This window comes from Rhinolophus ferrumequinum, chromosome 21 (assembly GCF_004115265.2).
Source record: "Rhinolophus ferrumequinum isolate MPI-CBG mRhiFer1 chromosome 21, mRhiFer1_v1.p, whole genome shotgun sequence".
NCBI lineage: Eukaryota > Metazoa > Chordata > Mammalia > Chiroptera > Rhinolophidae > Rhinolophus > Rhinolophus ferrumequinum.
In genome coordinates this window covers 38096801-38239135 of record NC_046304.1, presented here as the reverse complement: position 1 = coordinate 38239135, position 142335 = coordinate 38096801, and the positions used below count along the sequence as shown (strand labels likewise).

Here is a 142335-nt window from a genome sequence, read left to right as displayed (position 1 = left end):
CATATTGTGACTCTGTTACTTAGAATATACTAGAGCTTTCCTCACTCACCACTTTACTTCATCATGGGTCAGAGAGCTTGAAGTATGAAGCAAAATACAATGCTAACAAGAAATTCACTTTCATAGGCCTCTTTAGTATTAAAATGAATGTAACTTCTCTATAAATGTATGGATAAAACACTTCCAGATGATATTTTTCATAATGAATGCTTAGAAACTATAAAGTTTCAGTCTAATGCAGATGTCACTTAAACATTACCTCATTCTCATTCTTCTGGGATAGGATCCGGCTCTCCCTTAAGACCATCCATACAGCAAAAAGGGTCATCAAAATTCCATGGCCAAAGTCCCCAAACATCACAGCAAATAGGAAAGGGAAAGTGATGATGGTATATGGAGCTATAAAGAAACCAAAGGCTATCAGGTGGGTGCCAGACTTATCGGGGTGATCATTTCGTAAGGTATATAAATATCTAATCATTATGTTGTACACCTGAAAGTAATATAATAGTGTATGTCAACTGTAATTGAAAAATTTAAAAAAAGAAAAGAAACTCAAGGAGGAAGAAGACAAAGTACAGAAAACCATAACAACTCCTAACATGTCACATGACTATCCATACTCTACGATCAACATGAGATGACTTATTCCCACGCTGCTGGACAGATGGACTACCAGGGAAAATCTTCCCTGGCAGGACCAGCACAGCCTCACGAAGCAGCTCGGATGGCATCTGAGCTCCTGCTAGCATTTGAAACACAGGAAGTGAAAGTTTTATCTCTAGCCTTGGCAACAGTGTGGTTTGTTCTTTGATTCCTTTTTTCTAACCCCTGGGACACTGCTCCTGAGGCAGACCAGCTTTCTCCTCTTGTGCGACAACCCTTTCCCAGCTGAATGCAGTTACCAGATAAGTGGGAGAAAGCCCAGCTGAAATGAATTCTCAGACTCCTGACTTAATAATTAACTCTCCAAACAGAGGCGAAATCTTCCTCGTGCCTAAAATGGTCAATAATTGCTATACTTTCTCTGTTTAAGCTAGAACAGGGAAGCCATTTTAAAATGTCAGCTATTTTTGGAAAAAACTTTTTGCTTAAAGCAGTTCCTGCAAATGGCATGCACAAGAGAGCCAGGTATTTTATAGCTGTCAGGGCACAGAGAAGAATCCAATCCACTAACAATCCAATAGCATTTAAAATGAGGCATTAAAAGATAACAAACGAAAAATAAAACCTCTAAAGGGAAACGACTCAAGCTTTTTTACCTGGATTTATCTCTCGGTAAGTTCCAATCCCGTATGCATCTACTATGTTCTGAAAGCCGTATGTGAACTTATTTGTTTTGTTATAGGTTGGTGGAGTCTGGTTTGTCTGCATCCTGTTCAAGATGGAGGGTACGGTGGAACCACTGTGTTCCTGGGAAACAAGAAGCGCGTATACCAACATTAGGTCATCCTCCTGGAGGTGGTTACATAGGTGTACATATTTATCAGAACCCATAGAACTGTACACATAAAAGGTGTGCATTTTCTTTTATGTGAAATTGTATCTCAATCTTTCTCAGTGTTTGGGGAAACTGAAACTAGGTATAAAATTTACAATGAAAGATTTAAATTAAGTCTTGGGAAGAATATCCCTCCTGCGAAAAAAAATTTAATTCTAAGATGTGGAACCAAAGAAAACAGGAAAGCTCTTTCTCTGGAGGCATCTGCACCTGCCTTTCTAAGAGTGTCACTGTTCTTTCCTTCATTTATGGAAAAAGCAAAGTATATTCTCTGACTCTCCTCCTTCAACCACCTAAACTCCCTAATCTCTTGCAGTCTAGCTGAGCATGCTTATTCAAAGTGGCTGGCTAATCACCAGATCCAAAGGTCTTTTCTCCCACATGCAATCCACTGACTCTGGAAATCTTCCTCTTAGGTGTAAATATTTATTCCTTAGGCGTGCACTAACCATGCCTTTTCTGTCTCTTTACTGGCTTTTCCTCTCTGCCTATCCCTAAACACAGCAGGGCCCCTAAGGTCCTATCTTTAGCTTCCTTATTTTCTCTTTTGGAGGTTGCATTACCTTCCACTCTTGTGAATCCCATGTCTTACATTTTTGCTCTATCGAGAACCTGTCCCATTACCTGCTTGATATTTCCATGTGGATTTCTATCTGGCCCCTCGATGTGACTGAAACTGAACTTACCATCTTTCCCCTATCAATATGTTTTTCTTGTTGAACTTTTACTTCCATTAACGGAACCATTATTCTACCGGCCACCCAGCTTTAATGCCTCAGAAACATTTAAATTTTTTCTCCTTGTTTTTCTCCTGCATGTTGCTAGAAATCACATATACCTATAGATTCTTCCTAAAGAATGTCTCACAAATTCATCATTATTTTCTTTTCCTGTTGTCAAATCTTACCCTAAGGGTTATAACTTACTATTCTGTGTTTACAATAACTTCTTAACTGATTTCCCCGCATATAGACTCTCTCTACACCCCAGTCCAACCTGGATACTACCAACAGATTACTCCTTTAAAACTCCTTTTGATCATGTCCTTTCACTGCTAAATAACTTCCAATGCCTCTCTACTCCCTCTGGAATAAAATTTAAACCCTCTAACCTGGTATTTAGAAACCTTTCACAGGTAGGTTACAATCTCCCTAATCAGGTTTACCTCTTACTCTTTTGGCTCACCTATTATAATTCCTGTTCTTGCCCAACCATGCATGGTCGTATTATACTTCCTGCCTTTGTCCATATCGTTTTCTTCTCGTCATTGCTGGTCAACATCTTAGCCATTCTTCAAAGCTCCAATGCCACCTTCTTCTTGCAGCTCGTCTGATCATCTTAATTGGAAAAGCTAGCACTCTCTCTCTACACACATAAGCCACTCTTAGCACAGATGGCCTCATATGTTTGCATGTCAGCCTCTCCAAGTAAATTGTAAGATACTTTAGGGCTTATTTTTTCCATCTCTGCCTAGATCAGTGCCTTGAACAGAGCAGTAACGATAACTACAAAACAGGACTGCCAGGGTCATACTACAGAAGTAGTCTAATGGACAGAGTGGATCAGGAAATTGACATTCTGGTCATGGGCTACCCTGAAGAAACATGGGTATACGATCAAGTCATTTGATCTTTTTTGAACTGCAGTTTCCACATTGGGAAAATAAGGACAGATATATGAAATGTATTTTCAGGATACAAGATGAGTATATTAAAGAACTCTAAAAGTACAAATGCCATAAAAATGTTAATTAACATTACTGTAGATGGGAACCTCTTTTCCTGGCCGTAGGCTGCACTGCCAGCTGTGAGAGTACTCACCGTGCCCCTTCTGAGTGCAAACTGGATGGAGTCAAGGTCAGTGACAGGGCACCAGACCTCTGCAATCAGGCACTTCTGGGTCACGTCTATGTTGCACAGGTTCAGAGTGTGGTAGATGGCCTTCATCTTCCGCACTTTAATGAACCAGACGCGGATGTTCTTAGCAGCAGCCTGCAGAACCCTCTGGCGGTGATCCTCAGTTTGATTCAGAACCTGTGGGAGAGAAAGGAACAAGGGAGGGATACTTCTAACACCAATCTTAGATCTCAGGAAATGAAGGGCAAAGAGGCAAAGCTTTCTGAGAAGGGCTACTGGGGATCTGTTTTTTCTTCCTCTAACTAGAATGGCTTTTCTTTATTCTTTTTTTTTGCCGAATTATAAGAAATTTAGAGTTCTAGTTATTAACATTCAGTTTTGTTTAGCTTCAAGCGCAAGAGAAACCTGAGAAAATGTTTTTTAGCTCTTCTCTATATATTTAACCTTACCACCAAATCCACGTACACCAGACCACTGGCTTTTTACTTGGATCATTAAAGAGCGATGACTCTGCATGTGTGGCCTGTAAGTCAGACTCAAGGAAGTCAGCATCACAGGCCCAGGTGTTGACAAAGTAACACAGCCATACTTAAGAATAGAAGCTGCAGAATGCCCTGAACGTACACCAGCAGCAGGGTACGGTGGGAAAGCAGCAGTGCTGAACACCAGGGTCTGTCTGGGCCAAGAGGGACCCCACACAGGAGACAGAAGACACTGGGTCAGAAAGACCCAGAGACCTTAGAGGGAGTCCGACTGCCACATACCACTGTCTTCATTGGGCAGACGAGGCTTTATCTTCCTGTCCGGCTTCTTGGGGGAAAAGTATTTCAGCGCTGATCCTTTGGAAACCAGTACAGGTTTCTTTCAGAGGAATCATCCTGCCAAGACTAGAATGGGAGGAAGGAGCAGGGACACTTTACGTCCTACTGCCTTGTTTATTGCCAAATATTTAATATTTCAACAGCAGAAGAGGGTCTAAGCCAAAATTGGGCAAGCAAACCCACCACGCATACTTCTGCATGAGAATCTATTTTAAATCTCAACATTGCTTTGAAGAGGAAAATGCTATATACTGACCATGCTAGCATAAGTCTTCATCATAGCTGGCTCTTTCAAATCAGTTAAGAAAAAAAGTCGTAAGTACTCCCCGAGAAACCATCTTGGGCAAGAGAAGGTGACTTCCACAGAGAGGTTAACAACAATAACAAAAAAAGCCATGGCATGTTAGGGAAACTCTTAAATCACTTGAGAATAAAGGAACAAAGCTGCTTTCTCTTCTGGCTGTTGACAATTTCTATTAAAACTTCTGGAGGGATGCTAAATAAACTTACAAGCAATGTTCTATTTTCTCTTTCCCGGTACCCACTCCCACATCTCACTCCTTGGTATTTGATCCCTTTTTAAAGTTTTAGTTCACACAGCTGAACTGCACATGCTCTTTAAAAATCTACCCATAATCCTGGGAGGGGATAAGACAGTCCTAAAACCCACAACGTACTAATATGGCCTATCACCCACCAATAGTTTTCGTTAAACAGATAAGTATATCTCAAAGGAGCCGACAATAGGCCATGTTGGTGCGTTACATACAATGAGGGTTGGAGGGAAAGATGAGGAAAGCAGTTGAAATGGGGATTACAACAGCTCTCTGACAATTTTGCCACCGCTGGAACGAAATGCCTTTGGGATTGGTACGTTTATTAATGTTTCAAGGGGCAATCAGCACATTCTTTCCACAGGGAACAAAGCTCCACGGGCCACCCTTTTCCCTCCATGTACGGAGAAATCATGACTCCTTTCTTAGAACCCTGTGACAATCATGGTGTGTGTCAACCACATCCACTGCTGTTTGGTTAAAAGTCTAGCACAGTCTCTTCTTGGGTACAAGAGTCAGATCAGGACTCTGGCTAGACTCTGGTTAAGATCCCAAGTGATCCCAGGATACACACCAAGCTAAGGGTGGCTGCCTCTGGAGGCAGGGTGTGTGTGAGAGCGTGGGCTGACTTTCTTTACACATTCTTCAGTATTATTTGATTCTTTTTTCTTAACTACACATACTTTTAAAATTTATTATAAAAAAGAATCTGACTCATGAGGAGGGGAACTGAATACTCTAAACAACAATAATTTCAGATGCACAGCATTCCTGTCACGTTTGAGGATGATAAATGTTATTTTTAACAGTCATTCCCTGAAACGTTTCCCCAGCTGCCAAGGGAACACATTACCCGTGGACATTTCTTTTTTGGGTATTCCAAGCTACTGCAGGTGCCTAATAAACTGTTAGTATTTCAAGGAAAGGAAACTGTTCTCCTATTTCAGCATTTCAAAAACAAACTCCCACCAGCCCTCTGTGTACCATTTGAAGATCGTCGATCCTGGTATTAACTCCAGAAGCCATTTCCTTCCTCTCCTGGGGGGTCTCAGGACATGGATAGAGTGAGGCCCGGAACCTGGAATGTACAGACACAGCCTCAGGAACGTGGAAGTTTCCTAACCTATCCAATTTAAATAATCTCAGAAAGGAATATCACTGTACTAAAAAAACCAAAACAGAATTAGTTCACACTGATGCACTAATCAATAAAATAATTATTTATGGGAAGTGGTCTACAGAGAGAACAATAATATTTGGACTATCTTGACATTCTCGTGCTCCTAATGCCGAGATCGCCGGTTCGATTCCCACATGGGCCAGCGCGCTTCACCCTCTACAGCTAAGACTGTGAACAAAGGCTCTCCCTAGAGCTGGTGGGAGGTTGGTGTGTGCTGCTGTGGGCTACCAAGGACTGCTCACGAGCGGCCAACCTACAAACCAGTGACCGGCTGCCTCAGCCGGGCTTGAACTGGAGTGGGGCGGGGAGGCAGAAAAAGGGGGGAAAACCCACAAAAACAGTAATATGTGTTACATTGAAAAATGGCAGAGAAGAAAGATCTTATGGGCAAAATTTCAGAAAAGGTTAAGGGCTCGGTGCCTATGGCATACTGCTGGGTATGCAGACCCATTGTTCCAGAACAATGTAGCATTTATAAATCATGAGTCCTAATCACTTCTTTTCAAGGAAAGGAAATTGTGATTTTGATGGTGCTTTAAAAAAATGCCTTAAAAAATGAACGTAGGCCATTTCTAATCGTTTAAAATATCCCTAACATTATTAAAAGGCGTATTCATCATGTAAAGGCAGACTAATAGGGTTTGTGTTTCACTCTTCTATACTCTAAGGCTTAAGAGTTAGGCTGCATGACTGCATCCTCGGGGGAGGCATGTTTTTCTCACCCTTCACAGATTTTCTTGACTCTGTTCTTCAGCTGATCGCCTTGGAAGAAAATGATGAACACAGACTTGTGCACGTAGTCACCCTGGGCCCCAAACCAAAAGCCGAGACTTCAGACTTCTAATCCGGAAGAAAACGTCTTAAATAACTTACTTTCTTGGTGATACAAGAACAGGATTCCATTAAGAATATGGCAATCCCGTACTTGAACCACCATCCTCCATCCATTTCTTAAGCTCCACTACAAGAACATGTGCCCTATAATCACTAATCTCTGTTTGTTTTTAAACTCAACCAGGGTCCTTGACACAACTTAGCTCAATTGACCAATTCAATTTTAAATCTTAGGTTGCCTGATTGACGTAAGTACAGAGGAGAGGAAAGAGAAAGAAGCCATTCCTGTCTGTTTCCATGCTTAGAAATTCCCAGATGAAGGGAATTGGATAACTGTAAGGGACTGAGTAGCTGGGGAGGATACTGAAGTAGAATCTCATGATCCATGCTGATTTAGACCTTAGGGGGCAGGGCGGAAGGCAACCCATTCCAAATGCCACATTTACATCTGTAGTCTGATGCAAGAACTGGAAGGAAAGATCAGAAGAATAAGTTATGCTGGGTGTTAACTAGGATTGACTCTGGTTGCCTGTATTTTCTCATATTCCTATAGAGCTTTTATAATACGAAAACAAGCAAACAAAACTTTAGAAGGATAAAAGGGGCTGAAGAGTGAAGAAAATAAGGCTCAAGACTCTTAAATTCCTACATCCTCTAGAAATAACCTGGAGCACACTCTTGGTGCAGCTGCTCTGTTATAGCTATCTGGAACCCCCTTTCCTTGATTTGTTGATAAAATAGTTTCTGTTGCCCAGAAACCTGGCTAAATATTCCTGAGCACAGCTCCACCTTAGGTGTGACTACACACTGCAATGTCTCCTCAACCCAAGGACAGCCTTCGGTAAGACAGTAAAACTGCTCCTCTGGGTAAGGGGACTCACCTAAGTGTCACCAAGCTCCCACTCAATACGGAGGACAAAAGCCATATACTGTAACTGGATTATTTTTAGATGCATAACCCACCCACTCTGAGAGGTCTCAGAATTCAATCTCCCTTCTTAGGTAGAACAAAGAATACTAATTTAAGAAATCCAATAGATAATTTAGAACAGAAAAACGTACTTCAGGCTTCTAAATAATACTAATACAAAAGTGACATAGATTTTCTGCAGAACATTTAATCTTCTTTGCTTGTGGTCCCTGAAATCAGGACTCACCATACGCAATGTAAGTTTATGTTAAGAACTCTGTCCCATTACGTCAAACGCTAAGATGTCAAGCCAGTCCTACTTTCCAAAGCACTGGGTGGGGAAGCGCATCCTATCTTGCACAAAATGTATCTTTAAGTTTCTAAATCTCTCAACAAACAAGTAGACAAAAAAAACAAAACAAAAAAGCAAACACCTTACCAACCAACTAAAATTTCATCAACTTATAGAGATCACAATTTAGGAACTCTCTCTTTCTCCTTTTACATGGATAGTACCAAATTTGGAACCAGATGTCTTGCTTTAAGTTAATTTTCATAGAAAGTTAATTTTCTTTGTCTTGGTCCCAGAAAAGTAACAGAAAACATAAATCTAAAGGTTAAAATAACTGGAAAAAATATATTTACAATCAAAATAATACCTACACACAGGTAAAGCTTAAAAAGGTACATGTATGTATCATGTATACATCGTATGTACACATACAACAGAAGTTAAGAGGAAAAGAGAAGTCCTTCAAAATTCTCAGATCAAAGCAGGGGTGTATATAAGGGCTCCTCCTCTGTGGGAGGGTCAGAGTCAGGTGGCACCATGGTTACTGCTCTGAGCTCCCTTTACAGGACCTACTCCATGGGACACAATTTCCTTGTCTTACAGTCACAGGATCCTCCAGGGGGTTCTCGATTTCAGCCTGTCGCAGGAACACATTCCCCCGGCACACCCGCCAAAGCATGCGCTCAAAAGTCGGGATGCGCTCCCGGTTAATCACACCAGCCACGAAGCTGTGGGGAGAAGAGCCAGATTGGGAAATCTATTCCATGCCATGGGATGGAAGGCTTTGAGACAAAGAAAGAGAGAGGAGAGGGACAAACATGATACACAGGAGGCAATGCATTATGTCAAAAGGGCTGCTAAAATCTTATTCCTGGACCCAGAAGAGTTGACAGAACAACTCAGGAGTTGAATCCAAATAGACTTAGGAACACCTCTCACCAGGCTCAGAAGAGAGCACATTCTGGAAGCAAGTGAATGTCCCACCTTTTGCTCTTTTGAATAGCAAAAAAAAAACATGACCCCACAGAGCACTGAGAGTTGAAGGGGTACTTACCCAAGTCTTAAAGGCGTGCCTCTTCCCATCTCACTTGGCTCCAAGAGGGATGAGGACTCTTCCAACAGGTCTGGATCCGCCATCTGCTGATGATGCAATTCAGCCTGAATTCACAAATCAATTAATATCTAATGAAAATAGTTAGTGGCATGCAGGGAACGAGGAACCAGGAGATAAGTTCAGAAAATAAAGATGAAAAACAAACCACCAAAAGAGAAGACATACCCACAAAAAGAAAACAAGAAGAATAGGGAAAGAAAACAAAGGAAAGAAACAAAAGGCAAAGAAAGCATAATTGCCCCAGTAAAGCATCTGGGGAAATGGTTTAAGAAATAAGGCATTAAAAATAATAAATTAAAAAAAAATTAGATGATGGTGACATGTATAAATCTTACTTGGTGGAAGCCATTTTTTCTCCTATGTTTTCCTGAATAAGCCATAGAAGTACCAGGAAATATCTTTGCACGTGGCTAGAAGCTGAAGTGTTTCTTCCTTTCAAGCAAAACAAGGCAGCTCTGCAGATACTCTCAACATCAAATTTCCAGGCAGCTACAAACTAGAATTTTCCCTGTGTGAGAACATGATAGATGGAGACTCTCTTTCCAAGGAACAAAAGGCATTGTCACTGTCTTGAATACAGTGTGTGATCTGGAGAAAGGGAGAAGGGGCATCTCCAGATATCTAGGTTTTCTGTGCTCTTAAAAATGCAGAATATGAGAACTTTCAGCATGGCCACTGTATTAGATGCTGCAGACCCTGGGATTTAAAGAGTACTTCTTTCTCCAAAAGGAGAAGCAGCACAATAGCTGGGCAGGCCTGAGCCTCCACCACATCAACAAAGGGAAGAAAAAGGGAAAACATACCTGAATGTCCCGGTTTCTAGGACATTCAGAAATATTAAAAAGTTCATGCAGGCCTTACAGTTAAGGGATGCTTGAGAACACAGCTTAATCCAACAACCTAAATCAAGAAGTAGAGAGTAACAACTAGTAAGCCAGTATAGAGTGTGTGGGCTAGTTTCATTGTTTAGATTTAAAATGATTTCCACCATGCCAGTTTATACAATGAAATGAAGGAGAGGGACCTTCTCAGATATAGGTCTATATTTCCCAGCCTCTCTATACGCAACATATCCTACCACCTTTCACTCCCATCAGGAAAAAGCTGGCCTAAAAAATAAAGGCCAATCGACTTCCCTACTGTCTGATCTCCCCAACTTTAATATCCATGCACTACTTGTTTGATCAAAGATTAGAAGTAAGCCAGCATAATCTTCTTTGGCAAAAGCAAAACTAAACAAACAAACAAACATCAGGAAAATTTTTCTGCATCACTTTCATTCCAAATTTCAATTTGATTCTAGTCCCGTCAATCCCAGTATCAAAACAAGTCACGTGGGAACCTCAAGTCATAAGACCATATACATAAGTCTGAAGGCCTAAAAAAGTGAAAGCAATTGTTTCGAGAAGTAAATTCTAAAAGCAGGATCAACTTTGATTCAGAAAAAAGGGGAAAGGCAGGTAGTGGGCATGCCAGAAGGGCAGAGAAATACTGTCATGAGGTTTGGAAAAGCTTAAGATGAGGTAAGGTGGGGTCACTGGTTATCTCTTGCAGTCAAATGGAAGTTTACGGGGCTCTTTTTGTTTTTACTTCAAGTCAAATCAGCTGACTGTAAGCCACAGGCAACTTGTTTTGAGAATCCAGATGACAACCACACTTGACTTTGCTCTTGGGATATCCCTTGGCAACAACCAGTGAAACTGACTGCTATTCACAAGACTCCTGCTTACTTCTCTTCATGGTTCAAAAGACCTGGTTTAAGTAAACCCTAAAGATCATACTCAGCAAATATATGTGCTCTAAAGGGGACAACTGATGGAACAGCAATTAGACTACTCCAAAGACTATATCTGGGACTTTCTGGGTATTAAAAAAAAAAATTAAAATTAAATTATAACTTGCAATGATATTCTAATTAATAATTCCACTACTTCATACTTAAGAATCCTATGTCTTAGAACAGTTAAAATTTTTTAAATAAAGTAATTGTGCCTGATGGGAAACTAGGATGACTGGACCACTAACTGAGGACCTTTAAATCAGTCTCTAAAACCATGTCATCGAGCATCTAAATCCTAATCTGGGTTGTCTAGTGACAATAAAAGCACTTCCAATGTTCCTCTAAATTACTTGCTATGCCCTCTGGTTTACTCCTTCCCCCAGTCAGAATACTGAAACCATGCCTTGAAAAAGGAAGTCGCAGAACTTTGGCAGTTCTATTTCTACACTTACAAGTAAGTATAAGCAGCACGTCCAGTTTAAGCTACGTTAATTACCAAGAGCAAACACTTTTACTTCCATCTATGTTAAGAAAGATGTTACATCTCATCACCTAATGCGTTCACCCAAGCCCCAAAGGAAATGGCAGATGGAAAAGAAAAGTAAAGAAAGCAGATGGAAAACTCAGAAGGAAAGGAAGGCAGGGACTGCATGCCATTAACCATTACTTTTCCAGTCTTCTTTACGTTCTCATGTGTTATGGTGCTTATGGTAAAAGATGCAGAGAAATCTCTCCAGCTCTTACAGTTCTTCATTAGAAAGAAGACTGAGAAAAGGATAATCATTAACAAGTCATTTTAAATACTCTGGATAAGAAATGGCTAAGTCGAATTTGTAATCATCTTAAATCATGAGAATATTCAGCATGTGTTTACCTTTCCCCTTCTACATACCTCACCAATCATAACCCCTATATTAAAAGATGGACAGAATCATACTCTGATTTAGCCATTTTCTGCTAACTCATTATTACAAATTATTGATCATATTTCCCAAAAAGAAGGGTTTGAAATTGATAGTGTTTGAGGCAATTTACCTTATAATTTCAGGCATGGAAGAAAAATCTCATGAAGAACCTATGTTTCTGAGGTTTGAGGGTCCCAAGTTTCCTTATCTTTTTCATTCTTTAAAGCGTGCCCTCGCATGAGACATGCTTACTCTGTGAGGTCTCCTGTCATGGCAGCGACACCTGAGGCTGCTGTTCTGTAACAGCAGGGCAAGGGCTCCTGAAAAGGACCTGGCTGAGGCGAGCTAGTGGCACTGGCCGTGCACTTCGAGAGAAAAGGCAGAGTGGTGCTCGACAGATCTCCTGCACTGTGGGGAGGGTGCTAGGAATGCAGGGGACTGATGACGAAAGCAGCGGAAGTACTGCTCACAGCCGAGGCCTGGTACTCAAAAGTACTTCCAGAGATTAAAAAAAAAAATGTTTTGCATGAGTAGGAACTCACCATGGACTGGGCATGAAGACGTAAGAGCGAGCCTTCTCAACGTGAGCATTCCATGTTTAGACTTATTAATCACGAAGAAAATTCCTAAATCTATAACTTACAATTTTAAATTCTTATATTATCTTTTCAAGTGGTTCCTCTGCTTTAATTTTTACTATTTTTCTAAATTATAACATTAAGTTTAAATAACTATTTCCATTAAGGGAGTCCATTTGTCAGTTTTTACTCAGAATTTCAGAATGAGCTCGACTAGGAAACCTATTCCCATCCTTACACTCAGGAAGTTATGAAAGACATTTTCATACATTTCAGCAATATCCCAGAAGAAAAGGGAGAGTGGGAGCAAAAGAATTAAGCCCCCAAATGATGCTAAAAGTAGCTGAGCTTTGCTCCTGAGGCCAGATTTTCATTGGATCTGTGGGCAGCAGCTTGGACATTCAGTAAAGCACAGGTGTGTGTGCACATGGAGGCATTGTGCCCGGGGAGGTTTCCTGATATGACTAAGGGACACATTCCTTGAGCATAGGAACCCTGTCCTACGCATCTTATGTCTCACAAAGAGTAGGTGTTCACCCAATGCTCAGTGGATTAATGAAGATAAATACAATAATGTTTACGCAGTGAGCACACTGGAATTTTTGTTCATTAAAACCATATGGCGGAGTGGCTGGTTAGCTCAGTTGGTTAGAGTGTGGTGCTGATGACACCAAGGTGGCTGGTTTAATCCCCGCATGGGCCACTGTGAGCTGCGCCCTCCTTAAAAAACAAACAAACAAACAAAAAACCATATGGCATAAGTGGCCATGCCTGTTGCAAAAGACCTGAAGCACTTGGAGAGAGTTAATCACACTGTGCCACACCCTCTAGTATGATGATATGGGAACTGGTAAGAGGAGTTACCATCAGTCTCAACATTCTCCACTCAGTGAGCAAGCTGAATATTCACATGGCACCTCCCTTTATATGTAGCCAGATTCTGATTCTTGGGAGGACTAGGCAATTAAATTCATAAGCGCATTTCCCCTTTCCCTCGCCCCAGCAGATCTTTTTAATTTACATGGATTCTCTGAGTCAAATCCTTAGTTATTGAGGAATGTATCACATTTCCAGCTGACTTTCTCTAGCCCAGTGTTCTCAAACTAGGGTGCCTCTATTTTTTATAAAGCTTTGCCACAATTTCTTCTCTTTTGTGGGGCAAAGGCAATAAAGATCTTTATAGGAAGGCACACTGAACACTGGCTAGAACAATCTAACCTGGTGGTAAAGACATCTGTAAAAAAGTTACCTATATTTTAGGCCAAAAAAAGCATGCCTAGGCTGAAAGCTAAGACTCCTCCCCAGATTTAATTAGGAGAAGGAAGCCTTCTGAAAGCCTTGCTCCAAATCCCTTCCATGGGGTCACCTTAGCAAGCTGCCGACTCACAACTTTGTCACCTACATTTTTAACTCAGGAACTTATTAACAGTTGAGGTTATGTGAAAATCTAGAAATTCCAAACAGACATCCTACCAATATTTCCATATAACATTAAAAAAAAAAAAACTTACAAAAATTAAAGTGTGACATGTGCTACCTGAAGTAGTTAAAAATGTGCTCAAAGGTTGATAAGAAAACACAGAAAATAAAATTACAATTTGAGGACAAAAGGTTTGGAGATTAAACCTTAGTTATAATTTCACATATTACCAATGTTTCTTGCTGTTTCAACTTTAACCTTAAACATTTACTTACCTTAAAGTATAATGTAAAAATTTCAACTATGTTTCTACAATTACTTTAGGGTTCCTTTCCCCATCTTGAGATGAAAAATTGCAGAAAACACAAAAATATATAAAACTATGGCTGGCTGTGTACTGCATGAAAAATGGAACATAACTGGACATTTCTTCAACTAAAACAGGATGTGAAATGGTACTGCTTTCAAATTAGCAAATTAAAATAATTACTGGAATAAAAATATGGCCCACTGGTACAGGTGGATTTATCAGCTGCTCAAATACTAAAAGAAACAATAGTCTGACCTCATCAAAAAACTGCTGAGTTTTGCGAAGTATAAATTTTAATTCAGTCAGTTCCAGGAAGTTTCTCTTCAGAGCTTCCTGGTTTGTGTTGATTTCCTTCAGTTCATTTTCAATCTTTTCAAAATTGGCCTGCCAAAAAAAAAAAAAAAAAAAATCAAATTCTTAACTCAAACTAAGCTCAATGTGCTGGCTCTGAAAGACAGATGAATTCATCCATCCCACAGAACTCTTGCCATCCTAACAGGTCAAAGCTATCTTACACCTACCCTGCAGATCTGTGGTTTTGCCAGGGCAATTTTCTTCATGAAAAATTTTGCTTAAAATTGTCTTTCTTTGTCTATAGATTCTATTAAACACTTGATTGAATTTCTCAGGGGACTTCATATGGATAAAATAAATATTGAAAAGTTGATTGGCTATTCATTTATTTAGTCTATGAGATTAATAAATTACTAGAGGAACTGACATTAATCCAATAAGGTTTCAATAATTTATTTAGTGGCATGGGATATTATATCAGACACTGTTCCATACCATAAAAAACGGACTTTAATGCCATCCACAAGAAACTTGTAATCAATAAATAGTGCTGACAAAGACAGCAAGAATCACTCTACCCTCCACCCATCCAGAAATTTCTGCATTTAAGTAGAAAGAAATTATCTGGCTTCCTTAGAACTGTTTACCTCTAAGTCGATCATGTCCCGGGGGAAGGGCACCTCTGGATTTTCGCCGGTGTCCATTATTGGGATATTAGCTTTTCTTATCTCCTTCTCAACAAATCCTAAAAAGACAGAATCAAAACATTCATGTATATCACATGTCTGGAATTGCCAATATTTGAGGAAAAAATAGTAAGACCCCGAACCTGGCGAAAAAGAGCTTCATTCTACGAAAGATACTTTTGTACAAAAGAAACAGAACATGTAAGTCCTTTTTTCTCTACATTCCTCTTCCTCCTGCCCCACACTCTCTGAAGCACAGCTACCTCAGAGAGGGTCATCATCCCACTACTGTCCTCTTTCCCTCTTCTCATCTTCAATCGGGTCCTCATCTACTTCGGCTCTCCACCCCAGGTGACTGCTACCCCAGATTCCTCTGGGGTATGATGGTTCTGGCCACAGGTACTGCTGGCAGAGCAGGGCTACAGAAGAGCCAATTCAATAGTAAACTTGACAACTGACCCACTAGTGAGACAACTCCAGATCAAAAATTTCATTATATTTGAAAACAATCAGGTCAGCTTAAGTGAAACAAAACAAACAAAAAGCAAGAGGAGGAATAAGGCTCCAAAATACCAGAAGAAGAGTGTTTCAGGTGACAACTACTGACTTTTTTTTTTTTTTAGGAGGGGGACCAAATTCGCTTATCAGCTAACTGAAAGCTGGCATAGTACAGTAGTAAGATCTTAGATTTTAGAGCAGACAGAACAACCCAGATTCAAATACTGATTCCATCACAACCACTTACATTCTTGGGCAAGTCACTTAACCTCTCTGATCTTTGGTTTCCTCATTTGTTAAATGAGGTTAATACCCATCTTGAAGGAATATTGTGGGAAATGAATGAAATATATTAATACCCTAACTCTCAATAGGTCCGTAATAAACGTTAGTTTCTTCCCCCATAAATAGCTCAGATTAAAAAGTGGCTATGTTGACATCTGATATGGATGGTGGCTGGATCCTCTCTCTCAGAACCCTATAATGTAGTACTGCTACAAAACCATTCCCACAAAAAACAAATGAGTGTTTTCAGCTCACAGCTTTGTCATCTTAAACAAGGTTTCCATTAAGCCCGAACACCACAAAATCTACCTGTACACAGTAAATTTATCTTAACATCAAGATCACAAGATTTTCCTCCTTTTCTTTTCTCCTGTAATATTTCCTTCCTTTATTAAGACGAAGAGAGTCTCTAATTTAGAGAAATGACTCATTTTAGGAATATCATGCAAGACCAAAATGCACATACGAAGCTTTCGATCCATTTCTTCACATCTTCTAACTTCATTTACAAATTTCCGCTGGAAAACATTCACATCTGGATTTAACTGCAAAACAAGAACACAATATCAAATATTAAAACACTGCACCTATTGCTTCTGTTTCACAAGCAACACATCCTGCAAAGTGAAAACCTAACTTTGTGTCAATGTATGATGCAACACTAATAAAAACTGTCTACCGATGTACATAATCTGCTTGGGGGCTTGTCACACCAACTAAAGATAAAAATCCTTCCCTCAACTGCTGCAACAAATCATTGGAAGGGAGGCAACTTAGATAAAGCACAGTGGTATAAAATGTTCTTCACAGGACAAAGCCTCAGTGAGCCCCTCCTCCACCACCCCCACCACCACAAATTTGGACAATGGGTCTAATAGAAGCTCTGCATGGTTTTCCTTCTCTCCTTCCCAATTAGAAGAGAGAGGAAGCAAACTTCTCTTTTTCTTCTGTCCCAGGGTTTTCACCTTCTAAATGACAGGTTGGTTTATTCATTCATACATCACAAGTAATTTTCAAAGTGATATGATACATATTCTGGGAAATACAAGAATAAAACAAGTTCCGGCCGGCCCGGTGGCTCAGGCCGTTGGAGCTCCATGCTCCTAACTCCGAAGGCTGCCAGCTGGATTCCCACGTAAGCCAGTGGGCTCTCAACCACAAGGTTGCTGGTTCAACTCCTGGAGTCCTGCAAGGGATGGTGGGCTCCGCCCCCTGCAACTAAGATTGAATACAGCACCTTGAGCTGAGCTGCTGCTGAGCTCCTGGATGGGTCAGCTGGTTGGAGCACAGGCTCTCAACCACAAGGTTGCCAGTTCGATTCCTTGACTCCCACAAGGGATGGTGGGCTGCGCCCCCTACAACTAACAACAGCAACTGGACCTGGAGCTGAGCTGCACCCTCCACGACTAAGACCGAAAGGACAACAACTTGACTTGGAAAAAAGTCCTGGAAGTACACACTGTTCCCCAATAAAGTCTTTCCTGTTCCCCTTCCCCAATAAAATCTTAAAAAAAAAAAAGAATAAAAGAATAAAACAAGTTCCTACTCATTAAGAAGCTTGAAATCTAGTAGAGAAGATGAACATAATAAAATAGCATGTGATAAATTCCGTAAAAGTAATAAAGAATTACTAGAGTTACTCATTTAATAACTCCACATTTATGGAGCACCAAGTATGTGCCAGACACTGTATTACGCGCTGGTGTAAATACAAAGAATAAGGAAGGTATGTCCTAACTTTGAGGAGCTCAGTCCCATGGAAGAAACAGACACAAACCAATAAAAACAACTTGTTGTGACAAATGCTGTTAAAAAGTAAGTGCAATATTGTTGGCACTTTCCTATACAGTTAGACATATACCTACCTACCTCATGACTGAGCATTCTACTACTGGGTACTTATGTAAGAAAATGAAAACAATGGCCACAGAGACTTGTAGGTAGGCATGTTTACAGCAGCTTTATTTGTAATAGTTCCAATCTGGCAACGATCCAACTGTCCATCAACAGACGAATGGATAAAGACACTATGGTATATTTATACAGTGGAACATTTCTCCACAGTAAGAAAGACTCGACTACAGATACTCATAAAACCAACAATGGTTACCTAAGGGGGTGGTGGGCATTGACCAGAAGTGAGCTTTCTGGGCTGCTGCAAATATTCTGTCTTGATTGGGGTGGTGGTTATGAAGGTGTATAAATTTACCAAAATCAACAACTTGTACTCTTAAGGTTTATGTACTTCACGGAATATTAATTTTACCTCCATAAAAAAGATGTGAGGGGGAAAAAAAGAAATGACAATACACAGGAGAAGTAATTCATTCTACCTGGGGGATAAAGAAAAAAAATGTACAAAGGTAACCATCTGAGCTGGGACTATGGGGGATGACGCAGAGTTCACCAAGCAGAAATAGGCAGAAAGAAGCAGAAAGAGTATAAGTGATTCAGAGACATAAATAAATCACATGTTCAGAGATGGGGAGAAATTTACTTCAGCTGAGGAAATGGTGTATGTAAGGAGCAGGAAGTTGACAACTCTGTCTTACGGGCAATAGGGAATCAAATGATCTGACTTTTTCTTCACACTTTTTAAAGACGTCCTGTTTTGAAGAATAACATTGCATGTGAAGAATAAACTGTACGACAGAGAGTAGGAAGGAAACTATTGGTATTATTATATTAATATTAGACACAAGGAATCTAAGGCAAAAGCATTATTAGAGATTAAGAGAATCACTACATAATGATAATAGGAAAAATTCCCAGGAAGATGCAACAAGTCTAAACTTGTATGTCCCTAATAAAATATGTTTGTTTTTTACTGAGGAGACAGTACCTCAGCCTCCCATTCAGAAATTTCCACTTCAATAAACATGACACTCTGAAATGAAAGTAGCCGAAGGAACTACTGGTTTCATAATCAGGAGGCAAAGTTCAACTGCAGCCAGCCCACAGCCTGTTTCAGATAAGGCATATTATCTGAAGTATTCAGATAATATAAATATAAGAAATATTCAAGTAAGGCGTCCTCAAAACATTTCAAATGAAAATGAACACAACTACAAGGAGAAACTGACAAACCTGTCTACGCAATGGGAAATTTTAATATAATTTTTAAATTGCTGATACATCAAGTCTACTAAATAAGGATAGAGAAAATTTGAACAACATAGCTTAATCTAATGTGCGCATGGGCGCGCACAAACACACACAACTTCATCTTCAAGAATTTTTCTCTTCAAGGGGTGGCTGGATGGCTCAGTTGGTTAGAGCCTAGGCTCTCAACAACAAGGTTGCAGGTTCAATTCCCACATGGGATGGTGGGCTGCACCCATCGACTAAATATTGAAAATGGCAACTGAACTTGGAACTGAGCTGCGCCCTCCACAACTAGATTGAAGAACAAAGACTTGGAGCTGATGGGCCCTGCAGAAACACACTGTTCCCCAGTATTCCCCCCAAAAAAAAATTAAAAAAAAAATAGCACCCCAAATATTTAAAAAAAAAAAAAATTCTCTTCAAGAATTCGTTTATAAAAACCGACTACAAAAATAGGTCATACAACAAGTCTCAGTAAAGACAATGTTCTCTAACTACAATGCAATTAAGTTAGAAATCATTATAAAAAATACAACTTCTAGACGGTCCGGCGCGGCGCGGGCCACGGTGCAGCTTCGGCCGCGCGCGTCCCGCGCCCCGGCGTCGGCGATGGTGGACGAGAGCCAGCCCACCTCGGAGGAGGCGGCGGAGCACGGCCTGTTGCTCTGGCAGCCCAGCAGCAGCGCGGCGGCCGAGCCGCTGGAGGAAGGCGACCAAGGGGATGAAGAATTTGACGACGAAGCCCCGGAGGAGCTTACTTTCGCTAGCGCCCAGGCGGAAGCGAGAGAAGAGGAGCGGCGAGTTCGGGAGACAGCGCGCAGGGATAAAACACTTTTGAAAGAAAAGAGGAAGCGACGCGAGGAGCTGTTCATCGAACAAAAGAAAAGGAAGCTCCTTCCAGACTCCATTCTAGAGAAGTTGACTACAGTTTCACAGACTAACATAAAGAAATCACCAGGCAAGTTAAAAGAAGTTAATTTACAGAAGAAAAATGAAGAATGTGAAAAAGGAAGTGATTCCAAGAAAGCTAAAGTACAAAAAGTTCAGTCTGTCAGCCAGAATGAAAGCTACTGGGCTCTAAGGCTAAAAGATCAAGATCTGAGATTCAAGGCAACAAGCAGCCAAAGCCTTCATACAAAAGTCTTTATATGGTCCAGGAACCAACAGAACTACTGTAAATAAGTTCCTGTCTCTTGACAACAAGAGGTTACCAGTGAAAAAGGCTGCAGCCCAGTTTTTGAATAATGGTTGGGGAACCCAGAAAAAACAAAATGCTAAGAGGTTTAAAAAACGGTGGATGGTCAGAAAGATGAAAAACTTCTAAGAAGTAGATCAAAGCTAAATGAAGAATGAGAACTTTGGATGTGTAAAACTTAATAGTTTAGAAGATTGACTTGTCTTTAAAAATCTAATAAATCATTAAAAAAAAATACAACTTCTGGGGTGGCTGGGTGGCTCAGTTGGTTAAAGCACGAGCTCTTAACAAGGTTGCTTGTTCGATCCCTGCATGGGATGGTGGGCTGTGCCCCCTGCAACTAAAGATTGAAAATGGCAACTGGACTTGGAGCATATCATCATTTTAATGGTGATATGACTAGTTTCAAATGCATTCAGTCATGCCTACATTAAAAAATGTAAAACTTACAGCAACCACATTTGCCATGGAAAAATGTTGTATTTATTTTGTATTTAACTTAATGAGAAATTTTTATGTTTTTTAAGCAACTAAAAAAGTCCAGTTCAATTGATCCTACAGATGAAATTAACACATGGCTTTCTCCTCCCCAAATAACTACAAGAGAAAACCCACGTTATTTCATTTAAGTAAACTGTACTTGATGAAGGACACAAATAAATGTTTAGAGACGATAATGCTTCATATTTGCAAGGCTGAGCATCTGTTTACCGTGGTCTGAGAAGAACCTAGGTAATTGCCTATAAAAGAATCATTTTTGTTAACTCTTGTCCTTAATAAGTGATATGTGAATTTTGATGCAGTACTTCATTAATTAGAATAATCCTTTCATCACAAAATTGCAGTTTATGTATAAGGATTTATTTGTGAATGATTTCAATAATTCCCTACAAAAGATCCTAATGATAGTAAAAAGAAATTAGCGTTTAATAACTGACATATATGAAGCAATTTAAATAATTTAGAACGAAATGATAATGAAAGTGCTAAAGATCAAACTTTGTCAGGTGTAGCTAAAGTGGTATTTAAAGGGAAATTTGTAGGCTTAAATGCATATAATAGAAAAGACTAAAAATTAATGTGCAAATTGTTCAAACTCAAGAAGTCAGAAAAAGATAATAGGAAGTAGAAACCAAAAAAGAGAAGAAATGAATGAAAGGCCTAGAAAAAAACAAGTCCCAAAGACGATGCCCCAGATCAAAAGCTGGTTATTTTTTTTCTTAGTATTTTATTTTATTATTTTTTCTTAACAGCTGGTTATTTGAAAAGATAAAATAGTCAAAATGTGTATAAGACTGAGAGAAGGTATAAATAAATGTAAGAATAAAAAAAAGCAACGATAGATAGAAAAGATTTTTTAAATATAATACTAAAATTAACTTTATGCCAATAACTTCTCAGAAAGTTCAGATTATAAATGCATAATTTTCTAGAAAAATATAACTTACTAAAACTAACTTAAACAAAATAAAACAGAAAAATCCTATAATCTAAAAACACCAGGCCTATAAGATTTAAAGACAGGTTCTATTAATCATATAAAAACTAGATAAGCCCAAATCTTAGAAAAATTATTCCAAAGAGGAGAAAAATGAAGGAACACTTCTCAACTAACAAGTGAGATTGGCCAGTAAAACCTTAATACTAAAATAAGAATAGTTTGAGAAAGGATAATTATAGGCCAATATCACTTATAAATATAAATGAAAAAATCCTAATATTAGGAAACTGAACCCTAAAATTATTTTGAAATTCACCTCTTGACCAAACTGAGTTTATCCCAGGCTTGCAAGCATAATTTTATGTTTTTAAAAAATCTATACAAATGGTCAATAAGCCTATGAAAAGATGCTCCATATCATTAGCCAGGAGGGAAATGCAAATCAAAACCACTGTGAGATACCACTTCACACCCATTAGGATGGCTATAATTAAAAATAATAATAATAAAGGAAAATCAATGTTGGTGAGGATGTGAAGAAACTCTCTAACATTGGAACTCTCTAACATTGCTGGTGGGAATGTAAAATGATATGGCCGTTGTGGAAAGCAGCTTGTTGTGGAAAGCAGCACAAGCCGTCTGGAGGTTCCTCAAAAAATTAAACAAAGAATTACCATATGACCCAGCAATTCACTCCTAGGAATACACCCCCAAAAAGTGAAAATAGGTACTCAAATACTTGTACACAAATGTTTGTAGCAGCATTATTTTCAATAGCCAAAAAGTGGAAACAACCGAAATATATGTATCAACTGATGAATGAATAAAGTGATATATATATACATACACATATATATGTACACACACACACACACACACACACACAATGGAATATTATTTAGCCATTAAAAAGGAATGAAGTACTAATACATACTACATGTTTGAATGCTGAAAACAATATGCTCAGTGAAAGAAGCCAGTCACAAAAGACTATATATTGTGTGATTCCATTTATATATAATGTCCAGAATAGGGAAATCCTTAGAGCCAGAGGTAGATTAGTGGTTGCCAAGGGCTAGGACAGGGGGAGATGGTGAATGACTGCTAATGGGTACAGGGCTTTTTGGGGGGGATGATGAAATGTTCTAGAATTAGTGGTGATGGTTGTACATACACTAAATGGTTGTGTATACACTAAACCCCTAAATTGTACACTGTAAAGGGTAAATTTTTTGGTAGATCTCAATTAAAAAGAACATCAGCAGTAGAATCAGACAATCCTGGGTACAAATCTTTGTGTTCTTGGGGCAGTTATTTTCATTCAGGCCACAGGTTCCTAATCTGTAAACTGAGAATGGTAGGCTCCACTATTCAAAACTGGTTCTACTTCGCTGGGTTGTTGTCAGGAATGCCTGCAATAATAATACAAAATGCTCAACGTGGCATCTATTAAAAACATGTACACTGTCATTATGGTTGTGTTAGACAGTAAGGGATTGAAGAGTAGGGAAGAGTATGTCAAAGAGGAGAATGGATGAAAGAATATAAAGAACATTTTGAACAAATTGAGTGAGGAAACATATCTTACTCAATTGTCTCTAAAACCCAGAGTGATATCTTTTGAAGATATGTTGCATATTTTTATATTTAAAAAAGAGAAAAGTACAGATACATGTTACAACATAGATGAACCTTGAAAACTTTATGCTAAGTAAATGAAGCCAGTCACAAAAGACATACTGTATGATTCCATTCACATGAAATGTCCAGAATAGGCAAATCCACAGAAATAGAAAGTAGATTAGTAGTTGCCAAGGGTTGAGGGGGCTGGGGAGTTGGAAGGAAATGGGGAGTGACTGCTAATGGATACATGGTTTCTTGCTGGGAGACTGAAAATGTTCTAAAACTGATTGTGGTGATGGTTGTACAACTCAGTGAATATACTAAAAATCATTGAATCATACACTTTAAATGGACAAATTGTATGGTATGTGAATTATATCTCAATAAAGCTATTAAAAAATAGTAGGAAAAAATCTGGATATGTAACTCACCAAATTAACAGACTAAGGAGGAAAAAAATCATAACCTCAATAGATGAAGAAAAGGTACTCAATAAAATTTCACAAACATTTGTGACAATAACTTTAGAAAATCATAAACTAAAAGGAACCTGCATAATCTAATCAGTAGAATTTTCCAAAATGTAGGAGTAAACATCTTATTTAAATTGTGAAACATTAAAAAGATTCTCCTTCAAGTCAGGAGCAAGACAAGAATGCTACTGACAAATATAGTACATAGCATTTTGCCCTATTTCCTTAGTAACCAATTTTGTTCAGAGCAGCGACTGCTGAGTTGAAAAACCATATTTTCCAGACTCCCTTGCAGCTAGCATATGACATAATTCTGGCCAATAATAAATTAGAAAAGTATGCTGAGGATTTTGGGGAAAGTTTTTTTTTTTTTTTCTCTCCTGATATAAGTATTTCCCCTTCCTCCCTGCACTTCCTTCAATGAAATGTCTGGAGAAGTGGTGGTTATCCAAGGACAGAAGCCAAAAGCTCAAGGATGGTCAAACAGAGATACAGAATGATCGTAGAACACTGATCACAGTGTGGAGCTAGGCTTCATGTTACACGAGAAAAGTATACCCCTATCACTTGGGTTTTCAGTTACACACAGCTAAACAAAATCCTAATCAGTATTAGCTTGCTGTTCCTCTTCAACATGTTACTAAAGGTTCCAATGTATATGATGAAATAAGAAAAAGAAAGAAAAGGATAAGGATTTAAAAGGAAGAAATAGCTTATTCTCTAATAGTGTAGTAAAAAAAGATTCTGTCAAATGTGGCAAAATGTTAACAACTAGTGAATCTACATAAGAGTATTCAGGCTTGAAATTTTTCAAAATAAAAATTTAGGAAAAAGGAAAATACTTGTACTGATAAACAAAAAGGAAAAATAAACTTTATGTAGGACAAAATATACCATAAACAAAGGGAAAAGACGAGAGATAGTCTGGAAGAAGTTATTAGTAAAGGAGTAGAAATAGATTAGCTTCCAGAATATAAGAAAAACTTTTATAAATCCTACCAGTCCACAAGCAAAAGACAAGCAAATAGACAGATGATGTGGGCAGACACTCCTGGAAAAATGAAATATATTATGTCCAATAAACAAATAAAAAGATATGGAATGTACTAATCTAGAAAATGGAAGTTAAAACAACGAGAAGATACCATTTCACACCCATTACATTGGCAAAATTCTTTAAGTATGAGCACAGAGATGTTGGCACTATTGTAGAGTATAGGAACTCTCAATCAGCTATGGGAGAATGGATAGGTACATGTACTGGGAAGTACACTTTGACAACAGCTAACAGTCAGAGACGCACACGATATTCAGCAATGCCCCTCCTCATTATAATCCCTGGAGTAGCAGCAGGTCTGTGAGATCAATACCATTTTCATAGTAACACTAAGACATTTGGCTTTTTCATTTTTATTCTCTCATGAGTTCAGTGAAATTTTCCAGAGGCGCATGATGTCACAGCAGACTGACTGCAGAAGCAAATATGAGAGCCTATCTATCTTCCATTAACTCAGACACTAAATGATTTTCAAAAATGTAAAAGCAATACCACTCTTCTCACATTTTGTTTTGTTTGGGAAAATATAATTATTTTTTCATTAAAAATGTTATGATAACATGCAGTGGGCTTTTATAATTTTTAAATGATTTAATAAATCATTTCTCAATTTCGATGTCCAATGCAGTTAATATCAATAGCTGTATAACTCACATTAAAGCCATTTCGGATCCTCAATAATTTAAGAGTGTAAAGAGGTCCTTAGACCAAATGAGAACCACTGCCCTGGGGAAACTATCACATGTGTATACCAGGAGATATATACAAGAACCTTTATTGCAACACTGTAATATCAAAGAACTGCAACCAACCTAAATGTTCATCAGAAGGAAAAATGATAAACTATATATTACTACAATAATATATTGTATATATTATTAGGAATGAAATAGCAAGCACTACCTGTATCAACATGGTCAAATCTCACAAATGTTGAATTTAAAAAGTACCTGCTGACAGATACATACAATATGATACCATGTATATAGTTTTAAAACACACAGAATTATACTATATATTATTATTTAGTGATATATACATACATAGCAAAAGTAAAAAATAAAAACACATAGAAATGATAAAAGCAAAAATCACTGTAGAAAGTTACCTCTGGAGAGGAGGGAGGAGAAATGAATTACAAGGATGAAGGATAGGCAGGAGCCTTCAATTATATGTGGAAAGTGTATCTCTTTAAGTAGACAGTAAAAACATAGGTATTCATTATATTATTCCTTATAATTTCTTGTACGATTGAAATGCATCGTAAGTTAAAGTTAAGAATGAACAAGAGGGAGACACTATAGGACAGGATGAAGGATTGCAAATCAAAGGTGACAGGTTTGATTTAGGTTTCAAGACTAGAAAACTGGAAAAATATCAATGCATTAGCTCAAGTTTAGGAAGTCGAATGAACAAATAGTTTGTGAAAAGGTAAGGTGTTGGGATTTCAACATACGAGCTTGAGAAGCAGAGATGACAACAATCTTAAGAGTTGTAAATTCAGGGAAGGTGTTTGGGCGGTCAGGGCCAGAGATCCAGATTTGGGATTCAAATCTGAATAAAGATGGAAGGTTTGAGAATAGATGAGAGAAAAAGGTGATAAAGGAAGATGGGGGTGTGATGAAGTTTATCCAGAGAGAGCAGAGAGCCTGGGGAACACTGACACTAAGGGCAGGGGTGGAGAAGAGAGGCTGATGGAAGAAAACTAGAAGTCCTCAGAAAGGTAAGAGAAAGAATCTGAGTCAGGTAGGAGAACATTCCAAAAGAGATGGTATAAAAAGGCTCAAAAAGAATGAGGAATAAGACTCTTGTCACTGGAGTATATTTATGCAATTTCAGCTCAGACTGAGAATTTCCTGAAAGCTTGCAGATTTCCAGGAAGGCAATATTGATGAATCCCACATCTTGCTGACCACTCCTCTTTCATCCATTTATCCATCCCAACAAATACTGGTTGAGTACCTTGTATGCGGGCACTAAAGATATAATAATGAATGTCTGTCTTCATGGTGCTTAGGTCACAGACTTGAACCAACTACTCACACTGATGAATGTAAAGCCACAACTATAATGAATACTATCAATGAGAGGTACATGGAGCTTTGAGATTGCCTAATAAGGAATTGTTACCTGCCCCCTCCTTTCAGCAGCATATATTGTGCCTTCCTGAATAGACTGTAAGCCCTACAGGGCATATTTTTTAATACTCTTAGATGGTCCATTTTCTTTTGATATCTATTTTCTCCAAGTGCCCAGCATAATGCTTCAGAATAATGGGTATTCATTATACGCCTACTTATATACTATACATCTGTAACTGGATGCTGCAGATTTTGTAATAAATATGTCCTACTGTATGGAAGAGCTACGACAACTTTTTTTTTTTTAATATGCTGCTATGAGTGTTAAGGATTCCAAAAGCAAAGTACAAGCCTTGAACAGGTTAGTCTGGTGTCTTCCACCCGTATCCCAAGCAATTAGCTTGAGAATGTTTAGGATTAGTCTCAAAGGGGTAGCTAGTAAAAGCATGGAAGGATTGGCACACAACATTCTCACCTCTAAAAAGACAACTCAAAAAAGTGTACCAATATTAAGCTGTAGTATAATGTTATTTCTGCAAATAAAAAGCAAAACATTCATCATAAGGCAACTGGAAATGACAAGAAAAACACAATTCAGCAATCATCAAGAAGTAGCCCCACAACTACTTACATCACGAAACTGAACCTTTCCAAGTTCTCCTAATTCACTGACGCAACAATAAGCAGCTTCTGACTGTAGAAAAAGCTGGGCCAGGGTCATCTCCTCACTCCGGAAAAGCTCCCCCATGGCGGCGAGAGTACGTCAACTGAGTACCTAGATTTCTCTCCAACCTAAGGCAAAAAGAGAAAATTTACATGACCTTAGAAGTTACTAAGAGGGTTAAGAGCAAACAATACCCTAGTAAGGCTCTTTCGTTTTGCATTTTGTATCTTCCACCTCATGCTGACAGGTCTTCCACACTGTTTCGACATCCTTCTTAGAAAGATGGAAATGAAAAATTGCAAAGGCTGTTACTGAATCTTCTCCTGCAGAGTGCCTGATGAAAAGTCACTTCCTGTTCAGTCAGCATCAGGATCAAATGACAATATTTTGGGATATCTCAATACATAAGAATGTACCCAGATTAAAAACAGGAACTGGGAATCCCAAACAGCTCTTTAATACTCTGAACACAATATTACAGGCAATGACACTCATACTGCTGTGTTTTTTTTTTCTGCTGTGTCAGGACACAAACAAGAGACCTTGAATACCTTCCCATAAAGGATGTATCCGTTACAACGTTTTCTACCCTCTATTGCCCATTTCTAACAGCCAAAGTCCCAGCACTACCCTAAAGCTACGACTACCTTAAAGGGTTTAACCTTCCAAACTCATCAGAAAGCACCATTTTCTCCCTAAAGAATCGAAACACATAATCATTATCTAAAAAAAAAAGAAACAGTTTGCATATTAAGTCCAATTTCAAGTCAAGTATGACAAGAATATATTGATAATGACAAAGCAGTTTTATCAAGCCAGAGACTAAGCTTTCCACCTCCGCAGCTTTCTGTTTCTTATCCCCTATCTTCAAGATTAATTACATTCTTCCATCTGTTAAAGCTTCTCATGCACGAGCCAGTAAAGGTTTCATTTTAGGGCTGTCTTATCGCTGCCGAGTAAGAAAAACAATTGGCGCTATCAGTGGTCCTGAAACTGCAATTATTCATTCTCAATCAGCTATTGTAAGGCGCCGACTGTACAGTATCGAAACTCAGCAAAACGTACAGTATTTTTAGTATCATGAGAGCATCCGTAATGATAGGCATCAAAGGAAGAGTCACTCTTCTGAAAGGCTGGGAGACATTTTGAGAAATTTGAACGACAAAACCTTTGTGCATTTGATATTCAAGGCAGCAAAACAACACACATATAAGCAAGGATTTTTCAAGAGATTATGTAGCTTGATTTGATGACTGTCTATACCTGAATCATCCAAAACAGCTGTTACCAGCCCCCAACACACCCCTACTCAACAAGGATGGATTCCACAATCTCTAAACAGATAAAATTATGCTTCATCGGCATAATTCAGGGGCTGCCAATGTCAGCCCCCAATGAGTTGCTACTAGTCCTGTCATCCAGTTCTCGCCACCTAACAAGGTACTGAAATTCACCTGCTTCATTTCCTGTATACTCAGTGAGAAAATCAGGAATTCTCTGAACCCAAGCACACCTACCTGGAGTAGGGACTAAAAGGGGGAAATCCTCAAGTTGGGAGCCCCTTTAAGAAGCCCCCCAAAATTCTTTCGGACATCCCAATAATCTTCAGTTTCGCCGCCTACCCCTTAAATGGAGGAAGGGACCAGGGCCTACAACGTGGAGTGAACCTCCGGTTATTCTGCCCATTGGAGGGGTGCCCAAAGAGGGGTGAAGCCCCATTTCCTTTCAGAGACCTAAGATCCCTGCTAATTCTTTTGACAAGCGAGGGGGCTGTGAGAAGGATTTCCTGTGGCCCTCGGAGGCCGCTCCCTGCCACGCTGTACCTACAGACCCCGCTCACCTCCAGCCGCCGGGGGGGCCACTGCCAAAGCAGCTGCCGCAGACTAAGCCCGCAGCCTCCGCGGCTCCCGACAGAAGCGCCCCGAAGCGTGCGTGCGTCCGCAAAACCCCGCCCCCGCGCCGCCGCCGGCCTCCGCCCCTACGATGACCTCATTGCAGTTGGCCAATGGAATGAGGCTTCGGTCGGCTGCCGCAGTGCGGAGTCGCGGGGGCGCGGGCGAGACCCTGCTTGTGGACGCCATCTTGTTCTCGCTGGGAGGGTGGCTAAGTGGGGCTGGTGGTGCAGGTGTTCGAGGCCCTGAGTTCCTGAGCCTTTCAGAATCACTTCTCCCTAACACTTGCTCAGAATCCCTTCTCCGTAGTACTTACTCTACAGGCAAGGCTTCCTGCTTTCTTTATTTTCATTCATATCCAAAGAATCCACAATGTTTTCTTCTCGAGGGAACTAACGTGAGGGAAGGGGAGAAAGCGTTATGAAATGACCTGAGAGCCAGGGGGAGCTTGAAAACGCTTCTAGTCCTGTCACACACACACACGCACACACACACACACACACACACACACACTCACTTTTCCCCTTAGTTTGCTGGAAAGGAAATTCGAGCCCCAGAGTGCAGAGCAACTTGCTAAAGGTGTTAGATCCTGTAGTAGATCGTAGTTCACTTAACTATGGAAAACGCCTATTTAAAGAGGTGCTTGGTTTAGTCCCTCCAGCAACTGTACAGCGTCTGTTTTTCTCCAATTAACAGTGGGAATAGACGCCTAAGACCGTGTGTTTTGAAAGTGTGTATCTTGTTTGGTGGATTCCTGCGGGCCTATTTGAACACATAGGGTTTTCTAGTTAATAAAGAAAAAAAGAAAGAAAGAATAATTTGTTTTTTTAAAACACACGAGTGATGCCTACATGTTCTTATAAAAACGCCTTTCTCAAATATTAATATCGATTCCCTTTTCTTGACCTTTTAAGGAGGAGCAGGGATCCCAAGTCGTTTGTAATTTATCAGGAAAAACTCGGAAAACCGGTTATTCAGTCTCCGTGGGTGGTGGAATCCTATTTGAGACTCAGGTGTAATGAGAGAGACATTTCAGATAAAAAATCTAATGCTGATAATTTTGTCTACCTGGCAAAAACATCATCAATCCTTCTTCACCAGCCTAAACGAAATAACGAAGGGCAAAAAAGAACATTTTATTTGAATTTCCCATCTCATGTTGTGAGTGAAGATAGAGCTTGACTTCCAGACCCTCCCTTTCACCTGTAATCACAAATGCTCCCTAGCTCTCTCAACTTTCCGGGCAAGGCAGATAGGGACCTACATTTGAAAGCCTGCCAAATTTTAGAAAACTGTTACGCAATGACTGTCATTTCCTTCCTCTGAATCTTAAACAAATTTTTTTTAAACCTCAGAGTCAGCTGCTTGCTAACCACAAATTTTTCATACCCTACCGCTAAGACAGACTTTCATCTGGACTCCCCTCAATTCCCTTAAACTCTCTGTTTTCATGGCTTCCTTGAAAGTATATCCTCTCAGAGCTCCTTTTCTATTTCCTTTCTTATTTCCTGCAATTAATCTTTCTCCAGTGTTCTATTTCTTACCCCTTCATGAGCTCTTCCTTGGCAATCGTGCTATTGTCAGGATTAAATGTCTATGTGTGGGAATCATACTTATTTTTCCATCCACTTCACTTCTCCACGGCTCAGGGATGGAATTTCAAGCCGCCTGAATAATGCCATTCAGGCAACAAATGCTTGCTAAGGGCCTACTGTGTGGTAGACATGGTGCTAGGTGCTTGGGATAGGAAAATGAAATAGACACACTTCTTATCCTAGAGGAACTCATAGTTCAATGAGAAGTAAAGTTCCAACCAATAATGAGAGAGGGGGAGGGAGAGAGGGAGGGAAAGAGGGAAGGAAAAAGAAAGAGAGAAAGAGAGAAGTGTAACGATTAATATTTACTATGTACCAGGCACTTTTCTAAGTTCTTTATAAATATGAACTTGTTTAATCCTCACAACAGTATTGGGAGGCAGATACTATTATTATCCCCATTTAACAGATGATATAATGAAATTGAGGCATAATAATTTGCCCAAGGTCACTCAGCTAGTAAATGGCAGAGCCAGATTCAAAGCCAGCCAGTTTATCCCCATTTCCTGTACTCTTACTTACTGCACTGTTTCTGCCTCTGGTAAGAGTGTAGTCTCTGAGTCCAGCTTGTATTCAAATCTTGATCTGCCATTTAATATCTGTAACCTTAAGACTCTGTAAGCCCCAGTTTCTTCATCTGTAAAATGAGGTTAATAATAGTACTTACTATTGGTTATTTTGAGGAATAAAAGGAATCTAGAACATGCTTGACACTCTGCCTGCATTAAAAAACTGTTAGCTATCACCATCATCAATATTATTGTTGAGATACAAAATACCATATAATGAACCTGAGGATGTCAGGAAAGCTCATATTAAGGAGGTGACGTGAGAATAGAGTTTTGGATTCGAGCTCTCACTGAATAAAAAACTGTCCTTTCCCCTGAGGTCCTTAATCCTGCTAATGGCCTCATTGTTTTTCTAGTTGCCCAGGCTCCAAGCTTAAACCATCTTTAATTCCACTTTTTTCCTTTCTTTTCACATTTTGTCAGTTTCCACGTCATGCTCATTGTGTGTCCTGCCTTTATTTCTTGCCTTTACCCCTTTACCCTTTTTATTTTTATTGTCGATGACCTAGTACAGGTCCCTGTGCCTCTCTCAGATAAGTGAAACAGTAGCCTAGAGCAGGCAGCATGGTGTAGGTTAGTAGACCACAAGCTTTTGTGGTCAAGCCTGAACTAGGCTTGAATCTCAGTTCTTCCATTTATTCCACTCAATATCAGATGTAAGAGGAATAAATCTCAACTCTAACAGTTACAAGGTATGTGAACTTGAGCAAGTTAGTTCACCTCCTTGAGCTTCATTTTCCTCATTGGAACGCTCATGGGACTTTTCTGTTTCTCTTTTATAAAATACAATCCTTTCCACATGACTTTGACATTTTTTTTCCTTTTACCAAACTATAAACTTTTTTCCCCTAGCATTGGACCTATTCATTCAATACTAAGTGCCATTTCTTGAATGAATGAGTGAATGGATAGATGACCCTGAAAGAAATGGGGTTCTTCTAATAGAAATCTACTATCAACAAAAGAATACAGGTTATCAGACAAAAGGAGTATGATCACATCCTGCCTCGTTTCTCTATCCCCATTGTTTTATGAACTTCATTATCTGTGGGGAGGAGAGCTTGTGACAGATGCTCATATTCTTCTAACAAAGACATGAGGAGCAGCTGGAAAAAGTTCAGAGCAGAAACTAGAATCAGAAAATGTCTATGGAGTCAGTGAAAACTTTGCAGAATCATCAAGTTTGGTACAATAATAGTGCCAATGTCTGTATTCCATTTACAGTTCTCCAAGTTATTCTACATCGAAGCATACCTATGCAGAAAATGCTCTTTCAATTCAACGAAAAGTACTTTTATAAACAGCTTTTAGTCATCAAAAATCCAACATTCCTTCAGCAAATATCTATTAACTGTATGCTTTATACCAGGAGTAATGCTAGAAACTGGAAATGCAAAGATGAACAGGAGCTCACAGCCTATCAGGGGAGACAGATAGACAACCAACTGTAGTATAACATATATAGTAATAGACTAGCAGCGATTGGAACAGAAGTCTATGCAAGCCCAGAGAAGAGCGTTATTAATCCTGTCTGGCCTTGGGAAAGGCTTTAAGAAGACATGACATCCATTTAATAGATAAATAGAAGGATAAATAGAAGGAGACAAAGGCTAATAAAATAGAACAGAAATCGTATTAGTATTAGACTAAAATCATCACAGTCAGCAAATACACTAAGGCCAAACTGATTAAAATTATTTTGATCCAGAGTAATCAGGCATTTATGCTCCTCTGTATGCTTCTCTAGGAGAGAAAGAAGACAAAAAGGATCTTCTGGTTGTGCTTTTCTGTCACTTGAACAAGTACAACACAAATGTATAAAATGCTGTTGACCACCTAACCCTATAAGATATGAACAATTCCATATGAAGACTAACCACTACTGCAGTTCTGGTTATCCGAATTGCTCTATTTCTTAGCATCTGTGAAAACATCTAAACAATAGTTACAAAAATTAGTTTTTCAGTACCAAGACAGAGCAGAAAATGGAGGCAGTTGTAAGAATTGTCCCTGTAGTGGAATGATTAAATACATGTTGTTTCTCCTTTTACTCTCTTCATTTTTTAGTTTGATCAAATGCACAGAAATTGTCCATATTTCCACCAGTGAGAGGTCACCTCAGGTTTGCTCATCCAACTTAGATTCCTAGATAAGGCCTAGAGAGTATTAACGTTAAACCATGTGTTTTGAAATACATATTTGCTCAAGTGTTCCTCTTTTCCATATGCTTTCTGTATTAGTTTCCTAGGGCTGCTGCACAAATTATCATAAACTGAGTGGCTTAGAACAACAGAAATTATTTCTCTCACAAGTCTGGAGGCTAGAAGTCTGAAATCAAGGTGTCAGCAGGGCCATGATATTTCTAAAGACACTAGGGGAGAATCCTTCATTCCCTCTTCCAGATTCTGGTGGTTGCCTGCAATCCTTGGCATTCCTTGCCTTGTAACTGCATCACTCCAATTGCTGCTTCCATCTTCACATGGCAATCCTACCTCTGTGTGTCTGTATCTTAACCCAGCATGACTTCATCTTAACTTGATTGCAAATACACTATTTCCAAATATGGCCATATTCACAGGTTCCAGGTAGACATGAGTTTTGGGGGAACAGTAGTCAACCCAACCCAGGACACTTCCCTTACCAATTTTGGAAAGGAAATTTTGCTCTGCATCATTTTCCAACTGTTCACCTGCAAGTAGTTGCCAGCAAACAGTAAAACGTTGATTTAAAATTTCATTTCCTCTTATCTGAATTCTTTGAGATGATAGTAACTCAGTTCAATGATTGTGTCTAGTCAAATAATTTTTTGTTTCTCCCTTTTATGTAAAAAGGAACTGTAATTCTTAAATTATTCTACCATGGATCTGATTTCAGTGTTGCATGAAAGAATTCTCCCACCACAACCTTTAGGTGACCTGCAATCACCTTGATCGTCATTCTTGAAATGTTGATTTGCAGTTTGTTTTCATAGAAGTAGTCTCTTGTGCAGTTTCAGTCTGAGTTCCTCAAAATAACACTCTGCGTTTACTTTCAAAGTCTGTCAATATTTAAATTAAAAGTCTTTTGGTAAAAAGGAAAAATTTGTTCATAATAGACTTTGAGACTTCCTTTGGAGTTCAAGGAATGTCAGCTTCCTTTAGCTCTGCTAATGATTACATCCACAAGGAGATATGAATGAGCCTAAAGCATATGACATTTTATGCAACCCTCCAGGCTCTTGTGACCAACACATGAGGCAAGGAGCCTCTTAACTCGTGAAATTTAACAACGCCAAGAAACAGGCTTGTTAAAGAAATAGAAATTAGAAAACTTGAGATGGGAAGAAGGGAAGGACTAACTGACACAGCGCAGAGAAGCCTCTCTGTGACATTAGACCTGAAGTATTTGCCCAGGAAAACAAGAAACTATTTCAAGGAGGTTTCTGAAGTACAGAATCTGGCAAATGTTTCTGTACTGGGTTTCTAATGACTTGTAGAATGGAGGTTAGACCTGGGGTAAAGAAATACATCAGATAATTCCAGTAGAAAGGATCTAGTTGATTCAATGGTCAAGGATAGATCTAATTCGATCTGTTGTATTCCCACTGCCTCGCTGCGTGCCTGGAATTCAATATATACTTCATAAATATATTTGAAAGAAAAGAAAACAAACCTGAAAATATAGTTTCTTAACTTGTGACAAAGTTGTGGGTTATTTGTATTTGTAATCATGTTCTTATTTAAGGCTGGAGATTGCTATACTTTACAGTTGATTTGTTTTTGTTTTATAAAAATGGTCTACTGGACTTGTATCGCATTTTAAGGAGGGAGTTGTGGGGAAGAAAGTCTGTAGGAATCTTACAGGAAGGATGTATATATCGCTTCTCGGCCTTTAGGCTAACATCAAGTGTAGAATGTATAAGGGCGTGGTCTTCAGAGAAGAAAAATTTTCTTAGGGGGAGCTGAAAGTTATCCAGAAGGGAGCTTTCGATTGGATATTGCTTTGAGCCCTATTTTAAGTCTAAGTTTGTTTTCACTTAGAGTTTTAGAGATTCTGAATACATGTGAACAATTATTTCTATTTAAAAAATATATTTTGAGACCTTAAATTTTTCTGGTAATATGCATAGTTATTGACAATAGATTTGAGTGAAAATGTAAGATAAGTGAATTTTAGGAGCTTTCTATTCAACTTTTACATGCTTCTCTCCCATTCTTTCATTCAGTACAAAGTTTTGGGCTTGGTATGACCCAGGCCTAGGTATAGGAAATTGGACCAGGGCCCTAACTTCAAGGAACTCAGAATCTATAATACAGTAAGGATTTTATTAGCAATATATAATAGTACTATGGATGCACTGATAAAGGCATCAATAGCTATGTTTAGAAACCTTTTACAGGAGATGAAATTTGAGTTAAGTCTTAAAGGATGAGAAGGTATTTGCCTACTCGCTATGAACCTGGTCTGTTCTCTGCCTACTTTGTCCATTGTGAGTGATTCCACCACCTCTCTGCAAAGTGTTTCTTTCAAGACTGAGTTAAAGATCAGTTTTTTTAATAATGACAACACTACATATAAAATTTTATGGGATATCACTAAAATTGCACTCAGAATGAGGAAAATAATGATAGTTTTAAATGTGTTTATAAAACAAGGAAGAATTAAAGTAAATTAAACAAACATAATGCAACATGTTTTAAAAACACAGCAAAATAAACCCAAATAAGACAGGAAGAAACAATTAGTAAAGTCAAAATGACTTAAAGAATAACAAATATAAGAGCTAATTCTTTTTGAATATCAATAAAAATAGGAAAACTTCTGGTAAAGTGAGAGAGAAAAAGACTACAAATATAATAAGAATGAGAATTGATTTTAACCAGATACAAAATAAATGTAAAACAAAATACTATGTGAAATTATAATTATAAATGTTAATTAAAAAATTTTTTAACAGACTGGGTGGTTTTATTTAAAAAATTAAAAATGGGGCGGGGCCGGCCCGGTGGCTCAGGCGGTTAGAGCTCCCTGCTCCTAACTCCGAAGGCTGCCGGTTCGATTCCCACATGGGCCAGTGGGCTCTCAACCACAAGGTTGCCAGTTCAATTCCTCGAGTCCCCGCAAGGGATGGTGGGCAGCGCCCCCTGCAACTAAAATTGAACATGGCACCTTGAGCTGAGCTGCCACTGAGCTCCCAGATGACTCAGTTGGTTGGAGTGCGTCCTCTCAACCAAAAGGTTGCCACTCCCGCACAAGGGATGGTGGGCTGTGCCCCCTGCAACTAGCAATGGCAACTGGACCTGGAGCTGAGCTGCGCCCTCCACAACTACGATTGAAAGGACAACAACTTGACATTGAAAGGACAACAACTTGACTTGGAAAAAAGTCCTGGAAGTACACACCATTCCTCAATAAAGCCCTGTTCCCCTTCCCCAATAAAAAAATCTTTAAAAAAAAATTGTTGTAAAAGAAAATTTTTCCAGATAGTCTCTTTCCATTTTGATCACTCTATTATTCTAGTGCTCATAAACATTGTTGAATATATACTACTTACATTTGTATTGCATATCAGCTACTGATTTGGGAATCATTCTACTTCGTGTGTATTTATTTCCTCAATGAGATTATTAAACACCAAAAAGAACATAGATTATGCTTCTGTTTCCTTTGTATTCCCTCGTGGTATCAAGTAGCTGCTCTTAATAACCACTTATAAACATTAAAGGTTTTAGGGCATGAAATAGTTGAATTGCCTCTTTCAATTTAAGCTCATGGAAAAACTTTAAATCATCTCTCTGAAGCCATATGATGGATCCAGCACCAAGTCTGTGTTGATTGCTCATTCACACCAATCAGTGGCCCCAGGGATTCATAGAAATATGTGTCTTGGTGGAAAAATGAGTCACTCCACCAACACACAGTTGGCCTCTCACACCCAAGACACAATGGAAATGTGGAAATCTGAGTGGAGCACAAAGAATCTGTATCTGAACAAGAGTTCACACTCTTCCTGTTCTGTTACATTGTGAAATGGAAACCTTGTTTCCTGGGAAAAGGCCAGATTCCACAAATGAAGTGGTTTTGCTTAGATGTGCACAGCTGCTAAAAACTTACTGTTTTTATTGAGAGTGTCTTGTTTTAAAGATCTGGCCTTTGTTCCAACTGGAAAGTTGAAAGAAAGTGGGGGGATCGATCCTCTTGTGAGCAACAGAATGAGTTTAACAGAAAGTCTTGAATACCAGTTCTTGACTGGTTCGAGTGCAAGGAAAGGAAAATGGTCAGGCACATTTCTTGCCACCAATGGTGTGTTAACCATTCTGACATGTCCCTTTACATGTATGAACACATTTCATCCTCAAAACAACCTTAGTATTTTTCTTATGGGAAAGTTCAACAATATAATGAATCCTTATGTGCCTAACACCTTGCTTCAACAGCGATTAACACATGGCCAACCTCACTTCATCTACATCCCATCCACTTCCCTCAGGATTATTTTTAATCATATACTAGATGGGGTATCATTTCATCTGTAAATACTTCAATAACTATCTCTTAAATATAAGGATTATTTTAAAAATATAACCACAATGCCTTTATCACACTTTAAAATTTAATAATAATTCCTTGATGTCAGCAAATATATACCCAGTGTTCAAATTTCCCTGATTGTCTCATAAAACGTTTTTGTTTACAATTTGTTCTAATCAGGTACATACATTGTAATTAGTTGAATGGCTTTTTCTTTTTTTATATAGGCTTTTTGAAAATTGAGGTGTAGTTGATGTACAACATTATATTACTTTCTGGTGTACAACATAATGATTTGATATTTGATAGTTGTGTATGATATTTGTATATGTGAAATGATCATCACAGTACGTCTAATTAACCTCTACCATACACAGTTACAGAATTTTTTTTCTTGTGATGAGAACTTTTAAGATCTACTCTTAGCAACTTTCAAATATGCAGTGCAGTATTATAAAATAGGCCTTTAAAATCTTTTTTAATTCAGCGATTTCCCACTTTGTCATCATCTCTTCCTCTCCCCCCACCACACTAACCCCTCTGCAATTTGTTGGAGAAACTGGGTTCTTTGTCCTGTAGAATTTTCCACCTCTCTGGATTTTGCTGATTGCTTTTCTACAGTGTTGTTTAATGTATTTCCCTGACCCCTATGTTTCCTGTAATCTGGTAGTTAAATCTGGACGTTTGATCAAATTCAGGTTTGGTTGTTTTGTTGTCAAGACTATGTCATAGATGTTGGTATGTACTTCCTATTACATCACACACCAGACATACAATGTCAATCCTCTTTTTTTTTTAAATTTTATTGGGGACTATTGGGGGACAGTGTGTTTCTCCAGGGAGTTGTCCTTCAATCTAGTTGTGGAGGGCGCAGCTCAGCTCCAAGTCCAGTTGCCATTTTCAATCTTTAGTTGCAGGGTGCTCAGTCCACCATCCCATGCGGGAACTGAACCAGCAACCTTGTTGTTAAGAGCTCGCACTCTAACCAACTGAGCCATCAGGCTGCCCCATGTGCCACTGGTTTTAAATATTTTTAATATCTCCCCATTTTTGGACCACAGACACTGATTTTAGAGTCATAGTAAAGAAATGTCAGAAAAGAAGATGAAAAGGAAAGGGAAAGTGACAAGAACCAGAGCAGAGGGCTGGAGACTGAACCCATGTGAAATAACTGCATTAAGAAAAGTGCACGAAAAAGAAAGTAGCATGCATACTTATAGCACAATTATTCATAATAGTCCCCAAATGAAAATAATCCAAATGCCGCTCAACTGGTGACTAGACAAACACGATGCAGCATATCTATACAGAATTTTATTCAGCCCTTACAAGGAATAAAGTACGGATATGCTACAACATGAATTAATCTTAAAAATATGCTGAGTGAAAGAAGCCAGACACAAAAGACCACATATTGTATGATTCCATGTATATGAAGTGTCCAGAGTAGGCAAGTCTATGGACAGAAAGTAGCTTAGTGATTGTCAGGGGCTGGGAGAAGGGCAGAATGGGAAGTGACAGCTAATAGGTATGGGGTGACAGTATTGAATTTTACCTGAGCCCTGTGCTCCTGGAAAACAATTTAAAGGAAACTCCCTGGGCTTTTGTGTTCTGGAGAATAGCTTACTGCAAAGAACCACCCTTATCCCTATGACTCATGGATGCCCCTCTTGTTTACCAATGACAAGGACAGACATTCTCATTCTCTGCCTCATAAATGATTATTGAACTGCTTGTCCCCACTGATCACTCAGAACAAAATGCTTGTTAACCAAACCTTGTTTAAGCTTTTCTCTTTCCTTCAAGTCCCTGATCTTTGGCCCACTCTCTCAGCCTGAGCCAGCGCACAGCTCCTCCTAAAGATAGGCTGGCTTCAGAGAAACACATTCTCTGAATGTGTTGGGTCTATTTCCCAATCATGCCACCCTTTCATCTACTCCCTGCACCTGGTTCTTCCTAGCTTCCTTTACTCCTCTCTATAAAAGAAAACCCCTTTGGCCTAGCCCTTGGGACACTTGCAGATCTTATGGTCACAATGTTCTTTCCATCACAATAGAATTGTCCTCCCCTGACTGCAATAGTCCCTTTCCTCCCATGCGATAATCCTTTCAAATAAAGTCTCTCTTTACTAAGTCTGGATTTGTTTTTTTATTAGACAGATGTTTATTTGGGGGGGATGCAAATGTTCTAAAATTGATGGTGGTTGCCAACTCTGTGAATGTACTAAAAACCATTGAATTGTACACATTAGACAAGTGAATTTTGTTATAGGAATTATATCTCAATAGAGCTGGGGTTTTTAAAAATCTTTTTTTGAGCAGTTTTCAAAGCTGTTAAAAAGGAAAATGAAAGGAAGAAGAAGTAAGTTAGCAAATGGGACAAGAAATAAATAAAAGGAACACAACCTCACAAAAGGCAAGAGGGAGAGTCTCAAGGACAGCAGTGCCAAATCCTGTGGAGTACAAATAAAATTAGAAAAGGAGAAATAATTGGTAGAATATGGAGTATATTAGTGACTTCTAAGTGCTCTTTTAGTAAGCAGGAAACCACCTTTTTCGATAAACTGCGGAAGTTTAAAGGACTGAATTGGGGGTAAGGGATCTGTAGCAACAGTTCCAGAAAACAATGGAATTTGAACAGGAGAAAACAGATGGACCCAACCCTGAGGTGACAGGAAGGTAAAGCCAATTAAGACTGCAGTTTTTGTTTGTTTGCATGTTGTTTTTTATTTTTAGGATAAGAGTCTGGTGCACGTTGAAGGCAAAGAAGGAGGGGAAGTTTTATGGCATTTTCATTAATGTATTTTCTTGATGTTTTCTGTGTTAGCCTGAATCACTGCTTCCCTGAGACTAAAAGTCTCCCCACTGCAAACTCGTTATGTCCTTTGAATGGTTTCTAGCAGCAAACTACCGTGTTTCCCTGAAAGTAAGACCTAGCCGGACAATCAGCTCTAATGTGTCTTTTGGAGCAAAAATTAATATAATATTAATATATGAAATATTAATATTACATTAATATTTTAATATAACATAAGACTTGGTCTTATTTGAATATAAGACCCGGTATAATATAATATAAGACTGAGTCTTATATTCATTTTTGCTCCAAAAGATGCATTAGTGTTGATTGTCTGGTTATGTCTTATTTTCAGGGAAAACACGGTATGTATAAATTAGCTCTTAATAAATAATTTTGATTGTTTTCTGGTTCAGAAAAGCTGTATATTGTTTGAAAAAAGAAAGGAAGGAATTTGTGAGGAAGAGAAACATACAAACATTAGAGGCACTTTTCATCTATGTCAGAGGGACAAGAATAGTCCTTGTAAATCTGCGGAGAAAAACATTGTTGTTACCTGCGGCAATGATGAGCTAGCTGCTGAGAACTCACTTTCCCTGAGGGATGGTTTGTTTCTCTGATGTGAGGACACATCATTCATCCCAACCATTTATTATAAACAAAACACACTGTCTGCCTAGGGTCTCTCCCAGTGAGGAGCCCAACCTGAATGAAACATTGCACGCTGCACTCCTCACACCTTGCTGGACCTCCCTGAATGTAAATTGTTAAGGCTTATGGCAGAACCACCCTAAGAAATGAGCAATGCCTGATTACCCAGCCCTCAGCCCTGCGCTTTCACACTTCATGTTGTCACTGCTGGGAGATGGGGAAGGGTCTACTCTCCTTCCTCCTTTATACCTAGAGACTCCCTCCCCTCACCCCCAACCCTTCCACACTCTCCCAGGAAGTAGTGACAACCTTCCCTGAGCTGTCCCCAGGCACCTTCCACGTTGTAGCAGAAACTATTTATGCATCTGCCTCTTTGGCTACGCTATGAATTTCTCAGCAGGAAGGACTGAGCTTTATTCCTCCTTGAAGTCAGCCCAAGAGCTGGCTCATGGTAAGTAGTTGAATAAGTGGACGGATGGAGGAATATGATAGAGTGCTGTGAGATTCCAGCTGCTGACATGGTTGCATTCCGGTGTTCTTTTTCTGGGCCAAAGGGTTGTTTGTTTTCACCTCTCTATCCCTTTTACAGACTGCCTCAGCAGCTGAAAGCACACAATAGAACAATATGCTCTTCAGCAAATAGAGTGAGCAGTGGAAAATGCAAAACGTCAACCCTGAATGCAAGCAACGGCATGCTGAATGCAACGCCAAACGAAGAGAGACTGCTTATTTTCAATGAAAGCGAGAGAAGTCCTCCAGAAAGGATTGTTCCGCTCCAATTCTGGGTGTGGGTGTTGATAGTTCACCAAGGCTCAGCACGCCCCCTGTTGGATTTAGCTGGCATTTAGTAAGAAAAAGAACAGGAGAGAAACTTGATATAGATTATTTTTTGGAAGTAGGTATATAGGGGTAGGGCCATTTTTGCCAAATTCTTTGTTAAGGAGGCATGAAATGAATCAGAGATGTGGTCACTAGACTATTCCTGGGACATAATTTGACTCATTCACAAATACTGACATTCCTTTTTGAAGAGTAGAAATACTTTCCTGATGGGAAAGCCAAAATGGCACAGACTCAATTTCTTTTAGCAAGCATGCAACCACGAAAATCAAATCAACCACTAAAACTCCTCTTCCGCAACCCCCCCAAGTGAGGTTAAATTGTAATCTGTAAATTATAATCTGTAAATGTCCATTGATGAACTAGTTAAATAAGTATAGTACATCTATATATTGGAAAACAAGACAGCTCTACATGTACTGATACAGAACATTCTCCAAGATATATTAGTGACTGAAAAAAAGCAAAATGTTGAGCAATATATATATTTGATTATATATGCAGAGCCTTTCTATAGAAGAAAAGAGTAGAAATTGTTGTCTCCTGGAAGAGAAATTAATTACTGCAGACAGGGGTAGAAAAAAAACCTCTTTTCAGTATATATCTTTGTGTGCTATTCACAGTTTGTATCTTGTGTGTCATCTATGAAAATAATGTAACCAATTTAAAAAATGTAAGAAACTTATGAAAATCCAGTAAGGTTCTCTACAGTCCCTCTTCTTTTTTCTAGAAATCTTATCAATGCTCAATGGAAGCAACTTAAATTGACAAAATACACTTTTCTTAAATTCTAAAATAAATGGGTAATCTGTCAGTTCTAGCAGATATATATTTTTATATATTACATATGGTATATGTGTGATTTTATATACCAGTTATGATTCATTCTACTTGAATCTGACAAGAAAGCCACTTGTTTCTGAGAAAACAGCTATTAAAGTGTCAGGGGAAATATTTTATCCACCAGTTGTTGGGGCTATCCCAGACAGTGAGCTCTTCAGCTCCTTTCTGGGTTGGTGGGTTCTCTCACTGGATTGATGGAGCCCCGAGTCCCCACTAAGCAGTTTTTCACTCTTCCTAATGATAATGCATGCCAGACCAGAAAAGACCTTTTGCCAAGACCATCATCTATCCAGCTGGAGAAACCCAAGCTTGCTTTCCTAACCAGGGAAAAGGTTTGCAGCTTTTCTGGGGGAAAGGGGGTTGGGGCTGCTCCAGGGAACTCACAGCTCCAGTGCTGTGCTAGAGAGCAAACTGGGGGAGCACGGGCAGCCTCTCTTTCCCTGAGCTTCTGAGCTAAGGGTCCTGCTTCTTGGTATCCAATATGGTTAAAAATATGTCTGTAGTTAATCCTCAGATTGACAGGCTCAAAACCAGCACATGGGGTGGCCACCTTCCCACCCTGTCCCAATGAAAGGTGGAAAGCACAAGAGGAGTCCAGGGACCTGGTTTGAGCACCAAGCCAATGTACCCTGCGACTAATCTCTAGCAGGTCACTTGCCATTTCCAGGTCCTCCAGTTCCCTTCTGTCAGATGAGGAGGTGGGATTTCCTGATTTCCCTGATTGCTGAGCGCTAGCCTCTAGGATATAGAGAGAAGGGCGCATGCCTAGATCCTGCTCTCTGCGGTTAGCGTCAGCTAGGCCTCTGGGGCAGGGGGAAAGACAGGGAAAGGTGTTTTTTAGAGAGAGGTTAACGTATCTTAAATCCTACTCTGTTAGGATAATTCTAAGAGGAACCTAGAGGAGCTTTGCAGCCCCTCACCACCACTGTGACCCTAACTTAAATTCTCTTCCCGTCCCCAAACAAACCCTCAAGAACAGCAGTTGGTAACTTGGGGTGGAGGGTTAGAGGCTCCTTCGAAAAGATTGGGGAAGCCATGGATCCTTTCCCTTTCAAAAATTGGGCACAGGCGAATACAATGTTTCGCATATAATTTCAGGATCTCATGTTACACCTGACTCCCTGCTCTAGACCTGAAAAGGCTGAGGTAGGTCTGCAGGTGAGCAGAAAAAGTGAGAGGGAAAAGTAGAGCAACACTCTAGGACTTGTTTCCTCTCCAGCTCACATTCCTCCGTCCCAGTCCCGCTCCCGCCGCCTCCGCTGCCAGTGGAGGCCCTAGTCTCCGGCTCCAACTATTCCAACCATCCTGGTAAGGGTGGGGCGCTCAGCTCTTGGGTCCCCCCGGGTTGCCCTCCCTTCCCCACCATCGGTCTCTCCTTTTGTCCCGGTCCCTCCCTTTCTGGGGTGGGGCCAGCCAATGGGCAACGAGACTCTGGGGTTTGGCCTGGGAGCCAGGAGCTCACAGACCCCCCGCCCCGCAGTTCTGGCCGCGGTCCCGGGGCGCACGGACGTGGCTCGGGTTTCCTCCGCTCTTCGCTCGCTCTCGCTCTCCCCCCTCCCGCTCTTCCTCCTCTCCGAGTCTCCCGCTCCAGCTTCAGCTCCACCCGGCCGGCCCCGCACGGCTCCGGGTAGCCATGGAGGACACCCAGCTCCATATCATCGAGCAGCCACTTCCCGGGTACACTGATGCAGAAGACCCGGGGTCTTCCCCCGTGCGGGGGCCGGTGGCGGAGGAGCCGTCGGGGGCCGGTTCTGAGGAGCTGATCAAGCCGGACCAGGTGAACGGCGTGCTGGTGCTGAGCCTTCTGGACAAAATCATCGGCGCGGTCGACCAGATCCAGCTGACCCAAGCCCAGCTTGAGGAACGGCAGGCGGAGATGGAGGGCGCTGTGCAGAGCATCCAGGGCGAGCTGAGCAAACTAGGCAAAGCGCACGCCACCACCAGCAACACCGTGAGCAAGTTGCTGGAGAAGGTGCGCAAGGTCAGCGTCAACGTGAAGACCGTGCGCGGCAGCCTGGAGCGCCAGGCCGGCCAGATCAAGAAGCTGGAGGTCAACGAGGCCGAGCTGCTGCGGCGCCGTAACTTTAAAGTCATGATCTACCAGGTGAGCTGGCGGGGCGGACCGCGCCCAGAGCTCCGCGCCCGGCCCGCTGTCCCCGGCCCGGGGCTTGGGGTGGGGGTCCTGCCCGCAGCGCGGCAATCCCGCCAGCATGGCCCGCCTCGGGCGACACACCCTCCTTTGGGAGAGCGCTGCTGGGGTGGGGTGGGGTGAGAGGTGGATTCCTGAAGCGCGCAGAGGGGTGCGCTCTGCACCCCATGCCTCCTCACCAAGCCCTCTCCCTCTGGTGTCAGACATGTAGTGGAACCGAGTTAGGGGGCTGGACTCGTAGACACTGCCCCTCGGAGACTGCTCCCAACTTGGCTCTGTCATAAGTCTTCTTACTCGGAGGACGTTTTGGGGAAAGCCAAGGGGTCCCAGGCGGCCGTTAGGGTCAGCTGTAAACGGACACTGGCGGCGCGGCCCGGGTTTGGGGCCTCCGGCCCTGCCGCCCAATATAGCGGGTGATTCAGGGCTCAGGCACGCACCGGCGGGGGCTGCGTCAGGCGAGGGACGCCACAGCCAGCACACCCCCGCGGACCCCGCCTCAGCTTCGGCTGCCCACCCGGTCCCTTCGCTGCGGTCTGCCCCTGGGTTCACAGCACTTTCAGGCCCTTGGGACACCCGAGCCGGCGGCGCGCCGGTACCCTTCACCCGATAGAAGCAGGCGGGCCGGGGCGGGGGCGGAGGGCGCAGTGTGAAGAGGGCAAGAGGGGCTGGGGGAGGATAGCGGACAGCCCCCCCGGGTCCCGCCCCGTCCCGCGGTCTGGGCGCAGTGAATCACCCCGCATACCTGCGGGGGTTGGTGGAGGAGAGGTCTCACTGGATGCAGGAGGCTGGAGCGCCCCAGGCTCCGCCCAGGCCGCCTGTTGCTAGCTTTGCACTTCTCCCCATTCCCCCTGCCTGAATAAAAACGTAGTTTTTGTGGCATAACCCCAAATAAACCTGGGAATCTTAGTATTGCTGCCCCTCTCTACTCCCCCTCCCCAGTCCCATTAAGGTGGGCCTGAGCTGAGAGCTTGGTGGTCTTTGCTTGGGTGACTATGTGCCCAGCCTCACCTCTCTGCTTCTTGCAGCCTGGTTGATGTTCCTGCCTCAGGGAGGTGAGCTCATGGGGGTTGAGGGGTAGTTCGTGCTCTCCATTCCCCTTCCTCTCCCTGCCAAAGGGAATGGAAAGAAGAAGGCTAGATTTCCCACACCCCTTAGGTGAGAAGATCCCTATCAGGGGAGCTGTGGTCTCACTGACCTCTCTGGGGCCTGGTCAAGCTGGGTTCTGAGTGACCATCTGGGATGCTGTGAGGTCCGTAGGCTGGTCTCTTCAGAAGGAGCTAAGAAAGATGCAAGTGTTTGGGGACAGCAGACACAGGAGGTGGGTGAGCTGGTACTTATCTGAGAAGGCGGTAGTGGGACAGAGGCAGACGTGGTATTCTCCACCCTGCCCCCGTGTCCGGGGACTACTCCCAAGAGGCACTTAGCTTTTAATAAGCTTTTCTACCCACTCCCCCCCCCATACAGCACTATCTGGTAGAAAATGTTTGCCCAGAGTTGTTTCCACTTAATCTAACGGTTTGGAGGAAGTAGAATCGGGGGTGAAGGTGAGATTTTTAAAGAGATCTACCTAGCCCTGGGGGGGCATCAAGGGAAGGAGAACAAGACAGGGAAGTAAGCCAGCTTTGTGGTGGAGGGTTGCCATAAAGGGCTTGAACGAGTGACCCTTCTCACTTTAAATGTCCTAGACCGTAGGAGCTGGGAAAATTCTTAGTCTCAGGGTAAACCTCTCTTTGTCAAAGATGGAGATCCTGAGAGAAGGACAGGTATGGAGGGAGAAAGACTTCCATGCAGGGGCCAATAACATCCTTCTGTTACTCCCTCTCAGCAGTTGGCAGGGATCTGTGGCTGTATATTGTGTCTGGTTGGGAGGAGGGGTCTAATCAAAGGGTGGCTTTGACTGCATCTGTACTAAACCAGGGCCAGTGGGGGATAGAGACTTGAGACAGAAGAAATAGCTCAAGCTGGGCACCCTGAGCCCCCAAATGACAGGGGAAATAACTAAGAACTAAAGCATTCCCAACTCAGAGTGGAACTCAGAGGTAAGGAAAAAGCTTCCAGCCACAGGGTGGGGCTCAGGGAAGCAGAACTTCCCTGAGCTGTACAGCAGATGTTCCAGGTGGGGGCAAAGGAGTAGGGAACTCAGATGCTGGAGGAAAGCAGAGGCCGCTTCTCCCTGAGGTCTGCAGGCCTGGGAAGAGAATGAGGTAAAAATAGCCCTGTGCCTCGGCAGACCTAATAGGGAAGATTGGGGGCGGCAACATTTATGGGAAAATCAGGCTGATGGGTTGCATGCTTGGGTGGCCAGGCAGAGAGAGATTTGGAGAAAGGCCTCCTAGAATGGTATGAGTTCTCCAGTGTGGGAAGAGAGGAGGGGTGCCGTATTTGAAATTGCAGATGTGGGAGGTTATGATTTGGTAAGGGGGGCAGGGTGGCGGGGAGCATGAAAAAGTGGGACAGCCCCAGCTGTGGGATCAGGTCATCTGGCCTCCCATACCTTCTTCCTGGGGGGTAAAGGAGGGAATCCTTTGTGTGGCCCCATCCCAGATTCTAGGAACTGCTAGGCATAATGACATCACAGGTTAAGTCTGCATTTGACCCCCTACACACACACACACACACACACACACACACACACACACACACACACACACGAAATTCAGCCCCTCCCACCCCAGGATACCAGAGCCCTCTTTAAACTCCCTTCTGAGTCATTATTACTGTCCTTCTCTGGCATTTCCCTCCCTAACTCCCACACAAAAACTAGTGGTTTGGTTTTCCATCCTATCAGGGGGTACCTAGCTCGGCAACAGCGAGTGAAGGAGAGAAGTGAATTCTACTAGGGGTCAGTGGGCTGAGAACTGCTGGGAGATTGATCAAGCAGATTGTAGGCACTATACAAACAGGAGGACCTATGATCATTAAAAAGCCAATTCTCCCAATGATTTGGATGTTGTTAGAATTCTTTTGGAATCCAGAAAGAGGCTAGAATGGAAATAATGTTTCCTTGAGCAGTTGTCATGAGGCAGTTAGTGACCTACATATGGACCCATCAGACCTGCTCTAAGTGCTTGAGGGTAGGACCAGGAAGCATTTAAGGGATTAGGTGGCTCTTGGGCATTAAAGGGAAAGACGATTAGGGCTGGAAGGAGGGCTTGCTGGCCTCTCCTCCCCAAGTCTAATCCAACCTATAGCTCCTTCCTGGACTCAAGGCAAATCAGGGCTACCTTGTTCCAGAAGAACCCCACACCTTTGTCAAAGAATATTCCCAACATGGTTCCTCTCACCCCCTAAGCCTCCTGGCCATGGAGAGTGCTTACCATGCCTGCTTTTCCTCCAAAAAGCTGAGTTGGGGTTGTTTTTCCTAGTCACTGGATCCAAAGCAGGGAGAGTATTTTTTAGGGGTATTTCTAAGACTAAAGGAAATTATGTTCCTCCCTCTGACATTTTTTTAAGTAAATAAAATCTGACTGTTGTAAAGGTCAAAGTCAAAAAGGGAGATGGCACAGAGTGGGCAGCTGATAGGGAGAAGAGAGGGATTATTGTTGCTAGGCAACCAACCTCAGAGATGAGCGGTGATGTGTTCCCTTTTTTTTGAACCATACCGTTGTGAATATTTCATCAGTCTGTCACGAGGGTCATTTTGAACTGGAAGATGTCTCAGAGATAATCAACTTCAGTTTATTCATTTTGTAGCGCAGGAAACTGAGGCTCAGAGAAAGGAAGTCATTTGCCTATAGTCACTCAAGTGGTGAGGGGGTCAAAGCTGAGGTCAGAACCCAGGTGTACCTCTTCTTCTGCTACACTTTCTGTTCCCTACCTCCTCCTTCTATTCTCGGACTCTGCAGTAGAAATCAGGGTGCAAGCTTGCACTAATGGAGAGTTGGTTCTTGTTCCTTCATTTTCTGAGGGAGTTAGTTGCACAGTCTTGGCACTGGGGCCACTGTGTGTGTGTGTGTGTGTGAGTATGCGAGTGCAGCGTTACCTTACTATGGCTAAGGTTGGTGCTCATTAGCTGCTTAGCCTCACAGTGCTCAAGTAGAGGCAATGTATGGTCACCTGGCCCAATGACAGTGAATGGGGGGAGCAGGGTATAAGGACTGGAGCTTCCTGGCCAATGTGGGTGGCCCCTGGCATGGCCTCTGCATCTGGCTAGAAGAGGACCACGTTAGCTCCTGTCTCCTCAGCCTCCCTGCCACGCCCACCTTCTCTCTGGATCCCACAGGGCAGGTTGGCACTTGCTGCTTTGTGTTTTTGTGCCTGCAGGCCTTTACTTAACACCGCTGTCACCAGAGTCTGATAATGCCTTCAACTGTCCCTCTCCCCTGACTTCTCCTGATTGTCCAAAGCAAGAGTGGCTGCTCAGCCGCTCAGGAGGGAGAGGTGGGAGCTACCTCTGGGTGTCCCAGGACGTAGGTCCACCTGTCATAAATATAGTTTGGTTTTTGATCCTGATTTCTCTGTGCCTCTTGGTATCTGATAGCCCAAGCATGGGTAGGGGGAAAGGTGTCAAGAGAGGCAGGAGGCGAGGACATGGCCAAAGGGAAATAGCCAGGATATCCCTCTTCTATGCCTCTCCCTCTCCTTATCCGGGGCGGCAGCCAGTGCCCACCCTGCCCTGGGGAATAATGAGAACTGGGATTAGCAATGATCCCCGCCTTTAATTTTTACTCACTGGAGCCTACCCACTTAGAGTCTAACAACTGGCTCCTTAGAAAACTCCTTCCCTACTTCCCTACGCCAGCAGCCTCTTTCCCCATCACTCCACCTCATCCCCCTACCCCCGCCAGAGCGTCATCCCTCCACCACAGCTGGTAGAGACAGAAGGTAGAAGGCCTAGGATAGGACTGGGGAAGATTCCAGAGGGAAGAAAGGGGGGGGGGGTCCATTTAAACTGTGTTTATTAATTCATGGGCTTGGGTTTGTCCCACGCATGAGCCCCAGGGCCCTCTTGATGAAGCATTTAAAATGTGGTTTCTTTCCATCCTAATACGTTGTGTATTTCCTCCATGTCCATACTCACCAGCCCCAACTCTGCATGCTCACTAAGGCCTCTTTCTCTAAACCCCGTCCGCATCCATCCCAAGTCCCATTTAAACCCCTTTTCCTCATCTTAGCCCAAGAAGAAGCTGAATGCACCCTCTGACCTGGCCACACCCAAGATCGTGCCTTTTGACCTTCTGCCTGAGAATGAGCCCTTTGACCTGAAGCCTGAGACAGTGCCTGAGCTCCCACCCTTTGACCAGATGCCTAGGGCACTGCCCTATTATCCAGAGTCTGTGCCTCTGTCCACCCCAAAGGAGCCGACAGCTGGTGGGGGTGCTTAGGGTCTCCTCAGTCCCATGGGGCTGTGGGCATGGGGGGTCACTCCAGTCCACGATCAGTGCACTGCTTAGTGGTGGTCTGCGCGGAATGGCCAGCCTCTTCCAAGCCACTGTCCCTTGTGGGTGGGTGATGGGTATTGTGAAAAACGCTCGCATTATGCAGAGTTCAGGCAAATATGGTGTGTGCAATGGGGTGGGAGGTGAAGGGAAGGGGCCCTCCCCTACTTCTTGGTTTCTGTCTTAATAGTAGACACTCCAAGCACCATACTCGAGCTGCACCCAATGTTGCCCTGCATGAAATTGCATGAAACTGCGCCATGGCTTCTGATCCTCCCTTCCCTTCCCCTTCTGCCTCCTCCTCCCAGGCAGGCCAGTTTGGATCAAAGCCTCTTTGGAGAGGACCCTCATGAGGCCCAGGCCTGGGGTCTGTTCTGTGCCCTCTCCATCCCCTCCCTGTAGCTGGGGAAAATATTTACAGTTATTTTTTCCAGTCTTTTTTGAAAATGTTTTGCAAAGAGATCCCTTATGTTTGCCAGATCCTGCCTTGGGCGGGGCACTCAAAAGCTGCCAACTCGGAGAGGCTAGAAGGGGGGACAGTTTAGCTGGTTCTGGCTTGGATCCTCTGGCCTCCCTATAGCACTGTGTTTCTCAACTTTTTTTTTTTTCACAATAATCCCTCTAAGGAGTCCTTTTAGACATTTCCCCCTAAATGTCCCTGCCCCCATGAAATTTTAATGCTACCATTATACTATATATATATATATATATATATATATATATATATATATATATATATATCTATGTACCAGAACTCTTTGGAGTACCACAGCCTATTACAATATCTAAACCCCCTCATACCCTCAAGAATCAATTTCCATCCACTTAGGGATAATATCACCCCTGTTGAGAATCACACTAAAGCAGAAAAGAAGGACCGTCTGACTGTGGTTTCTCTGGCAACCTAAAGTGGACAGCCTGAGTTTTTAAGACTTAGCCTCTCTTTCACCTCTCCCCAAGTCTGTACCCTCTTCTAACATCCTCTCTGAGCAGATCCCGGGTCTCTGAATTACCTTTCCAAAGTCTTCTCTGGCCATTCCCAGGCAGTGTGGTTGGTTGGCCATTTCCAGACAGAGCTGGTTTGCTCTAAGACAAGAAAGCCTCCTACCCAGATCTATATGATATTGTCCCTTCTCCCTGACAAATGTGAAGTACCTGGCCAAGGACCAGACACATAGTAGGTGCTCAATTAAATTATGATCATCATAAAGTCTTCCTAAAACAGAGGATCTTAAGTTTATACAGCAGGGATGGGGAGTGGAATGAAAGGGGCTGTGAGCTTCCCTGGGGCTCCTCTATTCATCCTGGACTAGTGCTTTCCTGGGTTGGGGAGCTGTGTGTGCTTGGGGTGGGGGACAGGGGAAGCTGTGCATGCTTTTGTTCAGATCTGGTCATTAAAGGTAACTCTGGAAACCAAGCCTGTTGGGAGTGGTGGTTTTGTTTAATAAAAACGTGAAAACAGAACAAGCAGAGCCCTTCCTCCCTGGCCCCCCCTTAGGCTCCTCCTTTGGTTCAGGAACTCTGCCAGGGAAGTAGGGGTGGGACAAGGGTGCCTGGCCTGTGTGCCCAGGGTAGGGGGAGGTGCTTTGGGATTGTGTTTATGGTTGTTGTAGCAACAGGCAAACTGGGTGGGCCCAAGACAGCGTTCCAAGGCTGTGAGTCATAGGGGAAACCTGGCGTGGAAATGGGGAGGAAGAAAAAATTCATTAATGGAGGGGAAAAGCTAGAAGTCATGGTGGAATACCCTCTCCAGAGCCAGCCTCCTGGATGTTGTCCAGGGACTTGGGTCAAGTTGTTTCTTCCCCTATCCCCTGACCTTCCACCAAGAAGGCAGCTCCTCTGGTGTAAGCCATCACTCTGGGGAAAACCTACAATGAATGGGGTTTTATTTCCAGGTACCTGTCTGGACTGGGGAAGTTGTCCCCAAATCCAGAAATAAACCTCTCCTCATTGGGATTGCTCCCTAATGCATTTGAGACCTTTCATCAAGCACTAGGAAGATGGGATTGGATATAAGAAGTCTGCAACTCTCTCCGCAGGACTGTTCACTTCCAGACTCAGTTGGCAAAGACCTTTATCTAGAAAGCCAGAGGCCAGAAAAACCAGCCAGCTCAGCCTTTAGGGGGTGGGGTGGAGCAGGGGGTAGAATCAGGGATCTGGGGGTGGGGCAGAGAAACAATGTGGATTTGTTTTCCAGCAGCTGGATCTGTTTCCTGACTATTCCCCGCCCATCCCCTTAATCCTACCCTAGCCCATCTACATTGTCTGAGCTTAGTGAAAGGAGGGGTTCTCCTCCACCCTTTGGTGGTGTGTATGTGGGTTTTTATTCTGGTAGGCTATGAAGGAGAGATCAGAGATGAAATTTTTTTTTTGATATGGGGCTACAGATAAATTTTGGGTGGAGACAGGTGAAGTAGTGACAGTTTAGATCCTAGAGAGTCCTAAAATAGTGTGAAAGAAAGGACTTGAGTAGTGAACAGGGACAACTGATTGCAAAAGGAGACCCAAAGGTTCACAACTGGAAATCAGAGGGAATGCTAAGAGAGGTTGGGACCCTCCTACATTCAGAATAAGGAAAACACCCCTTCAGTGCCTCTGTAAGTGGTAAAAGGCAGAAGGATGGACAGAGTGACATAGGGTGCCCACAATAGTACTAAACCATCTATGGCAAGTGGAGACTACAAATCCCAGCATGCCCTATGTCCAGGTCACCTTGCCTTCTGGGAAGTGTAGTAAAGTAAGAGAGCTTGAGGTGGCTTGATGCCCAGAAGAACTGGTGCACAGTTTAGAAGAGGTGGAGCCAGCATTCCCTCATTGTCCATGCTAATGCTATTGACAGGGAGGGAAGGAAGTTGGGAGGGGGTGTTCCTAGTTTCAGTGTAAACCAGGAAATTCTCGGGGGATGTGGATGGGAGGGAAGAGGAAAGAGGTTGGGGGCTGGGGAAGGAATTTCTGTAGCAGGTGGTGCAGATAGCATGTGCCCAATATATGTGTATGTGTGTGTGTATTTGCATGTTTATGAGAGGGCTCAGCTCATGTTGCCTCATTTTTCTCAGTTGTGATTTGCTTACAGTCCTGGGAAACAATCTTCAGAAAATCCTTTAGAAAAGCTATCTCTCATTCCTTCATCTGAAGACTCTAAAGAGAGTCTGGGCCAAAGAGACCCTGTTTATGTTCTGAGTTATACCCCCTTTCCCTTTCTGGTGGGAGGTGATCCTGAGATTTGGAAACGTTGGCCCAGAGTCAGGATCTTGGAAAACAGTATTGGTGCTAGGTCCTCCCAGGGGAAAAGGGAGGAACTGGCTCTGAGCTCCAGGATCTCAGGGAATCTTGGACCACCATCCTACTCCTGGCCCCTTGAGCTCCGATCTGGGGGAAAAAGCAAGAATGGAAAAATAAGCCCTCCCTCCCATTCCAAGGCAGGGAAGTCAGAACCAGAAGAAATATAAGTGCTGGGGAGAAAACATGCCCTTGGCTGCTAGCCATCTTCTTCCTCTTTCCTCCCTGAATTTCTACGTGTGGGGGGTGGGGGGATGACCACTGGTGGAGCCAAACAGTGTGAGGATGTCAAGGAGGGGGGACATGGGCCACAACTCGCTTTCCCTAAGACTGGTTCTGAAATGGTTTGAAATCTGGGAAACGCACTCCCTTTACCTTGCTTTCAAGCTACTCTCCTTGAGGGACGCCTGATACAGGCTGTGAGTTCATCTTGACCCTACCGGGTCTGCTCAACCGGAACAAACCCTTTTGCTTTCAGGCCTGGCTCGGGCAGTGTGTGACTTAGTGCACCAGAGGGCGCTCTGCCCATTGCCAAACCTAAGTTCCGTTCTCTGGGAGGCACACAACAGTGAATGGTTTATGTATGAAGGGTGGGAGTAGGGTGCAAAGACAGGCTTGGAGGGCCTTAGAGATACTTAACCGAAGTGCTATTAGACTACAGGCCAATCTCCGACGGTTCCCTCCTCGCCATGTCTGTACAGTTACCATTCATTCGACATAAATTTATGGGGCGCGCATGAGGTGGCCCCAGCTCTGTGCCAAGCGCTGGGGATACAACGGCAAACAAGTCCAGGTCGATTTCATGGGTACCACCCACTCAGAATCACCGCCACCCTGCCTCAGGTGCACCCAGCGTCCCCTAAGTCCCCGTCCGGCCTTCCCACCCAGCCCTCCTCATCTCTTCGCTCTGTTCTACCTTTAGGATGAAGTGAAACTACCGGCCAAATTGAGCATCAGCAAGTCGCTGAAGGAGTCGGAGACACTGCCGGAGAAGGAGGGCGATGAGCTGGGCGAGGGCGAGCGGCCCGAGGAGGACGCGGCAGTCCTGGAGCTGTCCTCGGACGAGGCAGTGGAGGTGGAGGAGGTCATCGAGGAGTCCCGCGCCGAGCGTATTAAGCGCAGTGGCCTGCGGCGCGTGGACGACTTCAAGAAGGCCTTCTCCAAGGAGAAGATGGAGAAGACGAAGGTGCGTACCCGCGAGAACCTGGAGAAGACCCGCCTCAAGACCAAGGAGAACCTGGAGAAGACGCGGCACACGCTGGAGAAGCGCATGAACAAGCTGGGCACGCGCCTGGTCCCCAGCGAGCGGCGTGAGAAGCTCAAGACCTCGCGAGAAAAGCTGCGCAAGTCCTTCACTCCCGACCACGTGGTCTACGCGCGCTCCAAGACCGCGGTCTACAAGGTGCCGCCCTTCACCTTCCACGTCAAGAAGATCCGTGAGGGTGAGGTGGAGGTCGTGAAGGCCACCGAGATGGTGGAGGTGGGCGCCGAGGATGAGGAGGGCAGCGCGGAGCGTGGAGAGGCCATCGACCTGCTGCGCGGGAGTAGCCCCGATGTGCACACGCTGCTGGAGATCACCGAGGAGTCGGATGCCGTGCTGGTGGATAAGAGCGACAGCGACTGAGAGGGATGGCGTGGGGCTCTGCCCAGGCGGCTGCACCACCCCGCCTTTCCCCGCCCCCTCCCTGATTCTTTTCCCTCCTGAACTTTCTCTTTCGCATTCTTTCTCGGCCTCGAACAGGCTGACATGTTTCTAAATTGAGGACACCTTTCCCCGAGGAGCAGCCTTCCAAACTTATAGCTGTTAAGATGGGAGAAGGAAGCAGCCTCCACAAAGGACAGCCCCACTTTGGGCACAGTCTGGAGGGAAATAGAGAGGGAAGTGATTCATGTCCTGGTTGTGCAAGTTGGGGATCGTAGGGAAAATGCTGTCATGTCAATAGTTGGGCCCCCCTGGGGCAGGCTGCCTTCCCCCCAGTCTCTCCTTCACACACCCCGCTGCTGTCATTCCTGCCCACTGAGCTCTTCTTTCTCATCCTGATCCTTGGAGGCTTCAACGCCAAAATATAGGAAAGAGTGAATTCTGAAGAAGATCCTTGCCCATATGGGAGGCCCCATACTAGAAGGACTTGAAAACAGCTTTTGGAGAGAACCTGGGCAGTGGAGGAGAGAGGGCAGAATGAGCCATGAACCTGGATGAGGGTCTAGCACAGGTTGTATCTGCAAAGGGTCCCAACAAGTAAGGCTGGAGCCAAGGAGAGCCGTGGGGAAGGGGGGTGGGGATGGCACACACATATATGTTTATGTATCTGCACACAGGAACACATGTCTATGGCTTTGGGAAGGAGAACAGGAAATAGTAGAAGGTGGGTGGAAATGGGTGAAGAGGAGAGCATTCTCATCAGTAGCATGAGAAACACAGAACAAGAACCTCATCTTACTGGGGTTCTCAGAGGACAGCAGGACCACTTCAGGATAAGGAGGGAGAACAGTGAGGAAGAGATGACCCAAACACTAGAGAGAGGTAAGCCTCACCCCATCGCTCAAATGGGATTTGGATGGTGCCACAGGGGCAGTCCACTTCTCGAAGCCCAGAAAATTAGGGTCCCAGAAGGGGGCAGCACCAGGCTGCTGAGAGCTGGGAGTTAGGAGGGGGGCAGACTGGAGAGAGAGCAAGGTGCCAATGGCTATGCCCCCTAGCTGCGAGCTGGAGGGGAGGTGAGCAGAGTATAGTATCTCCGTGTATAGGGCAACCCAGCCTTGCCTCACTCGGGGCAGATTCTTCCCAAGATCCTTCCCTAGAGCTAGTATAAGAGCTGCAGAACTTGCCAAAGCCTTCTTGTCCTTGTGTGTTCCTCTCCTGAATCTTTGGGGTAAGAGGGTTGCTGCTTCCAGGTTCTCCTCGGGATGCTAAAGTCCTGCTGTTCCTCCCCAGTAAAGGGGGTTATCAGAAACCAGGACAACCTCCTCCCCTGCAAGTCACAGCCCAAAGAGGACCCTGAAGGCTTCCTCCTTCTCCCCCCACCTCCTCTGCCTTATTTTCCTGCTCTGCTTTTTAGAATTGCAGCTAATTGTTTTAAGGGGTGGAGGGAGGGAGCCTGGGGACACAAACCTTTTTTTACAATACAAAGCTTTGCTCCCCCCACCCCCTTTCCTTGGTTCCCTTCTCTCTTCTGAAAGCTTCCAGACAAGAGACAGGTCAGCTGAGGGAGGATGGGGATTATGGGACAAGGTTCCTTGGTGCTGATGGGCTAAAGGGGCCTGAGTTGTGGGCAGATGCAGTTTCCTGCAGGCTCTGGGGAGCCTCTCACGTTGCTGTGTCCTGGTGAGCAGCCTGACCAATAAAACCTGCTTTTCTAAAAGGATTTGTGTTGGATTGTATTCTCTGAAGGAAGTTACATAGGATGAGTTACAGAGGACAGGAGGAAACCAGGAAGAGAGAGAAGGAGGGGGGGAGTGAAAAAGAGAACTGTTTAAACTTGCCTCACTTGCCTGGGGGTGTGTGGTGTGTTATCATCCCCATTTTAGAGATGAAGAAACAGGGTGGACTTGTCTAAGGTCACATAGCTGATAAACGGTGGAGCTGAGATTCTGAGCCAGGCAGTTTACTCTACAGTCTGTTACAGTCTGTAACCCTGTACAGTCTGGATCCACTTTCCTGCTGTCAGGGCATTAGCCCTCCAGACATGCTGTTACCCTACTCTGCCTGAGCTTTCCCTAGTTACGTGCTTCAGAATCAAAGGCCTAGAGGAGGCGGCCTCTGGGAGGGGAAAAGTCAGAGGCCCTGACTTAGAGGGCTACTGTCATAGAAGGAGGATTCTAGTGCATGTTACATGTCTGTCATAGCCACACAGCATGGTAATTCTCCCCATGACCCTGGGATGGGTACCTATGTCGTTGGTGCAGCCTCTCTTCCCCATGAGCAGCCTGCCCCACCTGCCCCCAGGTTATGGATATCCTAGAGCAATGGACTCAAATCATCAGGTGGGTTCTGCCGGGATCAGAATCACCTGGAAAGGAGTATCCCTAATAAATACAACGTCATTTCTGGGGCTCTATCGCAGCCTCCTGCCACTACCTCAAACCTCAAACAAGGTGAGTCTTTCTTAATGAGCCATACATATCCCTTCGACTCCCCCGCCTATACCCCCAGACTCCAGAGTTGTAAATCCCCCAGAAAGGATTGATTTCCCACCAAAAGAAGTAGAAACATGCTGAAAATTCAGAGACTGGGAGCCAGGAAACTTCCCTCCTCCCAGAAGAGACACGCTAAGAACCCTTCTTCCTCTGGCATCCAGATGTGCAGCTGTGAGAAATTGGATGACATCAGGATCCCAGCTGTAGAGGCAAACCAGGAAAGGCCTTGAGATACTAGACCATGTCTACTTCTCTTACCCATAGCAATAGGCTCCTGGCCCGTCCTCCTTTTCCACAAGCCATGCCTCCTCACTGGTCCCCACACTTTCCATACCAACCCAGTTACTTTGCTGTACTTTCCCTACTCAGTTCTGTTCTGACCACCACTTTGTTCAGAGTGGTCCTAATTCTCTGAACAGCCACTTTTCTGCTGGGCCCTGCACCATCACATTCCTCCTTTACATCACAGGGTGGGACCACAGATCCAGAAGCTCTCCCAACAACAGAAATTACTCCTTTTCCTTTTCTCTTGTGGCTGAGGGTGGGAGGAGGACTGGTCTCAGGCATTGGTGAAACAGTCAACTGCCTACCAATAGGATCTGATGAGCACTCCAAGGTTCACCCACCAAGCATCTTTTCCACCAACCAGTATGAACTTGTCCATCCATCATTAGCATTATTTCCAGGGATTAGAATCAGACAATAAATTAGTCTTTGTTCAGGCTGTTCTCTCTCTCTCTCTGGAATGGCCTCCCCTTTTCTACCTCCTCTCTTAAACCGACCTCTTCCTCAGTCCATCCCAGTTACACTAATTATTCCCTTTTCAGGACTTTCATAAACTTTATGTCAATAAACATTTGTTGAATGAATGTATGAATGAATTACAAGACTCTCTCCATTCCAAGTGTCATAAACTCACCTCAGACTGGTTTTAGCTGGAAAAAACAAACAAACAAACAAACAAAAAAACAAGCAAAACTGAAAACAAACACAGAGGGAATTAATGTAATTGGAAAAGTTCCTGATAATAGGTCCAGGGGTATCTGGCTGCAAGTTCTAATGTAATTTCATTAGGAATTTCTCTCTCTCTCTCTCTCTCTTTACTTTTATTAGCATTTATTTGATGCTGAATTTACTCCTGGGCCATAAGTTTTTGTTTCTTCAGTTTCTTCTGGGAGATCTTTTTCTTCTGTGCAGCCTCCTCTTGTGGTTTAGGAACAATCTGCTCTTTTTCATCAGATCGTCTCTATGTGGCAAGGAGAGCTCACGTATGGGTTAATCCGCCTGTGAGCTCTGTAAGTTCTGTGAAGTCACTGACCAGAAAATCTACATCTAACCCCTTAAGTTCAGCATTACTTTCTATATTTGTAAGCATGTGCAGCAAAAATTCTGTACTCTTTTTGAGCCACCTACCCTGTGTCCAGCCTCACGATTTGGCCTGGGCACACCTCCCAACTCCACCATTGTGATGATGGAATGGCACACACTGCTTCTGTAACGTGACATTCCTTCAATACTTGGCGGCTTTTCGGATATGCATATGCTTGATAGCCTGGGCAGTTTCACGAATGTTCTTAAAGTGAACACGAAGATTTGAACCTCTTGATTTACATGATTTTGTGGGGTTCTTTGGGTCAAGTGAATAGGGAACTATTTTCAGAGGTCACCTCTTCTCTTTCCCACTATGTCTGTTTCATTAGTAATCAGATTTTCCCCATGTGTTGGCAAAGATGACCATCAATAGCTGCAGGCTCATAGCTTAACAGCTGAACAACCCCAGTTAAGAGGGTTTCTTTCCACATCCTTCCAGCAGAATCTTAGATATGATGTCCATTGGCCCTGATAGGTCACATACTCAGATCACTGTGCCTGTGACCAAATCTAGGTCATGTACCACTTGTAGAACCCACCTGAAGTGTGGAATTGAGTGTGAAGGAAGGCTGATTTCCCAAAGAAATTGACTTGTGGTTCTCAATGAAAGGGAAGAGGTTGATGGGCACACATCACAACAGATGGTTTTTCCGAATGATCCGTTTATGACAATGGGCTAGGAGCCAAGGGACTAAGAAGACAACTCATCTAGCTCTTGATTTTAAAGGGTTTGCAGTTAGTGGGAGAAGCAGATGTTCAAAACAGCTCAAAGAGGTGACTGTATGAGAGGTAAAGCAAAATGCAGTGGCAGTACACTGGAAAGGGATTGATCCTGCTTGGGATTATGGGAAAACTTAAAGGGGGAAGGCGGCTTTTAGGTTGGGATTCCAAACCTGGGTAGGACTTCAAATAGATGTTGCTGCAGGACAGAGATAGTATTTCACTTGATTTTTGTGTCACCAGAGCCCAGCAGTGTCTCAAATAGGATTATATTGGTTAATATCATTTAAATGAAAGTATAAGTAAAGGACATTGACCAAAAGGGAAGAAGAATTTATATTGGAAGACTGCCAAGATATCCCAGGGACTCCAAGGAATTGCTGAGCAGCTAAGCTAGGAAGAGCAGGAATCAGGGGGATCTCCAGGGACTTTTGAGAGGGAGTTGACGGATGGCCCTCTTTAAAGTGCTGACATTAATGGAACCCAAGCTCTGTGCCTCTCAGCTTCAAAACTCCAGATTCCTGGCAGACAGAATCTGATTAAGCCAGCGATTATCAGTGTTCACCCTGGATTTAATAATCTATGGCCAGGAGGACAGGATTATGTCATCCAGTCGTGGCTGAAGGTACCTATTCCGGTATATGACTGGGGAGGGCAGGAGCGATTCCCAGGAAAGGAGGACTTGAGCCAGCAGGCCCCAAGAGATATCTGTTGAAACAATAGGTACTTAGTACGTGTCAATTAAGTGAAAGCAGTGATATGGCTCAAGGAAGGTTCTCCAGGCAAAGGGAACAGTATGCAGAAAGACAAAGAAGTGGGAAAACTGAAGGCATGACTGAAGAGCAGTTAATAGAATTATGGAATGTAAGAATTGAAAGGGGTCTTGTTTTATAGATGAAGACACAGGAGTTATTTTACAGAGGAAGTTTCTACGGACCCAGGAGAGAAAGTAATTTATCTACTCCTAAGAAGACTCAGCATGAAAGCTATCAGAAGAGAGGTGGTCCTTAAAGTGCTAGGAATAGTTGAATTTGCCAAGGGAGGAAGTTAGGGAGAGAAGAGGATGAAATTTAGAATTAAAGGCAGGAGTGCCCACCTTTAGGGGATGATGAGAGTTGGGATAGCAGCAAAGTAGACTGTAGGATGGTCAGGGAGGGAGAAGGATATCTTGCTGGGTGCAAGGCACTTTCATAAACATTATCTCAGGTAATTCTGATGTGTATTGGATGCTTCTCTACTTAGAAAAGCCCTGCCCCCTCCCTCCCCTCATCAGGGGAGCCCTGCCCCTGCCCCTCATCAGGACTTTGTCTCTGATGCTGGGTAACCAGGACCCCCACAGATGCTTCGTAAGGATGGATATCTGGTTCTGTTTGGGCCAATGAAATCCTCTCTGCCAGCAATCTAGAATTTCGAGCCTATAGTCACAGAGACTGAAACTTTTTTTTTTTAAAGATTTTTATTGGGGAAGGGGAACAGGACTTTATTGGGGAACAGTGTGTACTTCCAGGACTTTTCCAAGTCAAGTTGTTGTCCTTTCAATCTTAGTTGTTGAGGGCACAGCTCAGCTCCAGGTCCAGTTGCCATTGTTAATTGCAGGGGGCGCAGCCCACCATCCCTTGCGGGAGTCAAACCGGCAACCTTGTGATGGAGAGCCCACGCTCCAACCAACTGAGCCATCTGGCACTGGCCCATGTGGGAATCAAACCGGCATCCTTCGGTGTTAGGAGCACAGAGCTCCAACTGCCTGAGCCACCGGGCCGGCCCGAGACTGAACATTTTTAGTAGTAGCCTCAAAGTCAAGTCATAACAAGGGAAGGGCAGAGCTCTAGTGGGACATTGTACAAACTCCCTCTGGTGAGGTTCCTGGAATTGCCCACCCCAAGTTGTGGTTATTTAATGCTTTATTCAAATTTGGGAAAGATCTCAGTTTTCTTCCAATAAGTCTCCCCAACTCTGACCTTGTTTTTTTTGCATAAAATAATAATAACTACCATATATTGAGGGGTTGCCATGTGCCAGGTGCTGTATTGAATGCTTTGCAGGTTATTTCATTTAATCTTCATGACAATCTATGAGGTAGATGGTCTCATATTCTCTATTTCACAGATGAGGAAACTGAGGCTCAGAGAGGTTAAGCATTTGGCCCAGGGTCACACTTCTGTGTGAAGTGGCTGAGCAGTGGGTCCTGCCAGGACCTGGCTTTTATCTTCCATGCTGCACAGTTCATTTGAGAGTATTTTCCAATCAAAAGCACTTTAATGCAAATGTACCCAGATCAGAATTGTGTTCTCTATTTGAAGACAAGGATGCTGAGACTCAGAGAGGTTAAAGAACTTGTCCAGGGTTGCACAGCTTATCCTGTGTCCGAGCCAGGATTCAAACCGAGGGTGTCTCACTTCAGCTCCCATCAGCTTTCTAGTGAATGCAATTGTTTCCATTAATCGCTGTGATGGTCAAGGGAAGAAAGTCTAGGGGTAAGGAGGGCAGTTGATCATCAGTACCAGATCCTAGAGCAAAGATACGTAAAATGACTGAGAATAAGACATCAGCTTTGAGAAGGAGGAGGTCTCTGATGGTCTTCAAGGGCACTGTGCTGTGGAGAGAAGAGAGCAGAAGGCACCCTGGTAAAGCTAGTGAAAGTGAGGGCATGAGCACCATGATGGGAAAGAAGGGCGTAACTTGAGGGTCAAGATAGAAAGGAGGGAGTATCTTAGGAGCCAGAAGGGAGGAAATAAGTGGGGAAGGTCAGGAGGGAGAGAAGAATTGATAAAGCTCAGAGAGGGGACAGGTAGGACCAAGAGAACTTCCATTCATTCAATAAGTATTTATTTAGTGCCTGTTTCCTGGGCACTGGGGAGACAAAGGAGCACCAAACAGGCAAGGACCATTTTTTGGAACTGACAGTATAACGAGGAAGAAAGAGAAGAAACTGTAAACAGATAAATGAGAAATATAATAAGAATTCCAGAGGAAACAGCATATATAGAGATTAAGGGGCTGGGAGCAACTTTAGGTGACAGTAGTTAGACAAGGACTCTCTGAGCAGGTGACACCAGAAGGGTGAGAAGAAACTAGTCATGTGAAAGCTGGAGAAAGAAAAAGTATGGCGTGTGCAAAAGCCCTGAGGTGGGAAATGGACTGATTGGAATTTAGTGGGCAGAATAGAGGTGTGGGGGGTTGGTGGGTGGGTAAGCAGGTACTGAAGGGGATTAAAAAAAAAGAAGAATTCCTGTATCCTAAGCCTCATGGGAAGCCACTGACGGGACAGAATGACATCGTATGAATGATATTTTAAGCCGGAAAAGAGCTTAGTGTTGAAAATATTGAGTAGGGAGGACTGTTCTTCAGACAGGAGGAAAGGGAGATGCTTACATGATGATGCCTGAGAAGTGTTTTTGCACAACGAAAGTAGAGATTCAAGGAGTTCGTGTTGCACAGATCTGCTCCTCTGTGATTTTAGTGAGGGGGAGTTGGGCAACCCTGTGTGAATGAACCTTTCTGTTGCTGCGCCCCGTGGGGGTCCCATCACCCACACAAGTTGCCCGTTGCCCCTTTTGGTCACTGCAGTGATTGCCACCTATTTACCGCCTCCAATGTTCTTCTCCAAATCTTCTCTTTCTTCCCATGTCTTTTTCTTGATTTAGAGTTTTAGTACTAATTCCTCCAGGGAAGAGGAACTAAATAAAACATTTCTAGAATTTTACAAAGCCCGGTAAGTCTCAATTCCTGATCTAGCCTATAGTTCCTCTGAGTCTCTCTGAGGTAATAAATGGAAACCTATCCTGACTACATATTGATGTGTAACAAACCACCCCAAATCTTAGTGGCTTAAAGCAACGACAACATTTATTTTGCTCATGAATTTGTAATCTGGGTAAGGTTCAGCAAAAAAGTCTCTTCTCTTGGGGTGGCCGGTTAGCTGAGTTGGTTAGAGCATGATGCTAATAATATCAACATTGCTGGTTTGATCTCTGCATGGGCCAGTGTGAGCTGTGCCCTCCCCAACTAGATTGAAACAATTACTTGAATTGGAGCTGATGGGTCCTGGAAAAACACATTAAAATGAATAAAAGTTTTTTTTAAAAAAAGGCTCTTCTCTGTTCCATTTGGCCTCCATCGGCATGGTTTGAATGTTGGGGGCTGGAATCAGCTGGAGTCTGGCTCATTCACAGTTGATGGTTCCTATCAGCTGGGTCTTAGCTGGACTCTTGGCCAGAACACCTTTGTGTGGCCTCCACGTGGAGCCTGGGCTTCCTCACAACATGGCGGCTGAGTTCCAAGGGTGAGTGTACCAGGAGAGAGTCAGGTGGAAGCTGTATCACCTTTTATGACCTAATCTCAGAAGTCAGACAGCATCATTTCCACTATATTCTATGTATTAGAAGCAAGTCGCCAAGGGAATGGAGCTAGACTTTATCTTTAGATGGGAGAAGTGTCAGATAATTTGCGGACATGTTTATAAACCACCACAAACTTGCAAGGCTTCTGCACTCTGCCTTATTCACTTGATGGGTGGAGAATGGGGGCCTCATCTTTTCCCCTCCTTTAGACCCTTCCTTGAGGATCCAAGAGGAAGGTTAGGCCTGGAGATATGGTCAAGGAAGAGCAGTTATTCAGGCTTTCAAAGTAGACACTTGGATTTGAATCTTGACTCTGCCATTTTTACCAGGTATATATATGTGGGGAAGTCACTTAACATTGGGTAAGCCTCATTTTCTTCATTTGTAAAATCACAGTATCCTCCGCATGGGGTTATTATAAGGATTAAATGAGTTAATACATGTGCTATATAATACATACTTAGAGTACTGGCTAGTACACAATAAATACTCCATACGTGTTAGCTATTGCCCATATGAGTGTTCAATACATGTTTATTACTATTCAATTAAATCAGGCTTAGGTGAGTTCTGGGCTAGATGTCACATGCTTTCAACTATGTAGGCAGAGAGGCCAGGCTTTGGAGTCAGCCAGACTGGATTCTCATTCTGAGTTTACCTTTAGTTTCTGGCTATGGGACCTTGGACCAGTCTTTCATTTTCTCAGCCATAGTTTCTTCAGTTGAAAAAAAGAATTATAATAGTGCCCTACCTCACTAGATTCTTGAGGATCAAATGAGATCATCTATGTAAAAACCTTAGCTCAATTCCTGGAACATAGTAATTACTTAATAAATGTTAATCATTAATTTTATTTACCAGGAAGTAGGCTAATAAATGGGGCTGAGGTGGATAGGGAAACTAGAATAGGGAAACAACCTGCTAAGGGAGCCCAGCAGAAGAGATTAACTTTGACAGGAAGAATCTCAGAAAGCCCAGAGGAAGAAATATAGGAACTGAGCTTTGAAGAATGAATAAGAGTTTTTCAGGTAGGAAATGGGGAAAGAGAAGATATTTTAGGTGGAAGGGAGATCTTTAATGGCATGAAGCTACAGAGGTGCTGACATGTTTGGAGGAAGGTGATGAATTCAGTGTGGGAGGGTAAGGTTTGTGGGATGGAGGGGATGAGGCTGGAAAGGGGAGTTCAGGTCAAAGCATTGGCTCAAGTGAAAGAAACTGCCATCTGTAAGCGCAGGGGGATTGGCAGAGTGTGGAGAAAGGCCAGTGGCGGGGCTGGAGAGAGGTTTTGTAGGTGGAACAGATAGGCTCAGGGGTAGATTTTCTGTATGAGGGAAACAAAAGCCAGCTGCTGAGAAGGCAGGAGAAGAGGGCAGGGTATTAGTAGATGGAACAAAGTCATGAGATGTGAAGCTCAAAAACCTGGCTCTGGTATACCTCTGAGTAGCTCCTGACCTGAGATTGTCATACTATTTTGGCCTTAGTTTCCTATCAATAAATAATATGGCCTCTCCTATCTGCTACACATAATTATTGTGAGAAAGAAAAGAGGTAACGAGTGTGCAAGTACTTTGTAAGCAGTAAATAACTAAAGAAATGTTAGACCCTATGTTATTAGGGAGGCTGTCAACTGCATGGGATAATACAGCTAAAGCAGAGTTTAGGTGAGGTGGATCACCTCTCACTTGGATATAAATAAGGTGGTAGAAAGGTCCAAATCTGGTCTTTGACTGGGCTTCAGTTATCTGGGGAACCGTGAGAATTTGTGGGTAAAAGTGTATACTGTATATTTCTAGGGCGAGAATCCAACAGAGTCCAGAAAGATCTGTGACCCTCTCCCACCACAGGTTAAGAGTCATTGATTTTTCTCACCAGAAATTAATAAGAATAGCTATCCTTGGGGAGAAATACTGGTGGGGGAAGGAGGGAAATTTTCATTTTTAATTTTCAACTTTTCTGAACCGTTTGAATTTTCTAACCACGAATATGTGTTAGTTTCATTGAAAATAACTGTCATCAGGGGTTATCTGAGTGGTAACATAATTAGGCCCTTTTAAGATTTCATCTTTATACCCCTTTGTATTAAACACTCACAACAAACACAAAAACAATAGCTGTTATTAAAAAGAAAAAACACCTGATAGTATCAGCGCGCGCACACGCACACACAAATTACTCCATCATGCAAAGTACATCCTCTATCATGTAAGGTAAAAAAATATCTACATTTTCTATAAACTACTGGCTTCAATGCAGTAAAACTTGGGTTCGCGCTCAAGCAGAGTAGGCGAAAAAAAGGCAGGCAATTTCAACTCAGAAGCATAAAAATATGTATACGTGTCAATCTTCATATGTACTGTCTTCTGCATTCTCGTGAACTGGCCAATGTGCGAACAGTGGCGTTTGATGCTTAAAGCGACGCAACCGAGAACAGGGTTAAATCCACTACCCTCTCCCCACGCACTCTAGTAATTACTCTATTTCCACGTCATATTTCCGGGTGTGTGTGTCCCGTCTCACGCAGAAACTGCAGTTCAAAGCTGGCGGGAGTCACCCATGTTCTTTTTGCTGTCTCCAGAAACCCAGTTGAGGTGTTGGGCCCCGAGGACCTGGCGATATTTTAGGACTGTCTAACTGGCTGATTCCCACGTGGTTAGTGACTCCCAACCTCGCCGCCACGTGGTGTCAAGGGCCGGGAAAAGGGAGAGCAAGCAGATGAGAGCCGCATCAGGGGCATTTAAAGTGTCTTGACGTCACGCACTGCCAGGAACTCAGCTGAGTTTTTAGCAGGACATTCCGGTCATCTTCCCTCCCTCCCCCTGAGCTTCTGTGCCCGAGTCCTTGGCAATTCCCCTGCTGTAGTGGAGGGAGGAGCACTAAGCCTTCGGAACAGCCATCAAGGGGCGTTCCCAGCCTTGTGTGACCCGCCCTTCCTTCCAGAAGCTGTCCTCATTGGTCAGTGGGTGGGGCTTCGGATGTACGTACATGCACCAGGGCCTCTGGGTGGCTGAGAAAACTGGCCGTCTCATGAATTATGCAGAACGGCGTGTCGCGGCCAATCTGGGGATGGGCGGGGATTGGCTGGAGGGGCTGTAATTCAGAGATTTCCGGAGCTGCGGCGGCGTAGACTGGGAGAGCCTGGGGTTCCGACTTCGCGGCGGAGGGAGTGAGCCCGAACCGATCCTTGGCTAGCACCCCCGCACGGCGCGCTCTCTCAGCGTCTGCCAGGAGAGACCCAGTGGACCGAGGGAGCCCCGCGGCTCGCATCCCGGCGCAAGCGCACCCCGGCCTGTCGGGCCTCAGCCGGAGAAACAGGTGAAGGGGGTGAAGGGTGGGGCCGTTCTCCCCCTACGGCTCCTAGGCCTGGGGACCCCGGGGGCACCGGAGTGACCGGAGTGACTGGGGTGTTTGGGGGAGTTGTGGATCGAAACTTCAGTGGGGCAGGAGGATACAAAGAGACACGGAGAGTCGCTCTGAAGGGACAACTCCTAGGGATGACAGGAGCGGGCCTCTGAAGGGACAGGGGGCGCTGGAAGGAAGTTTCGTTCTTCAGAGAAGGGGGAGGCGCCGAGGAAGAGAGAATGGGTTCGAGGGGGAGGACCGTGGGACAAGAGCACTCTAGGGTGGGGGTGGCAGGAATGAGGGACAGCCCCCCGACTTCCTGCTCTCTGGGGCTCCGGGGACGTTCTGGCCACAGGAGCGACTGTCACGCCGGCGGAGATCACGGGGAGGTGGGGGGGGTTGAAAAGAGCCTTCCCCCCCAGCCACTTCCTCGGCCTTGCGGTGTTCTCGCTCCTTTAGGAGCCAGCTTTGCCCCTCTGGAGGTAAGAATAGGTGTCTTCCCCCTACCGTCTCACGAGCTGGTTGGTTGTGGGTAGGATTATTGCATAAGAATCAAGTTTCCTGTAGGGAAATTGGCAGTCTTGTGCACTCTTTCTAAATTCCCTCCCGTCTTTTACAACGTTAAGCCCTGCTTCCCTCCGCCCCCTTCTAAAACAAAATACCCCCCCCCCCAATCAAGCCAGCTCTAGAGAGAAATAAACCTCTTTTCTCCTTGACATTGTTCTTTTATAAACACCTGGTAAACTCGGCCAGAAGATAAATAATTGAGACCTTCCGTTTACTGGGTTGTGGTGTTGCTTAATTGCATAGGGCAGAATGCACCAATCGAGAGTGGGAGTTTTCTGTCTCAGAGCCAAGATCTTGGGTAAATGCAGAGGAGAGGGAAACAAAGACAGGCTGGCCTTGGTGAAGCCATGTGTGCAAACTTTACCTGTGTTTGGGGTGTGTGGTTGGTCTTAAGTTAGCAGAATTCATACTGTTACTCAAGTTGCTTTTTCCATGTTTAGTACACATCCCTCTGTGTTTATATCAAGTGGGTGTATGGTGTTGACAACACTTCTTCTTATTAAAAATGTACATAATGTGTGTCTGCTGGTTTTTATTGTGTGTATCTAAAGGGTATATTCTGTAAATGGGTTGTAACTTTTTGGCTAGTTGTGCTGATAAAGCATTGGTTTGAATAAATCAGAATAGTGAATCATCTCAGTCTTTTAGATGTGGATTTAGATTGTGTTATGACTTGATTCAGTCAATTTTATATTTTATTTTATATTAAACATCTGTGTTCCCTGAATCAATACATTTATTTCCTTATTACATGTGCCAGAGTACTAGCAGAATCTGCTGGAGTACTAGCAGAATTTTTGCTCAGATATTTGCATAGTGGGATGGGGGAAAGAAACGTGAAATACAGAAAAATTGTAGAAGATGTTGGAGGGTTGATCTTAGTCTATAATTTGTTAGCACACCTTCCACAAAGAACTATAGCAAATTTATTAATCTTTTAGTTTTATATGTAGTTCTTTTGGGAAGAATAATCATTTAGAAATATCCACAGTTATGACTTGACCCACAAGGCATAGATAGTTCCTGTAACATTAATCCTATTTTGTGGGTAAGAAAATTGAGGCAAAGAAACAAGATACTTGTCATAGTGGTGGAACTCACACCTGTACATTTTGTGCTCTTTTGACTATCTATGCTTAAATATTTGGTCTTGATTTAGAGTGAGTGTAGTCCCTGTTGGGAAAGCTGTCAGTGAAATTCTAACATATATCTGGACAGTGAAATACCACCAATAGGCTGTCCTACCCCATAGGAGATACGTAATAAACAGGAGAAAAAAAGTACAAATAGGGTTCGCTTAGGTTATTTTTCTATCTAACTGTGCTGTTTAACTTGGGAAGTAACTAACTTTTTAGTCACATCATTTACCATCAGAATTTAGCTATTTGCTAATGGAAAGAAATATTTATTTAGGCAAGTTTGTAGATGGACAGTCGTGGCCTAAATGTTATTTAAACCAAAGTGCCTTGTGGCTTGATCAGTGGTCATTTATGTCTCCAGAAAGTTGCTTTCTCCTCCCTGCCTGTGCCTGTCTTGACATTCAGATGTGAGATGAGGCAGAGGTAGTGACTATTCCAGACACAGTCTAGCACATTTTCACCTTATAGTTTTCTCAGAGGTGGTGTACAAATATTTACTTTTTGCAACTTAGTGAAAGTTGCTGTGAAGATAAGATGCCTTGTTGACAGAACTTGCAGTCTACTGAGGTGACTTGATAAATGTTTTATCCATACAATGCAACGTGTCCTCAAAGAGATGATGAGACATTAAGCCTATGATCTCTATTGTATATTAAAAGAAAAATGAAAACATATAGCACAGGCATGGAATATATCCATTATCGTGGAAAGTTATTTTGGAGAGTGCTGCACTAAGCGCTACAGGTTTTAGAGGAACGAGAGGTCACGAGACCTGGAATTATCTAGGAAGTCGTCTTGCCAAAGGAGAAATTTCATCTGGGTCCCAAGTAATGGTTGGAATTTGATAGGTATAAAGAATTAGGGGTGAGGAGTTTTGGTGGTATAGCACAAACAAAATCCTGGTAGATTAGGAAGGTAAGTAGGAGAGAAGGAGTGCCTACTTCTAAGAGGTCCTGAATGCAAGACCAAGGATTTTCAGTTTTGACTTTTTGTAGGGGAAGCTTTGACAGATTTTTTGAGGCGGAATCCTGGTGTTGAATTATGGAGTACCTACTATGCGGCAGGTGTGTTCCCGGGGTTGGTTAATTTGTCCAAAGTAAATCAGTGCACATGGCCTCTGCCCCTAGTGGAGTTGTCATTGAACTTGACCTTATACACTGGGCCAGCATCCAAAGGGAAGTGTCCCGATTTTTTGGATTTGTGAGGGTTAAGGGCAGAAGTGGTTTTTTTTTTATTTTTCGAGGATTTTTAAATTGGCTGCAAATTGACCACTCACATTTTATGTCTTCCATATTTAAAAAATTTTACTGTAACTTTTGGGCCATTCATAAAAATCAGCTAAAGAGCACTTAAAGGACACCCCCACATCCTGAAGAACTCCTGGTGTCCTGGGCAACCTTGGTGAAGTCCAGCAGGATGACATCTTGGCTGTTTTAGTCTTTACTGGTTATGGTGAAAAAAAAAAGGAATATTGTGGTCACAGTATTTGTTGTTAGGAACCTGGCTTTACTATGGTGCCCTTTAGTCAGGATGGCAAGCTGATACTTTGGTGGTAAATTGTTTGGCATGACTCCAGTTTTTAAAGGGAATAGCATCTGGTAGAATGAATTTCTGTGATGGTCAGTTCTCATGTATCATGTTAGGGTTATCACAACTCTTAGTTCAGATCAGCAAACATATATTAAGAGCCACTTATTGTGCTAGGCAGGATCCAAGGATAATGAAACATGTTCCCTGTTTTCACAGAACTGGAGGCATTGTGGGGACCAGGGGGTGTGCTGTGTCTGTATGGACTTAAGGCAGGGTTGATGACAGAATAGTGGTTCAAGGCTCAGACTCGGGAGTCAAACAGATCTGGGATTGGCTCCCGGATCTGCCACTTCCTAGTCAGAATCTGAGAATCAGTTCTCTTATCTGTAAGAGGAGAAGATAACACTATCTGTTTCCTAGGGCTGTTGAAGATTCAATGAAATAATACAGGTAAAATACAGGCAGCTTAAGCATGCCTGGCACACAGTAAGGACTCCATAAACCTAAGTTCTTATTAAATATTCAGTTGAAGAGATTGACGGGGTGAGAAAAAGGCTTTATCATACAGGGGCTATTTCAGGTGGGAACCCTTGAACAGGGTTTTGTAGGATGAATAGGAATTAAAATTGAACTGCAAACAGTTGGGAACAGGAGAGTAGAGGCTTGAAACGGCATAGTGCAGTTAGGGAGCTTTAAGTGGAAGTTCTTAATTTAAGAGAACTAAACTGAGGGGAAAGGAAGCTGTGGAGCCACAGCTCTTATCCTTTCTATTCTGTTAATAATTGGATTCAGAGGTCATTAAAATAAGTTTTTTGTCCTGTTTACAAAAATAATACATGCTACTGTAAAAAAAATTTGAATTTGTAGAAATGTAAGCTAGTATACTTTATATATATCCTATTAATAGTTTGGTATTTCTCCAGATTGTTTACAGCTTTTTCTACTTACTAGTTTATCTTGGACATATTTATTGCAAATTCCTATTTCACAGCCTAATAAAAAGAATAATAAGGAAGGCACATATGCCCCCCAAATAAAATAAGGTTTGGATTATCTGATTCTCTTTTCTGTTACCGCTGTCCATAAGAATAAATGACTTTTCTTATCAGTGAACTTTTACCTGACCTTTGGCTTTTTAACTACATGGAACAAGGAACTTATATTTTGAGCTTTTTTATGATAACCATTACTGTAGGGTTTACGCTTGGGCGGTGTATTTGTGTGAGGGTTTCACGGTCCACAGTTGCTGAAGGAGGTGAAAGAATGGGCTCTGAGGTCAGACTCCTTCGGCTTTAATCTCCCTCCACTACCTCTTAGACCTTGGGTCAGTTGCTTGAACTTCTCTGGGTTTCAGTTTCTCTCTCCATGAAATGCAGGAGAGGAGTTGTGAGGATTAAGCAAGATAATGTGCCTGGCAGATAGCTAACACTTGAGTGCTAAAAATTAATATCATTAAAAACTGCAGTATCTAATTACAAAGTCAGGGAAGTTACGATTTTCACAGTAGCCATTAATGACCCAAAAGAAAGAAGGAGTAACTGGGAGATTCTAACCTAATAGGAAAACACTAAATGAAGAGGGACCAGGGGCATTTGCATTGTGGAGGAGGGAAGGGAGGCCATCTTGCAAAAGGAATAGGCAAGGCCACCCGAAAATTCCTGTTTTTACGAATGTCCAGGTGAGAAGTCTCTCTGCATCTTTCATGATTGCAGACCATTTATTTTAAGCAGTATTCAACACGTTAAACATTCATTACCACTTAGGAATTTGAACAGTCCCTTGGAGTTCCTTATGATGTAAAAAGTACAGATAATATTGAAAGTTTGAGGGGTAGGAGGGTGTGACAGTGGACAGTTTGGGGGTGAGGCGGAGTGAATGGTCTGTGCGAGACTGGGATGATTTGTCCCTTCTCATCTGTGTGTGTGTGTGTACATGTGTGTATGCATGTGTTTTCATTGGAGTAGAGTTTTATTTTCCTATCCTGTAACTTTGCTTTGCAAACGCATCTGTATTCAAAATAGCCTTGAGGTGAAGAAGCACACAGCTTCTCCGTGAAACAGGTTCTCGCACACCAGCTCTCCAGGCTGGGATCGGGGAAGGCTGGAAAGGAAAGGCCTTCCAGTTGCCTGCTGGCCGAATGTGGGGCAGGAGGAAGCCAGCGCGCTTGAAAGAGAAAGTAAACCTTCTGGTAAATAAATGGCTTCCCTATTGTGGAGGAGGAGTGCAAATTATTAGGGGGATCTTTGGGTAGTTTTTGTAGAAGGCATTTCTGAAAACTGATTTAGATTATCGAAGGTGAGCCTGATTTAGGAAAACCCTTGTCTGGTGTTAATCACCTGTTTTCCCACTTTGTTGATTGATTTTATTAGTTTGTGGTGTCCTGACCTCTCATTCTTACAAGAATTAGAGGACTTGCGTCTGAATTTGAGTACCTGCTTGGGTGAAAATGTGCTAAACTGCATGTTTTTCGCGTCTTTTCTAATATTAATTTTGTTTTGCTGCTTAGCAAACAGTGTTTTTCTGACAGAATCTAAAAGCATTAGACTTTTACTTTGTTCTCCCCTTCCTTCCCCCCTCAATCCACCCAAATGTAATCCTCAAAACCTCAAAACCCAGATATTAGCTGTGTAATTACCTCTCTTAGAAACCAAAGTGCAATATTGCATCGAGTTAGCATTAAAATAGTCGGCCTTTGAATTTTTTTTCTACTTGTGGTTTAGACGCAATAAATATTTAATCTCCGACTGACTGCCTGACAAAACCTGTTTTGCATTTGGGCCTCTTTTTATCAATATGTTCAAGGAAAGCAAATTTATTGAAATATTAACCAAACTAAAACAGAATTAGGATGGTAACTGTCTAATGCATAGGGGCAGGTGGGATAATTGAAGCATTCTGAAGCCAAATGTCAATATTTATTCTTAATTCCATGTGGCATTGTCCCTTTGCATCACAGTGCACAAATAAGAGAGGACTGTTAGTGGGTAGGAGCATATGGGACACTTTCGGGTTCTGATTGCTATGTGGGAGAATCATAGAGCCGTCTAAGATTCCTGTTTCTCAAATGTACCACTGTGGTGCCTGATGTCTATAGAGGGGGAGGTCGTGCCTGTTGGGAGACAGGGGGCTTCTGGGAGCAATGTACTTTCCACTCAGTTTTGCTTTGAACCTAAAACTGCTTTAAAAAGTAAAGTTTGTTAATTTAAAAAAAAAAAAGGTTCTGTTTCTGTAGACATATCTGAGGTGTCCTGGGTCAGCAGTATCCTGTATACAGCTGTGTGATTTCATAGGCTTTTACCTCAGTTTACTCTGAGCTTTACAATGAGAGTACTGTTCTTTTATAACCAGTAGAATATTTTCCAAGTAACGGAGAATGATACTGGAGGTGGGGGACAGAGAAGACCTCTACCGTGTCTGGAGTAAACTGCTTCTCCTTTCCCTAGGAAAGACGAATGCAAGTTTTAACCGCAGATTTGTAGCAAGAATCAACCAGTTTTGTTTTTCAGTTCCAGACTCCAGTTTTGTTTTGTTTTTTACTGTGAAAGCAATACTTTAGCCAAAAAAATGTAATCAGTACAAAAAGGGGTGTAGTAAGTGGGAAATCTCCTCACCTTGTCCTCTGAACTCTCTTCCCCAGGGACAGCTAGTTACCTGTTTCTTATCTTTTCAGAGTAATTTCATGTGTACACATGCAAATATATTTTTTCTCTTTTTTTCGTTCCACAGATTGTAGCAAATTATACACAATAACTCCATATCTTGCTTTTGTCACTTTATCTTAGAAAACACTCCATGTAAATATGTTTATATCTGCCTCATGTTTTAAAGGTCTGCATAGTAATGTTCTAGGTTATGGATGTTATAATTTATTTAATTAATCTAATAATAGGCATAAATTATATGCAGAATCTAAAGACAGAAAACAACGTAAATATCATATTTGTGTTCAGGATATATGAATAAATCCGTATATATATACTTTTAATGTTCTAATCATAATATGCATACTGTTTAGAAATGTAGCTTTTCAGTTAACAGAGTGCACATTTCCCCCCATAAACTTAAACTTTAATCTGGGGAGAAGTCTAGCTACCTCATTACATGAAACCCCAGTGTGTGTCTAGACTAATGTTTCTTAATGTAACTGAATATGAAAAGTTCATTGGTAAGGTTTCAGATTCCACATTGCATCTAACCTTTAAAAGCTATCACTTGTCGAGTTTTGGTGTAGTACTAAAGAATAATATCTCCAAAATTATCTGAAAAGGCTATTAAGATACCGTCCTCCCTTTTCTAACTGGTGTGAGGTCAAATTTTCTTCATATACTTCAACCTAAATAATATTCTACAATAGATGTAATGCAAAAGCAAATATGAGAATGCAACTGTCTTCTATTAAGCTAGACATTAGAGAAATTTCCAAACCTTTAAAATGCCTTTAACAACTCTTTCCACTATTTTAAAAAATATATAGCTATTTTTCATAGAAGTGTTATTTGTTAACATGTAATAGGTTTATTATTTTAAAATGAATTGATGTTTAAAATTTTTCTGTTTTACTATCTAATACAAATATTAACAGATAAAACCTACAAAAACAAAACTCTTTGTGGTCCTCAATTTTTAAATATATAAAGAGGTCCTGAGAGCAAAAGGTTTGAGACCTGTTGGTGTAAAGCCTTTGACATAAGAACCCTGGGGGTATTTGTTTCAAAAAGAAAAGATTCAATTGTTCTACTCCAGAGAGTCTGATTTAGTAGATCTAGGGTCATTTTGACAGGCAGCCAGGTATTCTAATGCATATGGTCCTTGGTTTGAGAAATGCTGCTATAAAGAACCATAAACTATGAAGTCTTCTTCAGATTTGTGAAGTCACATCCACAAGGTTTAGGAATCATTGTCGTTTTGGAGATAAAGGTAAATGGTAGAGTAGACAAAAGAAAATGCTTTGGAGATTTATTTTTATTCTGTTTACTCTTCTTGATATTTATGGATCTGAATATTAATCAAGGATGGATTTTAACTATCAAAACAATCATGACTTAATTGAAATAATGTTCATTCTGTTTTGTTTGTTTGTTTGTTTTTCCCTTTCTTCTGCCTCTCCCCCGCCCCCCCGCTTGGGTTCAGGCGGTTGTTTCTCAGTCTGGTTGTATAGGACACAGTCCCTGGCCCATGCTGGTATTATGAGCCTTGCCCCCCCACCAGGCAGTCGGTCTCCAGTCTTCGTTCGGCAGCTCACGGCAGCTCTCGCTGGCTGCCAGCGGCTCACACTGGCTGCTGGCAGCCCATGGCAGTACATGGCAGCTCACGCCAACCTCCAGCTGCTCATGGCAGCCCAGCTCCAGAGAAAGCTGTTGTTCACAATCTTAGCTGTAGAGGGTGCAGCTCACTGGCCCATGTGGGAATCGAACCGGGACCTCGGTGTTAGGAGCACGGCTCTCCAACCACCTGAGTCACTGGGCCAGCCTGTTTGTTTTTGATACCATGTTTCCCTGAAAATAAGACCTAGCCGGACAATCAGCTCTAATGCGTGTTTTGGAGCAAAAATTAATATAAGACCCAGTCTTATTTTACTATATAAGACCGGGTATAATATATAATATAATATAACATAATATAACATAATATAACATAATATAACATAATATAACATAACATAACATAACATAACATAACATAACATAACATAACATAACATAATATAATATAATAAAATAAATATAATATAATACTGGGTCTTATTAATTTTTGCTCCAAAAGACGCATTAGAGCTGATTGTCCGGCTAGGTCTTATTTTCGGGGAAACACGGTACACTACGAACATTAAGACTTTCTGACTGCATGGATTACTTTCTAAAGACAATTTAAGAATTGTCTCTAAGTAGACAATCTAGATAAAGAATTTGTCTTTAAATTTTATAAGAATTAGTGTTCTGTTTCAGACATGTCTTTGTACTAATGTTAACTTTAATTTATTATATGTAAAATGAGTAAAGCTCTCATTTTCCTATCTTATAATTGTATAACAAACTCAAAGAGAATTTTACTTGTCAGAGCTCATACAACAGAGATAAGAGTTGAAAACAGATAATTTGACCCGCTGCCCTTGGAGTTTGAAGACTCCAAGTTTGTGTTTTGGCTCTACCATTATCTATCTGCCTGAGAAGTTAACTTTTATGTTCTTATCTGTAAAGTGGGAATAACCATCTACTTGATAGGATTGTTACATTATCTTGGCCAATTCAGGATTCTCTTTGGTTGAGTGATTGAAAAAATCCAATGTCAATTCATGCTTCAGGCTAGGTTCTGCATAGGTGTGATTTTTAGAATTTAGATCATAAGCTACACCCAATGCAAACTGGAATAGTGTTTCTTCATAATTTTTTAAGTGTTTGTTCTTTTTCTTTCTAAGTCATGGCCATTACCTCACTTACATTTTTGGTTTATATGATAATTCCATGAGTAATTGGGCCTTTTCTTAGCCTCCCGTTGTGTAGATGGTAATGGATAAGATCAGCTGTTCTCTGAAGAGAACTGATGTACAACAAGGTCATTTATTTTTTCAAGTATATTATTCATTTTGGTAAGACTTTCATAGAAAAGCTTGTCTAATTGGGAGATAGCTTATCTTTCATCTTTTATATAATTTAAACTTTGTGGGTCAGATTTATCTTTTAAAACTATTTTTCATAAAGGATGATTCATACATTTAAAAGTTAATAAACTATATATTTTTAGAGCAGATTTAGGTTTCCAGAAAAATTGAGCAGAAAGTGCAGAGAGTTCCCTTACACCTCCTTTTCTATCTCCCCCAGTTTTTCCAATTATTAATATCTTGCTTTAGTATGGTACATTGGTTATAATTGATAAGCCAATATTGATACATTATTACTAACGAAAGTCCATAGTTTGCTTTAGAGTTAATTTTATGGTATGTGCTATGGATTTTGACAAATGTATAGTGATGTGCATGTACCATTACAGTATTATACAGAATAGTTTCACTGTCCTAAACATCCCCTGTGCCTCCACTTATCTGTCCCTCCCCCAGCCCCTGGCAATCACTGATCTTTTTTACTGTTGCCATAGTTTTATCTTTTTCAGAATGTCATAGAGTTGGAACCATGCAGTGTGGCACCATTTCAGATTGCTTTCTTTCACATAGCGACATTCATTCAAAATCCCCCATGTCTTTTTGTGGTTTAATAGCTCATTTCTTCTTATTGCTAAACAATGTTCCATTGTCTGTGTGTAACACAGTTTGTTTATCCATTCACCTGTTGAAGGACATCTCGATTGCTTCCAAGTTTGGCAATTATGAATAAAGCTGCTATAAATATTCCTGTGCAGGTTTTGTGCAGACATAAGTTTTCAACTCATTTGGGTAAATGCCAAGGAAAGGGATTGCTAGAATATGTTTAGTTTTGTAAGAAACTGCCAAACTCTTCTAAAGTGCCTGTACCATTGTGCAATCCCACCAGCAATAAATGAGAGTTCCTGTTACTGCACATCCTCACCAGCATTTGGTGTTGTCAGTGTTTTGGAGTTTGGCTATTCTAGGTGTGTAGTGGTATCTCGTTGTTTTAATTTGCAGTTTCCTAACGACATGGGATATTGAGCATCTTTTTATATGCTTTTTGCCTTCGGTATATCTTTAGTGAGGTGCCTGTTCAGCTCTTTTGCCTATTTTTTTTTTAATTGGGTCTGTTTTCTTATTATTGAGAGCATTTTAAGAGTTCTTTGTATATTTTGAATTCATTTAATTTTTCCTCCTTAAAACTTTCTTAAACTGGCATAAAATTCTCTTGTAGAATTCAAGCTCATGCAGAGACAAACTTTGGGATGTTTGTGTTTAGTGTACCAGGGACAAGGAAATGAAGTACGTACCTTTTCCCTCCTAAATTTAATCTTCAAACTCTCCTGGGTCTAGATCGGCTGGCTAGAGGGCGACAGTCCAGAGCACAGACTTAGATGCTGCTCTTTATGTTTATTCTCGCTGCCCTTACATACAATATGCTAGGTGGAGGATTAATTTCTCTTTAAGACCTGAACATTGCTGAGCCAAGGTGGATTGGAGTAGTGGAGAAATAGTGAAGATTCCTGGCTTTTGAGGGAGGAGAATCACTGTTTCTAGGGGTCATTCTTCTTGGGCCCTTTTTAATCACTTTTTTTTTTTTTTGTTTGTTTAAGGGACAAAAGTGAGAAGGTAGTCTTCCTTCCAGGGGTTCCTGAGAGCCTCTAAGGTGATGAATCCTAGGAAGGAAAGTAACAAGAGTGGCTTGAGTGCCTTTGTGGACTTCTTGGTGGCTTTGTCTTAGGGTTCAGAAACATGAACTTAATTGAAGGAAGGAGCAGGAATGGTAGGCTGGAGTGTCACCAGTCGTATTTGTGTTACCAAACTGAATGGATGCTACTTTTCTGTCACCATTTTGCTCCCCTTTTTAGTGGTATCGGACACAGTTGAACACCTCTTTTTTTACCTAAAAACATTCTTCTCCTGGCTTCTGTGACAACATACTCCCCTCGTTTTCAGTATTAGTGGTGTTTCCCAGTTTCCTTTCCTGGTTCATCTTCTACCTGAAGACTAATGCTGAAGTGCCTCAGGCCTCTTGTCTGGGGCTCTCTTTTCTTCTCTATTTTAATATTCTCTCCCTATGACTTTGGTTTTAACTACCATCCTGATGACTGTCAAAGGTGTACCTCCAACCCAGGCAACCCAGGGGTCTGGGCTCCCAGTTCCTGTATCCTGCTGCTTACTTGACCTTTCCCCTTGGACAGCCTGTAGGTGTCTCCTATTTATCTTGTCCAAAACATAACTCTGAAACTTTCTCACCACAAGCTTGTGCCATTGTCCCCAACATCCCCATCTAAGTAAATGGCATCACCCCATCGTGCAAGTTAAAAATCGAGGAATATCTTTAATCCCCCTGTTTTCTCATATGTCTGCTTCTCTTCAAGTTATCAGCAAGTCCTATTGGTTCTACCTCTAAAGTTCTCTTAAATTCCTTTCATTGTCACATCCGACTTCTGTTCCCACTCTGTGATAGACTAGATACCCTGAAGCCCCTCCTGCACAAAACACCAAGAAATGTTGGATAAACCGAATGAGCTCTTAAGAAAATTAGGGAACTCTTCACAGGCAAAAATCAAATGGAATCTTACCAGAAAAAGGGGGGAAGAAGCCAACCTATAACAGGGTAGGGGTGGGGTGAGGGGGAAATGGATTTACTTACTTCCGTTACTAAGGATTTTTAGTTTAACAGCCACTCTAGGCAGGAGACAAGGCTTTGCTTGGTCTTGGTAAGGAGTTGGAACTGCCAAGTCTCCTAAAAGAATCTCTAATCATAGTCCTGCCTATTTTAAGATTTTAATTTACACTGTTTTTTTGGTCCTAGAAAGTCAAAGCTGAGATTTTAACATAAAAAGGTCTGTTTTCCTTTGGAGGTCAGAACAAATCGTTACTTCCTCCAAGATGCCTTCCCTGATTATCTAAAGTCTGCTAACCTGACCTCAGTCACTCCCTCCCTGCCCCACCTTTACTGCTCTCATCACCAGTGCTAATTATCTTCCTAGTTTACTTCTCTTTCTCCATCTCAAGGAGGGCAGAGACCTGTCGGCCCTGTTCCCCACTCTCATACCCTGCCCTTGGTTCCAGATTGAATTTTTTTTAAATAAATAAATGGGCGAGTGAATAAGGAGGTTCCTTCCGAGAGAATATAAAATACCTAATTTTTATTTTACTTTGGAATTCAGCATTCCCCTTTAAAGCATAGTCTTAAATTTTATCCAAGTAATATATACAAATAATTTAGAATGTGAAGAATACTGAAAGGCTTATGTTGAAAATAAGTCTTCTATTTCATCCTTCCTCACTTCCACATACTGTTTCCCAGAGACAGCCACTTTCAAAGCATTTAGCTTTTTCTTCTAGTATTTATGTCCATGCTTCTAAGTAATAAGCCTATCTTGCGATTTTTGATATCTCAAATTTTTAGACATTTTAATTTCCTGTTATCATTGGTTAAGATTTATTTCTTTTACCACCGCTATTCCTTCCCACACCTCACAATACAATCGTCATAATTTTTAAACCACTAATGCATTTTATTTTGACTAAATAAATACTGTTCACCAATAAGCCAAGGAGTACACTATGATTTTGTTTCTTTTCACACACGGATATTTGATTTTTCCTGGAGTTAATATTTTTATTTTTGAAAATTTCTTGGATTTTTCTTATACCTATTGCTAATTTCCCTGGAGGTTCCAGCAGTTCTCTCAAATGCCTGGCAGTTTACTTCAAATACTTAATTAAACACATCAACAATCTATTCATTATTTCCTAGGCAAAGCACCATCCCCCCTAGTCCTGCTGCAATTTGGGTCTCCTTTTACCACTGTGCTATGTTGGATTCCCTTTTTTGTGGTTCCCATGTCTTCCTCTTTCTGGTTTCACTGCTTCATTTGCTGAAGCACATATTCTAGTAATACGATATCAGGAAAAGGTGCATGGGAAGTAAATTTTTTGAGCTGAAATATCTTATTCTCTCTTCATACTTGAATGATCCTTTGGGTGGGCATTGAATCATTTGCTTTTGGTTTTGAAGGCATTTTTGGCCCAATTGGCCTAGAATTCTGCAGTGTGTCGAAAGTCTGATGCTGTTATCATTTCTGATCCTCTTCAAGAGACCTGGTTCTTTTCTCTGGAAGTTTCTATAACTTCTTTAGTCCCACTGTTCTGAAATTTTACCAGAAGTGCATTAGTGTGGGTTTACCATATTTTCATTGAATTGGATACTAGATGGGTTCTTTTCCATCTGGAAAGGGAAATTCTTATTTCTTTGTTAATTCCCACCTTGCATTTTCCTCTTCTCTTTTTCTGTGAATCCTGTTGATTAGATATTGGATCTGCTGCACAGATCCATCTGAGTTTTGTTTTGTTTTGTTTTTACTTCCCCTCTGCTCTGTTTTCCATCTGTTTGTTGTTGTGGATTACATTCTAGGACATTTCTTTTTCTTTATCTTTCAACCCGTCTATTTAACTTTTAATTCTGGCTGTCATTTTCAATTTCAGGAACTTTTTTCAGTTGCCATTTTCATCTTCATTTTTATCCTATTCCTGTTTGATGGGTGTAATTTGTCTCTGAGAATGTTATTTACAGTTTTGTGAGATTTTTTTCTGCTTCAAGTACTCTGAATATGGGCTCGTTCCTTTTTTCTTTTCTCTCTGTCTCTCTGTCTGTCTCTCTCTCTCTCTGTCTCTCTCTCTCTCTCATTGGGGGTTTTCTTTAAAAGTGTCCTAGTTCTTAGTTCTTAAAGTTGAATGGTCTTATGTGCTTGTTGGGTTTGTTTTATGTTGGGCTTCACTGCGGGGTGATTGGGGGAGGCCCTGGCTGCCAGGGTCCTGGGAGCTGATGTATGTATCTTCTCGCCTAATCTCTATTGTTTTAGTTCAGTGACTTGCTCTCAGCTGTGTCTAGTGTCCCCAAGTCTAGACTTAGCTTTCTCTAGACAATAAGTATTATCTCCTGCTGGGTTTGGAGAGAGGTAGTTATTTGGGGGAATCTAAATGCTCTTTATAGATTTTTCAACCAATTCTCCTGTTTTCAGCTAAATCTTTCATCCCTGCTTTGAACCATACCTACCACGTCCAACTTTGAGCTTTTTGGGGATATACGGTATATTTCTGATTGGAAATCCCTTCTGCAGGCCTTTATTGTTCAGTTTTCTCAGCTGTGCTAGGTCATTTACCATCTCTCCACTTTCTAGATTCCAGAATTTTATTGATATCTTTTGTCCACTGTCATCTCATTTTCCATTCTTTGTCCTTGCTGGGTTTGTACTCATTGCCCCAGCTTTACTGTCACTTTCGTAGATTTTGGGTCATGTGTAACCAACCAGAAGATCTATGCCATGTTTTCTTGAGCACTCCTGTGTTTGCACCTGCCATCCCTTCTTCTTGGACTGGCTACCTTTTCCTCAGTAGCATTACCGTATCTCCCATCCATCCATGATACCTTGTAAAGTATCCGCCTTCTCATGTAGTACCATTCCATTTTCATGTAATTATCTTGTTATATGTCTGCTTTTCTTTCAAAACTGTACCTTCCTTGACAATAGGGACTAGATTACACGACTCTCAGGAGCACCATTCACCTTGCTATCTTAGAGTTATGTTCCACGGGTGCCCCCTAGAGTGTTGCATTCCTTTTGCTTTGATAGGGGCTATGGATTCTCCAATTCTGTGTTCCCCAGGGCTTAGCAAAGCACCTGGTAAAGAGGTACTCAAATGTTCCATGAACTGATGACACCTCTACATGTGGCCTTCTAGGTGTCACAGGTTGGCTACAAAATGTCTAAGATGGGGATGTAATGTATAGCATGGTAATCATAGTTAACAATACTGTATTGTATATTTGAAGGCTGCTAAGAGAGTAGACCTTAAAAGTTCTCATCACAAGGAAAAAAACTTTGTAACTATGTGAATTGGTGGGTGTTAACTTTTGTGATAAGCTTTTCACAATACATATCAAATCATTATGTTGTACACCTAAAACTAATACAATATTCTATGTCAATTGTATCTCAATAAAACTGGGGAGGAAGAAAAGAAAACCTCTGGGAAATGATATATTTTACTTCTGTCCATTTTTGTCTCCTGAGGTTACAGTTTTGTGATAAATATTAAAAAAAAAAAATCCCAACAACAAAAGACTTCTCTTTAAGAGACAAACAACTGTGACCCTATTTTTATGCCTGGATGGATGACTTTCTCTTTGAGGTCAGACTTTTTATTCCCCTCTAACCATATTTTTTCAGTTGTAAAGTTGAAGACTTGATCCACTCCTTGCCTCTTAAGTCATAATGGGGTGGAATGAACCCCTAGACTAAGTCAAGAAGCGATTGGATGTTGTTCTTGATGCTCATGTCAGTGGTCTGTTTCCACATATGTAAAGGGAGGAGGTTGGATTTTATATATTTTAAGAGCTCTTAAACAATAACAACGACAGATGTTTTTTGTTATTGGGTTGGAGCCCAAGTGTCTTGAGGGTAAAGTATTGAAAAGCAGGCAATAGATTTACTGTGTAAAGAGATTTACTGTTGACTCTAGGTTGGGTCTTAGTGCTTTCACTTTGAGAATATCTCACAATAAACTTAGCTCATCCAAGTGTCATGAGATGTCATCCATGTGTCATCCATGTTTCATGAGATGCTTTCACTTTGAGAATATCTCACAATAAACTTAATTCATCCAAGTGTCATGAGATGTCATCCATGTGTCATCCATGTTTCATGAGATGCCTCATTTCAGTGTCCACATGTCCATATTTAGTTATGGTGTAGCTTCGTAGATTCTCAAATACTACCAACAGGCACATGTCATAAAATGTCTTCTTTTAGATGACAACAGGGTGCCAAAGTCTCATTATTGCAATTTAAGGAGAAATAACTACTATATAAGTTTAGCTTTATGGGAAAAGCCTTATATTTAAAAAAAAATTCTTTTGAGGCTTACATTTTAATATAAATTCTTCTATTGGGAAACTTTGTATATTTGCTTTGTCACTTATAGTAAATTTGCATGAATTATTATGCTTATTAGCTTATGCTTAAGGAATATCAGCTTATGCCATTATATGAAGTTAGTTAGCTTCTTTAGCATAGTTTTCTCTATGCTAAAAGTATGTTTCAAATGTTTTTTAAAAAACTTATTTAATTTTTATTCATTTACTCAACAAATATTTGAGCATCCTCTAGATGCTGAGAAAGTAGCAGTGAACAGAAGAAAGTCTTTGTTCTTATGGAGCTTACATCTCTAACAGGTAGTGGTGGAAGGAAATAAACAAAAAAGAAATATATGATATATTAGAGGGTGATGAGTACTGTGAAGAAAAATTCAGCAGAGTCTATGTGCTGTGTTAGATAGAGTGGTGTCAAGGGACATTTATCCAGAGACCTGACGGTAGTGAAGGGTGAGCCATGTAGCTATCTAGGGGAAGGGCTTTCCAGGAAGGAGAGAACGTACAAAAGGCCTGGGGCAGAAATGTCCATGGTGTGTTACAGTAGGAAGCAGAAAGACAGGTGTGAGCAACAGGAATAGCAGTGGGAGAGAAGGTTAGAGAGGCATCCAGGGGTAAAATGGATTATCTGGGGGGGCCATGGTAGGAGTTTGAATTTTTTTCTGAGTGGGTTTTGAGCAGAGGAATGAAATGATCTGGCTTATATTTTGAAAGGATATGTAATGTGGAGAATAGGCGATAGAGGGATAGGGTGAGAGCATTATGACCAGTTAGGATTTTAGTGGACTAGTCTAGGTAAGAGATGATGGTGGCTTGGATTAAGACTGTAGCAGTGGAAATGATGAGAGGTGCTTGCATTCTAGGTATATTTTGAAGGTAGAACAGAATCTGTTAATGGATTGAATATAGGTAGGAGAGAAAGGAAGGAAGGAAGAGGAGAAGAGAGATTGGAATCATGGCTTATTTTCAAGGTTTTTAGTCTAAGCACATGCAAGAATGAAGTTGTAATTTGCTAAAATGGGGAAGATTGAAGTGGAAGTTGGCTGGGAGAAGATTTTAACAAGGGGTTTACTTGGGGTACATTAAATTTGAGATGCTTGTTAGACATCTGAATATAGAGATACTGAGTAGCCAGTTAGAAATAGGACTCGAGTTCATGAGAGAGGATAGGACTGAGATATAAATTTGGGGTTATTGGTGTATAGATGTTATTTGGAAAAAATGGGACTGGATGAATCATTTAGAAAGTGAGTATGCAGAGGAAAGAAGAGGTTCACTAGTAAAATAGTTTTAACAGCAAAGCCTGTTGCTTTGAAACTGCAAATTCTTTTTCTCATGGAAATTGGACTCTCTATAAAGATGATATTCCATCACTATGTTAATAAAAATGTTGTTCTAGTCACCAAATGCAATAAACCATCTCAAATTTAGTGGCATAAAACAGCAATCACAGATGCCCACGGATTCTGGGGCTGGAATTTAGACAGGCACAGCAGGGATGCTTGTCTTTGCTCCAGAATGTCTGGGGCCTCCACTGGGAAGACCGGACGTCTGGGGGCAGCCGTCATCTGGAGGCTGCTTTATTCACATGTGATGCCTGCGCTGGCGTGAGTCAAAGGCCAGTCTCAGCTGGGACTGTAGACCAAGTGCCTCTTCTCTGCCTTGGGCTTCTCACAGGGTGTCGGCTGGTTTCTGGAGAATGAGCCTCCCAAGAGAATCCCAGGCGGAAAGCGGCATAACCTTGGGAGTTGCATGTTGAAACTTCTGTCATACTCTGTTGGTGGGACCGATGATGGGCTTAGCCAGATTAAAGGGGGGGGGACAAAGATCCCTTCTCTCAATTGGACAAGTATCAAAGAATTTGGGGCCATGTTTTCCAACCACTACAAATGCTCTTTGAATTTGAGGTTCTGCTCTCAAACCATAGTTACTTTGAAGGAAGGAGTTCTAACACAGGATCCACATGGACTCTCTGAGAATATGGACTCTCGGCCCTGTTATACATTGCTCCATGCTAAGTGTCCAGGATTACCTTTATATCTCTTGTCAGGAAAGTGACCCGAATAGATTAGAGAAAAGGTTCTTCCTTCTCTTCAAAAAGTATTGATCTGTGTTATGGGTCTATGACATTGAGATTCAGAAATTTCAGTTTCCTTCCTCTGCTTTATTTCTGTTGCCTATATTAAAAGAATATTAATAACTTACATGGCATTCTAGATCAGTGAATGCTTTTATGACTCTTATTGGGTTTTGGCCGAAGCTAACAGAACCCACAGGCTTTTTCCAGCAACTTGCCCTTCTCCTCCCTTTGGTTGCCTTCAAGCCTGGAAATGTTGACACGACGATTTTCTTGCCCAACCTACAATTGTTTCTTAAAGGCTGTACTCTTTTTGTTTTAAAAAGTTGGCAGCCTGCCTCTGATTTCTGTGAGGAAGGATGCTTCGCTTCTCTCCAGAAAAACTTCCAAATTCTAGGTAGCCAGTCGTACAGGGTAGAGCTCATCTTGTTTTCCTAGATGCAGTTGCCATATTGGTGCCATGCTTTTCAGTGTTGGTGGTCATCAGTGACTGACTGTTCCGTACAGACTTGTGCAGTAGAGGAGGTATTTATCTGTGTGCATGCAAATGTAGGAAACTATAAAGGAAATGTTCATTTGGTATCTTAAATCTAATATCCAGTTGGAAGCTCTAAATCAGAATGATACATGAAGGTTGCCAACAGAGAACTCCTCTCAAATGGAAGGAGATGGAACAAGAAAAAGCCTCAGCTGCATCTGTAAGTACTATGGGCATTCAGAGTTAAAGCAGTGACTGGACCATATGTGGGTTAGGGAAAGCCTCTCTAACATTGATTGGCAGGAAAAGGACATGTAATGCTACCAAGGGGAAAAACATTTTAGGCCTGAATATCTATGAGAAAGGAACAAAGTCTGGGGGGGTGAGGGCAAGAGAGAGATAAGTTGACTTGATATAAGATGGGACATTTTTGAAAGTCATCTTGAGGCTGGAGAGAGGAGCTAGAGGTGCTCAAAGCTGGCTGAGTTGTTGGGGAGCCTTGGGCAGGGATAAAGATTTTGCATTGGACAATGAGAAGTTAGTTATGTTTTTGAGCTGGGGGAGTGCTGTGATTTTACTCTTATTGAAAGGTCACTGAAGGATCATCCTGGAACTTTTCAAACAGCAAAACTGAAAGAGTTAGTCTGCTTCTCGGAATACTTCTTACTGGATACAGTGTCCTCCCCTGGGAGAATCTGGCTCACTCAGTAATTCATACCAGCAGTTTATTTGTTCGAGACATATGTTTTGAGCACCTTTGATGAGTTGGGGCACTGTGCTGGATGCTGGGGAGCAGAAGCCAAGGCTTTTCCTGCCCTCGTGGAGCTGGCAGTCCAGCATAGTGGCTACAAGTGATTGAGTCACAGTGCTCGGTCCAAGCGATGGTGATGGTGACATAAGGCAAGTCTTTGGAGGGAGGCCCTGGTGTTTTCAAGCAGCTGAAAGGAGAACAGAGTGAGTGGCAGGAGCTCAGCCAGCAGGCTGGTGCCAGCTGAGGCAAGAAAGGCAGGGCTGGCCTGCCAAGCCATCCATCGGTCCCATTAATAACACTTACAAACACTTATACGCTGTGGCCAGCTGTGTCCTCGGTGCTTCGTGTACATTAACTCACTTAGTTCTAACAATGACCCTGTGAATCCTGTGTTGTCCCCTTTTTACAGATGAGGAAACTGAGGCACAAAGAGGTAAAATAACTGGCAGTAGCTCACACACATCTAAGTGGTGGAGCCAGGATTCAAGTCTGGGCATGGTGGCTTCAGGATCCATGCTCTAAACACAACATTCTTGTTCCTATTTTGTTTTTCAGCCTAAGAACAATGCAAGGTCATCCGTGGGGTTTTAAGCAGGGTGGGTCGCAAGATCAAGTCTCTGTCTTGGGAAGGTCTTCTCTGCAGGGTGGAAACTGACTGGCAGGAGGCAAGCAGAGATTGGGGGACAGTTCGAAGCTCTTATCGTGGCCTAGGTGCATTTTGGCTCAGGTTTCTGGCCGATTTTCTTTGGAGTTTATCAGTCAGCTGGAGTACAAACCCTGGACCTTTTTTGGTCAAATATCAATTTACTCCTTTTACTGAAGCATTTATTCTTGGATTGTAGAACCTAAATGTCTTGAGGGAATGGAACCTGATCGTAATTTATAGGCTGAATAGTCTTTAGAGGCCAGCCAGCCCAGTGGTTGTCTCAGTATCAGAATTACTGCTGTGACATTTCCCAGGGCGAGCATTTGAACCTCCATTTGAACACCAAACACAACAGGAGCCTGGGAGGTTGTCCCTTACTCCTCCTCCCTTTCTCTGAGTCGCCTTTGCCCTTGAACCAGTCACTAAGCCCTGTACGTAACACCTCCCTCTGTAATGTCTCTGGAAGATGTCCTCTCAAAGTATGTCCGAGGCCACCACCCAAGTTCAGGCCACTGCCACCTCTTACCTTGATTATTGCAGTCTGAGGGATCTTCCTGAAACGTAAATCAAATTGTCGTTTGTCTGCTGAAAACTTTGCAGACCTCCCCCATTGCCCTGTTTCTTGGTGTGGCTTACACAGGAACCTTCTCTAACCTCATCTCACGCCATAGTCTCTTTATGCAGTTTCTACAGTGTTCCGCTTCATGACAACGTCCAGGGCACCACCCATGGAGGTTACAATTCAGTCCATCTGGAGTTAGGACCAGCACCTGGCTTCTCAGAGCCCCTTAGGTGACTCTGACATGCGTCGCGCATCCAGCGTTGATCCCTGACGTCTGCTCTTATTCTGAGGTTCTCGGTCTGGCCACACAGTAGCATCATCTGAGGAGCTTTTAAATATCAAAACCTGGTTCCCACCCTCAGTGATTCTGATTTGGCATCTGGTTTGGTTCCCAGGCATCTCTATGTATATATTTATTGGAAAAAAGTATCTGCCCTTATAATTCTAATCTGGGGCCAGGGTGAGGAACCTCTGCGTACAGAGGGAATCACTGAAGAGGGCAGAATTTGGGAGTAGATGTTGTGGGGAAACAGATTCCGGCTCTGGAGCGATTTAGCCTTTCATGTACAGATCTCCAGGTATTTGAAGAGCCACTCCCGTAATTTAGCTTTTTCTCTCCTAACCCCACTTGCCGCTCCCCAAGTCTTCTTACTGGGCAAAATGTTCACTTTTGGACACCTCGCACCCTGAATGTGTTTGTTTTTTAGTGTGTCATTTAAATTGTGATATAATTACAGCATCATTCTAGATGTGGGCCAGTTACAACAGGATTGATAGATCCTTTAATGGGAACACTATGTATGACTGTTAAAATACCATCAGGTCACATTGACTGGGTATCATGGTTGACTCTTGGGATACTTAAAGATCAATGAAAACTCTCACTCCAGCATAGTGGTTAAGAGGAGGAACTCTGAAAACAGACTACTGTGCCTCAGTTTCCCCCCTCTGTAAAATGGGGATAAAAATAGCATCTATCTCACAGGGTTGTTGTGAGGATGAAAAGAGTTAATAAATATGTCAAGTGCTTAAAACAGCATTTGGCACACAGTGCTGTATAAATATTAGTAACAGCCGTTAGTTGTTTGGAATCCTTTTAATCCAAGTTTATTTTTTTTATCTTTTTCTTCCATTTGGATATCACTTAGTGTTTTCACTTTTAGTCTTTTTAGGACCTGGCGCTATCCATAGGTGAACCATGTATGGAGATACTTGATCAGAACACCACCCATCCTTCCTGCACTCCCCTTGCCCCCTTACGTGCCAAAGCATTACTAACTTCCTTCCTTAGGATATGATACAAAGGCCCCTAAAAATGCATAGTTTTACATACTGTGTTTCCCCGAAAATAAGACCGGGTCTCATATTAATTTTTGCTCCATTAGGGCTTATTTTCAGGGGATGTCTTATTTTTTTCATGTACAACCATCTACATTTATTCAAATACAGTCATGTCATCTTCTGGAACATCGTCATAATGTACGACATGCGTCCGTCTGGCTGAGATCTTAACTGGGGCTTATTTTCGGGGTAGGTCTTATTCTCGGGGAAACACGGTAGCAGAGAAAACTGACTTTATCATTTAACATGACTAATAGGAGGAATTAATCTGTTCCCCAGAGCACTGAGGAAATGGATTTAGCATAAGCCATGCTGATGAAAGTGATTCCACAGGAGGACGGAACAATACAGCGCAATAGTAAGGTGCACCCGGCACCTTGACCATATAGAAAGGATGTTGTACGTCCATTATGATTTTTAACTTTTACAACAATCCTTCAAAAGAGGGGTACTTCCCCGTTTTACTGAAACAAAAGATTGTTCAGGAGTCAAGTAATAATAAGTAATTGATGAAGTATGTCTACTGTGTTACTTTCAATTTAGAGGGAATTATGTTTGTAAAAGGCTCTTGCTCCTTTGATCTGAAATATCTGTGATCAAATATAGTGCCTATCCCAAAAGAAGTATGGAGAATCCATCAATTTTTTTTTTAATTCCTTAACACTATTAGATTTGAAATAATAAGAGGCCTTCGTAATTCGTAGTTCTCAGAATCATTTTCTCAAAGACAGTGGGGTGAACACTACATTTTGGGTAGTTCTTTTGGTTTTGTTTTTAAAATTCTGGCTGTCCTTCATGGATCAGAGCACAAGGTTTTCTTTCCCTTTTGCTGTTCACATTCCTGGTAGTCTCCGCCTCCTAAAGTTAGCTATAAATCTAGTACATTTTATTCTCTTTGTTTGTGGGTATATCTTAGATAACTATGCAAAGGTAGGACTAGTGATCAGATTTGGAATGGAAAAAATAATGTGCTTGGCACAAGAAGCTTTATTTCTTGAATTAAAGTGAGCTAAGAAGGATGACGGATAGTTAAATACACTTTTTTGGGTTAAGAATGCTCCAGAATGTCAATAAAAACTCTTCTTTCCCTCACTTCTCCGAGCTCTACTCCCAAGTAATTTACTACTTCTTTCAGATATTCAATTTTGCCACATTAGTAGGGAACTATAATTCAAGTTCTCTTATTCTCAATGTCCATTTTTGTAAGGAAGAGTTGATTTCTGACTTTAAAGCAAATCCTATTTTTTTAATTGAACATATTTTAGTATTACAATAAATATGTTCAGTTTGTGCACCCAAGTATTAGTATTTTTTCTTTCTAGGAAATCAAAACTAGATTTATATACAGACTTCTTATTATAAAGGTAAACATCTAGTCTTAAACATCATAAAGGTACTATTTGGATTTGTAAGCAATGAAATTATGTTTATTATATAAGTGTACTTAGTTTGAGTTATCTTTTTTAATGTGAAATTTCAAAGTCTTAATATCTAGAGTAATTATGAATGGGTAAGTTATCAATGGTTAAATAGTTAAAGCTATAATATTTAAATGTGGACTCCCTGTCATTCATTACACCTTTAATCCTACAGTAAAAATTTCATGAAGGTTGAGTGTCTTTGTCTAGCAGTAATTGTCTTTTAATTTTTCTCCTCTCTAATTTACTTTGAGTTTTCAGCTACCTATTAGTTTTGGAATGTGGTATGATGAGAATAAATAAATTGGAGCTTGCAAATATAAATAAATTCAGTGGCCCTCAGTGAGATGAGCAGGTTTATATTGAAAACATTAATAGTAACCAAATAGTTGTTTTGTGGGCTTTAAGCAAAAATCTCTTTTTACAAAAAAAGTTTACTATATAATAAGTTTTAAAATGGAATACAAAGCTATAAAAATACTACGATCCCAACTTTTACAAAGAAACAAAAAATGTATACACATTCTTGAGATAAAAGTAATTGGACCAATATGTCAATTGTAATTCTAGGTTGTGGATATGGGTGACTTTATCATTTGGGTTCTTTCTTCTTTTTTCTTTTTCAAAATTTCCACAGTAAATGTTATTACTTTTATAATCTTTTAAAAATGACTTCTTGAAAGGACTGGTTTCTATAGAAATTGGGGCAAGTATATTTCTGTTACTTTATACTTTGTGTCACTGGGCCTTTCCTGACAACAAAAAGGAGCTTAGTGTAGGTAACAGATAAAATATAAGTATGCTTAATTTAAGACATAGATATTTCTTAAGATATAGGTATTTCCTAAGGTATATGACCAACACCCAGAGAAAACTCGCATGGCACATTGCAAAATGGAATAGAAATTTTCTTTTAGAGCGCTCTGTTCTGGATTATTGGATGCACTTGGTTTTCGTCCCTCTCCTCACTTTTGCCCCTCCACCCTCACCCTTACGGTAAATCCACTGGAGCGTGGATGTGAAATACAAGTCTTAATTTAAAAAGGAGTTTTATGAAATGACGTAATGAAACCCTTTGGTTAGTGGGCGTGACTTATGTTCCTCAACTTGCCCGTGGTTACTTTAGATTGAAGTATTATATAAGTGAGAACTGTGACTTTGGACAAACTCTTTTAGTGATCTTGACAGTACTAAGTTCCCCATTAGACAATAGTTGTTTGCCTTATGACTTGTTGGTAAAGGGTTTGATAAATTCCTGTTTTGTTAAATCCAGAAAGTCTTTGGTGCTGTTTCATTTTTCTTTTCAGTTGTAGAAAACAAGGTCACGCTTTTCCCTTTTATGCTAATATTTCCTATCTGCTAACCTAAATTTGGTCAGTACCTTGAGAGAATTAAGCTGTATGTCATGCCCTAATCCAGCCACTGTCAATTAATAGAATAAATTGATTTCTCTCCCGTGCACCCAGAATGGGACTTGGCACTCAAATTGTTGTGCATATCACTTTCTGTGTTCTGGGGTTCAGTGGTTGTTAAATCACAGGCTTAGAATTATTCCGTAGATAAGAAATACTTTAGTTAGAATTTAGTGGATTTCTTTAGATTAATTTGTAATTTGAAAAACCAGAATTGAGGTTGTGAAATAAAGTGGGCTTTAAATAATTTTTTTTCCAGTAAAACAATTACCACAAAGCTAGTTGGCAATGGTTTTCCTAGACAGTTTGGCTAGCGATCTCTTAAGGATATGCAGTTCTTATGAAGGGTATTTGGTCTGATAGCCCTGAGGCTCCTGTTGGTTAAGTATGGTTTGTAGCTAAGAAGCCAATAAGGACTCCTTATTGGAGTCCTTGCTCCTGTTCTTGAAAATGCTACCTGCTCCTTTGGCCTTAATTCACAATGATTTAAATATATACATATCTATATCTATATCTATCTATCTATCTATCTATCTATCTATCTATCTATCTAGTAGCTATTACAATATTACCTACAATGATTAGACAAAGAAATAGAACATAAGTCATTTTTAGTGCTTTAATTTTATGGAAAAAACTGGTTTCTGGTTTAAGAAATAGCACGATTACTGTACTACTTACTAAAATCCCAACTAAAACCAAAACAACAATAACAAAAACCCTCTGAGTCATGGACTAGAAATGAATTGAACATTTTTCAACAACTTGTAATTTTTTAATGGTATGTCAACAAATGTAATGGTATATTAAATTTGAAAATGCAAATATTCATCATGGCCCCAAAGATAATCTATAATTGAGCAGGCATAGGGGGTTGCTGCTTTATGGTTTTAACTTCAAGCTTCAGGGAGCACACTGATGGCTCTCCATTTGTATCCAAGATAAGCAATTCAATAAACTAGTCTAGTTTTCATTAATTTATAATACGAGTATGTTATGAAAAGTGGGCATCTATTTCTTAAATCCTTAAATCCTTTATTAGAAGAGCCACAACTTTTTGGTTATATAAGAGCAGCAGTGTCCAGTGAAAGTAGAATGCAAGTCACATAAAGTTTCTAGTAGCCACAGTAAAAGAAGTAAAAAGAAATCGGTGAAATTCATTTTAATAATCTATATTCATTTAACCCGTATATCCAAAATGTTGTCATTTCAATGTTAATGAGATATTTCACCTGTTTTTTTTTTTTTTTTTTTTTTACTAAATCTGTAAAATCCAGTGTGTATTTTACACTGCGGCGTGTCTCAGTTTCAACCAGTCACATTTCAAGTGTCCAATGGCTGCACATGACTAGTGGCTGCCACTTTTTAATATGGCAGATCTAGAGTTTCAGTATATTTACATTCAGTAGAATCTACACAAATTGACATTATTCTACAGATTTCTGTGCAGATTGGGTCCTGAAAAACATAAGGCAGATCATGATGCTTTTAGCCTGCGAGGCAGATTTGAATTTGGTCCTAAGGCGAATATTGTAAGAGAGTTCTAATGGCCTTTGACTTCTGATTGAGGGTAACACATGCCATAGTCACAGTGCTTCAGCATGTAGCATGTAGCCTTCTCTGAGAAATAAATAAAGCACGAAGTCCAGTTAGGTGTATTTGTTTGTATGTTTTCAACCTTTCATTAAATGTTCTCACGATCCCAGAGAACCATCTCAATATACTTTGACCTCTACATACCTTAGTCTTTGGCTATTTCTTATAGTTATTTTTACAACTTCTTAAGCCTACTTGGTCTGTGTTGCTATTTTCGTAACCCATGCTATCTATTCAGAACGCGGACTAAGGGTAGTTAGCCGTGTTGGTTTCTCATATCGGAGCATTTCCTTGGGGTATTCATGAACCTGAGGGCAGCTTCCATTCCATGCCTGGTATTTAGCTTCTCTTCTTTCTCATCCCAGTCTGAGAAATTTAGTATATGTGCTGCCGAAGCAAACACCCAGTCTGAGAAATTTAAAAAACAAACTTAGTTTTTGTTAAGTGGGAGAATTCCAGGCAGATCCTTGCTTATACTTTTAAACCTATAGTCTCGGGATTAGCTCTCTGTCCTCTCTGAACAGCCATAGCCCACATTTCAGTCTTAGTTCAGGTTCACTGTATATACCTCCCAGTTCACTTAAAAGGGGAGTAAGGTCGGAAGAAAGGAACTGACATCTGTTGAGTATCTGTTGTTGTATGCTAGGCACAAAGCTGGGTGCTTCAGAAATATTATCTCAGTAGCCCCGAGGAGTAAGAATTGTGATCTCTATTTTATTGATGAGGAAATGGAAATTTGGAAGTTATTTTTCAATAATAGATTCTAGGACTTGGCATCATGCCCACATTGTCATTCAGTTTAGAAGAAGCCGTGATGCGGTTCCAGAGTTAGAGATTGTGAATGTGTATGTGTTGTTCTAAATTGGGAGAGACAGCTTTCCAAAGCAATTTTTATCTGTAAATCATAGACCTGACGCCTGTGTTGGGTAGCTGGGGTATTTCTAGATTGTTTGCCCCTACCCCTACTGGGGTTTGTAGTGACCATTCTGAACATTTGGTTTACAGTTGGGACTCCTGATTCCAGCACAATGGCCCAATGGAATCAGTTACAGCAGCTCGACACACGGTACCTGGAGCAGCTTCATCAGCTGTACAGTGACAGCTTCCCGATGGAGCTGCGGCAGTTTCTGGCCCCTTGGATTGAGAGTCAAGATTGGTAAGTCCTTCTTGAGAACCTCCCCAACTTTTTATGTTTTAGTTTGCATCACGAAACATGATCTGCTTTATCTACCTTGACTCTGTACTAACTATTTCATGGAAAAACTTTTGGATACAAGAGACGAAGTAAAGGATCAGGAGATAAGAGGTACTCTTAGTCTTGTATAAACATGTTCTGTATTAGAAGCACACACAGAACTGTCTTTTGGCACATTGAAATAGCCTGCTTGGTGGTAGATGTTTTCAAGGCTGATTTGGGTCTCCTTGACTTGGTGAGAGCCTGTGTGTGTTCCTAAACTTCAGGGACGTGCTACAAATATTTTTTATCTGAGTCAGAACTCTGTCATGGGTAGAAGTTTATGTCCTTGCTTCCAATTCCCCTTAAATTAAAGGAAAGACACACAGAGTAAGAGAAAGAGACTTGTTTATAGAGGAAATAATGGCACAGAATTCCAACAACTATTTCTTTTAATGTGTTCAGATCCACCTATTAATTTTGGTTGAATTCATCCTAGGATCCAGGTTTTCCAGAATTTGGTGAGGGGGCAGGCAGGTGATTCAGAGATGTGGGGGATCAGAGATGCTCGACATCCTAGCCTGGGATTTCTTATTTGCTCCTAATAATCTGACCACATAGTTGACTGAGAATTTAAAGCAAAAACAGCATACCTGTCCACTTTACTCAAATATTTTGTATGTATAGACTATGACAGTGGCAGATAGTATCTGGAATACATTTTAGTAATTATTACATTGATATTTATTGTTGCTGAGTAAGATGAAGCTAAAATGATGAGTGAGTTAAAGCATTAGGTTTGCCTTGGCTTTTTCCTCCTTGATGGTGATTTCTGTGTGTGTGTGTGTAGGTTTCAGAATTGTTGTTTATCCTTCTTCCTTTTCCTAGGGCTTATGCTGCCAGCAAAGAATCCCATGCCACTTTGGTGTTTCATAATCTCTTGGGTGAGATTGATCAGCAGTACAGCCGCTTCCTACAAGAGTCAAACGTTCTCTATCAGCACAATCTGCGAAGAATCAAGCAGTTCCTTCAGGTGTGATGAGATACTAAGTAGAGGAGAAACCGAATCTTCAGTGTAGGGTTTTAGCTTTCTTTCCTGGAAGTATTTTTCTCATTTGGCTAAGGAGTGAGAACCTGTCTTGTACTTTAAATCAAAGGAGAAGTAATTAGCCCCTTCTCAGATGTCCAGTGCTCACCGTTGAGCATCATTACCTGAAATTCACTGCTTTCACCAATTGAAGTAATAACGTGATTGTCATGTTAATCACATTAACATGTTAATAACATCATTGTAACCAGGTCCCCTCGTAGGAAGATGACTCTCACTTTTAAATGTTTAAAGGTTTGGCCATAATTGGCTACTCCTGGACTGTCGGCCTCCTCCCTATAAGACCAGGATAACACACTGTCCAAACACTCAGACAACCGTGCCTTCCCCCTTTCATCTCATCTCCCCTTCATCTCCCGCTGATTGCAGCCCGCCTCTGAGGCCTTTGTTCTTCTGTTTCATGGAGTAAATGAAATGCTCAATTTATGCAGAATTTAGCTGTAAGTTAGCAAAGTTCCATCCGTATTGCCTTAGCCTGCCACTGCTTTCCATTCTCTTTCTCTCCTACTTATAGAGCAGGTATCTTGAGAAGCCAATGGAGATTGCCCGAATTGTAGCCCGGTGTCTGTGGGAAGAGTCCCGCCTCCTCCAAACGGCAGCCACGGCCGCCCAGGTGAGACCTGGGAAGAAGCACAGTGCTGTTGAGATGTGTTTTCTTTCCTTGTTGTGTACAAAGATGTGCTTGCTCTTATGAGGTCATCAGGATGTGCACTGACCTCTAGGGTACAGGTGGGTGTGAAGTGGGTGTGTGGGGTTTTTTAATTTTATGCAATGAAAAATAACTTTTTTTCCTGAGCGTAGCATGCATTCTTCCTTTTTTAAGCACAAATCAAAACATTGCAGAAAAGTACAAGGGAGAAAGTTTTTTAAAAATCTGAATTTTCAGTCAGTTCCTCTCCTTATTGTTTCTTCCCAAGAAGCCAACATTAATAGTCTGGTATGTATCCCTTCACACCTTTCTCCAGGCTCATATAAACTATAGAAAATACACACACACACACACACTCTCTCTCTCTCTCTCTCTCTCTCTCTCTCTCTCTCTCTCTCTCCCTCTCTCTCTCTCTCTACTTAAATGGGTTTATTTCCCTTCATCTTGGTTTTTTTGTTTAACATTATATCATGTAAAGCCCTCTAAGTCAAGTAATGTAAAGCTAACTCATGTTCTTTATTTGCTGCATTATGGTCTGTGGTATAGATTTGCTGTAATTTATTCAACCATTCCCCCTTCAGAAGACATTCACTTCATTCTGTTTTTGTCCATTTTAAATACTATTCCAGTGTCTCCCTATGTATCTTTATGTATTCAGGCTTTGATTTCTCTACTATAGCTTTCCAGGCTGCCTGTTTTTATAAATGAAATTTTTTTAGAACACAGCCACACATATTCATGTATGCTCTGTCTGTGGCTTTCATGTTGCAGTGGCAGGACTTAGTATTTGTGACAGAGACTGTATGACCCACAACGACAAAAAGATTTACCACCTTGCCCTTGGAGAGAAAGTTTGAAGCCCCTGATATACAGCTACCAGTTGTATATTTGAGGCCTCAACCCAGGCCTCGCTGTTATTTTCTCTGTTTATATCATCTGGCATATTCTTAAGTGTCTTTTATCAGTAAAGCACCAAGAGATAGGAAGACAAATAGAGGTGATCCCTCTGCTACCAGGGCTGTCAGTCTAGTTGGGATTATAGGAACACAGACACTCAAACTCAAAGTGAGAAAAACATATGAGAGGATGTGAGTAGTTTGGCGTAGGGAAGTTGAACCAAGTTTCCCAGGAGAGCAAACAGTTGCGCTGAGTTTGAAGGGGAGTGAGTTCAGGTGTACTTAGGCAGAAGCACACGCCTGTCTGAGTGGACATTGTGTGGGGAGGTAGAGTGTGAAAACATGCTGTATTCAGGGAAGAATGGGTAGTTTGAGGTGACTGAAGCACAGGGAGGGAAGGTTTAAGTTGTTATGAGATTGTGTGAAACATCTGTCTGTGCTGGGCTGAGACGTTTATACCTGGAAACTGTGGCAGACAATAGTTTTTACAAAGGTATTAGAGGTGGGTTTCTGGAGGTGATCGTTAATCACATCTATTTTCCCCCTTTAAGTGCAGTCCTAATTGAGAAATAGACCTGGGAGTCGAATACTCATTAAAATATCAGCGGTATTGTTGGTAAAACAAGACTGGAAAGCATGGTTTGGGTTGGGCACTGTGGGAGCTTTCTGATGTCTGCCCCCCGAGTTAGTTCTTGGGGTGGAGAGGTTGGGTTTGGAGAGCAGCACTTCCCCAGCCATCCAGATGGAGCTTCAGAAATAGCTTTGTACCCACTGAACACAGAGCGATCGGCCGCTAGCACTGCTTCTAGAGCCCAGGCCCTCTCTCCTGACCCATGTGCCCCAGGAAGGTGAGTGTGGGAGGAGAGAGGCACCAGCTTGAGTGCTGGGTTCCTCGAAGATCGCCATGTATGCAGAGTCTTTCTCCCAATCTCACCAATCAGATGAGTCACCCCCTTATGAAGAGAATAAGTAGGAGTGGAGGTTGCCTTCTCAAAACTTCTAAGGAAGGGAACTTTGTATTCTGTGGGCTTGGGTAGGGACCATGGGAGAGGGAGAGAATGGTCACCTCTAACACTTGCATATTTAGATCTATTTTGGAGACTTGCGGTATCAGTGTAGAGAACAGATTGGAAGTGAGAGAAATTAGCAGCAAAAAGATCAACAGTTGGGGTTTAAAGGAGCCAGTGGCACCAGAGATAGATTTGAGAGATTATGGAATGTAGAGCCAAGGATTTGGTTGACTCCGAAATGAAAAACAGCTGAGAATTTCTAACTTGGAACACTGGGTATATAATGGCTTTCCCAGACTCTCGGTTCTGTGCCATTGATTGATATCTCCATCCTATACCAGGACCATGCTGTCTCCATCACCTCAGCTTTTCCTTGGTCTTCCTTTTCTTTTTTAATCAGAAGATGTCCTATTACTTTGACAAAACTTACCATTTTTAAGTTTGATGTGCTATTTGACCTTTTAAAGGTACCAGTCTCCCCTTCTCCCCTGAGATAGTATCTCCTGATATGGTGTTTTACCTCAGGACAGAATGATTTTTTTATTATTCCACAGAAATATATTGGATACTCCATACATTTAAATAGGCATCCAAAATTTGCTGTCATAAATTGTTGTGAGTTTTTTTTTATATACTTACCTAGAATGAGCTTTTAGAAGGAACGGACCATGTCTTAGCTCAACCTGTGGTCTCCAATGTAGTGTAATACACAGAGGAGGTTTGTAGTGTGACCTAGAGGTAAAAGGCCAAGGACACAGGTAAAACTCGGTGAGAGCTTCCTGCCAGCCCATGGAGAGTGCCGGCTGCTGAGGGACTGCCCGGTACAACGCGGGGCAGGTGCACTGCCTCTGTTTCCCTTCTCCTCACAATGGCAGCAGCATCTCAGGCCAAACAGGAAGGGGAGTGGGGTGGGATGGAGCGGTATTTTTCTCCCCATATTTCCCACATTCACATGTGTGTTGACTCCCTTCTTTGGCAGCAAGGGGGCCAGGCCAACCACCCCACAGCTGCCGTCGTGACAGAGAAGCAGCAGATGCTGGAGCAGCATCTACAGGACGTTCGGAAGCGCGTACAGGTAAAGCGGGGCTTGGGCAGGATATCCCACTCCTTGGGGACGTTGCCTGTGGGTCCTGCCTGTATCCTTTCTGAGGTTTTGGATTCATTTTAATTCTTCTTGGAAACTTTCTTTGCCCTTTCCCCAGAGAAGTCTTTTCTACTTCTCTGTGTTTGTTTGTTTGTTTGTTGAAACAGGATCTAGAACAGAAAATGAAAGTGGTAGAGAATCTCCAGGATGACTTTGATTTCAACTATAAAACCCTCAAGAGTCAAGGAGGCAAGTAAATATTAGAGACCTTAAAATCTGTAGAAAGTGAGTTTGTGTAACTTGAGTTTCAGGACTTGTCTTGACGCTGTGTTCAGACTTTGTGGGGAGGGGTCTTAGGGGCTACTGTTGCTTAAGGGAGCCTGGTTACTAAGGATGGGAGTGTTCCCTCAGGTCAAGGAGTTTTTCCTTCCTCCACAGACATGCAAGATCTGAATGGAAACAACCAGTCAGTGACCAGGCAGAAGATGCAGCAGCTAGAACAGATGCTAACAGCGCTGGACCAGATGCGGCGAGTAAGAACAACTTCCCCTGTGTGTCTCACTCACCTGTGGCCTGTCTGGTTTCTAATGAGTTCCTTCTCTGGAATCGACTACAGCATGTGGTTAGAGACGGTCTGAGGAAATGTTTTCTGACTTTGTTTTGGTTTCCAACCAGAGCATTGTGAGTGAGTTGGCGGGGCTTTTGTCAGCTATGGAGTACGTGCAGAAAACTCTCACGGATGAAGAGCTGGCTGACTGGAAGAGGCGGCAACAGATTGCTTGCATTGGAGGCCCTCCCAACATCTGCCTAGATCGTCTAGAAAACTGGTAAAAGATGAAAGAGAAATTTTTCCTTTCCTTCTAGAAAGCTGTGCTAAATTAGGGTCATAACTGGCAGGCCCAAAAAGTTGGTACTGTATCTCAAAGGTGGGGACTTTTGCCTATTCAAATTAAGTCTGAGCCTTAAAGTTCTTACTTCATTTGGACAATTTTTAAAACAAAAATGTATTTATATTACTATATTTTAAATATGTTTTATTTAATTTAAATAAAGCTTTTGGTTTAACTGTTTAACACATAGACTAAATTTTAAGTTTTAGTTACTTTAATAATCTAAAATGACACATGCTCTTTATAAGGGCAAAAAAACAGCAGCCCCCCGGCAGCACTCAGCAGCCCACGGCAGTTCACGGCAGTTCATGCCAACCTCGGGCTGCTCAGGGCAGCCCAGTTCTAGGGAGAGCTGTTGTTCACAATCTTAGCTGTAGGTGGCGCAGCTCATTGGCCCATGCTCACTGGCCCATGTGGGAATCGAACCAGCGACCTTGGCATTAGGAACACTGCGCTCCAATCACCTGAGCCGCGGGCCAGCCCTTTTAAATTTCTTTATTGGGGACTATTGAGGAACAGTGTGTTTCTCCAGGGCCCATCAGCTCCAACTCGTCCTTCAATCTAGTTGTGGAGGGTACAGCTCAGCTCTAAGTCCAGTCGCCGTTTTCAATCTTAGTTGCAGGGGGCGCAGCCCACCCTCCCATGCGGGAATTGAACTGGCAACCTTGTTGTTGAGAGCTCGCTCTCTAACCAACTGAGCCATCCGGCCACCCTCTGTAATCTGTTCTTTTACACTCATTCATCAAACAGATATTTTTAAGCATCCTTGATGTACAAGGCCCAATAATGAATGTGCTGCACCAGCTTAAATAAACTAGAAGAAACCTTACATGAAGGGGAAATGAGATACACAGAGCATGAAATTGGAAATTTAGGGCAACTCTACATGAGAAGGCCTGTTTGTTCATATCCTTATGAAGGCTGAGTTTTGTTAATTTACTGAAAGCAGTTTTAAATGCTTTCTGATCAAGGACCACCACCCCTTCACTGCCCCACGTCTTTCACATTCTCATTTAGAGGTCTTTTAATCTTTACTAAACTAATGGTAGAACATCAAGGAGAGACCAATATTCTCTATTCTTGGGGACAGGCTTCGTCAGCCTTTGTCTCCCTGTCCACCTTTTCTATATGTTGTGTTATCAATGTTTTGAAACATAATGTCATACCCTTTAATCCATTGAAGATTGACGTGGAAAGGGCTCATGGGGGTCATGCATTTCAACCCCTTCTCTCATGCAAGGGGACATTACAGCCTGCGATGGTGAAGGGACCTGGCCAAGGTTGCACAGGTAGTGAGTGGCAGAGCTAGTTCAAACCCATCTTCTTGGGTTGTCTAATTTCCTGTTTCCCTGGTCCCCACATTTTGGTACAAGGATAAGTTAAGATGAAGAAAGTGAATGCCAAATTCCCTGTTTCTTGTTCTCTGTATCTGGGTTCTAATACTCGTCGCTTTGCAATAACTCCGTTAATACCTCCTCGTGGTGTAGGTTTTAATACTTCTGTGCCTAGCTCCCTCTTTGAAATGTAAAATTTTAGGAAGGGACTATTTTAAAAAGGCAAAATAAATTCCCCTTTTTCTCAATAAATGCAAAATAAATTCCCCTTTTCTTATTTAATGCCGCTGAATTGTACACTTACAAATGGTAAATTTCATGTTATGTGTATTTTACCACAATAAAAAAGTTCCCCTTTCTTATTTTAGTGTGTTTATATCGATGGTATCCTCTCTTCTCCAGTTTACCCATGTACACTCCCTTAGGTAACTAAACGGTAACTTTCTTATTTTATTGGCAGGATAACCTCATTAGCAGAATCTCAACTTCAGACCCGCCAACAAATTAAGAAACTGGAGGAGTTGCAGCAAAAAGTTTCCTACAAAGGGGACCCCATTGTACAGCACCGGCCAATGCTGGAGGAGAGAATCGTGGAGCTATTTAGAAACTTAATGAAAAGGTAACTTAGAATCCTTGTCCCTTTCCCTCATTACCCCCCCACCCCCTCAAAAATCATGTCCTTAAACGAGAGATTGGCTCTCTTTAGAGGCACAGGACAGAGACTGGTCCACTGCGTGCTGTGTGAACTGCTGTCCTTCTCTTTCCCTTTCAGTGCTTTTGTGGTTGAGCGGCAGCCCTGCATGCCCATGCATCCCGACCGGCCATTAGTCATCAAGACGGGTGTCCAGTTTACCACTAAAGTCAGGTGGGCCATGGCACTTCCACTTTGGGTAGATGTGTTATGGAAGGATGTTCTGAGAACGAGAGCAGAGTTGGTGGCGAGGGTGGTTCTTCACAGGCGGTACTGTGGTGGATGTGGAATTTGTTGGCATATCAACTTGCTCTTTGATTCTTCTGTCAAAAGCTATAGAGAGGTCATCATATTCCTATGATCCCAGGCCTACAGTCTTAGACTACAGTGTCTCCTTCTGCCCCGCAAAAGGGGCAAAATAATGCTGGTTATTTTCTGTTCTTTGAGCCTACTTTTCCCTGATGATTTTAAGGAAAAGCGCAAGCCTTAGTGATACAGAAGCAAAGGGGCCACAGAGCAGGTGGGTGGTGGGCCTGCAGGGTGGAGTGTTACTTTCACAGTCAAGTCAGACAGGTAGGCTGGGGTTTGCCCTTCCGCAGTGAAATTTCCCTCTTCAGAAACTTGGTGTGGTGTTGGGTTTCAGGTTTAATAGAAAGAATACCAGCTGCGGAGTACATATTCCTGTAATATTTTTCATGAAATGGCTTTTATTATCCTTTGGTGAATCTCTTACAACTTTGTCCAAGTTCTTAGTTCTTAGACTTTTTTTCAGTACGTTGGTCTAAAGGAGTGATGCTTAATAAGATCAAAGACAGCACAGGAAGAGGAATTTGGGATTGTGATTTATTCACCTCTTAGAAATGAAGACTATGAATTTTATATTTCTTCAGCTAGAGGTTTCTGGGGGAGCCTACTGACTTTAAAAAAAACTGGATTGTTTTTCCTTTGCTCAGAAACTTTTTTTTTTTTTTGAAATAGATTGCTGGTCAAATTCCCCGAGTTAAATTATCAGCTTAAAATTAAAGTATGCATTGACAAGTAAGTACTCCTTATCTTAGCTCTTTTTTTTTTTTTTAAAATGAGAGAGAGAAATGAGAACTGTGACAGACAGCATGTGAACTTAGAGACTTTATCTCTAGTCAGAAATCTTCGTTTTGAACAAAAGTTTTCAAAAGACTTGCAGTGCACTGTCATTTATGTGCTTGAACAAAACCACAAAGCTAATGGTACAGATTTGAGTTGCGATTGCTATTGTGACCTTGAGCCCTCCTTTTCTTTATTTTTTTTACTTGTAAATGTAATTTATGCATATTATATAAAACTGAGAATATATGGGGAAAATGGATTTTTTGTATTGTTCCACACTTCACCACGATGCAATACTTTTCAAAATTTGACAATACCTTTCAAAAAGTAAAATGCACATACCCTTTGAAGAGATTTGAAAAGAGAAAATGTATTCTTATTTTTAGGTAATATAATTATCTGGAAATTTCATCAGAATGAACTGGAAATAATTACTAATGAAATTGGAAATAATTACTAATGAAATAAGGGACTTGAGGAAGGTGGTAGGTTTAATAAGTAAATAAGTAGGCAAAAATTAATAACTTCATTCATATATTAGCATTAACCAGTGAGAAATGATAATTGAAAAATTATCTCACAATAAACAGCAAAAGTAAAAATATATTGTGATCTACTTAACAGAAATGTTAAAGACCTATTTGAAGGAAACTATGATATTTTAGTGAGGAAGAGATACTGTAAAAAGTGATGAGACAAATCATATTCCTGGATTGCAGACTTTTATTATAAAGATGTTGATTCTTCCCAGTTAATATAGCACCAACCAAAATGCAAATAGAATTTTTTTTTTTTTTGCCTCCGACTCCCCACCCCACCACCCTCCCACACCCCGAGTTTTTAAGCCATTATTTCTCAGTCTAGTTGTAGGGCACAGCTCCTGGCCCACGCTGGTATTATGAGCCTTGCGCTTCACCTGGCTGAGGCCGTCAGACGCAGGTTGTTGGTCGGCCGCTCACAGCAGCTCATGGCAGCTCTTGTCGGCTGCCAGCCGCTCACGATGGCTGCCGGCCACTCACACCTGCTGCCAGGCGCTCACGGTAGCACACATCAGCACACAGCAGCCCATGGTATACCGCTCACAGCTCACATCCACCTCTGATTGTTCACGGCAGCCCAGCTCCAGGGAGAGCCGTTGTTCACAATTTTAGCTATAGAGGGCGCAGCTCACTGGCCCTTGTGGGAATCTAACTGGGTCCTTTGGCATTGGAAGCACGGCGCTCTAACCGCCTGAGCCACCAGGCCGCCCCAATAGAATTTTTCCTATGAGATTTTTTTAAAGCTCCTGACTTTCAAGTTGTATCTTAGATGAAAAAAAAATAAGCAAAGATAGATTTTTTTAAAAAGGATTTATTTATTTTTAATTATGGTAAAAAAATTTTAACATGAAAGTTACCATCTTAACCATTTTTAAGGATACAGTTCAGTAGTGTTGAGTGTTTTCACAGTATTGTATAACAGAACTCCAGAACTTTTTCATTTTGCAAAATCAGAACTATATCCACTGAACAATAAATCCCCATTTCCTTTACCTTCAGCCCCTAACAACCACCTTTCTACTTTCAAAAACATTTTTTAAAAAGTAAATAAAAGGGTCGGGGGTGGGAGATGAGGGTAAGGGGGATCAAATATATGGTGATGGAAGAAGAACTGACTCCGGGTGGTGAACACACAATGGGATTTATAAATGATGTAATGCAAAATTGTACACCTGAAATCTATGTAATTTTACTAACAATTGTCACTCCAATAAATTAAAAAAATAAATAAATAAAAATATTGGGGGGTGGTATGAGAAGCTGCCGCTGCCACATACTAAAATGTATCACAAAGTTTCATTTACCAAATGAATATGTTACTGGGTCAGGAATAAACTGATTGATGAAACAAAATCCTAAATCCAGAAATAGACTTCAGGTTTATATAAAGAATTAGTATATATTTTAAATGATATCTCGAACCAGTGAGGAAAGGATGGATTATTTAGTAAGTGGTTTGGGCCCACCTTGGAATTGAGGGGATTAGAGTGAGAAGTTAGAGTTTTACTTTTTACTGTCCATCAGAATAAATACCAGATGTATTTACATGTTTTAAACAAAAGTATCTTAAAAGCATAGCTGAATGTATAATGTAATGGTGGTAAAATGACAAAATGGTAGAACCACTTGGGAAAACATTTTGGCAGTTTCCTAAAAATTTGAACAAGCACTTACCCTATGACCCAACCTTTCCATTCCTAGGTACTAACCCAAGAGTAATGAAAGCATATGTCTGCACAAAGGGTTGGACATTCATCAATGAATGTCCATTAACAGATGAATGAATAAACAATTTGTGGTATATCTATAGAATGTAATGTTACTCACCAACAAAAAGAAATGCACTATTGATAGCTGCAACACATGAATAAATCTCTAATTACACTGAGTGAAAGAAGCCAGACCAAGGGAAAAAAAAGAGTATATAGGCTATGTTTCCATTTATGTAAAATTCTAGAAATGCAAATGAATCTATAGTGACTGAAAGCATATCAGTGATTGCTTGGGGACAGGGGTGGGGTGGAGTGTCAGATTAGGGAATGGATTGCAAATGAGCATGGGGAAACTTTTGAAATGGTAGCTATGTTTATTATCTTGATTGGGCTGATGATTTCACAAGTGTATATTATATATATCTGTATCAAATTGTACGTTTAAAATAGTACAGTTCATCAATTATCGATCAAAGCTATAATGCCAAAAAGAATGTTTTTAAAAAAGAAATAAGTTAGACATAGGGAGATTTGCCTATGAAGACTCTTAAGTTCTAAAATGTAATATATGGAAATATATCTTCTGGAAGATTTAAATCTGTAATCCCACTTGGAATGCACTGTTTATTAAATAGTAGCTGTTATTAATTCTGAAATTGTAAGCGAATATATAGCAAAGGTCTTTTAAAACAGTATAAAATAATAAAAAAAAGGAAAAGACAGAAATGTGACTATATAAAAGACTATATCATCAAAAACAAAGAGTTAAGAGTATTAAGAGGAAAGAGTTAAGAGGAAAGAGTATTTCCAGCTATGTCAAATGGGACGCTCTGAGTTGCAGGTAACAGTAAACCTTTACAGAAAATCCAGTGTGGCTTAAATAACAAGGAAATTTGCAACCTGGAATTACTGGAAATGCAGTTAGGGCAGGTTCCTGACGGTGAGATCAGTGACTCATTGATGGCATCGAGGACCCAGAATCTTCCATCTCTTCTCATCACTTGCATTCTAAGTCTTCCTTCTGGATTGCAACATGGTTGCTTGTAGGCCACATGCTTCCTTGTTCATGTTCAGCGATGGAATGTAAATCCAGCCTGAGATACAATTCCTTCCCAGTCTGACTGAGACAATGTAGGTCAGGTCCTCACTCCCCGGGACCACTGCACTGTGGGCATGCTGTGTTTGGACAGACTTAACGATCCGGGTCCCCTGGAGGCGGGGATGGGAAGGATACCTGAGCAGAATCAAGGTTCTGTTGGGAAGGGGGCAGTAGGTGTTGGGGCCGACAACCAGCTTTGTCTACTAGTGTCTACTACTTAAGCGTGTACAGGATTCTTATATTTCACATATAAAATGTAATTGAAGAGGTTATAGAAATTCCCAGGAGCGCAACAGTTTTTCCATCACAGTAAATTACAGGTATTCAAAGTAGATTTTTTTTGAAGAAACACAGGGCCTGTTTTATTAACACCAGTTTGTGTTCTTAACAGAGACTCCGGGGACGTTGCAGCTCTCAGAGGGTGAGTTCAGCCTAGAGGCTTCCTTTTCTTCTATTTAGTCTAACTTTGTTCTCTGGCCACTCAGTCACCTTTTGTGGCTGGTTTTTCTCCTATGATTCAGATCCCGGAAATTCAACATTCTGGGCACAAACACAAAAGTGATGAACATGGAAGAATCCAACAACGGCAGCCTTTCTGCAGAATTCAAACACTTGGTATGTGGGAGGAGCCCGGACTCCCCTTCTCCAAGGGCTGGTAGAGGACTGAGTGGGGGACAGCCTCAAGTGACATAGGTGCCGTTTGCTTTTCTTGCAGACCCTGAGAGAGCAAAGATGTGGTAACGGAGGCCGAGCCAATTGTGATGTAAGTTTTGTTGGGGATGAAAGCCAACTAGGAGGATTTTCTTTGATGGGGAGAGGAAAAGGGTCTTCTTATTGCCCAGAATTAGAGACATCGACCTGCCATTTCAGCTGTAGTCATTCACTGGGGGCCAAAATGACATGGTTGGAAGTCACATCTGCCGTGAGTTCTCTGGCTTGGAGCATTTCCTTGGTTGTCCCGGGAGTAAGCTTACATTAAGTAGGAGTGGAAAGTCCCTTGTTGCCTTACCCACACCCATTTAGTAGAAAAGAAGCCTGCCACGTGGCCTGGGGCTTTCCCAATTCCTCTTCCAGCTTCTGCCAGCTGATGCTGTTTGGCTCCTTTGGTGACTTCTTTTTCTCACTGAGGTGGGATAGAAGGTTGTAACAAATCTGACCTAAACATTTTAAAAAAGAAAAACCTATTTTGTTCTTTATCCCCTTTATTTCTTTTCTGCCTTCCATTGATTTAGATTATTGGATTCTTAGTGTCAAGAATAAACTTAAAAAAAAAAAAAGATAGGAAAAAGGTAAATGTGACCAAAAACTAGTTTTTAATTTAAAAAAAAAGAGAGAAAATTGTGACACCCTGTTCTTTTTCTGATATTTGTCCCCCGAACCATTCTTCCCTCTTCTCTAAAATGTAGCAGGCCTTAAAAAAAAAAAAAAAAAAAAAAAATTGAATTTCTAATGCTTGACAGTAAAGATTATGCAATGATATAGAGAAATGTATGCGGCATGTTTGTTTAGAAAAAGCAAGATGCAAAATAATCTGAGCAGTATATTAGTATATTTGTTTTAAAAATACATTATGCTGTTTTTTGCATGTTCACATATGCACTGAAAAAATCTGGAGGAATATACACCAAACAGTGCCTATGTATTTGTGCTGCTGTTAGTATCTGAGGCTACTCTATGCTGCTTCTGTAATATTTGTATTTTAAACTGAACATGTATTACTTTTTTAATCAGAAAAAGAGTATTCTAAACATGAATTGGAATTTTGTTTCTTAGAATTCATTGGTAGCTCTTGTTCAAAACGAGGTTGCTATACTGCTGGTAGGAGTACAAATTGTTAGAGTTGCTTTGGAAGACAATTTGGCATTATAAAAATGAACATACTTTTATAAACCAGCAGTGCCACTCCCAGGATTTAACAGTAGAGAAACCTTTGCACATATGTACCAGTGTACAAAGTGTCACAGCAGCCTGGTCATAAGCCCTCAGTACAACTCACATAAATACCCATCAACACTAGGATGGGTAAATGATTTGTGGTGTAGTCATATGCTGGAATACTATACAGCTGTGAAATGAAGCGCATCACCACTTGGCTGCGAGAGGTGACTCACTAAGGGTGCTTAGGGTGTGATTCCCTATGCGTAAGGTTCACAGACTCCTCAAACTAAACACTGTGTACATTGTTTAGGTATAACTATGGTAAAACTGTAAAGAAAAGCTAGGAAACGATAAACCCAAAAGGTAAAGTAGCAGTTACATCAGAGGGAAAAGGGATGGAGACGGGACTGGGGAGGACACCCAGAGAATCTCAGCGGTCATGGTCTTTTCCTTAAACTGGGTGGTGGGTAGACAGGTGTTCGTTGTCTTGTCATCCACTGTGCTTCACCCATTTGTAAATAACCTGTTGGATCTGTGTAATGTTGTATAATACACCCAGTAAAAGATCAGGTTGAGGAACAGAGCCTTGGAGAGTCTTAGTGCTGAAGAGAGCATATGCTCAGAGCTGTGTCCCTGGCAGTTTGTCTGTGGCCACCTGGTGGATTCCCCTTTTTCATGCAGTGAGGCTGTGGCATGTCCTGTCCTCCACTGTGGCTGTTAGTACCGACTGTTCTTGTCGTTGTTGTAGGCCTCCCTGATTGTGACTGAGGAGCTGCACCTGATCACCTTTGAGACTGAGGTGTATCACCAAGGCCTCAAGATTGACCTAGAGGTGAGTTCTGCCGCAGAATGGGGACACTCGGGTGAATCAGGACAAGAACTTCTAGATGGGATTTTTATCACAGAAGATGCAGTGATGACTCTTTGTTAAGCCCTGTTTTTACTTTTGTTATTTTCCTCCAAAAAAGCATTAATAATCCCATCTGAGAGTAAAGTCTTGCTTGAATGCTTAGAAGATACATGTATATATTCAGCTTTCAGCAAACTTGACATGAAAAGCAGTATTTAGAGATTGATGGCAGTTAACTTTCTAAAGTTGGGGAAAAACAGTCTTTAAACAGTCAGTGTTTTTAGTATACAGAAAATCATGGCCTTTACATTCTCTTTTCCCAATTTTCTTGATCTTGAAGAGAAAAAGCAGGATTCCTAGTCTTTGATTTCTGGAACCTGTTTGTTAAATGGGCAGATACAGCTTCACTTCTTGGAGCATGCCTTCCAGGTTTTATACGTGGGAATGTGTGGACCGTGAGTCCTGCTTTGAGCATGTCAGATTTTACAACTTTCTGGTTATGTTCAGACTGCAGCCCGAGTCCTATGGCCTGTGTTCAGCACTCTTCCCACTCTGGGTTGTTGAGCCAACTCAGTCACACCTCCTTGAGAGGTGGCAGTGGGTGTGGCTGACAGCATGACCTTTTATTCTGAACCCCGGGAGATCTGGGTGAAGAGGCTTCTGAAGCCGCGAGGGCCCTCTGCCTCCCCACCTCATCTCCCACTTGCTCCACAGACCCACTCCTTGCCAGTCGTGGTGATCTCCAACATCTGCCAGATGCCAAATGCCTGGGCGTCCATCTTGTGGTATAACATGCTGACCAATAACCCCAAGGTGAGTGCCCCCATCCTCTGGAAGGAAACCCGCCTTCTCTTCTGACTCCTCACTGCCCAGAAGTTGTGATGGTGCCTCGTGCAGGTCATCAGGCACCGCCCTTTCATCTGCATGAGCAAATGTATTATTTTCAATAGAATGTGAACTTCTTCACCAAGCCCCCAATTGGAACCTGGGATCAAGTGGCCGAGGTGCTGAGCTGGCAGTTCTCCTCCACCACGAAGCGAGGGCTGAGCATCGAGCAGTTGACTACGCTGGCAGAGAAACTCCTAGGTCAGCATTTTACCTGTTGTCCCTTCTGCCCTCCTCAGAAACGGAATCTGGCCATTCATTCAGGAAAATTCACTAAGCGAGGCCCTATGCCGGGGCCAGAAACTGTGTGCTCCCACAGCGGGGAGCAGGCAGTTAGGTGCAGAGAAAGTTTGCCTCCTAGTGATCATTCTGATGAGGTGGGAGGCAGATTTCTTTTCTCTTGGTGGTTGTCTCCCTCCCCCTCCCAGATTTTGTCTAATCTCAGGAAGATATTTTAAGTGCCTGTTAGATGGCGGAGCCATAGGCTTGACATTCCTGTCCATTTCTTCAATAAACTGTAGGTTGGTTTGTAATTTTTTCCCCTAGAAAAAGATGTAGTAGGATATTTATGTGCTACCTGGACTATAAGTAGCTTCATCCCGTGCTGCCACTAAATGTGTGACCCTGTAACACCAGCTGTCCACTTATTAGTGTGTGCTCCTGGTCCCCGGGCCACCACACATGGCTAGGAAGGGCAGGGGAACTTGATATATCATCCACCACCTCTGCTAGACGAAACAACAACTCAGGGAGGGGGGTCAAATGAAGGGCTTGGGTGTGTGTGCACATGCGTACACACACATATTTATGCACAGTGGTGGCAACCTTCAAATACATGAAAACCGGTGGTTTCAAGGCCCATTGGGGGACAAATGTGTATGAGTGTGTGTTCTGTGTTAAGAAGTAAGATCTTGATTCAAAGCTGAAAATTATACTGCTTTATTCTTTTTTTTCCTTCAGGACCGGGTGTGAACTATTCAGGGTGTCAGATCACGTGGGCTAAATTTTGCAAAGTAAGCAATCTTGTTAATGCCTTGCCACAGCCTCTTGGGAATAGGTGTGGGCGGGTAGGTCCAGACACTGGGCCCAAAGGCCCAAGACTCGGTCCAGCAGCCAGGAGGACCTGCCTGAGCGTAGCTAGGCCTGAGGATGTTGACAGCACTGTGCCCCTAGGAAGAAAAAAGCTGGGATGGTGGTAGACTTGGCTTTCCCGTTATTCTCTTCTCCAGGAAAACATGGCTGGCAAGGGCTTCTCCTTCTGGGTCTGGTTGGACAATATCATTGACCTTGTGAAAAAGTACATCCTGGCCCTTTGGAATGAAGGGTAGGTTGCCACTCTTGTGTTTGGCAGAGGACACAGGTGTAACAAGTTACCTGCTGTCTCAGCAGGCCAGTGGCTGGGGAGATCCCTTCAACCCAAACCTTCTTGTTGCTCCTTTTTGGCTCCAGGTACATAATGGGCTTTATCAGTAAGGAACGGGAGAGGGCCATCTTGAGCACCAAGCCCCCAGGCACCTTCCTGCTAAGATTCAGTGAAAGCAGCAAAGAAGGAGGCGTCACCTTCACTTGGGTGGAGAAGGACATCAGCGGTAAGCTTGACTCTCACCCACCCACCCCTGTTGGTGGCAGCTGCTGCTGCTCTTGGCGCTGCTGCTAGTTTCAAGCAACCACTGCCCCCTAGTGGGCAGAGATGACCTCGCATTCCCTGCCTCAGACTTGGCAAAACACAACTTGAGTGGCTTCTTTTCTCTAAGTTCTTCCAGCTGAAGGATTGGTTTGCCAATTTTGTGTTGCTTGCTGGAGGGGCTGATATTTGCCTAGGAATTTGCAATTTAAATTTTATTCTTCATCTCTTTTCTTACCTATCCTGTTACTATAGCTTATGCAAGTATTTATTCAAGTGTATATTACCTGTGACCCAGCTGGATAGCCTCTCCAGAAGCCAGCTGAACATATCCACTGTGCCAGGTGACTGGGCAGGATATCCAGGGTCTCAAGTGCTAAGTTGGCATGTCTTTTCCTGTCAAGGAAAAATAAATGAAGTAGTTTTCTCTGAGGTCATTTCCATTATCTTCCCTTCCTATATCCCATGACAGGTAAGACCCAGATCCAGTCGGTGGAACCATATACCAAGCAGCAGCTGAATAACATGTCATTCGCGGAAATCATCATGGGCTATAAGATCATGGATGCCACCAATATCCTAGTGTCTCCGCTGGTCTATCTCTACCCCGACATCCCTAAGGAAGAGGCGTTCGGGAAGTATTGTCGGCCGGAGAGCCAGGAGCATCCCGAGGCTGACCCAGGTAGTTGTTGATTTTCCACGTCAGGCATGTAATTCTGTAAGAAATTACAGGATTTTTGGAAGACAGACAGGTGAATGCCTGAGGAACAGACAGGTGAATGCCTGGCCATCTTTACTCCTCTTTATGGAAAAGAACTTTGTAGGGAGTGCTTTTGGGGCGGCTGATGGGGTTGGAGAGAGGAGAAGACTCAGAGTCACTAGTCTCTGCCCCACCGGGAGCACCCTCCCCCCCAAAACATACCCAAAACGCTTTGAAGAGAAAGCGAGGTCTGCATTCGTCAGTAACAGGATGCCCAGCCAGCACGGTGCTTCTTACATAGTAGGTGCTGGAAGGTTTGCAACCCAGACTTCAGTCTGGCGTGTTTCCTTTTCCCCATCACTGAACAATGTAAGCAGCGTCGAGTGGGATGAAGAAAGGCGTTTTGGAGGAAATGAGTTTGGCGCATGGTTTAAGAGCAGAGTTGGGGACAGCGGGGATTGAAAGGCAAGATGGTAACTGGTGGGAGGGCTGTGGAATTGGTATTTAGAATGTGTGGCTACTGAAAATAAGATTTGTTTTAAATGTTGCAAAAGCAGAGGTGTTTATGTAAGTTATATACAGTTGTTTTGCATTAAGCCTGTGATCTCGAGCGCTGTCATCACATGGAGGGGCAGAGCCCTCTAGTTTGCTCCCATCAGCCTTTGCTGCTCTCTGCTCTCTGGGTGCTCCCTCCAGATCCTGATGAGAATCTGTGATTTCTCATCTTTGTTTTTATTGAACTTTTCTTAATCATGGAGTCAGCAGTGGCTTAAGTGGTCCTTTGAAGTTAGCTCCCCTGCCCCAGTTGTTTTGAAAAGTCTGTGTTTGTACAAATAGCTCACACACAAACTGTCCCGCTTCCCTCCCACTTTTTCATAGGAATTCCCTCTGCAGGATTCCTTGGGGCGGGAAGGGCTGGAATTGGAGGAGGGAATTTGAGCTCATTGACAATTGACTTTCTTTTTCCCCCTGTTCTGGTGTTGAGTTTTGTTCAAATACTCTAGAAAAGTTTAACTCTCACTTCCTGTCTGCTACTTATCTCTCTTCCCACGTTGTGCTTCAGTTGGGAGATCTGTTTATCAGCCTCTGTCACACTACTCTTTGTTCCTTCTGCAGAGGACATTTAGATCCAAGTGCTGGCCCTTTGACTAATTTTGCTTTCAAGATCCAAGTTCCCAATCTGAAGTTGTGCCCTCCATTTCCATCTGTCCTTCCTGTGTGACCAGGAGGCAAGGTCCTTTCCTGCCTGGAGACCTCGGTGTTTCTTCAGGGGCAGATGCCAGTCACAAAAGTGGAACTAATTACTTGTGTTTTGCCTGCCTCCTGGGGAGGCTAGTGTAAGCAGTGTGCACGGATGGGCTCGGTGTGGTGTGAGCGTGGAAATGGGGTTGGGGGTCGTGTAGGGCTGGCTGTTGTCTGTGTGTGTGGAGCCCCTGTATTAAAATGGCAATCGTGGGAGGTGGGTCTGTGACCATTTCCTCTCTATCCCCATCATGAAGACATTGTTATCTCTCAGAGATAGATTGTCTGCCCAGGACTCTTCATTCCTCCTTCCTCTCCAACCAGAAGCCCATGCAGTATTTTGTTAACAGCTTGAGGGAAAGAGTCCCCTCTTAGAAATGACAAATCCCTTACCTTACAAACTGGCTAAAGTACATTTACAACCTTGTATGGAGCCATAAATCGGCTTTGCTTCTACTGTTCCCTCTAAGGCTAAAGCTATTTTTCTCAGCTACTTTGATCACTGGGGAATTAAATCCTTTTCTGTCTGGGGTGGCAGGTCCCCTCAGGTCAGGGCCAAATGGATTTCTAAGACACCAGAAGCCTGTCTCAGTATCTTCTTTGGATTCTGCAGTGAATGAATCTATTTCTTGGCCCAAAATAAACTTAGATGGCAGAATCTAAAGACCCCTTGGTGATGTCTTTTTTGAGATTGTCATCATGCTTTCTGATCCCTCAGTTTCTCCATAAGCCCTAACTAAGCTTTATAACTGTGCTTCTCTCAGCCCACCTCACCCCGCCCCATGCCTCCTACATGATTTGTTTGCCTGAATCCCCTGAATTTCATGCCAATGTCTCCAAGCTTTCTTGACCTCTTGGTGTAAGCATTTAGCACCTAAAATCATTTATTCTAATCCTCACATTTCTAACTATAGAACAAGAAATATAAATGACAGAGGGCACCTCCTTCTCCCCTCCCCCCCTTATATTGTAGAGCAAGTGCCTTGCCCCTTGCCCCAGGTCTCTTTGCTATTGAAGACGTAAGGAGTCCCAGGCCTCCTGTTTTCCAGAGTCAATTGTACTGCACCACAGACCTCTTCCCTTTATTGAGAGGCTGCTTTTTGTGTGATATAGTCATCCACTTGGAAAGTTATCGATACCCTCACCTAACAATGTAATAGTGGCAGATTAGTGCCGTTAGGAATAGAAGGTGTAACTCTTGACTTTGGAACCACAACCATTAGCGGCTCCACGTTCTCTGAAAGATTCGGTGACGTTGGTATCTGAGCAGGACGCCGTGCTTGGACTGCATACCCTCCGCTCTGCGTGCAGAGAAGTTATCTAAGAGATACGACCCAGCCAGTATACAATCCTCAGACCACATACAGGCAGTTAAACGATCGCACAATCCAGGGAAAGAATGAACACAATGCTGGCATTCGTCTGGGCTCACGTGGACAAGAGTATATTGAAGTCTCTGTAGTGAAGGAAAGCTTTATGGAAAGAATTGAACTTCCTTCCAAGCCGGAAGTGCCTAGAACACCAAATAGTTTACAGTGAGGGAGGGCAGCCCTGAAGGGGGACAGAGATTCAAAACAGTCTCTGCTCAAGGATGGAATGATTTCAAGTCAGACCTGGTGAGGCAGCCGGCTTTCTCCTGCCTTGTACCCAGAGTGGGGTCCCAGTCAGTAAGGCCCGCTTTCCTCTTCCCAGGTGCTGCCCCTTACCTGAAGACCAAGTTTATCTGTGTGACACCGTAAGTGGCTTACCTTCCCAATCTTGCCTTCCTTTCTAATGTCCTCAGTTACCCCTGGGAATGGGACACTGGGTGAGAGTTTTCCTGCGAAGGGTTGGAAGGCCCTGGGCAATGTTTAATACTCAGTGACCTTGTGTGTTTAAAAAGCTTGAGCTTTTATTTTTCTGTTGGAGACCAGAGTTTGATGGCTTGTGTGTGTGTGTTTTGTTCTTTTTTTTTTTTTTCCCTCCATTGTGTCTTGTCAACCCGGCCCTTTCCCCTCCCACGGCTCCCCATTTCCTACAGAACGACCTGCAGCAATACCATTGACCTGCCGATGTCCCCCCGCACTTTAGATTCATTGATGCAGTTTGGAAATAATGGTGAAGGTGCTGAACCCTCAGCAGGAGGGCAGTTTGGTGAGTATTTGGTTGGCAGACTTTGTCCCTGTGAGGGAAATCAGGCCCCCTTGTGCGATGTCCCGTGTACAGAGCCAAGAGCTGGAGCATCTGGATTGTAGAAGAAGGTTCTAGAGCAGAACTCTCCAGTAGAAAGGGGATACACACCACGTGTGTGAGTGTAAATTTTCCAGTAGCCACATTAAAAACAGTAAAAAGAAACAGGTGAGGGTAATCTTAGTCATATATTTTATTTAACCCAATAAATCCAAAATGCTATCATTTCAATGTGTGTGAAACAAATGAATGAGGTTTTTTTCATACAGAGTCTTTGAAATCCGCTGGGTGTTTTGCAGCTACAGTCCACTGATTTGGACTAGCCACATTTCAGGTGTTCAGTAGCCGCCTGTGGCTGGCTCCAGGCTGCTGCGTTCAGCATGGCAGCCCTAGATCTTCTTTACACATGGAGAGTTGGGAAGTAGTTAAGGTAGGAAGGGGACGGAGTCCTTCCTGAGGACGAGACCCGGTAGGGAGGCGAGCAAACCTGGATTAGCCAACCCTGTCCTGGCCGTGAGGGCAGGAGACTGGATGGTGGCGGTGACGAGGAGTGTGTGCCCTGCCGGCCCAAGTGCTCAGGTGACTGAACTGGTGCTCCCTGTCTGTCCCCCCAGAGTCCCTCACATTCGACATGGAGCTGACCTCAGAGTGTGCTACCTCCCCCATGTGAGGAGCCGAGGACCGGAGCTGCAGAGAGAGATGACGGAGGCACCTCCTGTGTTCGACCACCCCTAAGCAGCCAAACCCCAGAGCGTCTGAACTCCTAATGTTGTGGTTCCAGATTTTCTTTCAGTCTCCTACTTCTGTTATCTATCTATGAGCAATCTGGGCACTTTTTAAAATAGAGAAATGAATGAATGTGGGTGATCCGCTTTTATCTAAATGCAAATAAGAACGTGTCCCCCGAGACTGTGATCAGGGCTGTGGAAGGGCCGGCGAGAGGGAGGGAAAGGCAGAGTCTTGTCTTTTCTCGCCCCCTGCCCTCCTTTCTCAGCAGCTTGCTGTGGTTGTAAGACAAGTGCCTCCTGTGCCAGCGGCATCCCTCTGCCTATTTCTGTAAGCTAATGCCACAGGCTGCCTCTAGCTACATATGCGTACCCCTGGCATTGCACTTTTAACCTTGCTAACGTCTAAATAGAAGACAGGACTTTCAAAGCCCCTAGGTTTCTTTTTAAATTTAAAAGAAAAAAAAAATTAAAGGGCAAAAAACACTGTATCAGCATAGTCTTTTCTGTATTTAAGAAAACTCAGTTAATAGCCTCTTTGGTGCTTTAGGCATTCAGCTTTCGTCAGGCTGATACTTTATATAAATCCTGAAATGGGCTTCAGATCCAACCCTTAAAAGACATCTGACACTGTGGCTTGGCCTTTGGTTTTGAAATAGGAAGGTTGAAGGAGAACCTGAACATTCTAGACTTTTTTTAATAAGCAGAGTTTTTATTTTCCCTTGTATGTATTGGCCTGTTGGTAGGTAAGGCTGGGCAGAGGAGCGCTTATAACCTGTCCTCCCTTCCCCCGTGAACTTGCACTCCTGTTTCAGAGCCCAGAAGGTTCTGTGGGTGCCTTATAAGGGATGGGATGACTCTCCTTCCTTCCCTCAGTCCACCTGACCCCCCTTGTGGCATGGCTCCTTCAGTGTCCAAAGGTCCCTTGTCCTGTTTGTTTTAGGAGTCCTGGTCTCAGGACCTCCTGGAATAAGAGAGTTACAGGTTGAACATGACTCAGAGTATGGGGCCCCAGCCAAGGGTCTGACTGAGCTCAGGGAATGTGGTTCTTATCCCAGTTTCTTGGTAACTTCCCACAGCACCTGGAATCGTTTCTTCACTTGGTTAACTCGGGGCAAAGGCTCACTGATAACCTCAGTCTGTCCCTCAGATGAGGGAGTGAGGGAGTATACACCCAGCCTCCCCCCAGCACAGGCGACTATCTCCTGCCCATTGGGGCCCCACAGATGAGGCAGAACAGGTGAAATTGTGCACTTCGGAACACGTAGGAGCATGAGAGGTGGTCTGACGTTGGGACCACCTCTGGCTCAGAGGCCTGGCTATCATGGGTGGTCCAAAACCACCTTGTCTCAGTTGATCAGAGTTTCTGTGGAATGTTGTTTGTTACACCCAAAGGAGCCAGTTCCTGAAGTAGGGGATGAGGACCTTCTCTCCAAGACAAGTGGGGTGCCCTTGGCTGTCCCTGTTCCCTGTCCTCCTGCCTAGAAACGGTTGACAGGTAGTACAGGGTGCTCCCTTCTCCAGCAACATTCTTTCATTCATGATAAGCTTGACTCATAAACTGAGAGAAGATTTAGTTCGAGGGACCTGGGGCAAGGATCCGGAGCAGATGGATATTGTAAAGTTTGGGGCTTTCAGGTAGCATGTGTATCTGGGTTGAACTCTGATTGTAGCAAAGTTCTTTTGAGAGGAGCTGAGACTTGGTCCAGCCACTCCCTTCAAGAACCAAGTCCTCCAGGACCTGCCTGCTTTCTCCCCACTGTCTGCCCCTGCCCAACCCCCGCCCAGCCGAGGGGTTCCCATCCATCACTTAACCTACTTTTACAGTGGTTTGAAAGCTACTGTCCTGGCCGCTGCATCAAATTCCAATGTATACTTCATAGTGTAAAAATTTATATTATTGTGGGTTCCTTTTTTTTTTTTTTTTTTTTTGCTGTATCTACTTAAACTTCCAAAAATAAAAATTATATAGGACCCGTCTGACAGTGTGGCAGCTGTGTCTCTGGCCAGTGGAAGTTCCCCTGTCCTGCTTCAGTTCTGAGGGGGCCCCCGCTCATTCCCACGTTGACACCGGCCCACTTCTGAGGCACCGAGCACCCCCTATATTATATAGCCACCAGTCTCCAGGTAAGGGGGGTCATACTCCTCAGGCACAAAAGTGTCAGAGTGGAGGCCACCATTCTCCCTCACCCTTCCTCCTCTCCGCCCTCCTCCTTCCAGGGGCCTTTGCAAGCAGGGCCTCCTGTCTGGGGTCAGATAAGCTACCTAAGAGGGTTGGGATGGAGGTACTCCAACCCCACCCCCAAGGCCTCCCCTTCCACAGTTGTTCCATTATCACCTTCTCTTCAGTTCACTCATTGGGGACCAACTAAACACCTAACTGGCTGCTGCTCCAGGCCGGCAGTCAGTGGTGATAATTCACAGACATCAGCGCCCGCTCAGCTGTCTCCCACCCCCTCCCCTTGTGCCGAGTACCACAGAGCCGAGCAGGGTGTAAGATATGAGCCGCCTTCCCCTGCAGAGATGGAAGAGAGATTAGTGTGCTCAGGCGGCTGGCGGCTGCTTCCCTCCCCACCCACCCCCGCCACCCCAACTCTGGGCCCCTGCGCCTCCTGGGGCAGACTGCAAGCCCCTCTTCCCTCGCTTTGAGCTCTGAAGAAACTTCGTCAGCAGGCCTTGCTCCCCCATCCCTCAAGGGCCCCTAGACTTGGCACCTAGGTGCGGGGGTGGGTGGTCCAAATGGGGAGACATTCCTGCTCTCAGCCCAGCGTCTCCCCTAGTCTCAGGCCGAACTTTTGAAAACAGTGGCAGTGGGATGGTGCCACCTGCTGGTCTCTGGGAAGAGGCCAGGGGAAGAGGGACTGTTGGGCTCTCCTTTGACCCTGGCCCGGGAGGGTTGAGTCATCTTGGCTCTGACCCTGAGCTGCCTGCCAGCTTCAAGGTCGAGCGGCAGCTGATAAGAAGAGGCCAGACTACATTTCTTCCCATTCCTCGGGCCCCCTTCCCTCCACTAATTCCTGCCCCATCTTTTCCCAAGATCTCGAGTCTTAGCTCTTAAGTCTTCTAAGAAGTACTGACAGTGTTCGGGGTGGGGGAGAGCGGGTGTCAGCACCCTTAAAACCATAGAAAAGGGAGCAGAATTGTAACTTCAGGCTACACATTACAGCACCGGCTGGCAGGAGGGAAGGAACAACAGGCCTCCAGCTCCAGCAATTCCTGTTACCCAACCAGGAGCCATACCAGCAGTTTTATGAAAAAACAAAACAAAACATACTTTATTCAAAAACACTGTTTTCACAAATGTATGGCCTATGTACAAAGTACAAAAGACTCCCTCTTTTCATCCCCACCTGCCTTCAGAGAGGTTTGAACCTGGGGCTCCCAATCTTCCCCGCCGTCAGCCGCCCCTGGCTGCGTGCCAGGTAGCCTCAGAGGGTGGAGTGAGTGAGGTTGGGAGCCAAGGTTTCTCACACCACAGTCAGTTGTGCAACTGTGATGAGGCCTCTTCCAGGTTCACCATCCCAGCAGCGTGGAAGCAAAGATCGGCTTTCACCCCTCACTCCAGATTCCACAGGCATGCAGCAAGCAGCTGATTTTCTGCTCTCTCATTGCAGGTTTCTACCAGGATAGGAGGGGATCAACCCTGGGTTCCCTGTTCACCCACCATGTCCTAGATCCATTTTCCCTTCTCCTGCCTTTCCTGTAAGCAAGAGAGGCAAGGAAAGAAGCCTGGGACCCGCTGGAGGGGAGGGGATATTGGGTGTAGCGAGAGCAACATAGGCAGTGGTATCACGCTCCTGGCTGGAGGCCAAAAGGTCAAGAAATTACACACTCAGAGCAGCTTTGACAGGCCTGACTCCAGTGACCCATTTCTGCTGTTAGGGACAGGGCCATGGCCTAGATAAGCTCTTGGTTCACAAGAAGTTTGGAATCCATATTCATTAGATAAAGTATAAAATATGTCTCAGAATTGAACCCCAACCTTCCTCCTGAGCGAAGAATCAATAGACCGACACGTGCATGAGAGCAGATGCGCGCACACACACACACACACACACTTGGGAGGCGAAGCTCCTAACTCAGGAGGAAAACTGAAGCTGAGAGCCATCACCTGTCCCTACACCCTTTCTTGAATACTTCCAATCAAATAGCCGCTGAGCAAAGGCCCTGGCAGGAATAGGTTTGCCTGCACTGAGTACCTGACATGATGGAAGCAGTTTAGTCTCTTCCACAACAGAGATAGGCCCAGGGGAATCTTGGAACGCCTTGATCTGAAGAAAAAGGCGCTGCTGCTGCCCCAGCCACATACCCAGGACTGCAAAGGCAAGGCAGGCACACCTCACATACAAATACACACACGGATGCACAGGTACACTGCCGCCTGCAGAGGCATCAATATGCACAGCAATACTAAACATCACAATTAATATGAACCCTTCACATTGAGCATTGTTTCCAAAGACAAGTGTGGGATTCAAACATTCAGGAGAGCGAGCCTCTGGCAGAGGTGAAGAGACTGGCAGGTGGGGACAGGCGGGGGTCCAGACTGTCCATGGGGCGGCGTAGGAGTTCCTCCACGTGCCGGGCTACATCCATGGTCTCATCCAGGTCGAATTCTCCATCCTGTTCAAGGACGGGGTCAGGACTGGTAGAAAGAGGGGGATGTCAGATGGAGCTGGCCTGCCTTACAGCCACGGGCTCCCGGGGCAGCCCCCGGCCTCCTCCCCACTCACGCCAGTCTCATGGGAACAGGACCAGCTCTGGCTGGACCCCCCATCCCCCAAGTTGAATAAGTCAGCCCCTGGCTTTTTGGGAGGCACCCCGGTCTCATTTCTTGCTACCTCACTGAATGATCACAGGGAATTCATTTTCCTCTCCCTGTCTTCATCTGTAAAGCGACATGGTTGGGCCAGTGAGCTCTGCCCACCTACAACGCTAGTCCATTAAATCCCAGGCACCATTCACTGAACACCTACATGGCCTCAGGGCCTTGTAACCTCCAACTCTCCCAGCCACATGTAAGGTAGGCATTTACTCCACTTTCCAGAGGAGGAAATGAGGCTTGGCCATGTTCGGAAACTACTCAGGGGCAGCTGGCTGGTGGGTGGAGTCAGGATTGGAACTCTGGGCTTTGTGACCCCCTCAAACCTGTGGTCATCCACTAGCGCCTCCCAGGCACCCAGATCTCCAGCCCAGGCCACTCATAGCTCAGAAGAGAATAACTTCTCTACCCTTGGAACTCCAGAGGGGAGCAATTGATATCCTGCTCCCACCCGACTCCTACGAACGACCACCTCCTCCATAGCTGTCCCGTGTGAACTTGTACGCGCTCATTTAGTCCTGACCCCAATCGCATGAGGTAGGTATGCTTGCCTCCATCTTACAGATGAGAAAACTGAACATCAGCAAGGCTCAACAATTTTCCTAAGGTCACACGGCTAGTCAGCATTACAGCAAGGACCCTGCTACGTGTAGCTTCAAAATGCTCTGTGCTTTTTACTGCTTGATCTCACCCTCCCTGCACCTTGGCACGTGCCAGAGCCTGGCCTAGGCTGGGTGGTCTCAGACCTAGAGACCTTTGCCAGGATCCAGCCTGAGGCCAAGTGCCCAGTTCCTCCCCCGGAGCCCCATGAGAACACAACCTACTTCTGTGGGTATATGTTATAAGGAGCCTGGGGACACACGACTGGGGAGGGGGCCTGGTCCATGTAGGTGGCATTGCCCCCAGCAGAGTCTGCAGATGTCACAAACCTGTGGGAGGAAGCAGAGCAGAGCCTCAGTGGCCTCAGGGCAGCGGCTGACTTGGAGAGGGGCTCAGGGGGGCATGTCTTTTTTAGATGTAGAAGGATAAAGTGCCCACTGGGCCTGGGTCTCCAGCTGTAGAAATGGAGCTCTGGGTACTCGCTCCATGGTGACCAATCCCTGTTCCCTCCCCAGGGTTGAGCCAGGTTTTAAGGGAAAGACATGCTGGGCCCTTGACCGGGAGGGGGTGGTGGTAAGGGGCGAAGATAGCAGGGAAGGGGAAAAGAGGCAGCAGGACACTAGAGCTGGCCCTTGCACACTTACTCAGGGACCACTTGCTTGATCTGTGGCTTCACGTATCCATCCATGCCTTTAGCTGCCCAGGGGGAAATGGTGATGAGAACCAAAGTCTCAGGGAACTCGGCAGGGGGTGGAAGCCCACCCCAGGCAGTCTGCCCGCTACGCACATCACAGGGAGCTCAGCAGGGATGAGATTTCCCATGGACCCCCAGTGAACACCTGCTAACAGACCCATCCTGAGGGCCACCCAGACCCTGGCTTCAGTCTCATCCCTCCTTCCATTTCCTTTTCTGATCCTTTGTTTTCTCTCTCCCCACCCCCACCCCTGCCAAGGAAACAGAATCAACACCCAGGAACAAACCCAACCAATGGATTGGGGACAGGTTAAAGAGGAAAAACCTGTCCACTTTGCTTCCTACACTCAACCTGGGAGCAGGATTGAGGGCGGGGAGTGGTGAGAGCACTGGACCGTAGTGCATTATCTGTGGGTTTGAATTATCCAGGCTCCACCCCTAGCACTGCAGCCTCTTCCTCCAAGGGCACAGAAGTGAGAGTCCACTCAACTTTTCACTTTACAGAGAAGAAAGCAGACTCAGAGATTTCTCTTTCCCTCTCCTCAGCTATGAGCCCTGAAATCCTCTCCACATGCTTTGCACCATCCGGTGGACCAAAACCCACAGGGGAAATGGCGCCTGCGCACTTCTTGGGGAGTTCCCGCTGCCTAGCGCAAGAGTGAGTTCTTGGGCCCAGAGGCCTGGGAGGACCGGGGCAGGACGCACCAAGCACAGGAGTGTAATACTTGGAGAAGACCTCATCCTTGGGCCGGTCAGGAAACACGTAGATGAGGTAGCTCAGGTCCCCCAGCCGGTCAGCCAGGGAGCGGATGGAGAAATCCCGCGTGGTGAATGGCTTCAGGTTCCACAGGTTGCGGTCAGCTATGAAAAGGACAAGTTCAGTCCCTCCGCTCACCGCCATCAGGAAGAGGATCAGCGTGGTGGGATTTTAGGGCAGGCGTGTGGAGACAGTCACGCTTTTATCAGCCTGCACTGCAACCCTACCCCTTGTGCTCGCTGGCATAGGGCACACCAGGCGAGTAGGTACCAATAAGGCTGGGTCAGGGCAGAGAGGAGAGAGCATGAAACTGCTGGAGGACTCGCCCAGCAGGTCTGGAGTCTAGGGGGCCAGCGAGTCTAGGTTCTCCAACATGGAAAATGATAGAAAGGGAATGCGTTTCTGAGCACACTGCTTCCATACTCTGAGTTTTCCCACCAGGTACCGTCTAAGGATGCAGGAGTGATGGAGGACGGGCAGCAAGGAAACGGGAGACAGCACTATTGGGACTGGAGTGTAGACAAAAGAGGGTACTCACGAGAGTCAAACTTCCAGGCAATGGTGATGCCCCCAATTTCTGAGTCGCTAAAGCGCAATAAGAAGGTCCCGTCAGGCTTGTTGATGAGCAGGTCGTGGGCCTGTTGCTTATTCACAAAACCTAGGATGGCCCTGGGTGCACGGAGCATACAGTGTCACTGCTGGGCCAGCAGTCAGTGTCCCCTGAGCCCAGACCCTCCCAACCCCGGTGCCCACTGCTCCTCACCCATCATTCCAATGGGGCTTGTGATGCTTCTTCAGCACCTCCATGACCCCGTCAAACCACTGCCAGAAGGTGTAGTTCCAGCCCGGCAAGTTCTCCTGAGGACCCCCAGGAAACCCCAAGTCAGGGCTTGTACCCCTGTTGTCACAGGTAGCCCAGGAACCAGTCAGTGCCCTCTTATCCTTACTCAGACACTCTCCTCATTCCTCACTCGACTTGTCCCACACTCTGGCAGCCCATAAACTGATACAGCCTCCAACCCTTATCCTAGGGAACCACTGAGTCAACCCGCCTCTGGCCTCTTAGACACAGGGATCCAAGACAATCCCATGGGTGGGGGAAGGAGGGGCAAAGAGTTGTCCAAGCTGGATGAGACCTCCAGTCATTCCTGCCCAATCCCTTCACTGCACAGACGGGGAAACATGGCACAGAGAAGGGAAGGGGCCAGGTAAAGTAGTTAACAGGACGAGGTCTAGAACCCACGGATCCTGATTCTCAGCTCCGGATTCCTTCCCAGGGTCCTGCTTTGGCTCTCACAGCTGCCTGCATTCCCTTGGGGTACTAGTCCCTCCCCCTCTCTCCTGGTTGTAGGAGAGGGTGGGGCTCTGACCTCAGGCCGTAACCTGTCTCTGTGGGGGAGGGGTGGTATGACACAGGTGGTCCCAGGCAGGCAGCTGCCAGCAGGTCCCTCACCCTGTTGAACTGGGACCAGGACACAGACATGCTGTTGTAGTCCTCGAGATGGCTGCTGCTGCTGTTGAACAGTTTCTGTGCCAGGAACACCAGGTTCTCCTTGGTCAGGCCCCGGTTGCTCTGCACTTCGGCCTTGAATTTCATGTTGAGCGCCTCACACAGCTGCGGCCACAGCACTTTATCAGGCACGGCAAATGGCACCCTGCCCTGAGAGGGGGAGAAGAAAGGGGAAAAATAAGGCAGTCTGTGGGAGTAGGAAATATTTACACACAAACACAGACACACAGATACCTAGAGGCAGAGGGGACTGCAAAAGATCCAGAAAAGATGACAAACACGAGGGAAAGAAAAGCAGGGGGGCAGGAGCAGAGGTGTGCAGGATAGAGACCCAGACCCGGGGACTGAGGACTCAGGTCAGAGACCCAAACCATAAGCCAAAGGAAGATCAGGGACCAGAGCCCGAAGACCAAGCTCACAGACCTGGGAGGCTCCAGTCCCAAGACTGCAGCCTAGACAGAGCCCAAAGACAGGCTGAGGCAAGGGCGCTTACACAAGCTGCCCTCCTCACCTCATCTGGCTCTGGTCTGGTCCTGGGGTGGGGAGGACCAAGGCGGTGGAGCTGACCCTGGGAGACTCCCAGGGCCAGGAGGTAGGGGTCCCATGGGGACTCACCGGCTCAGCAAAGGCATTGTCCCACAGCACGGTGGCAGTAGCATTGTGGTCCTGGCTGCCATGAACAATAACAACCACGGGAAGGGACAGGGTCTGGGGGAGTCAGAAGAATGAAAATTGAGGGCATACGACCACCATTTGCCCTCCGCTTAGGCAAGACAACCAACCCTCACTCCTTACCCACAGTCCCAACCACAAGCCCCTCCTAACAAAACCAAAGCAAAAACAAACAGAAAAACACAACATCTATCTTCTTGGCCCATTGCCCAAATTCTGTGGGCTACTGCCAGATTATAACCTCACAAACAGGCACCAGCAGAGTGAAAGTAGGTTTTCTGATAGCATCACAGGGTAACTGGCCAGACCCCGTGTGAGAGAGGATTCAGAGCTCTCTGGCTTTGCCAAACCAGCTGGGGGGCCTCAGGTAGGCCCTGCACCGGTTTGGGTAACCTGTGGGGGATGGGAGAGTGGAGCCTCACCTTCACCTGAAACACAAGCTCGTTGCTGCCTACACTGAACTGAGACTCAAACAGGACCGTGAACTTCTCCTCCGTCACAGACTCTGCACCTCGCCGGTCAGCACGCTTGATCCTCTTTAGTGACTGTAAGGCAAAGTCAACGGGGAGGGGGAGACAGGAGCTGGTAGCCAGGACTTAGCTCTGGGTAGACCTTCCCTCCAAGGGCCAGGCCCCGTCCTCACCATGTTCCTGAAGTGGGCGCTGAGGGTTCCGGTGGCTTGGTGGTACTCCATCACACAGCAGTTGTTCAAGATCTCTCCACTGCACTCGCTGTGGAGGAGAGTGGGGCCCCATGTCCACACGGGCCCCAGGCCAGGAGCACGGGCCTATCTGAGCTTTGGGCCGGGGTCTTCAGTCCAGAAAGCCCTGCCCGCAGCCTCTGACCCATCCCCTCAGAGCGTTCCTCGGTGTGTCTCCGGCCTTACTTTCTCATCAACCTGAGAGTACCCAAGTAAAGCCTTCAAGGGCAGGCTCTGGGTCTCTAAGGTTAAAAATTCCTTGGGCATCCGAGGTTGATGTGAGGGCCTTCGGTGGCCTCCAGCAGCTTTTGAGTGCACTTAAAATAAAACTCCTCACCGTGGCCCCCAAGGATGCCCGTGATCAACCCCTGGCCGCCTCCCTGGCCTCGCTGGGTTCCTCCGCCCTCACTCAGGACAAGCAAGTCACGCTGCCTTGCCTGTATGCTGAACACGCAAGCTTGGTACCGACCTCAGGGCCTTTGTACTCATTCTTCCTGTTGCCCCAACACTCCTGCCCTTCTCATTCAGGTCAACTCAAATATCTTCTCAGCAAGGCCTTCCTTGACCACTCAAGTGGTGTTGCAACATCTAGCCAGGCGCTGTGATATCACTGTTTTGATTTTCCTTCTAGGGAGGGTCTATCACTTTTTGACACTGCCTTATGTTCAAGCGTATGAGATTGTCTCCCTCCCCAGCCAACATGTAAGCTCTGCGATAGTGAGAATCTCTTTGTCTTCTTCATCTTCCTATCCCCAGATCACATGTAGGCCTTCATACACATGACCAAGTCTCCCACTTCACTCATTCACTCCTTCATTCATTCACTGCACCCTTTATGGGTGGCCTGCCCTGACCCTTGCACCCCACCCCTGGGTTCTCTGGGCACACATGTACCTCCTTCAGGACAAGGCACATATTCGCTATGCCCCAAAGTCTTCTCTCTCTGCCTTTTCACCAGCTACCTCCTATTCACCCTGCAGCCTGAGAATGCGTGTCGTGCTGCTCCACCCCCACCATGACCCACTTCCACAGTGCCCTACGCGTGCGTCTCCCTGGTCACACACCAGGCATCACTTCTCATGACTGCTGCCTGCTCTGCTGGTCAAGCGGTTGGGTGAGGACACAGCCAAGTTCTGTTTGGGTCACACTGTGTCCCATGCTTAGCACAGGTCCTGGAACACCCCAGCAGGGCAATCCTTGTCGACCTACTATGTGCTAGGCATGGCAGGGACTAGGGAAAGCCTTTCAGCAGGAGAAGCAAGATGTATACCAGGACAGAGAGAGTCAACTGGAGAGACACTGGAACACATGTGCGATGTCAGGACAAAAGGGTGCAGGGAGGGACGACGTGCTATCCTATCACCAGGAGCCCAGGTGTAGGACAGAGGTCGGCACCTAGACTGAGCTGGGGCAGGGGCAGACATGAGGGTGGGCACGCGTACTTGCGGGTGTTCTCGTTCTTCAGCAGAGACTTGGCCTGCTGCTCACTGATGATGGTGGCCTTCACCTGAGGGGGGTTCATGTGCACGTTCAGCTTCCCGCCCACCAGCAGGCGCACGGTGGCTGCAAACTTGGTCTGCGTCTTCAGGACCTGAGGGGGCTGCTTCTCAATGATGAATGTGCTGCGGGGACACAAGTGACCGGGTGCTGCCTCAGGGACAGGGCGCCGGTCCCTCTGTGTGGGGAGGCTGCCTCCCATGGGGCTCAGGTGCAAAGGAAGAGCACCTGGCAGGGACCCTGTTCCCAGGGAGACCACTGAGAGTCAGGTGGACGGCAGGAGGGGAGGACAATGAAATGAACTCGACAGATGGCACGGGTTGCAGTGTCCACAAGAGAAACTGGGCAAGGTCAACACCGAGCAGCCATAGCAACTGGGGACAGAGGGCATGGGGGGAGGGGGGGTGGCAGAGAGAGGCAAGGATTCAAGCAAAAGCAGCCCCTGCCTCCCCATGACAACCATATGGGGGCTGGGTGTGGCCAAGAGGCAGCAATCACCTGGTCACCAGGGCTGAGATGATGTCAGTGATGGTGGCGTTGACCTCAGCCAGCATCTCTTCCACAGGGCCGGGGATGGGCAGCTGCTGGCAGAGGTGCTCAGCTCTGCGGATCTGCTGCCGGTTCTGCCAGATGATCTCGGCCAGCTTCTCACACCTGCACATGAGCCCCAAGGCCAACGGGAAGGACAATGGCTTCACCGCATCCTCGACACCAGAGGTGGGGAGGCTCCCAGTCTGGGGAACCCCCTCACCCAGGAAGCCCTCACCAGGAAGGCTTTACACCTTAGCCACCTCTCCTGTGCCCAGAGCACAGTAGAGCTGCCCCGCCATCCAGAAACACAGAGAAACACACAGGAGGGATGACCCTGATTCAGACGCGAGCATCACTCTGCACACCCCACTCTGCCCCACACCCCAACATTGTGACTCCCTTCCCGGGGGAGCAGACATGACTGGGGGGCACTAAAGTCTGTATCAGGAACCAGAACCACTGGCAAAAAAAGACCTGTCACAGGACAAAGCGAACTGGCTGCACATGGAAACACAGGAGCAGAAGCAGCAGCTGGAAGCACCACCCTGAGCCCCTGCCCACCCCTTCCTGCCCGCCCCCTGCCCGCCTCCCTCACACCCATTACCAGGACTGCAGCACGTCCAGGCTGCCCTCAGGGGGCCCTCCGTTCCCCGCCAGCTGCTGCCTCCGCTTCCACTGGATCAGTTCGTCATCCAGAATGATGGTCTGCTGCTTCCGCAGCAGCTGCAGGGTCTTCTGGTGCTTCTCGGCCAGCTCCTGAAGGGAGGGGGGAGCAGGTCCTTCTGGGCTCACGGACAACTCTGCAGGGCCTCTGCTCAGGAGACAGGGCCCCCCCCTTCCCCGACCTGCTCTGCCTCACAGGCCCCCACAGGAAAAGGGGATCTGGCCTCCTGCTCTCCTGGGAACTGCTCTCTTCCTGGCTGTCCCTCTCTTGGGCGCCCCGACAGCTCAGCTCGGGATCTGGACCCCCATGGCTGGGAGGAGAGGGACGCAGACCCCACTCACCACGCGGTACTGCTGCAGTGTCTGGGCCTCGCGCTGCAGCCAGGCCTCCAGGGACACCTGCTTCTGCTGGAGGGCCGTCTCCCGGCTCAGACGCTCCTGGGGGTTCAGCTGGGCCAGCTGCGCAAACTGAGCTAGAGGAGGGGACAGGACAACACGACCATGATCTCCCAGCTTCCAGCAGGAAACCCAGAGAAATCCCACTCACCTGTTCTACAGGCAAGGCCCTCAAGGGACAGGTCTGACCAATGGCAAGTCGGGCACTAGCAGCCAACAGTGCCAGAGATGAGCAGGCTCCACTCCCTGGCCTCCCAACTCTGAGCTCCCCTCCAGAGTGGGGAGATGGAAGCTTGGGGGTACAGCTGAGGAGGATCCTGCCCTGTGGTCTCCCCTCCCACCCTGGCCCACACTGCCTGGTTTGAAGTGTGCCCTGGTGGTTTAGGAGCTGCGTGAACTCGGACAAATCTCTTCACTCTCCTGTGTCTCAGTTTCCCCATGTGTAAAATGGGAGATTTCTGTTCCCTGCCTCAGTGGGTTGCTGTGAGGATTAAAAAGTAAAGATACAGAAAATGCTCAAGACTCTGGCTGGCACGTGTAAGTTCTGGGCGAGAGTTAGTTCCTATTGGTTAATGGGTTACAGGACGGGATTAAAGGTTGATGGAGACCAGCAGCTCTCAGCCCCCACCTCACATGGCAAAGCCTCATGAGGGAAAGCCCTGCTCCACGGCTTTGCGCCACCTCCTGGAGCACAGCAGCCTCTCCTCGGGGAAGGAGTTTCTCTAGGTGCTGGAAGGTGCCTAACATGTTTGTACAGGTTGGGTCACTGTGAGCTCAGTCAACCAACAGGAAGAGGAGGGAGGGAGGGAGGGAGGGAGAGGGAGAGAGAGAAAGAGAAAGAGAGAGGTCGGTGTGTGTGTGTGTGTGTGTGTGTGTGTGTCCAGGGCCCATTGGGAACACAAAAGCATCAAGATTCTCTCAGGAAAGCAAGGGTGGAGGGAGGCAGTTTCTCTCCATACTGGCTGACAGGAATCTCATCAATGGCAGGAATAGGGAGTCAGTGAGTCCTCATGACCCTTTTTCAAAAAATCACTTAGGAAGCACTTAAGACATAGGGAAGGTAGAAAGAATACCTGTGTAGCCGTCATCCAGCTTAAGAAATCAAACATTTCCATAACTATCGGCATCTGTCCACCCTCCCCGCTTGCAAACCCCTGCCTCCCCTCCAAGGGCCCCACTCTGCTAAGTGCTGGGCTGATCACCCCCTGCCAGTGGCCTTTGTGAACACCCCAGTGTCCTTACTGGGGCTGTGTCAAGTTGAGGTGAATCAGCACGTCTTGGCCAAGTTCCTGGCAGGCCTCTGAAGGCCATGTCACACTGACCTAGGCCCTGCCCCATGGACACACAAACTGGGACAGACTAAAGCAATTCTTGACAGCCAGGAAGAGCCCAGAACTACAAGAGACTTCAGAAACATGGCTCCAATCTCTCTGCAGGGCACTGAGCAGGAAGAGCACTGTCCAGTAGGGAAACACAGCCGAGCAGTGTGTGCGGCCACCTCAGGAATCCTGCCACCCACAGGGAGGTGGTGGCGACCCCAACACCTGGGCCCAGCCTCCCTGTGCAAGTGACCCACTTAGGTCTCTCCCGGCAATTTGCAGAAGCTTCTGGGAAGGACGCCAAGAGACGTGAGGCAATTGTCTGCTCCATTGGAGGGAGCTGAGCCTTTCTTTGCACAAACAGATCAATAGTCTGTGTTTCTGATGGGTGAACTGGACAAATGAGACTAAACTGACATTGCATGATGGGTACAAACCCAAACCAGAATCCAAACCCAAACCCATAAATAGGAAACAGAAAACCCAAGAATAGAACCATCAATGTGGTCAACCAGTTCAAAGTCTTGGGTAGAACTGACAGCCTGAATCTCTTTTCCCTAATGTAGGAAGAGGGACATCCTCTCTGGGTCAGTCTGGGATGGAATCAGATGGGAGGAAGACATGCTAGAATCATCTCATCAACATTTACTCAACACCTATCACGATTCAGAGAATGTGCTGGCTTCAGGGTACAGAAAATACTGACAGTGCAGGGTTAGGAGGAAAGCTTAAATAGGTAAGTTAAAACTGAATTCTAAAAAAAAATTAATAATAAAAAAAGAAACAGAGAAGTAAAAACTGAAACAGGACAAAATCAAAAATAAATACTATAGACCTCAACTCAACTGTATTAGATATTACATTACATATTAATGGACTAAACACCTTAAGTAAAAGCAGAGCTTCTCAGAATAAATACCAAAGCAAGACAACTATGTACTGTCTACATTTTAAATTAAAAAAAGCATGGAAACAGTATGCTGTGCCAATATAGAATGAGAAGGCTGGAGTAATTTTATTAATATCTGATAAAGTAGACTTCAAGACAAAGAGTATTACCAGAGATCAAGGAAGATATTTCATAATTATTAAAGTGTCAATCACTCAGAAAGACATAATACTCATAAATGTTTATGAATCTAATAACAAATCTTCAAATACATAAAGGAAATATTTACAGAAAAAATTGGAGAAATACACCATTTCACAATATAATAGGAGATTTTGATACTTCTCTTTCAGCATCTGACAGAACAATTAGTCAAAAAAATAAATAAAGACATAGATCAGTGGTTCTCTAAATGTGGACCAGGGATTCCTGGAGGGTTCCCAAGACCCTTACAGGGAGTCCACAATGCTAAAATTTTTTTCAAAAGTTATAAGACTTTATTTGCCGTTTTCTCTTTTAATCTCTTATAAACTATACAGTGAAATTTTCTAGAGGCTACGAGATATGTGATATTATAACAGATTGAACCAGATCTAGCTATCTCCTATTAAGCCTAACATTAAAGAGATTTGTAAAAATGTAAAACGCCACTCTACTCACTAAATTTTGTTTTGGAAAATATAGATGTTGTTGGTTTTTTGTTTTCGTCTTTTTTTGGTGAAACTTTATTATGTTAACATAATGAATATGTATTTATTAATAGATTTAACTATGTATACTCTTAAGTATTATATATCTTATATAATATATAATATATAAATGTACAGTTATATTATATATGTAATATTATATATAATATATAAATATTTATAACCTATGTTTAAATATATTAATAATATATTTAAATATTTATTTAAAAATAAATATTATGCTACATTTATTAACATTATTGAATTTATTATTACTGCTTTTGAATAAAACACTGTAGAAAATACCTTCTTTTCAAGTTCACCAGATACATTCACCAAGATTGATCACATGCTGAATCATAACAAATCTCAATAAATTTTTAAAAATTGAGATCATACAGAGTATGTTCTCTGACAACAATGGAATTCAATAATGAAATGAAAATGAAATCAATAAGGATATGACATCTAGGAAAAAACAAATATTTGGAAATTAAACAATATACTTCTAAGTGTATGCGTAAAAGAAGAGAAGTTAGAAAATACTTCAAACTTAATGATAACGAATATACAGCATATCCAAAATCATGAGATGCAGCTAAAACAATGTTTAGTGGGAAATTTACAGCTCTGAAATATATATATATATATATATATATTATATATATTATATATATATTATATATATAACATATATACTTATATATAAAATATATATATTTATATATATATTATATATATAATGAAAATAAGAAAGGTCTAAAATTAATGACTAAGATTCTACTTGAAGAAGCCAGAAAAAGAAGAGCAAAGGAAAAGGCAGCTTGACACTTCCTGTTCTCAGTAGGATGGCGTGGTGCCGCTTTGAGGTCAGTTTGGAATGGGAGGAAGATGGGCCATGTTTCAAGACTCCTCAAATTGTACTTGGGGTTAATTCCTTCCTCTGAGTTAATTTTTCTTTCCCCGCATCCCTATCATGGCAGCCATTGGCAAACTACAGACCCAGGAGACAGGAGAATTTTCCACTGTCACCTCCTCCCTCTGGCTCCATTTCCTATCAGGGAGACTTAAGAAGAGGCATTCCTGGAATTCCACCTCTCTCTAGCCTGGGTCAACCAGGGGACTTCCAATATAAGTCCCCCCCTTGACTGGGGAACACTTTGTCCATATTCATTCATTCATTCATTCATTCATTCATTCATTCATTCATTGAGATATTCACTGAATATCTACAATTAGGGAGAGAATATTGGTTAATAAAGTATAGGGATTTCATGACACATCTCTAGTTGAGATCCAGTTCTGCAACTTACAGCAACCCAGGCCAAGCTTCTTGTTCTCTTCGAACCTCAGTTTTACCATCTGCAAAAGGGATAATACAACTACCTGCTTCCTAGAGCTGTTGTAAAGGTTGAATTGAATAATGCATGGGAAGAGCTTAGCCCAGAACCTGGTGCACAGCAGGGGCTCCGTCACTGGGAGCAATTCTCCTCCCAGTCTTTGGGAAGGTTCTGGGGAGATAGACACCAACCTAGCCCCAACCTGCAAGGGCACACAAAGTGGTCCCCACTCCTATCCTCGCAACACACAGTGCCCATGCCGTAGTGGCCTCACCCTGGATCCTCAGGCTCTCCTGATATTGGATGATGAAGTACTCCTGGGTCTGCTGAAGTTTCTTCAGTTCACTCTCTGTGTCCTGAGTGACCAGTCGCAGCTCCTCAAATGTCTGGTTGATCTGAAGGTGTTTCTGGGACATGGCATCAACCAGGATCCCAGCAGGAGAGGTACCCTGGAGACAGATGGGAGACAGTGCAGGCAGCAGTGAGCTGGGCAGTGAGGATGGGAGAAAACCTCAGACTTTAATCCCAAGGAAAAGCCAAAGTAGCACCTATGACTGGGTTGAAACCACAAAAGCTAGATTCTGAGTCAGAGGAATTACAAATGTCATTTGTGAGAAGTGGTGTAGAGGGAAAGGAGGAGAAACAGGTGACCTGGCAGACTATGGCACCTCATAAAGCATAGCAGAAACTTCTCCTGCAGTTCTGGCCTGCACCAGAGTATCCCAAACAGGGTCCCTCTAATTCCCTTCAGAGAGACTAAAATTCTCACATCCCAGGAGTTACCCGAGTTTTCCTACTAATGATGATGACCCCTCATTCCGCATTCTTTCACTGACTCAATGCCACGGACTATGCTACCGTGTTTCCCCAAAAATAAGACCTAGCTGGACCAGAATTAAAATAAGACCGGGTCTTATATTAATCAAATGCATCTTTTGGAGCAAAAATTAATATAAGACCCGGTCTTATTTTAATATAAGACTGGGTCATAATATAATATAATATAATATAATATAATATAATATAATATAATACTGGGTCTTATATTAATTTTTGCTTCAAAAGACATATTAGAGTTGATGGTCCGGCTAGGTCTAGTTTTCGAGGAAACACGGTAGGTGCAGGGGACAGAGTGGGAAACAAGGCTGGGTGAACACACAAGTCTTCAGGGCTTTTCTAATGAACTGTCCTCAGAATAAAATCCAAACTCCTTCCCACAGCCTCCGCTGCCCTAGCTGATAGCCTCTGCTTACCTCCACACCCAGTTCCACATTGTCCAAGCACACCAGCTACTTTCTGTTCCTTGAACACACAGCATGTTCCTGCCTCAGGGCCTTTGCACTTGTTCCATCACTCTGGAACATTCTGGCACCAAATCTTCCTGAGGCTGGCACTTCAACTGGCACCATTTCAGGGTGGCCTTCTCTAAAGGGCCAATTTGAAGTAGCACCACCCTTATCTGATAGTGTCTAGTGCTTGTGTTCACTTTTTTCTTTTGTGCCAGCCCTGCACTAGGATGTGAGCCCACTAAGTGCTAGGACCTCGTCTGTCCTGTGTACCACAAAATCCCCAAGGCCTAGAACATCAGAGCTGTCCAAGAACACGTCGATGGCTAGGAGAAGGAATGATTTCCCTGCCCCTCAAACCCTGACAACACCTGTGCCATAGACATGTCTTTCTTCATTGGAGCCAAATTCATTTGTACATTTACAGATAGCTCTGTGATTGCAACAAGTGAAGGGACACAAGGGTTGTCCCGGAAGACCCTCTGTGACCTGGTTTCTGCCTCCTCTCTGGCTTTACGTACCAGGGCTCCCCACTTGGCTCCCTTCTCCCCAGTTTCACTGCCTGCAAATGTAATGAGATGGTTTCACTGGCTTTTCAAATGTAATGAGATGGTTCATGCCCTCCCATATACTATTGTTACTTTTTCACTAAAAACTCCACCCTCCTTCTTTCCCTACTATAGCTCAGATCTCCCTTCCCTCAGGACACCCCTCTGCCAGCCTGCCCCAATCTGAGCTGGGTACTTGTCCCACATATGCCCCCTTAGCACTCAGCCCTAGCAAAGCTATCATCGCCTGAATTCTCTTCAGGTGGGGCCAGGCCTCTGTTTCTCCAGTCCTAGCCCAGGGTCAGACACACCACAGGACCTCAATAAATGTTTACTGAGTGAACTGCCAAATTCCTGAAATCAGGGTCCACCACAACAAGTGAATATGACCTGTGCCCCAGGCACTATTCTGTGGTTTTTACCTGTATGATATCATTTTATGAAAGTCATTTTGCTTTACTGCAGATAATGTAACATTTGTACCAATGTCCAAGCAGATGTTTAATGCCTTTAAGATTTCAAAACTAGGGGAATTAGTTCCTGTTCTGTCTCCCTGGGCCTCTCTTCTCTGAGCTTGCCTGTGTTAGTTCTTCTGACACAGACTTTGGCTCCGTTTCTCCTCACAGACCCCACCAGAGACTATTTCTTATTTTGGCCCAGCCCCACTTATTGAATGACAAATGTTTTCCCTGCTGGTTTGTAAGGCCATCTCTTACAGAGATTGAGTTTCCAGTGTGTGTGTGTTTAGGGCTTCCTCTTCTGTTTCACTGGTCTTTTTGTCTATCCCTGGCCCACACAGTATCTCATTTAATGCTCACAGTGACCCTGCAAGGTAGGTCCTATCACTATCCCCACTGATAATTGAAGAAACAGGCTCAGGGAGGTGAAGTAACTTACTCAAGTCATACAGCTAGTAAGTGGCAGAGCCAGGGACTGACTTGACTGAAGCCAGGGTGCAGGTCACTCTATACCTGCACATAATATGGCCCCTCACACTTGCTCATGTCTCTTATTTCTTTGGTGCTCTCTCATGCCAGTATTTATCAAATATAGTTGTGTCTGGAGAGAAACACATGCAGAAGGACTTCCCAACTCCTCTCCCCATACCCATGGGACACTCACATTGTTGGCTTCTTGGACAAGCCTCTGTTCATTATACAGAATGTGCCGGATGCAGCGGACCAGCTCCATGGGGCAACGGTCATACGTGTTCTGAAAGAATCCAAGACAAACTCCAATGACCACCCTCCGCACCCACCATGGCGGTCACAGTGCCATGCTCACCCCTTTCTGGCCTCCAGGCCCTGCCTCAGTTTTCCCTGGGAAGTTTGAGGAACTGTCACCAGACACCTCTATCTCTCCTTGACTTGATTTTCCCTCTCAGATCTTCATTTGGTTTACAGTGCATTAGAAATCCACAGTTTACAAAGTACTTCTAGTCTACCATCTCCTTTGAATTCCACATCATAGAAGCCCTACAACGTAAGCCAGAAATGATTATGTCCATTTCACAGATGAGAAAACTGATGCTCAGAGAGGCTAAGTACTTATCCAGAGGCAAACAAGTGAGTGAGCAGATGAATCAAGACTCGGGGTATTTAATGCCAAGGTGAGGGTACTTTCCAACATACTCCTGTCCTGGGTTTCTATTCAGCTTCCCTCTTCCCCATAGATTTCTCCTGTTTCCTCCCTTTTCTGGGATGGACTTTCATTTCCCTGGCACTCTGATGCTTGTATTTAAGAAGGACTCTCTAAGAAATACAAGTGAATTCCAATTAATGCTTGACTGTGATTACCACCCACACCCCTTTCCTGCTTCCACAAAATCTTCTTCTCTCCCCTATACTCTTTCCCCCCATCTCCCATGTGAAGGAAAAGCTGCATCCTACATCTAAACCCCAATTCAAAGCTCTTTTATCCAGCTCTTGCCTCCAGGTCCACTCTGCTCTTCTCCCACCCCAGTTTAGCAACTCTCAAAAGAGCCCCAGGAGGGATGCCTGGTTGCTTCATTCCCTCATTTCTAGAATCTGTCAGTTTTCCGTTCTCCAATAAAGGAATCTTGACTCAATCCACCTCCATCCTTTCTGCTTGACCTGTCCAGAATGCCATTTCACCCATCCTCCTTCTCTTGGAGACAAACACAGCCCACTCTTTGCTTTGTAATATGCTAAAGAAATCTGACAGGTCTGACTTAGAAAGAGGGGGTGGGGGAAATTGAAGCACAGAAAAGTTGCCGATAAGCTCGGGGTCATATGGTGAGTCAGTGGCCAAGCCAGGAAAAAACCCAGGGGTCCTGATGCTAGAAAGAGAAGGCAGCACTGCTTCCCTGCAGATGACCCCGAGTTCACACCCACCTGGAGCTGCGTGGCATAGTGCCCCAGCTTGATCTTCAGTAAGAAGCCATCTTCCCCCACCTGGTGCTCCGCCTTCTTCTGCAGCTCCTGCACCAGGCCCTCCAGGAGCTGGGTGGCCTGGGCTTGGTCCTGGGGATTTTCTGGATCAATGGCATCCCTTGGGGCAAGGCAGGGGAGAGAAGCCTACTGTGATGCCTCCTTGGCAAGGAAGTGCGGCACCAAGAGGGACATGGAAATCCCAGGCTCATGACTCAAGGCGCTCCAGCGCGCACAAGACTTTTTCCTAGCAGCTCCACAGGCATCAGAGTCTAGAAACATCCCATCTCCCCTCCCAGGCTCCCATTTCCCTGTTCCTCTTTCCCAGGAACACTGCCCCTGCTTCACAGCGAGGGACAGATAGGACCAAATCACACCAAACCACAAAGAGGAGACCTAAGGCCAAGGGACCAGGATGGTAAGGACCCGAGGAGGAAGGTAAGGGCAAGGGCACCTACCAAGGCTGGCTCTCGATCCACTGCGCTAAGTAGTGCCGGACCTCGATGGGGAAGTGCTGGCCATACAGCACCTGCATCTGGCGCAGCGCATCTCCCTGCAGCTGCTGGGCTTGGATCCAGCCCGCCATGTCCGTTCACCTAGGGCGAGCAGAGAGCTGAAGAGGTGCCTCCTCAGCAGGGCGCGGGCTGGGCCTGCCCTGGCCCTACCATGCCCACCCATCCCTGGACCGCAGTCAGGCGAGGCCCCTCCCCTCTCACAGACACGCTTTCCTGTGCGGGAAGAAAGATGGTGAGGAGGGGAAGGCCGCCCAGCCCTCCAACAAGGAACCCGCTGAGGCTTGGGGAGGGGCTCTCGAAAGTCAGGTCCCCTCCTCCTCTTCCTCTCCCCTCGCCCCACCGGGGCTTCCCCAGAGGGGGGACAGCTAGAAACTGAAAGAGAAACTTGACGGCAGAGGCCCACGGCCCTCTGGAGAGGGCTGCAAGAATCCCCCTACCCTGCCTCTAAATGCGAGTCCCAATTTCTGCGAAGAGGGGATATTCCAGCCCAAAGTTATGCCACTGACGGCTCCCACTGGACGGGCTGGGTGCCTGCGGGCACGTGGCTAGGGTTGTTAAAGAGAGAAGGTTGGGGAGTTAGACGCTCCCTCTCGTCGGTGGCGCCCGGGCAGCTGTGCCCCATGGTCTCCCACTGTCCAGCCCGACAGCGCCCCCTGCCCATTGCCGGCGAAGACGGCGCCCACCCGCGGCGCCCTCTCTCCATCCGTGTCCCTTGTCCCTCGTCCCTGCTCCGCCGAAACTACCTCCCTCGCGGGGACCGTTCCCTGCACCCCGCGCGGCCGTCGAGCTCCCGGTCCCGGGTCGTGGGGCCGGAGCAGGTCGTGTTCTCCTGCTCCGCGCGCGCCGCCCTGGACGCGCTGCCCGGCCCCCCACCTGGTGGCGCGGAGCTGTCCGGCTGCGGGGCAGGCTCTGCGCCCGTGGCTCTCGCTCCCGGCCCGGGCTCCTGGCGGCGGCGGCGACGGCTGTTACTACAGGAAGGAGCAGAGAGCAGCGATTTCCTCCTCAAAGGTCAGCTGCCTCCGATAGACCATACACAGCGCGCGAGCTCTCGCCAACACCCCTCCCAGCCTCTGTCGCTCCCTCCCCGCCTCCGCCCTCGGTCGCTGGCTCCCGGGCGAATGCGCAGCGGCGGCCGCTGCCGGGGCCCTCGCGGTGAGGCTGGGCGGCGCCGGGCGTGGAGGCTGCCCCGACGGCGGGGTCCCCCGGGAATCCCAGCCGGCCCTCGCCTGCGGCCCTGGACTGCGGTGGGCCAGAGGCGCAGGAGTGGCCGGGGAATGGGGGTGGGAGGGCGGGGGAAATCCCGGGCTCTGGAAATCCCAAACCAGGGCCTCAGTTTTCTCATCTGTAAAAAAGGGAGGAAGGGTTGGACTAGCTGGAGACGCCTTCCAGCTCTGGCGTTTGTCATCTTTCGAGCCTCTCAATTAAAAAAGTAAATGTGTGTGCGTGTCTTTCTGTGGGCTGAGGACACAGTTTTTGTAACTTAAGAGGCAAAGCCCTAGGGAGGGGAAAGACTGGGGATTCCAGAGAAGCCAGCTCACCGCCAGGGCCCCACTTCCCTCCTTCCATTACTCCCACCACTGTGCACTCACCCTCCGCAGTTGAAACAGGAAAGAACCTTGGCAGTCATATGTTTGGAACCCCCCGAGATTTTGCAGATAAGAAATGGAAGTCCAGGGAGGGGAAGGGGCTTGCCCAGCATCCCACAGTGGGCACGTGGCCTACTCGTCAGACTACGGTCCGTAAATGAAGCTGCCCCTCCTTTCCCTGAGCCCGGTCACAACTGAAGCTGATCTTACCTTCAGAAAGGTCTAAGGAGGGCTGTCTTGAATCCTCCCAAGCTCATGACTGCCGATAGGGCTTGCCACAGTAGGGGACACCCTCCCTGAGCGGTGCCTGGGTCACAGCCCCTCCCTGAGAGCCCTAGAAGGGGCCTGCAGAGTTGGGCAAGGCTGGACTGGAAGCCTTCCATCCCCTTTGCCCAGCTTCCCTCTCCTCTGGGCCTCCTTCTGCCTGGCAGCTGGTATTGGCACCACCAAGGGAGGGGCCAGCCTGGCTGCCCACTCATGGCCCAGCTGGGCCAAGACTTCTGTCCTGGGGGGGATCATTCTCTTCTCCCTCCCTCCCTGCCTAATGCCTTCTTGGATTTGCCCTTTTCTCTCCATTTCTTTCTCCCCTCCACTCCCCCACCCTCTTGCCCCTCACTACCTCTCCACTTTCATTCTTTTTACTTCAGAGAAAAACCAAAGTTTAAAACTGCAAAAGCTGG

At 43.8% G+C, this 142335-nt stretch overlaps 4 protein-coding genes and 1 long non-coding RNA gene across 18 annotated transcripts in view; 2 read left to right on the top strand and 3 right to left on the bottom strand.

Annotated features, from left to right (window-relative positions):
• Positions 1-29420, bottom strand: part of ATP6V0A1 (ATPase H+ transporting V0 subunit a1) — a 52155-nt gene extending 22735 nt beyond the window's left edge. For 4 of the 8 annotated variants that reach the window (XM_033089773.1, XM_033089775.1, XM_033089777.1 and 1 more), the window contains exons 1-12: positions 29298-29420; positions 27425-27585; positions 16285-16363; positions 14997-15094; positions 14311-14439; positions 9003-9106; positions 8550-8676; positions 6635-6717; positions 5717-5810; positions 3322-3534; positions 1263-1413; positions 260-399 (exon numbers count right to left, since the gene is read on the bottom strand). In XM_033089773.1, coding sequence (XP_032945664.1) covers positions 260-399; positions 1263-1413; positions 3322-3534; positions 5717-5810; positions 6635-6717; positions 8550-8676; positions 9003-9106; positions 14311-14439; positions 14997-15094; positions 16285-16363; positions 27425-27541 — 1335 coding nt within the window. In that variant the 5' untranslated portion in view covers positions 27542-27585; positions 29298-29420. Of the gene's footprint in view, positions 1-259; positions 400-1262; positions 1414-3321; positions 3535-5716; positions 5811-6634; positions 6718-8549; positions 8677-9002; positions 9107-14310; positions 14440-14996; positions 15095-16284; positions 16364-27424; positions 27586-28974; positions 28994-29297 lie in introns of those variants that run through there. The other 4 variants (XM_033089776.1, XM_033089779.1, XM_033089780.1 and 1 more) reach the window with 2 other exon arrangements.
• Positions 29421-44616: 15196 nt separating this feature from the next.
• CAVIN1 (caveolae associated protein 1) lies at positions 44617-57322 on the top strand. Its single transcript, XM_033090457.1, has 2 exons — positions 44617-45257; positions 54882-57322. The coding sequence occupies exons 1-2, from the start codon at positions 44787-44789 to the stop codon at positions 55581-55583; spliced, it is 1173 nt and encodes a 390-aa protein (XP_032946348.1). The 5' UTR covers positions 44617-44786; the 3' UTR covers positions 55584-57322.
• On the bottom strand, positions 45957-46707 carry LOC117013373 (uncharacterized). The gene is made up of 3 exons (XR_004421325.1): positions 46498-46707; positions 46311-46408; positions 45957-46154 (listed from the first exon to the last, which is right to left on the bottom strand). It is a non-coding gene; the product is annotated as an uncharacterized LOC117013373 (long non-coding RNA).
• Positions 57323-67553: 10231 nt separating the features above from the next.
• Positions 67554-118384, top strand: STAT3 (signal transducer and activator of transcription 3). 5 transcript variants are annotated; one of them, XM_033089877.1, is made up of 24 exons: positions 67554-67839; positions 95912-96062; positions 96969-97113; positions 97703-97801; positions 100723-100818; positions 100995-101076; positions 101266-101360; positions 101503-101654; positions 103512-103670; positions 103824-103916; positions 104721-104780; positions 108570-108599; positions 108700-108793; positions 108894-108941; positions 110805-110888; positions 111621-111719; positions 111857-111992; positions 112752-112804; positions 113021-113115; positions 113241-113380; positions 113888-114100; positions 117050-117092; positions 117378-117490; positions 118141-118384. In XM_033089877.1, the coding sequence occupies exons 2-24, from the start codon at positions 95935-95937 to the stop codon at positions 118194-118196; spliced, it is 2313 nt and encodes a 770-aa protein (XP_032945768.1). In that variant the 5' UTR covers positions 67554-67839; positions 95912-95934; the 3' UTR covers positions 118197-118384. The 5 variants fall into 5 exon arrangements, with proteins under 5 accessions (XP_032945768.1, XP_032945773.1, XP_032945771.1 ...); XM_033089882.1 differs by having other exon boundaries at positions 67610-67839; positions 113888-114097; positions 117428-117490; XM_033089880.1 differs by having other exon boundaries at positions 67610-67839; positions 113888-114097.
• Positions 118385-122015: 3631 nt separating this feature from the next.
• Positions 122016-141959, bottom strand: LOC117014072 (signal transducer and activator of transcription 5A). 3 transcript variants are annotated; one of them, XM_033091844.1, is made up of 19 exons: positions 141866-141959; positions 140013-140150; positions 139519-139675; positions 138287-138376; positions 135605-135779; positions 131040-131170; positions 130639-130790; positions 130002-130157; positions 129449-129628; positions 127950-128037; positions 127729-127851; positions 127250-127342; positions 126578-126784; positions 125888-125982; positions 125663-125793; positions 125073-125228; positions 124318-124369; positions 123898-124002; positions 122016-122896 (listed from the first exon to the last, which is right to left on the bottom strand). In XM_033091844.1, exons 2-19 carry the CDS (start codon positions 140138-140140, stop codon positions 122734-122736), a joined length of 2382 nt encoding a protein of 793 aa, XP_032947735.1. In that variant the 5' UTR covers positions 140141-140150; positions 141866-141959; the 3' UTR covers positions 122016-122733. The 3 variants fall into 3 exon arrangements, with proteins under 3 accessions (XP_032947735.1, XP_032947733.1, XP_032947734.1); XM_033091842.1 differs by lacking the exon at positions 141866-141959 and adding an exon at positions 140943-141088; XM_033091843.1 differs by lacking the exon at positions 141866-141959 and adding an exon at positions 140813-140940.
• Positions 141960-142335: the final 376 nt, after the last annotated feature.

Bases quoted from the DNA above. Each gene is read 5' to 3' on its own strand.
- STAT3 (XM_033089877.1), top strand. From the start codon at position 95,935: ATGGCCCAATGGAATCAGTTACAGCAGCTCGACACACGGTACCTGGAG. The intron at 111,993-112,751 runs GTCAGCATTTTA...TTTTTCCTTCAG, and splicing joins GCTGGCAGAGAAACTCCTAG to GACCGGGTGTGAACTATTCA. The intron at 112,805-113,020 runs GTAAGCAATCTT...TCTCTTCTCCAG, and splicing joins CGTGGGCTAAATTTTGCAAA to GAAAACATGGCTGGCAAGGG.
- LOC117014072 (XM_033091844.1), bottom strand. From the start codon at position 140,140: ATGGCGGGCTGGATCCAAGCCCAGCAGCTGCAGGGAGATGCGCTGCGC. The intron at 125,983-126,577 runs GTGAGGGACCTG...GGGGGTCCTCAG, and splicing joins CCTGGTCCCAGTTCAACAGG to GAGAACTTGCCGGGCTGGAA. The intron at 124,003-124,317 runs GTAAGTGTGCAA...TTCCTCCCACAG, and splicing joins ATCAAGCAAGTGGTCCCTGA to GTTTGTGACATCTGCAGACT.
- CAVIN1 (XM_033090457.1), top strand. From the start codon at position 44,787: ATGGAGGACACCCAGCTCCATATCATCGAGCAGCCACTTCCCGGGTAC. The intron at 45,258-54,881 runs GTGAGCTGGCGG...TTCTACCTTTAG, and splicing joins TTAAAGTCATGATCTACCAG to GATGAAGTGAAACTACCGGC.